The sequence below is a fragment of the Musa acuminata genome, chromosome BXJ2-4, assembly GCF_036884655.1.
Source record: "Musa acuminata AAA Group cultivar baxijiao chromosome BXJ2-4, Cavendish_Baxijiao_AAA, whole genome shotgun sequence".
NCBI lineage: Eukaryota > Viridiplantae > Streptophyta > Magnoliopsida > Zingiberales > Musaceae > Musa > Musa acuminata.
The window spans coordinates 41,375,133-41,514,131 of record NC_088341.1 but is presented as its reverse complement, the minus strand read 5'-3'; the positions used below and the strand labels follow the sequence as shown (position 1 = coordinate 41,514,131).

The following is a 138,999-nucleotide window of genomic DNA, read 5'->3' as shown; positions in this document are numbered from 1 at the left end:
ACCGCGTGGTTCTTACGACGGACGATCCTCCCTCCCTCACTGCGCGTACCCTTGGGCGGCGGCGGCGACTATGGCCAAGGGGCGCAGGCGCGGGGCGGAGCGGCTCCTCGGCCCCACCGCCCGTTGCGATGGCGGAGGCGCCGCCGATCTTCCCGACCTCTCCGAGGACGACGTCTGGCCCGCCGTCCTCACCGCCGCCGACGATCACCCGGCCTTCTCCGCCGCCGTGGACGACGGCGACCACCACGATATGGGCCGGCCCGGGACGGGCCTCACCGGCGCCCGCCGCTGGGCCGATCGGCACGTCGGCGGGCTCTCCCTGGCATTGGAGGACGCGTACCCAGGGGCGCCGGCCCCCCATCCGCCATACGAGCGGCACAGCGTGGTGGCGGCGGCGGCTTCGGCTCCCGTGGACGTGCCAGTGTGGCCGTGGGCGCTCCGGACCCGCTCTGGAGGGCCGTCACCGGAGCGGGAGGAGGAAGACGCGGATGGGGAGTGGCTGCCGCCGCACGAGTACTTGGCCAGGGCGCACGGGAGGTGCCTGGCGACGTCGGTGCTGGAAGGCGCGGGGAGGACCCTCAAAGGCCGCGACATGAGCCGGGTTCGCGACGCAGTTTGGAGCCAGACCGGCTTCTCCGGTTGAACCTGTAATCCGTCCACCCGAGCCGTCCCGACTTTTGAAGCACTCCTTTCCTCTCTCTTTACAACACCCCCCCTTCTTTTTTCCTTTTCCCAAAAACAAGCAAACATAAAAAAAGTGAGATTATTGATGTGTGTTGGAACTGTGACTTGGCCATGCGCCTGTTGTCGAATAATGATAATAAAATAGTTCACAGCAATTAGATCGATAGCGAGAGAGAGAGAGAGAGAGAGAGAGAGAGAGAGAGAGAGAGAGAGAGAGAGAAGCTGGTCGAAAATGGGGGAAGAGCCGTGGCAAAGTGGCACACTAGGTGGTGGGTAGTACTGTGAGTGTGTGGACTTCACAGAGGGAGGGGGGAATAAAGTGCGTGCAATAATTGAGGGGGGCTGGCGCTTGAAGCTGTGATGCAGCTGAGAACACCTGGCACCGCCACTCGACGACACACATGTCGCGTTTTGGGTGCACGACAAACAACTTGGATGGAAAAGGACCAGCGTCGTCACTCGTCGGTTCCTTTTCGCAGAGAGAGACGTCTGGTGTTGGCACTACGGTGAATGCGAGTGCGCGAGTGAGCGAGCACAAAGGAGGGACGTTCTCGGAAGCTACCCCACCTTGTCGTCCCTTAGCTAATCGTTCATGCACTTGGCGTGGCAGTCTACTATTTCATCCTTTGCCTTGTGCATAGCCACGATCGAGTCAACTTTGTCGTGCAATATACAGGCACCATCTTACGTATACAGGTTTATTTTAACATGATTACCATGCTTAGCATAATAATGTTGACTTATCTTAATATGAAATCGATGGATAGAACGGGCTTTGGGTGTTGGGCTCGTATGAGTTGGCCCATTAGAAATCCAAATTTATAGTTCTGGTCTGAGCCCATTGGAGGACTTCTGTACCTAAATCCGTAAAGATCTGTCCGTTCATCTTTAAGATCCATCACACATGCTTGATTAAGTATTAGTCGTTCAAATAAACCCTCCAATAATTTTGTCCCAATTCTTCTTGGAAAATTCGAATTCTGAATATATATATATATATAAACAAATAATAATATTCAAGAAAGCACAAAAGAGAAATATTCATAAAGCGACAGCGGAGGTCTCTTCGCTCTTCAAATTTCCCCAAGAAACCCAAGAGCGAGCGCGAGGAAGAGGCTACCGCGGCCAATCAGCCACCCAATCTCGCTTTCTTTTTATCGCTCTCCCGCTCGCCCCGCTTCTTGATCGTTGTTTTGTTGCCGAATTAGAGATTTGGGTTGATCCTCAATTAGATGGACTGAGATGATCTTTCGTTTTGTGGTGGATGATTTGAGGTAGGATTTAGGGTGATCTTTGGTTTTCTGTTGGATGATCTGGCGACGTACGCTTTGCGTGCGTTCATGGCAGGCAAAAGATTTGTGGTTCACGATTTCTGTGTTTTTTTATGGGACCTTTTCAGTCTGGTTTTCGGTACAGCTCCGCAGAAATCTTGATTCTTGAATAAGGGAAACCGTAGGTTTTATACCTGTTGCTTAGAAAGAATGTGCAAGAACAGATAGAAATAAGGGAAAGAAAGAGGACAGCAGCAATGTGATGAAGGAAGGAAGGAATCGAAGAGGATGGAGAAAAGGCATCATGCGCATCACACAAAAAGATGAACTCCGCTTTCAAGAACTCATTTCGTCATGCAACTTGGATTCGAAGAATTGATTCCTTATGACTTGATAACTTTCCTTATCCATTCTAAACTCGAAATAGAGTTCATCAGATGAAATGGGATTCTTGATCCAATTCTGAACCAGACAATGACATTTCTTGAAAGTGTTTGTTGGTCGCCTAATTTTTATATTTTTTGCATTACTTTGTTTTCTTTTAGAAGACCTATGCATTTTATTGCTTAGTTTTGCTTTTCCATTTAAACGACAGGATATGAGGGGGAACAAAGCCTAGCAGCATTAGAGAATGCCAACATATGCATAAGTTGCTGATGGATCTAAAGTTGAAATTTATGATATTAGGAATTCCTTTTCTTGTATGTATGTTCTCTTTTATGTTGCTTTCTCTTCAATTTTTTTTGGATGAACTTATGCATTTAAATTACAGTTGATGAAGAGGACCTTCGAAAATTATGGGCAAAATGTATGTGCTCATTTCTGCAAGAGTTAAATGATGCTGCTGGAGTCAAGTTCATTTATGAGTCTCCAGAAAACTTAATCGAGAAATTTTTTACTGAATTTGCTTCAGTAATAACAAACAGGTACGCTATTAAGATTCAATTCATTATGAATACATGAATAGTTGAATCAGTCCCTCACGACACATTTTTATTTGTTAGATTTTGACTTTCTTTAAGTGATCAGATCATTGGAAGATGTTCCCAGTGTTATCAGATATCAGAATTTAGTATTTTATTTATGCTAATCATGGCAATGCATGTTCTTTTTAGCAAGCATTGATATTCAAGTTGAACATTTTTGTCCTTGTGTTCAGCCTTTTCTTTTCTAGCTGAACTTGCAGTTGCATCTTCTTCTCTTCTTTTCTCCTCTTCCTTTCCCTTATATATATATATATATATATATTTTTTTTTTTTTTTTTCTGATTTGTAATCTTGTGCCCATGGCTATGGTTTTTAGTTTGGCATGTCCCTTAATATGTATAAATTAGCGAAGGTTCTTTATGCTAGAAATTTGGTGCATTGACATGCTCTTGACAGGGTCTCGATAGGAATGCTGTATCAAGTCCATACACTTCGATGACATTAGTTAGCATGGATGTCCTAGTGCAATCCTTGTGTTGTGCGGGGTGCCTCTTAGGTTATCTTTCTATGCTTCATGGAAATTTGAAGTTTGAAGATTGCGTTGAATGGGGAGTAGACATTATGCCCTAATTGAATGTGAGGAAAGTATGTTCATCTAACACATGATAGCTAGTTCAAGTGGTGAATCAAAAATATTAAATTTATAATAAACATCAATAACTGACAAAAACATCTAAAATTTGGAGCCGTCTTCACTAATGGGGGATGTGAAACTAAAAGATGGACGAAGTATTGATGTTTAAAAAGGTTTTGAGTGAAGGGCACCTTGTTGGCCCATAATTGGTGGTTCAATTGTTAGTTTACTAGTTTAAATTAAACACGTGGACTAAGAACCTGGCACCCTTGTAAATGTTTACTTGTAAGTAGATGTTTATTGTTTGTATAAGGTGGTTCTTCTTAGTATTGAGTGCTTGCAACTATGAATTAGGTGAAGATATGCCACATAATTTTAAGCTGTAAATGTACATAAAACTGCATACAACAGCCACAAAAATAGTCTGTGAGGGCCCAGTTGTTTGGGCTTGGTTGCATGGATTCTTTTCATGCCATTAAGATCCTTTTGGAGCAACATCACAAATCAAACCAATGTTATTGAGCTGATTGGATCTGATTTGTATCCCTGCCCAAGTCAAGTCAAGGGCCAATCATTTATAGAAGATGAAAACTAGGAGTACTTACAGAAATTCGAGATGCATGCTTCCAGCTTTTATATTGGGACATCAGTTTGTCTCTGAAATGCCTAGAGATGGAAACTGATTTCAAGGAGTCCTAATCAGGAAAGGAGTCAGGATCCAGCGGTCCAGTTACAAGTAGAAAAGAGGTCATTTGTCTGCCAAATACCTGAGCAACATGGTTATGTCCATTTCTATTCGGGAGCAATCTATTCATTTCATCCTTTATACCTTTTCTTTTTTGTTACTTCTGATTTACATCAATGTAACTGCAAGTGGCATTATTTTAATTCCTCTGAGTTAATATAGGTTTATGCATCCTGGTCATCTTATAAGCTACTCTCAATAGTTTAAACTAGACTCAAAATTGTGCTTGGTTAGTTGGTTCCATGTTGCCTTCTCTGTACAATCTTTTAATCATGATGGCCTTATTTGGTCAGTCTTAGCTGAAGCTATCTTCAAATTTTCTTGCAAGACAATCATGGAAACTCCATTAGTAAAGCATAATAGATCTGTAGGCTAGCAAATGTTATGTTGGTTGTTGCACACTCATATGGTCTCACAGGAATGGTCAGAATTAGTACAAAGGTAAAGCATAATGGCCTTATTTGTGCTTGGTTAGTTGGTTCCATGTTGCCTTTTCTGTACAATCTTTTAATCATGATGGCCTTATTTGGTCAGTCTTAGCTGATGCTATCTTCAAATTTTCTTGCAAGACAACCATGGAAACTCCATTAGTAAAGCATAATAGATCTGTAGGCTAACAAATGTTATGTTGGTTGTTGCACACTCATATGGTCTCACAGGAATGGTCAGAATTAGTACAAAGGTAACCTGAAAATTCTGTGATGGCTACAAACAAAGTCTGCTTTACTAAGAATCTGACATCTTAATCCTTCCTCATGTATTCTTTTTCATTGTAGAACTAAGCAATTTCTTCTTTCTAAATTTGATAGGAACACATCATAACTGAGTCAAAGCCTGATTTTTTTCCAGATGACGACCATGTTCACGGTACCTGGCCTGAGCTCGTAAATAGTTTTATGCCTTGACTAAAAGTTCAGTGGAATTATTAACATGGACGACTTATTCTAGTTAAAGTTGTCTCTTTTTGCTAATTTATGATGATTATAAAACCTTTTTCTGATTTCTGATCAGGCAATAAACATGAATGTCTTCTGACCTCCCATGATAATTAAAATTTTCTACAGGATCACAAGAATAATCAACTTTAATGTGACTGGCCCAGTTATGTACAAGCATACACCATATATAGTTCTTGTAACTATTGGCATCTGCTAGACGGAAGGAAGACTTTAAGGTTGTGATTTCTCTGGTCTTATGTTTCTTTAATTGTAATTTGAAGTAGTTATATACTTTTTGATTTATCATTTCTTTTCTGGTAGCATTTAACAAAAGCTCATATGCTCAGTGTGGATGAAGAAAACTGTTTTTAAGTCCTTCAAGCCTTATTCATGGTCTCAATTCCTTGAGGAACTAGAAAGTTCCTCTATGAAATATTACATCACGTTTATCAAACGAAATATGTAAGATCTTTAGCTTATTGTTCAGTTCTCATCATTTTGGTAGGGTAGAATCAAATGTCTTTGAATTTCCCTTCAGTCTTGAGATTAGTAAATCAGCTTAGCTAGTGACCGAGGCATAGACTTAAGTTTCATAGATAAAATTAGCATCGATATACAATTAGATAGATCATGGGATCTAGTACGTATTTAATGTGTTTACATGATATATTGAATGTTGTGTTGCATCTGATGCTGCAATTAATTAAAGAGAGATAATTTCTAGATAATGATGGCCTGACTCGATTGGCATATATCATCGCCATAGGTTTTCTTTTCATGTTAAGCCATGATAGATATACTGCTAGAATTGAACCTAATGCTTGTTCCCTGTCCTGCTACTAGGTTGATTGATTGATTGCATGCGTCTTTCCTGGTGATGTCTGTTTTGTCAATTTTTTTTTTTTTTTGTCCAGCTCAGAATTAGCTTCTGCATCAAAAGGATCTTTCAGAATAAATTACATCATCAGTTGCAAATTTCACGAGAATGCCCAACAAAACCAAACCCCTGCATAAGTTAACAAAAGCTCAAATGAATTAAGTACATACCTGAAAAGGCCTATCTTTTTTTTATGAGCCCCAGGCTGAGCGATGGTTGTCGTGATGATTGGATACATTCAAGTGGTGTCACATATAGACAAGCTTGGATGATGTCCCATGTTGATTGATTGACTCATCATTTGTTATTTATGATTTGATTGGATATGTTAAGTTTTGATCATATCACCACAAAGCTCAAGAGGTTTTCATAGGCAGATCACGGTTTATCAAGGTCATAACCATTGAACAAGACAAAGATACAATGCAACAATGAACTCGACCAATTTAGCCTCTCACCTCGTAACTTAGAGATTAAGAATGTCCAACCAGACTGCCGAGATCTCCGGTGCAGAAGAAATGTTTAAGTACCTGGGCAGATAAGTCTAGTCCAAAACGTTGGCATCTTGAACAACCCTTTTTGCAGGGCTATAAACACTGTACTCGCCAAAATCTCGACGTCCACTGCCAGAAGAAAAAAAAGGAAAAGGAAAAAGAATGTATCAATAAAACCAAAGATGCATCTCACCCGCTTGCAACATTACACTTGTCTACACTGCAGATAATGACCCTGTCTGTGAAAACTAAAATACCAGGAGAATTGGTTCTTGAAACAGCACCAACTCAAGTCTAGGGTGAAACTCTGATGACTATAATCCAACTCTTTACAACAGTCACACAGAAAAACATGACAACCGAATCAAGGTTGCACAGCTTGTATTCCATGGTTATACTATTAACAGTGAAATGCATTTCACAATTTTTTTGGCACTGAAAACCAAAAGGAGAACATGATCCCTTTATCTCTCAATAGTGGAAAAGGGGCACTGTGTTGAGTAAGAGCAGTTCAAAGTTTTTCATACATGTGCTAGAGAAAGCATGTAGAGCATCCAAGAAGACCAAACTAATTCAGTACAAAACATTACAAGAAGAAAACCAAAAAAGACAAAGTGAATAAAAAATACTATGAAATAACCCTCAACATATACTAACTACTAAATTTAATGGTAAGCTCAAGAAAATAAAATATCACTACATTTGTTTTGTACTGAATAGCAATATCAAAAGATTAATCCTTTTCTCCTTTAAACAAGATAAGATTAATCCTTTTCTCCTTTAGAAAGACATTCCATTTTGTTTTATATCATCCAAAACCAAAATGATGCAGGATAAAGAACAACTGCTTACATACTCAATGAGGTATCTTTCTGATCTAATCAATTGTCAATAGCTACATGAATTTTACCCTCAAATCAGTGTGCTGCTGAAAGTAGAGATTGAGAAGATACAGAGGAAAAAGACCTTTTTTTTCTTCTTTCTTTGAAGCAGAATCGTGAGTATATTCTTGTTACACCTAATCCCTGCTTTGACTAGAAATTTAACCTAGTGATCTGATTATTCCTTTTTCAAAGATATCAAAATTAATGATTGAATTCCTACAAAAAAATATTCTAGACACTAAAGGATTGAAATGAAAATATATGGAACTCAGCCTAGAACCTGGATTACACTCAAAACACCTAAGCTAAGCATAAGCCAATCTGGAACTCCATCATGCAGCTAATCACAAAAGCTGAGACTAAAGACAGTGTTGTAGTTGTTTATTTTAAAAGGCAGTTTATTGAGAATGGGTTTTCCTGGAAGAGCTTTGTATTACAATGTTGAGGATATGGATATAACGGAAAGGTAGGAGCTCTATTTTGAAGTGTAAAAAAGATCCTACCCATGGAAGATGATCAGGTCGAGTAACCTTCTGTAACAACAGTTCATAAGTCTGCCAAAATGGTATTTCCCACCATAAACCACAATTAATTATAATGTATGCTTTATTGGTAATACAAACAAATAAGCAATGGAAGTCACCAATGTAGATTGCAAATCTATAGTAGTAAAACAAAAAACTGTAAAATAAGTTGTCTATGTTGAATCAAAACTCAGATACCCAGTGGGAAGTTGATCGTGAAACACAACCAAGAAATATCATCTTCAGGCTTCTCCACAAATGTCCAGACTTTGCTGGGTTAGCGGTCAACATAGAAATCTTGGATTAAGTTGGGGATTTCAAATTATTATCACCAGTCTTTGATTTGTTCTATAGTTTTAAATGGGTTTTCAAATTTTCAACTGTGGCTCAGTAAATGCAGTTGATGTAAAAGCAGATACCTGATATACATTCTGAATTTGTAAGATTTAGTGATTCACCAAATGCACAAACTGTATAGAAGTGACTAGATGATCTGGACATTAAGATCACTAGCATAATATCTTCAATATTATATATGAGAGCAATGATGTGTTTAAACAAATAAAGTGATGGTTTTCCTGCTTATCCAATTGTAGATGAATCCAGATTTTCTTCAAAAAATAAATGCTGATATAAGAAGAATAAGAACCTTCTTTCTGTAGTGCACATGGAAAAAAAAAAGAAGAAAAACTAATCTATTGATTACCTGTGCATTATGTCCCAACCGTATGGCAAAAAACGGGGATGAATGGCATCAACGAACACTTTTCTCCACCTTTGACAAAATTGTTGAATTCCATCCTCTCCATACTTGCATAGTAAATGCTCTACAACATGTTTCCCATGTGGTCCGTGCCCTAAAAGTGACACCTTTTTTGTAGTTCCTGAAGAAGCAACTTCAGACATGGAAGGTATCAGATTCCTTCTAGCCCCATCTGATGGATTCTCATTTTTATTGCCCTCATTCATACTGGAAACATTTTCTTGTTCAAGTTCCTGAACTCTATCCAGAATTTGTATGCTATTAGCAACAGTAGTATTGTTATTGAGTAACAAGGCACTGCTTGTATCAATCATGGATGAATTAGACAAACTTCTCCGTCTGCTATCAGTATCCTTAAACTTATATTCCGATGATCCCTCGGCAACATACATGCTACCATTATTTTTGTCATTATCTTCAGCTGTTTGTGCAACACTTGATGTATCATTTTTATATATAATATTCTGCTCATTATGTCTAAAAGATAACCCTCTTTTTTTCTCAAACCGTCTTCTCTCATGAGGACTCATGCCAACAAGTAATGCAGCTTCCAGATCTTCTGCAGAAATTTCCTGTCGACCGAAGTATGTCTTCACAATCTGCATCGGGAACATCATGTCACACTCACCCCTTGCTCAAGTGCACCCGTTGGCAGAACCAATAAACAATGGCTTGCTAGCATAAGTAAATACATATGAATATGCAAAAGGAAATAATACAGAGTTGTATATAGGACAACTTGCTCAAGTGCATCCATTGGCAGTATAAATAATAAATGACTTATTCTAGCATAAGCAAATATATCAGAATATTCAAAGGAAATAATACAGAGTTGTATGTGGGACCCTGAGTATCTACAAATTCAGGAAGATGACAAGAGAAGATGACACGAAATTTCGACCGTTACCACCCGGTACAGCCCCGTATCGTCCGATACAGGGCAAAAAATCTGGTAGCGGGCGGTTTGCGTGCTGATAGGTTAGCGGACCGGTATGTACCGCCCGTACCAGGAGGTATGGTACAAAATTTAAAACCTTGGGTAAAACTCGACATTTTTTTAGCACGGAAGCATGCCAATGCTCTGTAACACTGGATTTCTGGACAAGGAAATTCTGCAGAGAGAAGTGCAACTATTTTCTCCTATTTGTCCTAAATCCATAAGGCAAAACAGTTATTTAATTTTGTGTTTGCAACGTGACATCCATCATTCTGATTTCTATTATAAGCTGGAATGGATCTATTCATATGAGCAAGGAATTCTCAGAATTTGCACGTGAACGTGACTTTCAATTTAGATGTCTCACTCATTAAGTAGATGTAAACACTACAACTGATGCTAATGTTGGTATCAAATATTAAAAATGTTCTAACCTGCGTCAATTCCTCAAGCCTTCCTGATGGCATGTTGGATCCATGGCGTAGGAGAGCCATAGCAGCAGTTCGTAACTGCAAAGGAGCGACACCTGTTTCTTCTGTTGGGTTCACTGATGTTGAGGCTACAGTAGCAACTGTGCTTTCTCCCAAATTAACAATTTTTTGCACAAAAAGAGGAATTCCAAATTCCTGTGCTACTTTCTTCTTATACTTCTCAGCAGCAGAATGAGCTACTTCGTGACAGTCCACACAGAGCAAAACAATATCATGAGAACGGTGGCTCTTCAAATGCTCAGGAAAGTGCATTCTATAGCAGGATGGTATTATTCTGTAGCGTATGTAGTGGCTTTTCTCCCCACATCCAACACACATGTTTTTCTTACTCTGAATATAGAACTCGTTATCTTCATCCTCTGGACGGCCTTTTGGTTCAAAAAGAAGCATAATTGCTGGAGGATCATCTTCTACTATTCTTGCCAAATCTCGCTGCACATACCTACAATGAATAACAAAGAAAAGCATCAAAAAATTAAATGCAAGATGTACCAGGTATGCCAAGTTCAAGGTTCACTAACCACTCCAGTTTCCTTCGATCACAATAACAAAGCAATCTTCCATCACTAGCATAGATCCTGCAATTATGGTATACTGGCGATTTGCAAGAGAATTTCTGAATAAAAAGCTCTCGGGAGGCTCTTTTGCCAACCATTGGAGTGAACTTTTCAACACTTGGCTTTGAAAATGACATACCAGCATGTTTCAGACTGATTTCAGATAGAAGACCATAGTTGTATGCTGAAAGTGGAGAACACTGAGCATGATCTAGGTGCTTGTCCCAAAATCTTCTGAAAACATCATCTATATTGGCGTTCATTTCCTGTAGGAGAATGCAAAGATCTTCCACATGATTCTTGGCAATAGGTGATGGTGAAGGTAAGGCAGGATGAGCATTTAAACCATTACTTATATCAACATGTAATATGACATCATATATTTCTGTTGGACTTTTTGGAGCTTTTACAGCAAGAGCAGCTATGGCTTGATCTGATATAACATATCGTAAGCTCTCATCATGAATTCGGGCCTGCAGAATGCAGCAAAGCATTAGGACAAAAACATTGCTCCAAAAATTCAGTAAAAGATGCAACATTGTGAAACACTACCATAATAAAAAACTATAGGAATGTTACATGAGATAAGGAACACTAGTCAACTTCACACACAAAGAAAAAGAATTCAGTGCAAACGACTGGATTTTCTAGTATGTGGACATGGCAAGAGAAGGTCAAAGGGAAAACTTGCATGACGTGAAGTTGTTTAGTTATTGTAAAACCTAATAAATTAAGCATGTAAATTGAATGTATCATGCACCAGAGAATATCAGAAACTCACACGGTTTTGTCATGTCTCAATTATGTATAATGTGAAGGTTTTAATTTTCATTTTCAGTCGCACTCTCTGTGCCTGCTGGTTGCCAGGGACAGTTGCCATCGTGTCATGAAATGTTGTGTGTGTAAATGATCAGTCTGAGATAATGTAAGAAAAAGCAAATCCAAGTTCACCGTTGATTCTCAGAAAGGGAAAAAAAAAACTCCTCTGGCATCAATTTTGATGAGAAGAGGCAGCAGCAAGTTGGTAACTACTTAGCTTTATGGTGTCCCAAGTGAGTCCTAATGTAGTGAAGCCCAATGAGCCATATCTGTGCCAGTGTAAACCAACCAAGGTGGTCCAAACTGGTCCAGTTCTACATATGGTTCATTATCCTAAACATAAATAAATGTAAACCTCTAGAGAGTGCAAAAAGAAGTCAAAAACAGAAAGATCCCTGTTTTTAAATAATATAATCATACTAATGATGGCTATCGGTATCACCATGTGCATATTATAAATGATTTACTGTAGTGCTAGTTATTCATGATAAGTAGGTGTGACAGTTTGCAAATCAGCCAAGAACAAAAATGTTTCAAGAAATTGTCCAAATAATGTAATGTCATACATCATGAAATGGATCACGTGAACTTTGTTTGCAATTAGTAGAATGTGTCTCAATGTACAATATGAACTTGTACATAAAAATCTTACTGCCCCTAAGATGTACAAAGCAAGGAATGTCACACCGACCAGCACGAGTCAGTATGTTTTATATCAATAGCCCTGTGCTAAACCATGCCAACACTAGATAAGTACATAGTTGAATTTCATCTCATTAAGAAAATAAAAACAAATATTAACAGTAGACGAAGTTTGAGATTATAAACTTCCAAAAAAAGATGAAGACAAATTAATGTTAGAAACAAAAGCTGATGCTCTACTTGCAATAACATCTATTCTCCAAGAGGAAAGCCTATGTTCTGTCAAAAGTTTCTTCTGGATTTAACAAACACAAAATTCTATCATCTCTCTCTTTCGGATACTCTAGCAAAAGGGAACAAGACCAGGTCGAACCCATCCATCAAAGCTTGTTGTTCTAGAGAGGTATCAATACGCATTGACTAAGCTATGCTGGCAATATTAACACATGGATAGCCCAATCTATGGCTTGGGCTGACCTGTATACGGGCATCACCATGTTGTGTTATATAGGTATCAACATGCCCCCATACTTCTATATGGCAACTTTGCCAAACATATTTCCATTCATTTTTCCATCCCCACTGAACAGAAGAAACCCTCATAGGATGACAAACCATCCCACCTAACAGAAGAAATCCCCATAGGGTAAATCAATATACAGCATGCAAAGGAATATTTTAGATCCTTTTCTCAAATAGGAAAGTTGGCAGAAATATAATATACAACAATAAAACAATAACAACAAAATCATAAGTTCTAACTCTTTAGGATACAAATTTACATTGACAGCAGGACATGAGCCCAGAAATAGAATATGATCTTTTTTTCTTTTTTTTTTTGACAAAGGATAAGTGATGAAGGTGGGATACGAGTTCAGGACCTTGCAATAAGCTAGAGGACACATTCAAATAGAATATGATCATATTTTATTTCGAACCAAATGTTGAGGGTTCAAAATAGAATATGATCATATAATAATTTTCACATGAATGGTTGTGTTCAAAAAATGAATTGTTCCCCCCAACAATTATTCAGCAGAATTATCAGTGTTTACCCTTTTAATTGGATCAATATAAAAATTTTAGCTTTTCTTGAAACATCTTCAGAAGATTTTTAATAGATACAAGATGCCTCTTGAAACTGTATAATCTGCAACCCGATCCATTGATCAAGCCGGTAAAAATAATAATGTACTGCCAGACATTAATCACTGATCTACTTCAATAAGAGATTGCCATATAGAACTTGTGAACAATCATAGCTCAGCACATACTACGAAAGTTGGATAGCCTAATTACTGAATATTTACCATTGTACGGATGCCAACATACCATACTTAGTCCCACACTTGATGCATAGTTTGTTTTGTTAGTGTTAACAGACAAAATAGTTTCATTTTTTCATGAAACTTATGAAAGTAAAAGAATAGTATGATATCTGCTTTACTGAAAAGAAATTTATTTGAAAAAAACAGCGACAGGAAAACAATTTAAAAGAAAACTATAAATCATACTCTTTTGAGTATAATAGAACTGACCATTAAATCTCTCCATGCACAGAATATCCAAATAAGATCCTGAAATTGGGAAAACAGAAGAAAGAAGCTTTTGAGTTGAACACCAACTTAGTGCATAAATGAGTTCAATATGAAATAACGTGAAAAGAAGAATACCTTCATTTCCAACCTTCTCCAGGATGTGATCCCTACAATGTTCAAATTTCGTGACAATATAGAAGCTGCAGCAGAAGCCCCAGGGGTAGATTCAACTTCTTTGGCATACAGTTGCATGCAGACCATGTTTGACCGATGACTGGCCTCGAAGAAAAAATTCAACTTGTCATCCAGAGAAGCTGAAAGATCTGATTACCGATTAAATAGTTTCTAAATGATGTCGATGTTACAATTTTCATAACAATGATGGCCTTTTGAGAGAGACACAATAATAATATTGAACTTACTCGATCTCATCATCACAACTCAGGAGATGAAAATTTATTCTTTGGAAAAATTAATTTTCAGTTAAAAAGGTAAATATATCCCATTAGCTTACTGCACAAATAATTTGCGCTCTTTGGCGAAAGCATGTTCAGAGATCCTAAAATTCAATCCTAAGTCTCTCATTCATCATTACACAGTAGAAAATAGACAGATCTTTTTCTTTGATCAGATGGGAAACACACCAATGATAACTCTACTTGATAAAAGTGGAAAAACACAGACAAATAACAAATGTGCATGCATTAATGACTAGATGAGGTTGAGATACACATCGACAAATAGACTGCATCCAACTAAATCAACTGATTAGAGGATTCAAAAATAGAGATTTTAGAAACAATTGAAGTATCTCATTTAGCACCCAATGCACCACAATAAGTTCCAGAAAAGCATAAAATGTGTTGTCAACCTTTGATTTAAGTGCAGAACCACAATAAGGACTCCTTCAGTAAATGGTTATCAAAGATTCAAACAATCCTGATAGTTGAACAAACTTATATGTGAAATATGAAATTTGTATACCTAGGCTAGAGATAGAAAATTGAAAATAACGATATGCATAGACCATAAATGCATACAGTGTTCGCCATGCCGTGGTGTACCGGGCAATATATACCGGTTCGACGAGGGACTGGCACACAGACCACCCTTTACCAGGCGTTCCATGACATATGATCCTATATCGCTCGATATGGGGACTATACCAAGTGGAATGAACGAAATCTGACCGTTACCGACTTGTACTGATCGATAACGATCGGATTTTGACCTTCACCGATGAAGGGTTGGGATTTATTGAATTCAAACGATCCATTTGATAATTTGAACAAGATTTATGGGTTTTTAAACCCTTTCTACCCCTTTATTCAGCAATCGAGTCGAGCAATGAGACACATTCTCAATCGCATTCAGCAACCCACTTTGTCAGTAGATATGACAACGACATGGATAGTAGTGTCTCGACTGATGATGGCGATGACACTACGGAGTCGATGGTCTCGTCTACATAGTTTGAGGGTTGTGCATGGATCGAGAAGTAGTATTTTATGCATGCCACCCAAGATTCAAATTATGGAACTCGATAAGGTACTAGTCAAATTTATATAGGGAAGGGGAAGGGGAGGGGAAAAGGGAAGAGAGTGGATGATTTTGAGTAGATACACTAGAGCCTACACGACGCAGACACAAAGTTGAGCTTATCATATTATGGAGAATCTTACAGCCAATAACAATACGATGATAGTTGGTCAATCTTCTCCGAGGAGCAATACGATGATCGATCATATGATACAGAGCAGCATATTACTGGAGAAAGTAGAAGTTTAAGCAATCTCCAATCTCCACACTAATACATGTCATAATTGTACTTGCTTCAAGAGCTGCCTCGGACACGTGTGGCTCACGATGATCAGACTATGACCATCACCACATTGATACACCGATGGTATACAGTGTATCAGACTATTAGTATACTATGCTGTGGGATTAATTTCAGGAGTGGGTCCATCAAACATATCATATTGATATACAGATATATAGGATCGAGGACCTCGATCCATCGCCCGTGGAGTCCCATCATTCTTTTTGGTGGTAAAACCAGATTTATCCATTGATCAGCCTATTTATTACTTCATTCATTTGAATTTTAAAGTTCAACTCGAAATTTAACAACTCAAAATATTTTTTTTAGATAATTCAATATCAAAGGAAGGATGGTTTGGAACATGTCGCCAAACTGCTCATTAAAACCCTAAAAAGATATAAGCCACTATTCTTTCATAATTTAGAATATTGTTGCTTAAATTATACTAAATTTATAATTATTTCCAACTTAAAAACCCTAATTTAAGTTTTTTTTTTCCTAATGTTCAGATATTTTCGAAGGGGTTTTTGGGGTTTTCTCTGTGCCATCGACATGCACCACTACGCCAACTCTTGACACACCGACCGGTATGAGGTGACACGTACCTTGCCACCGACCAATTGGCATGCCAGTTCGAACCAGTAAGGCAAACCTTGGATGCATACATATTTTAAATATGGTTTTGGAGGCACCAATGCTTGATAACAAAACATGTTAAAACAAGCTGACAGGACAGCATTGTCAAGCTATACAAAAACCACGATAGATTAATAACATCTTAAGTCATCCTAGTAAGGTTCCTTGCCATTTGCTCGGAATTCATTGATTCAAAAAATTATAACTCAAAACCATTAAATTTCTAAACAATAATCTTCCAAGCATCAATCCAGACTGAAAAAAATAAATGCATACCAGGGGTTTTTCTCTTGAGTTCAGAGACCAAACAGTCAGCAATATATAACAAATAGTGAACATCGTTACGAGCATACTCAATCATTTCAGCTGAAAGAGGACGCAGTCTCCAATCTTCACGCTGTATCACAGACATATATAACCCATCAGGATATAGCAGCCAATACACTTAGGAATGATTTAATATGCACAATTCTACATCCCAAAGAACATTTTAGCTTGTAATAAACATCAAAAGAGTGAGATCATATAAATAAAGCATCCACTTTGGTGTTTGATAAATGTGATCGAGTGATGAGCTCATCCCCTGTCAACACCAACAATCTGGTAATTATATACTTCCAATAATAATAATATAATCCCAAAGAATAATGAATACATCATCATTTAAAAAAACTGATCACTGCTGGTTCAAATGCAAGACAAATCCACATTAAAGGCTACAATAATGCCACTTGCAAGTTCTATATAAAAAAAAAAAGTTTTCATACGCCGAATGACTCCAATACTGTTTTCAGATTTAGTAATCCTGATTTTCATGGTCAAGACAAAACTCCCGGCCAACTCCCAGGCCCCCTCTTCTTCCGGTGATTAATCAGCCACCAAGTGATAGTGAAGAAGATGAGCAACTAGTAGGTGAAAAGGAGGATCAGCAGAGAAGCACAAGAACAGTCATTTCTTTATTTTTAACACTTCATAACTTTTGAAAAAAAAATTTGAATTATAATTCACTTTTAACTAAAATTTCATTCCTATATCCAGCTAATTTGTTGATCTCAATTCCAATCCCTATTTACCCTAAGGACTGATTCTGATTTCTGATCCCAAATTTCATAATTGCCTTTTGACAGTGAAAAGGAAGCCTTCTAGGTACCATGACTGTCAAAAAGTAACTTCATTAGTCCAATGACATGCAAAGACAATTTTTGGCTAGAATCTCATGATTATTAAATGTTATGCATCGATATGTTTATTGAAGTATATATTGCACATGAAATCATGTTATCAGAATAAGTTAGACTTATAAATAAGTATTTAAACCTGCAAAGTTTTGTCAGTTGACACTCCACAATATGTCTCAAGCAAGTATGCTAATGATTTTTGTGGCTTTGACAAAATCTCACATGCCTGCAATGCAAAAATCAAGTAAAACAGAATATTAATGATATCTTCAAAAACATATGAAGCCACAGTGGTGCAAATCATTTCCCACAATATACGTGCACATAACATCACTACGGATATAAGGACATTCTGAAGAGAAGTATCACATTTAATTCAAAGACATAGATTATGTCACTATCCATGTAAACCAAGTTGATGGCACTACTTACAGCCATATATATGATTTTATTGTGTATGGAAGGTATATAAGTTGAGGTCGACCAAAGCATTCAGGTTTCCATGAGACACTTCAGAGAGTGATATTACCAAACTTTAGACAGCAATCAACATATCTTTGGATAATAATGACAACATTCTGTCCTCAAACTCAAAGGCAGATTCATTGGCTGATAACAACATCAACCAGACATTGCCTGTCAATATAAGGGGGTTATGAATCCAGATGTGCACAAACTATGCTGGTCTGTGCCTGTACATGCTATGACACAGATGTGCAAAAAATGTTAAATTCTGATTTTCAATAGCCTACCTCGAGGAAGGATGACAGAGACAGACAGACTGACTGACTGACAAACAGAGACAGAAAGAGCTGCCTACTTGATGTGGACAACACGGTCTGATTATCATGAACAAAAAGAACTTAGTTGCTAGATCTCTAAACCTCCCAGCCATTGTGCAGCTCTCAATTCTACATTTCCAGAATGCCTAACAACTTCCCAACCAATTATCCCATATAACAATCACCTAACTAGGCTTCTAGAGTTTGACTCTTTTCGTTCCATTTAAGAGGTACTTACTCCTGTTTTAATATGCTGAATCAAAATTTCCAATAATATCTCAATCAAATTGAGTCAATCCTATGCACTATGAAAATGGCCAAGTCAGGAACCTAGCTGTTGACATCCTTTTGTAAGCTCATAGAGTCAAAATTTGTAATAACATCAACAGACCTGAAGGATGAATTTTAACTTGGCCTAACTCCAAAGTTTAAGACGGCACCAATCATTCAATGAACTGCAATAATGAATTTTCTTTGAAGAACCAAAACAGAAGTCTTGCTTCGTTTTGAATATCAAACCGTGTTAATTGTCCCTTTTTTTTTTCTTCTCCAAGTGTTAAGTGTCCTTAAGGCTGACAGACAAACTTTAATAAACTCGTAGAAAGTAGTCTTCTTAAATTTTGCATTCACAAATAACAAGTTATTTAATAAAAATTACTACAAAAACTGTAGTGGATGAAAGATTTTTTTTTTTACAACTGCTGCATAAATTTCAAATCATTTCTAGAACCAAGACATTTTAAACTTCATAAACTGATCTGACTAAAGCACAGAATATATAAAAAGTCAAGTGCTAAGATTTAAAATATTTTAAAAGTGGTAAAAAAACTAGCTAGCAAATATTACGTAAACATCTTAAAACTCTATGCCTGTCACATGAGTGATCACTAGCTAAATGATAATTTAAAAAGCAAAACATGTGCAAGAAAATCGTTAAATAATTTTGGAAAAGTAGTAACACCTTTGCAGTATCAAACATGTTCACAACATATATATGAAAGTCTCTTTGAAGCCAAAGAACATCATTGTCAGCTCCATGAAACACCTGCAACATGAAAAACATAACAGTCATTCTAAGGCATCTAGATCAGATTTATCTTTCCACCATTCAAGAAGGCAAGAACGATTTAATAGTAGAAGCATGGTATGCAATTTCGAATAGTACCGCCCGGTATGGACGGTACGTGCCGGTCCGACGGCATACCGGTATGCGGACCGTCCGCTACCGGACGGAACGTACTACAGTGCTACAATATTACATGGTAGCACTGCTACAGTACTATAGTAAGAGGAAAATATATTTAAAACCACTCGGTATGCCCCGGTGTACCGAGCGGTACATGGTACCTCGAAACACCGGTACGGTACGATATTGCATATCTTGAGTAGAAGAACAAATGAAAAAAAAATACACATGATCTTCTAAGGTTGACATATTACCTTTTGTTGGGGGGAGCAAAGGATGGGCAGGTACTCATTAGTCTCTCTCATTACAAGATGAAGTTTTTAATCTGTTTTTATAACCTCATCTATATTTAAAATAATATAAAAAATCAGATTAGAAAAAGCAACTTCCATATTGTTCAAAAGATATAATATAAACGCAATTAGAAGTATTATATAATATATACTATATACAACCAAGGTTCGTAATTTCGTACCGTATCGTTGTTTCGAACTTAGCTCGGTACGGTACGATATAACTATACCGAGCGATACGTTTCGATATACCGCGCGGTATATATATAATTTTATTAATTGAAATATTCTTAACATTTTATCCTACAAAACTCACAAGATTTATCCTTCATTATAATTATTTTTTTAAGCCTTAATGGTATGAAAAAGAAGAGAAATATTTATTTAGTAATAAATTTTATTATAATGAGAATCCTTCTTAAACCTAATGACCTCTAGATACAATGCACTTGACTACCATTTTGGACCTAGAAGTCCAGCTAGCTTATGCTAATAAAATAAACTCAAATCTCATGCAAACAGCCTTCCTAATATAAGATAATATATGGAATTATGGATAATTATTCAGAAAAAAATTAAGACCTGTTTAAATTTGACTTAAGAATATGAAAATATTTGAAAATGAACTCGACTTGGCCGCTTAACTAAACCTAACCAAAGTAGAATTGTTCTTGAAGCCATACTTTTCATCACGCAAAAAGTAATTTTTGTATCTACCCAACATGTCGAGTCATGAACTCTTGAGAAATTCATCTTGGTACCTACTTTCTAAATAATTTCCTAAAAGTAACATTAAAAAGTGCTACATCCAAGCACCCAAACTGACATTGTATCTAGATTCAGAGAGGATTAAGACGGTACCTCCAACTCAATTCCTTTTCTATATTCACATAAGTATATACAACATTTTTAAAGAAAAGCTTCTTAATTTAGTACAAATTAGGGATGGCCAGTGATACATGCCAGAGTTTACCTTAGTCTCCAATAAGACCAATGTAAGAAAAAAGATCTGGGAGGGAACACAATTGCTCATGAATTTCATCTGTTTGTTATTAACAACATAAACAAGATGTTGTCCTAGCTTTCTCAAGTCAACATGGATCCAATCCTTTCACACCATCAAATTCTGTCAATGGATGTAACAGATGATCCACAGTCCATGGTTTTCATGTTTGAGTGAAATGGAACAGTCCACCCAAAACATCTTGTTATGTGATTGAAACAAGATGCAGAACAGGATATCTAAAGCATATTACTTATAGGCTCATTATTTTCATCTGGCTAGTCATAGTTAAAAAGCCCATGCTTTGCCTTATCAATCCGTACCGGTGTACCAACTGGCCATCGGTATAATATGTACCGAACCATATTGACATATTGACATATAGTACAGTGGGATATACCGACAAATCGGTATGTATCATCCGCATCAATCCCCCATTGGACTGGTACGTACCACCCGTACCGGGCGATACGTCATGGTACAACGAACCTTGAAAAAACCATACCAAACGGTTTGGATAAGTTCAACTATAAAACATAAGTTGTGATGTGACAATTGTCTTCAACTACTTTAACTTTATTATAACAAATCTTGACCATGAATCATATATATCTAGGTTTTAAATTAAGATTTATTATGTTGCAAAATTCTAGCAACATGAAACCACTACATCAATGTAAAAAGTTCCACAAAAGCCAAGACTTGATAGTCTAACAGTGTCACACTCCAAGCTCAAGACCATGTGGGAAATGCCCCAAAAAGTACTCACAAAATTGGAATGGGTTATAACTCATGTGCCGATCAAGGAATAGCCCACGGCATACACAAACTAATCAGATCATGGTATTACACTTTTTTGCCACATCCTGAGCCTGAACACTTGTAATCCTTTCTGGAAGCATAGATCACGTGGTTTTAGGCTCAATTTATGGCAAAAATGATACTAAAGCAACACCAACTTGTGGTGTGCAAGCCATATTACGACACCACCAACTGTGCATCCTAGTAAATCTCTAATCCAATAGAAACATGAAAAAGGGATAGTAACAGGCTAACAGCAATGTAAACAGCAACCTGGTCAGCCATGTTGCCTCTGGACTTCACATAACTTGTGGGGATCCTGGTGATCCTATTTGATGTTGTGTGTGTGAACCTGATGAGGATGTTTGGGGTTCAAGTCGGAAAAATGGCAAATTGTAATATCCAAATCTGATTAGTCCCACATCATTTGTGGGCTAGGCTTCCAATAATATACAAGTTACAACCTAAGCCCATCTGGTGAATACTCCATTTTAAGTATATAAATAACTTCATAGTTTTAGGCTTAGGTTGTGACGAAATGGGCCAAACTTAAATCTTTATTGGCTCTGCAGCACTTGGGCGAGCCCGATGGTGGATCTCAACATCCAACCTTAGTCAAAATACATCGATCTAGACCAAAGTTCTCTGTACTGCAGCATACCGCTCGATATGGGTGACATGTACCAGTCCAACAGGGGACCGATATGAGTGGTACATCGGCACACCCCTATGTACCATGTGTCGGTATGCTTGGTACAGCTCAGTATAGCTTGATATGTACCATACTGATAGCTGGTCGGTACACCGATACGGACTGGAAAGGCAAACCATGATCTAAACAATAATCCAAGTCAAGACTCGAGTCAAGACCCAATCGAATCACAACTGCACCACCAACTTAATTTGTATCATAGTCATATTCAAATTATAAATGTTGATGTATTTCACCCTTATGTTAAAGGACAATTACGAAAGGCTTCTAGAATCCTAGTCAAAGTCAAACTGGTGTCCAAAAGCATGTTAAATTAGTGTACTGTAATATTGTCTAGAGTCTAGACCAAGGTTCGAAATACCGTATCGTACCGACGTTTCGACGTTCGCTTGGTACGGTACGAAACGGTATACCGCTCGGTATATATATATATATTTATTTATATATATATATTATTTAAAAGGCGACGTCGCCCTTTTCCTTCCCCATGCGGGGCGACGTCGTCGAGGCGACGTGACATCACCTCGTTTATTTAAATATAAATAATATATATATATATATACCGGTAGCGGGCGGTCCGCGTACCGGTACGCTGTCGGACCGGTACGTACCGCCCGTACTGGGTGGTATCATTCGATATTGCCTACCTTGGTCTAGACTACTTACTTTCCTAACTTGTGATCTCACAACTTGTATGATGATAACACTTGTTAAGTTCTATACTGTTTTGAAATAGGCGAGGAAAGAATGAGAGAGCCTATAAATATAGGATATTATAAGACCTACTGGTAGTAAATCATATCAGATTTTTATGAATAATGTATCTTGAATTCCTTGTTATCTCTCTTTTCTCTTCCTTCCTTCACTCTCTTCTTTTATCTTTTTTCTTATAATTTCTCTCTTGGAGGATACCTTCTCTGAAAGAGACAAAAAAAGGCCTCTTCATAGGAGAGGTAATATCCTATAAAGATCATATCCCTTATTAAGATGTAATTAAATCTATATCAGATTCCTTTCAAATTCTATTCCAATAAACCTACCACTTACCCATCTTTTGGATTCTCTATGGCTTCAAATCAGAATAAAGAATGCAGAGTGCAACAGTTTAACCGAGAAGCACAATCAAGTATCAGATATATATGAAAATAAAGCCATCAAAGCTGAATCCATCCTCGTCTCCTTAGTCCTTACTATTCATTCTTGTATTCCATATCTCCATCCAGTTCAATGAATAGGACTTCATTGTGCAAATAAGTAACTGCATAATATTATAACATTAAAAACATCACATTCCTGTAATTAGGATCACATCACAAATCAAATTAGACCCATAATTCTACAAGATGAAGATTTGCTGCAAATTTGATGCTTCAGACAATGACTAGCTTAATTCATACATAAATGCATTAAAGTTAGCTCAAGGGGCTACACATGATACATGAAACAAAAAAATATACTTGTGAAATTTTTTAGTGCTATGATATTAACATAATTTTGTACCTTGCAAATTGAAGAATCAGCAAAAACAGACCGTAGAATGCCCATCGCATCATGCAGAGCAATTGTATCTATTAGGTAATCTTCCTTTTGAGTAGAAATCTGCTACGACCAATCATATAATATTATAGAAAAATAAATCACGACAATAAGTCCATATTCAATAACAAAAGTCACCAAATTTACCTGCATAAGAGCAGTAAATCCAAGGAATGACCTAAGACTATGTTGTTCTGTATCAACAGCAAAGACTCTCTCTTTACTCAGTAGTCTTGCAAGTAAGTCTAACTGATGCTCTGTATCTATCCAAACATAAGAATTGCTCATGTCTGAATATTCATGGTTTGTCATGAATGTTGTAAGAGGAGGATGCTCTAACAAAGAAGCAATTTCATCTGCAAAGGGATGCATCCTTAAAGATATTTCTGCATGGATATTAGGAGGTTAGAAGCAGGATCACAATAAGTGACATCAAAACTAAGGTAATGAGATATTATTAATATCAAAATAATGGCACATTATCTCTTGTCATCTATTTGGACATCCCTTAGAAGATTGACTTAGAAGCAAGCCCCAACACATTGACTTGCATTTAGATCCAATCCAAGCAACAAAGATAATCATTTCTTTACTTGATACTCTCTATGACTGCATATATTTGCAGTCACTAATCATGTTTAACAATGTCTCATGGTGCTATAGGGGTATCCAAATCTTACCTTTGACAATGTGCCACTTACCCTAGTATGAAACTATGAATAGCTTAAACAATATATCATTGGTTCAACATATTTGGAATGCATGTGAAGGACAAGTGAAATATGGCAAAAAAGTAAAACTACATATGTATGTAAAAACAAAGAAAGTCAGCATAAGGCTAGAACTGTCAATTTTATTTGCTGGGCCCATTCAATTGGTTCGGAATTCAGGTAATATAAATGTTAATCAGCAGATCAAGAGTTTCTCAAGCTGCCAAAAGAAAAAAACTGTTCGGATGAATTTCTAGCAATAATGGCAAAAAATGTTTCTGTCACAGTAATTTTACCAATAGGGTTGCCCTTCTCCAAATTCTCATTTCATGCTTACAATCACTTCGACCAACTTATCTTATGCCATGTTTGTTTTCTTGTAACCAAACACAGTGCAAGTCCACTCACAGCAAGTGAGCATTGTTCAGTGTATGTGGTCCATGTACTTTCAACTTCCAAAGAGCACAAACTAAAATACTGCAAGACTGATTCAACTCAGTTATAGTAGCTCAAGTTTGAGACGACCTTATAAATGTTGGAAAGAAAGTTATAGTAGCTCATTTATTGTTCAGTTCCTCATGCACTTTTGGCCTCATCCAATAGTGAGATATGTTGGGCTCCTAGAATCAAGTCAATTTGATGTTAAATGTCCCTCAGAGGAGGTAGACCATCAGGGAGTTTTATAAGAAGGTGAACATGAAAAGGACAAATTCATGTGTCTAAATCATGTAAATCAAGAGAAACTTGAGATATCTAACATAAAACTTGGCTTTCTTAAGCTAGTCAGGTTGTGCAAAGTTACATCTCGCTTTTCTCAAGATCTAAATTGAATAACCAAGTTATGAATAAACTAAAATACCCATGTTTTCCAACTATGTTTTGATTTATGAGGCATTGTAACAGGCAATTTTGGTATATTCACCCTATAAAATAGACTATTAGCCATCAAAATAAATGTTGTCGATATTTATAGGGATAGATAATCTCATCAGGCAAAAACATGCTGTAGTCAAGAATTTTTTTTTTAACATTATACAACATGCTACATATGTGTTGTGGCTCATCTGTATATATATGTATATATATACATATACATACATACATACATATATATGCATATATATAATGTACACACACACACACACACACACACACACACACACATACACATACACATACACACACATACACATATACATATACATATACATATATATAGATAGCCAATTTTAAAGCAGCAGCAATGTGATGTCACAATATAGGTTTCTTAATGTTCTTATAAGTATAGGACTTGAATATGACCATCTTGGGTAGCCATATTCAAATCAAAGATGTTCTGAAATGAAGCACAGAAGTTTGGTCTTTTCTATTATCTTTATTATGGATTAAAAGGTTTGAGTATAGATTCGACAGAGCAACAAAAGAATACCATGATTTATATTTTTGGATGGACCATTAGAAAAAGGATACAAAACAGAAACAACTCTTAGTATTCCTAGAGCTTTCAACTTACAGTAATAAAAACCTAAAGATTCCCAGATGAGTAGGCATTTATCATCATTTTTCATAACCTTTTAAGTCTATTGTGTTGCCATTTGGTGATAGGTAGCATAATCTTGGTAGTTACATTTTGGTACAATCTCATCTGCATTCCAAACAGCTGCAAGTGTAATTAATGACTTACAAGAACCATTTGACTATGTCCATTGCTTAATTGATTCTTAGGCACAGGTAGATTTCAGTCAAACTCTGTCCAAACATTAAGGAGATGATTAGAGTATCTCCTTATGGAAGCTAGGCATTTGCTTCGTGCAATGAAACAAGTGCAATGAAACAAGGGACTAGACAATATAAACAAGAAACCAGCAAAACTATATACAATAAATAAATAAAAAATCTAACCATCTTGTTCCGGTGTTTCAAGAAGTACGTGTTGGAACACGCACAAGAATGCAAAATCCAGAGCAATAATTAGCATTGTGCTTCACACACATAGATGGACGGTATGGAATGATAGAGCATATTCCGACACCACCCACGTGGCGACAGACAGTGGTCACCTCGAAACCGACGTGGTGCATGCGCGTCGACATGGCACCTCGAACTCGGGCACAACGACAAGCCGCACCCGCGCCACTCGAAGTTGTACGAGACGGAGCCACCCTGCACAAAACCATTCATGACGATACGAGGCGGCACCGCACGACACAAAGCCATGTGCTACTTTCAACTCTGGAATTATAACTATTACTTCCACACAAGTTCATGTCAGCTTCATGGCATATGACATTTTTTTGTTGTTGGCTATGTTGCAAGTCGATTCATGCTGCGTAGAGCATATGGGCTGGCCGCTCGGGAGCTCGACGACCATTAACGAACCTCGTACAACCGACCCCCTTGCCAACGCGAGAGGGCGATCCCCGGAGCACTCAAACACACCAAAACTCACCTCAACACCACCATACTAACTTAAGCTTTGGAAGGGTCGAAGTCGGGATTCCCCCTCCTGAATTTGGCATGTGTGCAAAAACCTAGTAAGGAAGGAAAAGCAACTCCCAGCTCGACCTCGGATCAGCTGAACAGGCAGCGTCCCGACCCGACCTGACGCAGCCCCTCTCCAACCAGGAAGCCACGCGGACGACCTTGCGCATTTGGATCGGACCGAGCCGTGCTGACAACTCGGCCACGACGTGAAGTTGGACAACAAGTCATTTTATGGTATTTGTAATGATCATGGCATGTAGGAAAAGAATAAAAAGAAGAAACAACTTAACATTGCCAATCATTCACAAAAGAACAAGAATCTTGAATGCAAAACTTTTGAAAAAAGATTGGATATCCCTGTTGAAACCTTCTCCGACACAATTTATTCATACGGAATTTGGCACTTAAAAGTAGAAAAAGAACTCTTGATTAACAAGAAAATGGGCAATGCAGATTGATAGAACACATTTCGGTATCGCCCACGTGGATCCAGGCAAGCAGACATGACGATGTAGACGTGGAACTTCAAGTCCGATGTGGCGCGCGGCACACACGTGGCGGGCAACCGCTCATCCACCCCTCCGTATGAACGACATCATCACGGTACAGCCATCCCAGAAAGCTCGGGGCGACGTCACGTAACGCCGATCCATGCAGGTCGATCGACACTCGCATAAAAGCTTAAGCCGGCCGTCCGAGGAGCCGACCACAGTTAATTGACCCCGATGGCTAACTCATCCTCAAAAAACTAACCCTCCTTAATCAGGAGGGGGGAGGACTTTCGTACATTCAACTCACTCTTATTCCACTCAATGCTAATTTAAGCTTCCGAGGGATCGAGTCAAAAAATACTCCTCCTGACCTCGACCTGTGTGTAGGGACTGACGAGGAAGAAGCAGGCAACAAGATTCATAGCTCAACCCGACCCGACGTGCACTTCCGCTGCACGAGTCTCCGCGTGGGCGACCTTGCACATCCGGGATCGGACCGAGCCGTGCTACTCCTCGGCCACGGCGTAGAGGTTCACCAACACAGACGAACCCAAGAAACCCTAAAAGTTAAGAGTCAGGTGGTCCGTTCGCAAGAAGGGTTACCTTTCTCTTTGCCCTCCCGCTTGAAATGCTTGAAGGGGGAATAGGAATTGTCCGCAAGAACGCGCTTGAACCGGTTCTGGGGCTTGTCCTCGAGCTCGGAGCAACAATTCCCGCCGAACGTCCTCTGCCGACGCCGCCGACGCCACCGGCGGACCGAGGAAGCGGCGACAAAGAACGCCGCAACGCACACAATGGCGACCAAGGCGTTGATCGTCTCGATGCCGATCGCCGCCTCCATTCGCGAGAGCTTCTTGTTCTCGACTTCGTTTAGGCAAAGGGGTCTTGGTGGCCGCCTTCTTGAGACAAATTTCGAGAACCAGGTGTTCTGTTCACCGCCACTGGTGTGCTCACCGCCATATATCCCTCTAAATTTTGTAACTTTCGAATTTATCCATACTTAACATATTATATATATATATATATATATATATGTAAAAATTAAAAATCTTACACTTATTATAGTTAATATTCATTAGTCAATTGTCAGAAGAGATAGAATCTAATGAAGATTGATTGAAGCTGTTATAAGATATTGAGATGCTTTCTATAACTCAAATTTAGCTACTAATAATCATAACATTAGCATTTATTCATAGTATATTTGCTGGCAGGAGAAATTTATGTTATTTTAAAATTGAGAGGGATAAATATGCTATATATGTATATATACATCCAAGTAAAAAATAAGAATTAAATATACAAAAGAGTATGTGTTGGATCCAAATATTTATATATGGTATTAATAGAATAACCTACTTGAAAAAAATTATAATTAGTTGTAAAGGTTGTATTTGAATAATATTATTTCGATTTAGACAAAAAAAAGTTTCCACCAATTTATTACATTTTTTAAGATTAATTATAAATTACGTTATGTAATTAACTATATTTAGTATCTCGATCCTTACATATTCAAAAATTATATTAGGTAAAATATTAAAATCTTTCTTTAGGATTAAAAAATAATTTTATAAAATAAAAAATAGAGAGAATGATTTTATTAAAGTAAGATGTTTTACTTTTCATAAGTATATGATTCTTAATATAACTTTTTAAAAAGACAGGGATAGAAAAATTAAAAAAAAATAATTATATGAGATAATATATGATTAATTCATATTTTTATTATTATTTGATTTCTAAGAATCATTGATTTACCACAAGCCATCGATAGGGTTAGGGGTGGTATTGTTTACAATATATTAATGAGACATCCAACATTTAGCTATCACAAGCCCAACTACATCTATAGGTGATTTCTTGATCATGACATGTGAATGATTTTGGATAAAGCTATAATTGAACCACTCACCATTATCATTATTTATGGGCTAAAATAACTAATTCTTTAATTGATTTTTAATTAGTAATTAAGAAATCAACAAAAAAGCTGTTAGGGACATATAATAATATATCTTTAATTGATTCGTAATTAGCAGTTATTTTGGAGTCCAAAGGTCTTTGCTTGTTCGAGCAGGCAAACTGTCCCTTTCTCGTTTTCCGTGCAGCTTAATCCAATCCTTCTCCACGTCTTTTAACTTCTTTCTACTATAAAAACCCTAGCAATTATTTGACCTTTCCCCAATTCCTTAGGTTCCCGAAACGCCTGCCCGTCTCCGAGTTCCCCTCTTTCCCAATCCGGTGCCGAGGAATTCTGTTGCCGCAATTGATTCCTCGATCGTTTAGAGTCCGAACTCGATCCTTCCACCCACGATCCATCGATCGATCGGTATAATTTTCGATTGTGATATTTGATTGTTTTGGATTGGAACCACCGGTGGTTGTGACGGTATTTGCGTGGTCTTGGGAATTTCAGCAGGAATCCTGAACTCTCGATGGCCAACAGCTCGTTCAAGCTCGACCACCCCCTCGGTTTGTGCTTCCAAGCCCCGCAATTTCTCGAAGAAAATGTTGTCTTTTTATGTCAGGGATGGGATTTTGGAATAAAGTTCGATTTTTTTTTTATATCTATGCTGCTAGGTTTTCTTTAGCATGTAATCTTTTATGACTCTATGGAGATTACGGTTGTGGTTTGAGATCGTTTGGTTGATTTTATGCTTTTAATTAAAGGAGATTGTCTGAGAAGAGGGAATTGAGTTTCAAAAGGAACATGAAATTCTTAAAATGTTTCTTTCATATGGATTCGAATCTAGGATGCTCACCAACATTTCAGGTTAACAAAAGTTCATAACCCTTTATATTAACATTGAAGTGCCATGAACCTGAAGCATGTCTGGAGCGGCAAATTTAGTGATTATTTGTTCATGTGGCATTCAATTATGGGAGGATACTTATAGAAATGTGGCAGGTTATGATGTGAAACTTTATGGATACACATAACAAAGTTGCACTCATGTGTGCTGATGGATCAATGAGTTTGACTTTGCATATGAGAATGACTGAAATTTTTAATTGACAAGTATTTACAGATGAAATATGTGACTTTGCCTCTCGGAAGTTCCTGTTATCCACAATATTTGTGAGTTCTTACTTTTATGGTCTACTCCTGTGGTTATACTTGAACTTACCTTGTAATTGTTACCGCTTTGATTTTTATCTTAATATTGCCTATGACTTGCTTGATATTTGTGTGATTGGCTTCTCAAGTTTCTTGATTTCTATGTTGAAATGGATTCTGCATTCTAATTTCAGAAAAAAGGCAGGCTGAGGCTGCACGAATCAGAGAGAAGTACTCGGATAGAATTCCCGTAAAAATTTCATTTTTGTGGTAATTTTAGAATGATACTTTATTAATTCCTCTCATAGATATTGTCATTTAATGTAGGTGATTGTTGAGAAGGCTGAAAGGAGTGATATACCAGACATTGACAAGAAGAAGTTAGTACTTATCTTTTCATTTTTAAGATCTGTCTGTTTTATGTGACTATATTTTTAGTCATCTAAACTTTAAAGAAACAAATATTGTTCAATTTATGGTCCTTAACTAGATCCGTATGACTCATTTGTAGTTGTGGTATTTCTTTTCTTCCCTTTTTTTGAGGGTCAAACATGTTTTTCATGCTTTATCTTCATTATCAATGTTTAATTAGGTGGACTTTTGGGGGAAAAAATATGTTTAACTTTGTGGACTTAAATTCTGGGAATTCCTGTAATACAATTAGGTATGTGCTGTGATCTACTACACCTGTGTACAACTTTTTTTGAGGAAGAACCATTGTTTGTTAAGTTATATAAAAAGGAATTCCAGATATCCTCACTTTACTGGTTTCCTATTCTTAGAATTTGTTGATGAATGGGAAACATTGTAGAGGTTATATAATTACTTTAAAGTTGAATTTTCCTTTCCCGAGGTGAAGAAACAAACTGTTCCTGTCTGACCTAGTATTAGGAAGATTTTAACCTGTAAAATTTTGTACAGTTTCTATGCACATGACCACTTGATTTAGTGGAGCAGGCCTTAGCATGTGGTTTAACCATGAATATGCAGTTAGGAAATTTGTTGTGAGTGGCATACACCATGTTTTACATTTTTAGTTAAAATTATATAACCCATAATGTTGACATATTTTCTTATTTTATTTTTAGTCTTTACAATTTCTGAACATGTCTTATGGCTTTATATAGGTACCTAGTTCCTGCAGATTTAACAGTTGGACAATTTGTTTATGTTGTTCGGAAGAGGATTAAGCTCAGTGCAGAGAAGGCCATCTTTATTTTTGTCAAGAACACATTACCACCTACAGGCATATGAGCTACTTCATATTCAGTTTGTTTGTTTTTGCTTTTTTTCATTGTATTCATCCATAATTTTCCATTGCAGCTGCAATGATGTCTGCCATCTATGAAGAACACAAAGATGAAGACGGTTTTCTTTACATGACATATAGTGGCGAGAACACATTTGGTCGCTTTTAAGATGATCTGGCATGTGCTATCCTTGTAGATAAAATAATGAACGCAAATGTGCATATTTCTGACATTGGTTAAATTTCTGCTCTTTAGATGTAGCCTCATAAAGCTGGGCTGTCAATCTCGCTACTTTCAACTCTGGAATTATAACTATTACTTCCACACAAGTTCATGTCAACTTCATGGCATATGACATTTTTTTGTTGTTGGCTATGTTGGTGTTGAACCGTGCTTTGTTTGATGTTAAATTTGATGTGCAAAGTCACTCATTTCACTATGGAACTTGAGCTGACATGCATCACATTAATCCTAGGGTGTCTGGATTATCTGGTTGATCTTGCAGCAAATCAACTCTGGTATCACTGACCACCTCTATTTTGTTGTTTTCTTTTGAGTAGATTGTTTTGTTACATTTATGAATCTAGTATCTACTTGATTAAGCTAGTTTCTCATCCTTTTATCTGTTTAATTCCCAGCTTTTAGTGTTAGAATTATCAAGAGTCCATTTTCTGAGAATTCAATGAGCTTTAACCCAAAAAATTTAATTTTGTTCGGACCAGTTTATACTGAATGATATTTATTGGTCGATACATCGTGGACCGCTGTCTTAGATGCCTTCAATTCTTTTTAGTGCTTGTGACTCGCAAGCCCTGTCTACCCTTTGTGTCTTCTATCGTCTAGTACTTTTCCTCCTCCTTCCTCCATGGTCTCCTCCTTTTTTTTCTTCCCACATCTCCTAGTGTTATCGAAAATTTCATTTTTTGGTTCAATTATCAATGTCAAAATGGATTCTCAAGCCTACTTTCTACTAATCAGGAGATGCTAGTCCTAAAAGGACGTGACTGTCAAAAATTGAACTTTATCCTAATGGATGTACTTCTCCAAGTTGAACTAAATATCATAGATCACAGACCATAAGAAGAAAACACTTCCTTACAGGTAAACCACAAGGAACACTTATCACTCTGCACAACAGGAGAGAGAAGGAAAAGTCATCTATAGGATGACCAGCACTTATTACACCTGAACCCATTAACATGAGTTGTAAGATACAAAAAAATTGGTCATCAAGAACCTCTAAAGAATGTCGGGGGAGAATTGCCACTCCCTCTCCTCTCTTTCACTTTCTGTATTCCTCACTTTCTCACTGTTCTGGGGATCATTCTCTTTAAACTCTGATACTTGCGCGATGAGAACATGTTTGTATAGATGCAACGTAACGCGCCACCATGTCAACAAGCAAAAGGGATGCTTCTCTCAAAAGACTGCATTCAAGAGAGCGTTTTTGCCTTCCCCGCACCGCCGGTGAACCTCCTTGATCCTTTCAGCTGAGTTGCAGATGCCACTGCAGCTCCAATCGAACGAGGCAACACAGATGTTGCCTGCCTGGGCTTTCCACTCACAGTCTGCATACAAGTAGCACCGGTGCATTAGTCTATCATATATTATAGCTCGAAAGAATTGCTCAGAGCAAGAGCTTAAGAACTACAACTGATACATTGACACATAGGTTATGAATCTATGCCTGCATGAAGTACCGTTCACATAAAACTCGATTAAACATCATGATGTGTACAAGTAACCAATGGTTCCTGTCAACCACAGTTTGACTTGATGTTTTGTTGTAATTCTTTTACTTCTCTACATCCCACATTTTCTCAGAAAAGGTACGATTGTGTTCCTATTATGCTTCTTTGAGTGAAACTCTTAATTCTTCTTCAACATGTTTAGAGCATATTTTTTATGAGCAACACAATGTGTTCAATAAATGTAAAACTGGCTATTATAAGAAGAACCCATCTCATCCATGAATAAGTCAGGAATCTAAATTCCGATCAAAACCAAAGCTTAGTTTTCCTGTTTTTTGTATCAAGTTCTTTTCAAAAGGAAATGAGTTGAGGCCTGCAACCAACACCGCACCCAAGATTTTCAGAGTATTTTACAAAACGATATATTTTTATGTGCCGAAATTCTAAGACATACTTTATCTAACTGCCTCGACATAGAACTAAACACGGTGTAGATTTTATTTATACATGCGATACTTGTGAAGAAGCTTTTGGTGACTACAAGCAATGCAGGAGAATCCAAGATGGAAATTTAATTGATCATGCATCACTGTTGATAAAGAAAAACTAGTGTCTTGATGAATTTGTATCTTACCTGGAGGGGTGCCACAACATAGTCTGCGGTCGTCGATATGTTCAACATCTAGTCCAATAAACCATGATCCCAGTGAAACATCCTCATTTGCATACTTGTGAAGCACATGCCTAATGTTAAGAGAACCAGAGTAGTTGCATCATAGGTCGGTTACGGTAAAATTAGTTTTCAGAATATAGCTCCAACAATGATTGTAGCATTCACAGCATTAGAAGAAATGGAGTTCAATGCAGTAAACATGTAGCAAAAATTGGATGCTAGTTGTAGCTTACTGATTCATGGATATGTAAGTAGCCAAGTCCTTTGAAATGGCATATAGCTGCCCAGTAGCATGCCGGAAATACTTATTTCCTTCTTCTCCGAACTTCCAATACTCAGGTTCGTGGTATCTCACTCCCCTGTCCATTAACAACATTTGACACTGAGACATACTAAATGGCACCTGTCGATCACAAATACCGTCATGTAAAAAAACATGCTTACTTTTGAGCAAGGACTGGACCAGATTTCATACATCCAATGTATACCCGAGGCTTCGAACGGTGCTTGGCCAGAGTTTCACCAAGAGTTGCTACAATTTTGGAAGTCAGATAATTCAACATATTAACATTAGACAATTAAGAAAACAAACATATAGTCAAAGCGAGACTGTAGTTCCAGTAAAGAGGAACAAGTGAAAGCTAGGGCTGAGTGGACTGTCATATGTTTGTTTCTTTTTTCTAGGGAGTATCAGATTTCCTAAGGTAAATAGCAGAAGCTATAATTTTTTACAATTAAGATTGATTTTGGGTGCAAGAAACTTAAGCTATGTAAATTACTAACTGAACATGATATACACCGAAATAATATATCTTAAGAGAAAGAAGAAGATGCTTGTAGAGCTAAAATTTCATCTTGCTAGACAAAGACATATGTAAGCAATGAGAATAGCTACTTCACCCACCAATATTTACATGTACATCATCATCTACTTTGATGTAGAAATCGGCATCCCACATAGAAACAGCAGTTGCAAAATATATTTTAGTTTTGGCCGATAACTCAAGATAGCCTTCAACATGATCCTGTAAATAAATGTATCATTGAATCAATAATACAAGTTTGACCATGTGGAAACCAAACAAAAGTATGTTAATGGAAAACTTGGACTGGCCAAATAACATCTAATTATGATAGCAATAAATCGCTCTATGATAAAAAGAATTCAAGAATCCAACCAGTCTCATTAAGTCCCCATTCTTTGCATGTTCAGCTTCAATTGCCTTGTCTAAAATTCCACCAGATGTAGCACTGTGAGAATATCTCAAGGCTGTTAGATTGAAAATCTATTGAGCAGCAGAGGCAACAAAGTCAGAATAAGCTGAAAAAAAGCTAGAAAGGTTCTCAATGCTCTTTTGGTTCTCTCTGTGCATTCAATTGTAGGAGGGGAATCGAGTAGTAAAAAAATAGAAGATATATTTCTCCTCCCAAGCTGATAAATTTGGAGAATTTACTTTTTTGGAAATTTACTTTCTTATATTGTTCTATTTACTGACCATCTTTCAGGACAAAAAAAACAATAACAAAGGAAATAATCAAGGTGAGTAGGGATTTTGAGTAAAACACCACAAACAAGATAACTTGATCCGAAGTCTAGGCTAAGAATGATGATTTTTACACTAAAATCATAAGAACAAGAAAAGAGAAAACTAAACTAGTCACATCCATTTTCGAAACTTCTTTCAATCATACTCCCATCTTGATGATATTATAAAACACATCATGCCTAGTTTGAAATTACATTTCAAATTAAAGCATCAACTGCAATTCACCACAACACCTTAGTAGAGCATGTCTTGAGAGCCAAATGGAGTTGTAACTTGCAGTCAATCTTTGGCATAAATATAATTTTTCCAGGGTAAGATGTTTACATACTAGCACACAAATGCAAGGTGCAAATTGTGGTTTACTCATGCTCACTAAGCATACTGACAGACAGAGACACATAAAGAGACAACACATGGATGGACATGGAAAGGAAAAGGAAGAATCTACAAGAACATGTTTTCTGATGAAACTAGTGTTGCAGGTACACACCTGTGACCGATGACAAACCGAACAATAATACCTTTCTCTTCCTCCAGCTTCTTTCTCTTTTCGCCTATTAATTATTACACATAAGAATTTGATAATTAGATCCAAGCAATTGATCATGAAACAATATGCAAATGCAGGTGGACAATGAAACCTTGAGGCATCCAAGTTGCACGAACTGAATCTCTTCTCCGACGACTGCTAAATGCAGTATTAATTCCTATAACCATCAGATACTTCCTTCGTGCCCTAGATTCGGTAGCCTTTAGAGTCTCCGACAATGGAGCACCATTGACTAGTGACTCCTGTGTGGCTCTGGCAGCTGCTAATTCCATTTCTAAGTTCGCTATTGTTTTATCAAGTGTCCTGTACAAAAGGTTCTGTTACTGAGCAGATTGTAACTAAAAAATTCTCACAGGTATCATCAGATGTGCTATTACTATTATGATTTAGATTCATATCCAAAGAGTTCTGATGACACAAACCGATACCCTGACTTACTGTATAACTTGCTGTGTGTTTGAAACTTTGCCGAGGATATCTTTGGCCTCTTGTTTTTTGTCAATCTGAAATACATGAAAACAGAAAAAGAAAAAGGATGATGTAACGAGTAATATACCAGCTAAAGTGAAAAATAAATGAACTAACAATTAGTCTCTAATGAGACACCGACAAAATCTTAATTTTTTGGCAAAGCTGATGAATTCATAGTTTAAGGTAGAAACAGAATGTAACAACATTTTCGTATATCAAAAGAATGCAATAACATTTATGTCTAACCACATTGCCATTTTAGAGAATAAATTGAAATAACTATTCAAAAATGGTATAAGGTTAACACACTCACTGTTCTTGGATTGCAGTTATTGGCAACTAGATTCAGCTTATTATCTTCTGTTCCCGTTGTCCTGATGATGTCCTTTGCTTCAGGCATTGTCCAACTGTCACCATTGATCAGGATTATGACCACATCACATGGTTATTATAGTGGAAACTGAAATGAGTAGGTAGCATGCCATGATTTTGCTCAAGAGTAGATGCTACTCTAAAGTAAAGAAACTTTCAAAGAAAAGTATATCATGCTATCGAACCACCGAAGTCTCTAAAGCCCAACTTCTTGATGCACAGCACGGTGCTGAGAACTTATAAAAGGGAATTACTACAACTAGCCACAGTAATGACACCCCTAAGCTGGTCTAAGTATATCGCTAAAACACATACTGTAAAGGCCTATCTGTTCATCACCAACACTAAATTAATGAAGAAAAACACAGTAATTTATCCACTTTGCAGAAGCCACAGAAACTGAGAACAAGCTATTCCAGTTTGATATGTCTGATGATATCAGAAAATTCAGTTTAGCTACTTTCTGTAGCACCATATTGTCCTATAAATCACTATCCAATTTGCATCAGACCAACTGTTTCTTTAAGTGGATCTGCAGCTAAAACAGATTAGTGAGTCTAGTCAATCAATTCGGATGCAAGAAGTGGTACTCAATAAAGCATATTGATCGGAAAACTATAGCACAATAATCATGCATTCCAGCTATCACAACGAATCGATCAGATTATACTGATCTGATCATAAACCACTAACAAGGCTCTGTTGGTCGAAATCCAGACCAAAGCTCTCTCTTTATAAGGAAACAGAATCTAAGAAGCCAAGGGCCCAAAGTGAAGGAACCAAACAGAAAAATTGGTACCTGTTGATGAAGAGTAGACCAGCACAAAAGCTTCCAAGGCAAAGCAAGAAGGTCCACGTCATGGACACCATTCCCCTTGCCGACAACTCTCCTCCTCCCCCACCGCCGCCGCGACCTCCTCCTCCTCTCTTGAAGCTCATAGCTGCTCTCCTCTTCTTCTCCCCTCTTACAGCGCACCGAGAGCCGCCACAGAATCCTTCCAATCACCGCTGTCCATCTCAAATTATGAGTAAAGATCCCACCTTTCTCAGCGGAGGCAACGTATCGACGAAACAGAAGGAACCGGGGAGATCACAACAACCAATAGGCAATTTCAGCAAGGGAGGGAATTGAATTCGGCCCAGTGGAACCGAGAAGCTGGAAACGAGGGATAAAAACTGGATCTTCAGCGGGGAAGTCGTCGGTTTTTGGACTCTTCCTCTCGACTCGTAGTCTATTCCTCTCTTTGGGGTGGATTGTGGAGGAAGCCAGAGAGACCCACCAAACGAAGGAAGCGAGGGAAAAAGGATTCATAGTAACAAAGATTTTACTTGGTTTCGTGGACTCTCTCATCTGCGGTTGCGTTCTGAACGACTGATGCAGATTGGCACAAATGCCCCGGAGATCATCGGAGTGCTGCGAAGGAAGACGGTCATTCGCTATAAAGAAAGGTAGAAGATCATGTGGACAAGAAGGATGACAGGTTGGAGTCGGTTCAAATCTAAGATGTTTACAGGGGTGTGTGTTGGCCTTTTGGAGTCATCATTCTGCACATGATCGCTTCACTGCACATTTCCTATATTTACGGTAATCTACATCTGTAGACTGAGATGAAAGATATATATATATATATATATATATAGATGATGATTATTTTTGTCAATAAATCATAAATAAATATTCTAAACTCATTCTATTATATTAGGCGATGTGATCTCTCTGAGCTATAAAAAAATTATCCATTTTAGAATTATTTGTGTAAATCATAAGAAATAAAAGTATTATGTTAGGCAATGTGGGCTCTATGAGCTATAAGAAATTATCCATTTTAGGAGTGTTTGTATAATTTTAACATAAGTTTTTTCTGAAGCCTTAATTTTCTAATTCTTCTACAAATATGAGATTAAATATGATATTATCATTTTTTTGATATTTTAAATTTGTTTATGTAACAATTTTTGGGTCAGTTCTTATCTCACTCCATGGTAGTGAAGTAGAAGAAGAATTAGAAGATGATGCCCAAGTAGCATGAACACAAATGATGACTAGGCACCACAATAAGTGCTTGTTATGCCCAAGAACCATGCACATAACTTTACTACTATGACTGAGACACACTACTGCTTCATCTTTCCAAGGAACACAGCAGTCAATAATTGCAATGATATGATATTTCATTGCTTCCTTTTGTGGGTAGGGCCAATCAAGCAACAAACTTAGCTTCCTGTTTCATGCATTGAGTTAGCAGGATGATGCAAGAACAGATGGCCTCAAGCATGTGTGGTCCTTTAAGAGGCCCTTCAGTCACATGGATTCTTAGAGTGATGGGAGGGCAAATAATATTTCCAACAAGAAGAGAAGACCATGCTTTCAATAATGACCTCCCAACTGCCTCTTCCTTCCACTTCACATGGAATGAAAGAAGAAGGATTGATGAGCTCTCTTATCTGAAAGTAGATTCAAGGAGGCAAGACTGTCAAGCTTGCAGAGCTTCTTCTCTTCTTTTGATGAGGACTTCTTTGTGGCAAGTCAGATATATACTTACCTTGAAAACCACTCAGCCATCTGACAAAGAAGGGGCACCACATGGGATGTGTTCATCTTTTTGTGCAGAGAGGAAGGTTGAGCTTCAAGTTTGCCACCTCCTGAGCTGACTACACCTAAGAATTTCACAGTTGATTGGATCTGGCCTTGAATTTATCTGATATATTATTTGATCCAAGTTCTTTGCATCAATCTGTTTTTATTTTAGCTGTAAAATCAAATATATTCTGAAGGTTGAAGTGTTCATGATTCAACTGACAGAAAAGCTTCCTTGTCTGTGTATACATCAAATCAAATTTAGAACCATGAGCTGAAACTTTTTGTATTTAGATTTATATATGCAATTGGCTTATTCCTACTTATTTTTGTGAACTGGGATTGATTTTGACATGTACCTTCTCCAATTCTTTTATGGATTCAGGAGATATGAATCTTTTTCTTTTTTTCTCACTGGGGCACTTTGAATAATAAATTAGAATGCATGAAGACAATCCAGTTGGTGAATTCTGGTGTACCAAAAACCTACTTTTATCAAGAACAGTGAAACTTGTTACATCAGTTTGATCAATCCATGTGGACTGGGAATTTCATGTTCATGAATTGTTCCATGAACACACTGAAACCTAATTGTTCCACGAGACAAAGTTAGATGTCGATGTGACAGCAGCTGGTTGCAGCTAATGTCAAACATATGCATGTTAGAAGAGAAGGTGTGACATGCAACTAATTCTCAGCTACTCAATGCCCTCTCCAAGTGTTGTTAGGTAAGCTTCTTTCATTGGATGTCACAGCCAAAACATTTTTCTTGCTAATAATGATGTTTAGGTTTGATGATCCATCTAATCGATACTACTTTTCGAATAAAAATTTTAATGGATGACATAATTATCACATAAAACACTAAATGTAAAATTGGAAGAAAACAACTTCTATTATTTTGTAAAATTAAAGTTATGAGACTTGAAACAATATAAATAGAAGCGTGAAACGTAGATTGTTTTTGAACTAACACATAGGTGCTCTCGAAAAGTTATGATTATTCTTCGATCTCTTCCTTTTCTCTCTTTGATGTTGGAAACTCTATAAATAATAAACTCATCTTATTTGAGTACCTCAACTAATAAAAATGAGAGAGACTAAGAAGAGCAAAAAAAAAAAAAGAAGTGTTTTGTTGGATCACTTTAACTAATTAAAATGATAGAGATAGGGAGAAGAAAACAAACATAGAATAGTATCTCTTTCTATCCAAACATTTTGTAGGGAAAAAAAATCTCTTTTTTAGGTTTTTCTCGAGAAATATTCTTCATTTTTAGAATTTTTAACAGTGCCCTTTTTTTATACATAATACATAAAATACTTTTGATTTAATAGATTTTCCTTTTTTTGCCTTTCTTTTTCCATGGATCGATCTATGGGATGAATCGATGTAATTATAATATTTTAGTAATACTAAGAAAATACTGTAATGCAGTAAAAAAAAAATATAACATAATATCCTTATATAAATTTTATAAAAAAATATTTTTACTATATTATAGTTTTTTTCGGTATTGTTAAAACAAAGTAACATAGTATAAAAATAATGTAATCGATTGGATTCACTCTACTAATCAATCCTCTCTCTCTCTCTCTCTCTCTCTCTCTCTTCCTACCTATCTATTAATGCATCTACTGGTCTCAACCAAAACATTGTTCTTTTCCCTGGCTAGCTCAAGGACGAAGCTTCTTTCTGGCGTCTTCCTTTGTCACAGTGGGAGATTGGTCGGTGACGAAACTTTTGACCCTTCTCTTTGCACGATAGACCTGAATGTTCAGTACGATTCGGAGGGTTGCGTCGAGTAAATCTTCTGTTCATCCACATACGGAAGATCTACACCCAAATCTGATAACAATCAACGATTTGGACTTGTCTCCCACAGACATGTAAAGAATATGTGGATTGGCAGAGACCAACTTTTATCAGATCATGATCAGTGAAATAAGTGATTGCATTCGGCTTAATTGCAATGATCAGATTGGGTTGAGCACAAATATTACATTACTGAACAAAATCTTTAAAGCAGTAGAGTGCACAAACATTCCACCATTACTTTTCTTCTTTTTTTTTGTCGCTTGAAAGTTCAAAAATAAAAATAAACATAAACATAAGCATGATGAAAAGACAACATATCAAAATTCAGGGATAAGAACAGTATAAATCAGTCTTAAAGAATTGTAATAGTTTCAGTCTGGATCTGATGTTCACAAACATATATTTTATACTTATTAATGAAAAACTACAAGATATAAACCTTGAGGTTTTCTAACAATCGCTATATGGCTATTGCCGAAAGTACAATGATGTGCATGTTCAATTATCAGCTGCTCTCATGCATGGATGATGTGCTTTTCTGAATCTTTCGGGCAGCAAAGAACTAAAAAGAACTTCAAACAAGTAAAATTTATCACCTAATGGAAATAGGATTCCAAATACTTCGGCTCCTGGAGAACGCAAATGTTATAACCACACTTTCTTTTCATGGCTTTAGGTACATTCTCGATTTCATGCTGCTAGGAAGAATCAAGCTGCAAGATGTCGACACAGTTACAGAGTTGTGTCCATTGGATAAGATCCAAGCACACGAAGGAAGGTCGCGAATTCCTGCACAGGCACATATTACAAAATAAGTACCGCTTGTGTCTTGTATTACATGGTTTAAGTCCAGAGTATCATATGAACCACGATAACTAATACTATTAAGCAATCATGATGTGGCATTAAGCACCTTTTGCTTAGGCATGTCCAATCTAATTACCTTTTTATGAGTACATTGGGATATTAAATATCCAATATTTATGGATAAAAACACAAAATTTAAATTGGTCATGGAATACACTTACGCTAAAAAAGAATCTAGAGGATGTGAAAACTTTAACAATTCTTAGGATGAAGAGAGGATCAGATTGATAAGTCCAAGCGCATGACTCATGCAAGTAGTTGCAGTTATGAACCATCACAAAGGGCGAATACCACATAATGTGCAAGAACTTGTACAACTTGAAATTTCAAAAGTAACATTAACCAACATTTTAGCTCCATGGACACTAAGCAGAAAAAGGACTGTGAAGTAGCAGGTTACTTTTTTCTTAGGTCCTATCTATAAAAGTCACAAATATGCTTAAGCTACCACATGTCACTCGCTAAAAGCTAAAACAACAGTTAATTATTACTCATAAGAAGGATTCCAGATTTTGAACCAAGATGCCTTATCATCTAAGCTTACCAGAGCAAGGTTGAGTTTCAAAACAAAGAGCAAAGAAAAAAAAACTGTCGAAAGGTCAATGGAATAGAAAGAAGCAGTGAGGTCAATTCTCCTTGCAGCCATTTAGGATCATCATATACAGAAATGGAAAACAATGTTGAACAACTTAATAAGAATGACAGATTGACAGTTATAGCATTAGTAAAATTTTGCTTCATAGATATTGAGTATCAACCTAGGTTCCTTAATGTTAGGGCAGTTAAAAAAAGGAGTCAAAGGTACTCCAAAGATTTTGCAGCTGAGATTAACAGGTAGAAACTGTTTCTAGGTCAATATGAGCATCAAAAAGGCAGTTACTTTTTGATACTTGACAGTACAAAAAGTTTGTACCTTGCTGTACATTACATAAAGGTTTTTGTTGCTAATTATCATTTCTCTAAAAATCTTGTTGAACCCTTAACTGAGTTTTGCAGGAACCTTTTGCAGTTTGAAGGATGAATATCTCTGTATAAATTAATTGGCAATTAGTGGTACTATTCTCATGATTATATATATATGTGTGTGTGTGTGTGTGTGTGTGTGTGTGTGTGTGTGTGTGTGTGTATGTGTGTATTTGTATATATATGTATATATGTATGTACATATATACATGTATACATATACATATTTATATATATATATGTATGTATACATATGTATAAATATATACATATATATATATATGTATACATATATATAGATATATATATAGATATATATATGTATATATGTATACATATATATATCTATATATATGTATACATATATACATATATATATACATATATACATATACATATATATATTCCTGATATGAACATTCCTGACAAGTAGTCAAGATCCTGCAGCACGAATAGAAGTTAATAAGCAAGATACTGTTGAGTCTTTCTGAAAGTTTCAATATCAAAAGAACATTACATTTCAATATCTAATAAACATTACAATAAAGAGCAATAAACTAACCTGGAGGTTGGACAAAGCACTCTGTGCACGAGGCTCAGCCATGGATGCTTCAAAATCAATATAGAATAGATAATCGAAGTACCTGAAAACAAAAACCATCATTTAAGTAGCATATAGGAGTTAAACTCAAAAGAACCAAGCATAAATATCTCTGCAGTGCAAAATTATACTTTGATATTAAGAAATCAAGGTTGCTAATGTGCATCCCATGTTATAATGTGTCGCAATGTGTATGCTAGTTTGCATGGTTCCCATGGGCTATGCAAACCCAATGTTGTTTAGATAGGCCCTTGAGACAGTACTAGACCAAGTGTTGGCATAAGTCAGAAAAATTGGCACATGCAACCTTTGAAAAAATCACAATAAGAATACAAGCAGTATAAAAATGGGCAAGCACTTGGATGAAAAGAAATTAAAAAAACTGACATTCTTACTTGGCTGTACCATGGTTCAGGTCATCAACAACCCTAAGAGGGTTATTCCTTTGGGGCCTGCTCTCAATCTAAAGTTGATCAACAAATTATCAATTTGATGAAAAAAATAGTTGTTACTGTAAAGGCTGAAAGTTAGATTACTTTATTTAGATACCTTTGTCAAATTTATCTTCCTCAGAGCAAAAACCCCCAGTGCTTTGAATAATACTCCAGGACCTTCTTCAAGAGTGAACACTATGCTAGTCTGAAACAATTAGTGAAAAACTTCCCTTCACATTCTTTTATATGAAATTGCATTAAAACATGGCAGCATGTCAGTATAATACCTTAAAGGGCCTATCAGTCCTGGGAAGTATAGGTTCACGAGCAAGAACAAGACACCTTAAAACATTTTTTGGGACATCCTGTCATTACTACAGATGATCAGAATCTGAGTACCGAAAGCAGACAAAAAAGATTCAAATGCTGCAGTCCTACTATGGTAAAAGGTTTGAGAATCCTTGACTGTCAGAACTACATTCAACGAATAGTTGTCTGTCAATACAACATTTGTCAGAGAACATCATGCACTGATAGCTTCAGTAAACAAATTTGTATCAGTCAAGATTCCTTATGGCCTTATCATGGATAGAACCTCATCAGATGGACTAAATTAAGCTATATGGTATTCTACAGATAAGTCAGTTGCTACATCAGCTTATTTATGTATTTCAACGTATTAAAGTAACTTTTTCATGAAAAATTAGAATTGGTGCATGACCAATGTAAAGATGTTCCAGTGTTTCAACAATTTGATAGTGATTTGTATTATAAACATTCAACATTATTTTAGTCAATGCCAGTGTCCTGTGCCAAGACAGTTGTTTAAACATGTAAAGCTCCAGGACCGGAACCATGTTTTACCATTTTCTTTGTTCAATGTAAAACAGTCACCATGGTTTTTGGTAGAATATGAAACTCTATGACACTGATTGAAATGACAATAAGCCACCACGTTTTTTTATCAATATCAAACCTGCTTCACCAGAAATGGCCAAACATGTAAAGCTCCAAGACTGAAACCATGTCAAAAATACAAAAACAGTATGATGGTATATAATTAGTAACTGGAGCACTTATTTAACAGAAAAGAAATTAAATAGATAAAGTTGGGTGAGCAACACACTAAATATTTCTAATGTTAGTTATAAATAATATCATGGTGATTTACTTGGAGCATGTAGCTACGGTGACAACCAAACTTAAAATGAAAAAAAAAAAAGTTTAGTTCTATTCCAAATCCCACAAAGCCCATAGAACATGAGAAGCAGCAAATGATCATGATATACTTGAGATATTTTCAAATCTATGCTAACCACAACTGCATTTCAATTTAGACAAAAGGCGTCATGCAAGGAAAAGATCTACCACACTAATATTAATCAGATAAAAACTATTGCCTGCACATTTTCCTCAAGTATATGAAGCCCATAGATGTCTGCAGCTCGGGCACTTGCAATTGCTCCTGCATCCCTTAAACCTTTTAAAGCTATCAGCTGTAAAGAGGTTTAGAATGATCAAACTTTAGTTCTTGAGGCATAGAAATACAAATTCTATTAGCTACCTGAGCAGCACCAGCAGTATCATCGACACTTTCTCGAATAACACCCAATTTGCTCAATGCAATTCCACATTGGCCAAGTGCCTGCAGATGATGAAGTTATTGATAAAAACAAAAAATAATTAGTAGTGATAAGTAGATAGATACATAGCTATACATAAACCTGTGGGTGGCTTAATACGCGTTTCAACTCATCCTTCTTCACACCCGGTAAAGCTAAAAGACAGTGGTTGACAGACAACTGCACCTCACCCACAATGTGCAAATTATGGCATAGAAGCAAATCATAATTCCGATGAATGCTTCCATCCATTGAATTCTCAATTGGAAGAACTGCTTTATCGACTAACCAGAGTTCTACAGCCTGTAAATGAAAAAGAATGCTTAAAGATCACATGCTTTGATGTTCGACTGATTAGTCCACCTCAGATGATATCTTACTGAACCTTGAATGCAACCTCAAACTGTTCACATGGAACAGCTTCACACTGTGGGTATGCTTTCAGGGCAGCGGCCTCGCTGAATGCACCAGGTAAACCCTATTCAGAAGAACCAAGAAGAATAAACTTTGTTCATGATTACTACAGGTGATCACCTTTAACATAAAATCATAATATGGTTGTACAACCAAACAGCCTATACCTGATATGCTACACGTACTTTAGATCCTTTCTCAGTAACAGAGAGATCAGTCAATGACAATGGCTCTGCAAATTGAAAGCATTTCATTCACCAGCAGGAAAATACTGCCACAAGTGTAGACCATCTTAAAACTTAAAGTAAGATAAATCTTGTCTTGATTATACCACAAGTTGCAATAAAGACTAAAAAGATCAGACGATAATAACAATCAAAAGAGGGTTGTATAAAAAGGGTGACCGTTCGCACCACGATAAGGTTGCTCCAATCCACGTGTGAAGGATATGTGTCGTGTGAACAACCTTTGTATGTAGGATTAAGTCTACATATATTGACCCTCCCTAGACCTTAATATTGACTAAAGGCTCATGCATTGACACTCCCAAGCATCATGCAAAGTTAAGTCTGCAAGAACCAGCATGGCTAGGGTGCATAGTTGCTCTTTCCCCATCAGTAGCTCAAGCAAAAGCTAGGTTAAAAATTATTAATATGTTTTACTGCATATAATGTTTTGTCTCCATGCTTTATTTTATTCATTGTATGTCTAACTAGAACATCATGGAATGGGGAATGTGTGTGTGTACTTTATTTTAGCATGGTGCGGCTCCATTTTGTTCTGTTAGCACATTACTGTGTGGATAGGGAAACCAAAAGTTCATCAAGCTATGGCATGGAGCACGTCAGCTTTCTAGCTTGGCACATCTGCTGTACCCATGCTGACACATGTTATTTGGCATGCTAATCCTTGATTCGTGGTATTTCCATCAAAAAGAACAGAAAAAAAAAAATTATGTTGTCCTCTAGTCTTTATGTAGAGGTAAGACTGGGATGCTTAAGAGTTGAGACATCCTGATAACTGGGATGCTCCTTTTCTCTTCTCTCACTTTTTTAATGGAAGTTGAAGATTTTATCCAAAATTTCAAATCATTAGCAGCTCCACATCAAACACTAACTAGTACCTTCTCTATATCATTAATCATCTTATAGGTGTACTAATGCCCTAAATTTATTTATTGTTTGTTTAGAAAAAACAACTCTCATCTTTGATGCCAGTTTACTGAGTGATCATTAATGAATCTTTAACCTCTACAGAAACCACCTGCCAGTTGGCCTTGTTTCACATGGAGCAAGTCCTAAAACTCTACATTCTTTCTCCAGTGATTTGCTCCTAAACAGTTTTAAATTTCAAGGGTAATTAGGAAAATAAAAATGCAGAAGTTTGTACTGCTTTTCTATGAATATGCCAAGAATATAGACCATAAAGGATCATGGTAACTATAACTACAATAAATCATGTTAGAATCAAGGAAGTCAATGGTCCAGAACAAGAACCTTCCATGCTAGCACTTCCAGCAACAGTTGCAATCTGGGGCCATTATGGATCAACTTGAAAAGCACTCATCTACATGAAATGTAAATGAGGTTAAAAAGTTTGAGAATGGTCATCAATCACGACCCCTTCACCCAAGGTATATGAAACTCGGATATGACAGGCAAGAGAATAAGTTATACGTAACAAAAATGATACAGATACGACAAAAGGAAGTTCTGGCTTGACCACCATTTATGGAAACATGAGCTTCTATACATTTCAGATATAGGGGACATACATTGTGTGTATATATATGTGTGTGTGTGTCATTTTAATCTCCATTCAATACCACCGAAAGAGCTTTTTTCTGTGTCGTTATTATTTGAATGCACAGGTTGCCCAAATATTTAATCCAGGTTGTCTATCAAACCTTTAGTTTTTTCTTTAAGAGACCAAGAGATTACCACGCACGGTGCCATAGGCTTCCAGTTTATGTGCATAGTTGCTGGTAATGGTGTGTGAATTTCACTATCACTCACCACATGTGTTGAGTGTGCCAATAGTTAGTTAAAATAAGACCAAAAACATTATTGGTTGCTATCGTCCAATGCAGCCCCATGCCTAAGTCACCATGGAATTAGATCATGGATGGCCATATCACAAACTCTACCCAAATGTGAAACTGCCAAGAAGACTACAAATTATGAGACTCCTTTTTTCTATTTAGGTTAGGAAAGAATGAGAGACATTTATCTTTCTATTACTTCTTGATAGTCCTACTTATAAATCTAGCCGATTAAACCCTAAAAAGGAAACCTATATAGCATTTGCACTATCCTATTAACCAGTGTTTGTAACACCATTATCTACTTATAAATGTAGTTATTAATTTGCCCATCAAAGCTGAATCTGTCTCTCCAAGAGCTCTTGTACAAAAATAGAGATCATATGTTGAAAAACATTTAAAACAAAAATCAAAACCCATTAAGAACAATAAAATCAGTAGAAACTCTCTTCTTTGTCTAAAACCAAAAACAAAATCTCTTGCCAGAAGGTGTCTTCTTACTACATGAAAACCGTTTCCTAGACACATCCAAAGCAATAAAAACAAAACCAATGTCCTTACCAATAGTCACGCAAATTCACGAGAAAAATCAGAATTTTGTGCCATTATGTTAGAAAAAATGCAATATGACTAATCTGAAGAAACGGAGACAAGTGAGCGGTGGATCGTAAAATCAAAATTTTGTTACGGCACAAGAGATCCATCTAATTTTATCCAAACATCTGATCAGGAAAGTTCTATTTCACTTACTAATGTTCACAGCGATAAAGAAGCCATGACGAAAACAGTAATAATAAATGCTACATCAGGTTTCCAAGTATGTAAACACATTAAAACCATAACCAGACCAAATCGGCAAGATTTAACACCAAGAAAGAACTTATACTTGGAAGCAAACCCGAATCGCGACCCCATTTTCTCGATTCCTCGACCGCCTGGTCCGCCGACAACCGAGAAGGCGGCGCCGGCACCGGTGCCGCTGACGGAGACAAGTTGTCATCTTCCACGGGCTTCAGACAGACACCGACACAACGCAATATCCCGCCCCGCGCCCCCTCCCGTCTCCAATCCGGAGCCGCGAAGTTCGGCAGAGCCCTCCACCCCACATGATGGCGACCGCAACGGGCACCGCCATGCCCAGCGGTTGCCGCTGCCAGGGACTGGGAAGCCATCCTCTGTTCCCCAATTCAGAGCCCACGAAGGCCGAATCAGCGCATTTCGGATCAAGAAGTGGGGAAGACAGGGCTTTTTCCACGGCGGAGAAGAGAGTTAGGTGGGATCGTTGGCAGCGGGTAGGTATCAAGAGAAGGGAGCAGGGGAACCAAAAATGGCGTCCTTCGGTGGGACGGAAGACCAGCGACGATATGCGTCGCTCTACGTGTAATTTAGCGGTGAAGTCATTGCTGAGAGTCCATAAAGCCGAGCGGCGACTTTGATCTCTTTACATCAAATCCATTGGGGAAGGATAGGTCACTCCTTAGTAGCAGTCTTTTTGACTCTTTCGCTTTCAGTGTCGTACTCGTCTTAGGGACTTGATCAATGGATATAGATGTGCATGTACGTAGAATGGACGGTAGCAGGCAAATCCGGCAGGGCAGAGTCACCCGCGACGTGTTCCCAGGGTGACGTAGCAGGCCCGGCAAATTTTCCAGGGTGATCCATTTAGCGTCGCATTGGTGGGCTCTAATCGTGGGCCACGACAGCTTCAAATTGTGAGCCAAGTATTTACTCCTGCATCTATCCTTCTCAGTATAAGCTAAGCATATATTATTCCTTCAAATAAATATATATTATAATTGTAAATTAAAAGTTTAATTTACATTAATATGCTTCTTCAACTCAAACAAACTTCTCGTGAAGCACATAATTAATTATATATTTTTTGCTGTAATTAAATAAATATTTTTTTTCCTAATGCTTATTTCGAAGGCAGTGCTAATAATAACTGTTACCGTTAAGTTTAATCATTTATAACCCAATAATGATGATCCATTGTAACTTCAACAAAACAAACTGAGAGACCAAGCTAAACTAATTACTGTTGTAGTGGATTACTAAGACAATTTTAAGACAGACGGATATGATGATGATGATGATGATGATGAGAGAGAGAGAAGAGGGAGTGGGTGGTGATGGGGGGAAGCTAAGGGAGGAGGCGAAGGCAGGCGTGTTAAGCTAACAGCACCGAGGGGTGGCGGAGGCGGAGGCGGAGCACCACGTGTGAGGCCACCCGGGGGGTACGCGGACCGATCTCCATGCTTCACCTCTCCCCGCAATTATTCTCTTAATTACTTACTAATTATATATTTAATTAATCCATAACGACATGAAATATAAATATCCCACCCTCCCAATCTGCACATTCATCGACCCACTGCGCCACCGCGTCCGTCTCGGCCACTCACAGTTTCTTACGCCTCTCTGTATCGACTTCTCTTGGGAAGCGGCCCCACCTCCTGCCTGGACCCCACTCACATACTCGGCTCCGAAACCCACCGCCACCACTCGCTCCCTTCGAATCGCAACGCCACCATCTCCCTTCTTCCACCTCGAGCAATAAAAACATCTCCATCCCCCCTCGTTTCCCTGTCCTGGAGAAGAACCGAGGGAGAGATTTCGTTGTGTTCTTCTCTCCTTTTATCTACAAATTAGAAAAAGGAGAAGAAGCTGTGTTTATGCCTCTCGATTAGCTTTGTTTTGTCTTTTTCGTCGCTTAGTTTATTGTAATTATATTGCGTATATATAAACGACAAGTAGGAGGAGGGGGAGGTTGGTAGTGTATGTGAAAAGGAGAGGGAGAGGGGGAGGAGAAGCGAAGAGAAGGCGAAGCGTAGGAAGAAGAAGGCATGAAGGCCGAGGAAGGAGAAAGAGGAGGGAAGAAGGCGGAAAGGGGGCTGAAGAAGGGGCCGTGGACGCCGGCGGAGGACGCGATCCTGGTGGAGCATGTGAGGCGGCACGGGGAGGGGAACTGGAATGCGGTGCAGCGGCACAGCGGGCTGGCGCGCTGCGGCAAGAGCTGCCGCCTCCGTTGGGCCAACCACCTCCGCCCCAACCTCAAGAAGGGATCCTTCACACCCGACGAGGAGCTCCTCATCCTTCGCCTCCACGCCCAGCTCGGCAATAAATGGGCGCGCATGGCCGCTCAGGTACTTGTCTTCCACCACCACCACCACCACCACATCCTTCTCCTCTCCTTCCTGTTACGGTGGCTGTTCTTCTCGTGCAAAATTTGATCTCTTTCTCCTACTCGTTCTTTTTCTCTCATCCTGCCAGCTCCCGGGAAGGACGGACAATGAGATTAAGAACTACTGGAACACCCGCCTCAAGCGCCGGCAGCGCGCCGGCCTTCCCATCTACCCGCCGGAGCTGCAAGAGGCCGTCGGATTCGATCACCAGCTGAAGCAACAGGCTTCGACGTTGCTCCGGACGCCGCCGCCGCTGCCACCTCCGCCTTCCGCCGCGGAGTTCAGCGCCCGGCTCCCCTCCTTGCGGCCCGCCCCGTTGCTGGATCCCGCCATTTTTCGGCCTTCGTCGGGGATGACTCTGCCTCCCCTCCCGCAAAATCTGTTCTCCTGTCACCTCGGTTTTGGATTCCCGCTCTCGCCCGCCTCGCCGCCGCCGACGCCAACCTCTCTTTTTCAGCCGCAGCAGCAGCTTGGGCCGGGAAATTATGAAGTAAGCCGGCCGCAGCGGCTGCCGCCGGTGCCGTGGCCAACGATGGCGAAAATGGAGCTCCCTTCATGCCAATTGTTCCCGGAACCCGTCGGAGGCCGCGACGGTCTTACCAGCAGCGGCCTGCTCGAGGCTCTGCTGCAGGACGCCCATGTCCCCGAGGATATGAAGCTCGGGGAGCTCTTGGCACTGCCAACCGTCGGCGAGCAGGAAGCGGTGTGGGAGCACGTCTTCTTCGGCGGCGATAGCAGCGAAGCCATCAAGGAGACTTCTCAAGGCTGCTCCTTGGGATCCGCCACGAAGTTGGAAGGCTTGGATTGCGACATGGGTGAGTTCTATCGAACTAATCCTCTTGTTTCCGTTCCATGTGTTGGTAGTCTCTGCATTAGAACTACTAATATGAGATAACATGATTGAGACAGAAGCACTGCAACAGAATAGAACTCAGAATCTGTCCACTTAGTTTGATCAAATTTATCTTCCTCCATTAGCAGTAGAATTATATGAGCTAAGTATGAAATTTAGGACTTCTTAGAGTAATTCTTAACACTCTTAAATCTTTATATCCGTGAGAAGCAGAGATGTATTGTTGTTGTGATTCTTTTCCTCTCCTTTTTCTTATATGAAAACTTGTCTGCAATTTAATCTTTTATTCTTTCGAATTCTGTCGTTTTGGATGCATCTGTGTAGTTTGTTAAAGGGTATGAATAAATGCCAAAATAAAAGAAAAAAAGCGACCCGGCACGCACGAGGTTCTTGCCAATGTAGGATCACAGACAAATCTCTAAAGACCATTTCCACTCCAACCCTCATCATATGTAGTGTAAAATTTGATCCTCTTCATGGGGGCTCCTCAAGCTTTTCTCTGTCAAATCTCTTTTAGAAAGATTCTCTTTTGGGCAGACACGGATGGCATTGTAGTGGGCTGACTGTTTTTTGTTCTCTTCATCAAGCTTTTCCTTCTCAATTTTCTCTCTCCGCATCCCTTGTTTCTAATTCTTCAGTTCTTTCTATGTATCTGACTGAAGCTTTCCTTATGCTTTTGTGTTGATTTCACTAAGTCATGAACATCCATTTTGACCACTGCTATTAGAATCTCAAAAGGAATTCAAATTTTACATGGCTAGACTACATTCTCCTCTATATAAATGAGATGTCTGTTCTCATGAGTCTTTCCTTTTTCTTCTATAATTTCTATTCTTCATCTGAAAAAGCTTTGATTGTAAAGTTCTGATTGCATTTTGTGTTCTAACTCATACTATTTGTGCTGCATTACCAATGGCTAGCCCTTCTAGCAGGATCCAAGAATAAGAGTGAACCACGGTGCGATGCCAACACCGAGCAAGACGATATATCTGCACTCCTTGACATCCCGGCACCGCCAGTATCGATGATCCCTGAATGGTGCAATACCGACAGCACAGAGTCACCGGCCATGGTGGGCAACGAAACAGGGCTCGACATACATCAGTTGGCTTCTCCCGTCTCCATCGCATCCTCAGACCACGACTGGAATATCAGTTCATGGCCATGGAACAACATGCCAGGAATCTGTTGAAGACCTACATATTGATGACCATCAGCTTCTAAAGGTCACTCACTTTAGTCTGCTGTATGAGTCCATAGAGAACTTATCTTGAAGGCTTGTAATTAAATGCATTAGACTGCATGCTATGTATGAACGTCGACCCAGTTGTCATGTTGGAGGGTAAGTAGTATCTCTATGTTCTTTTTCTTTTTCTTCTCCCATTGTGCACTATAACCAGTAGGAACTCCCACCCACTGAATAAGTAATGCATGGGTGATTTGTTCTTAAATCCAATGCACTGTAATTACCATCTTGTGTTGACATCTCTCTTGTTACCTATCACAGTTTTGGCAACCATTTATCATAAGTAGCAAGCATCTTCATTCATGAGTATGACTGAGGAATAGTTCCAATTCTGTGACATCACAGGCTGGGCTTGTTTTAGTTGTGGCTGCAAAGAGGAACCTTGTCAGAATAGTAGGAAGGAATTACTCTACTCACACTAATGGATGGTAAGAGTTTAGTTGATCTGAGTACAGGTGCTGTGGCCCAGATTAATAATAAGCACACAAAATGGTGAGCTGAACATTGAGGGAACACAAGTATTTGGGTGGAATGTTCTATATAAGATCAAAGCTTCTGAGTTACAAAGCAAGACAAACCAGCAGCTTAACCTAATCATGGTTCTTCCTATTGTGTGTTCCTAAGTCCCCATCCTGGATGATTGTTGTTGACGGCAATGCATGTCTTTAATCTGGAAATCTTTTGCCACCAGCTTCCACTCGGGTTAGGTCACAATTCCAATTATTTTGCCACCTCTTTAACGGAGACCTTTTTTTCCTAGTCAATGAATGACACCTCTTGTACGTCGACAGATATGTCATCTCTCATTGATCATGATCAATGTATGAGTTCATATTTGGTTCATCAGATGTGGATCCCTCAATAGATTTGTGGTGATAAGATTGAGATGCTCATTTGCATAAGATTAATAGTGGGTGACCATAAAGGGTTCTTGTTGGCGAAGCCGAGTTTTAGTTTGCACGAACATAACACTTCTTCATGCAAAATAAGTGCACTGCACCAATTCTCATTGTTTCATTTAAGTTTTTATTTATTAAGATAATATCATCAGCAAATAACATATATCAGGAAAGTCCATCATATAAATAACTAATAAGATTATCCATTATCAATATGAAAAGATAGAAACTTAATACGGATACTTGATGTAACCTCATGCTAATAGAAAATTCATTAAACACATTCTCTATACACTAATAGTTATGTCATCGTACATATCTTTAATAATATCAATATAATTAGTCAATATATCTTTCTTTTTAAAACCCACTATAATAAATCTCTAGGAATGCTAGAGATTTATTATAGTCAATAATAATCATATGCAAATCCCTTTTTTTTCCCTATACATTTTTATTAATTATCTTAATACATAAATAACTTCTATGGTTAATTTTTAGGTATAAAACCAAATTAAATTTTAGAAATATTTATTTGAAGTCTTATATGACTCTTTCTGGAAGTTTAATAGTATGACTTATGATTTTAATTTCTTTATAATTTGAATGATATTGTATGTTACCCTTATTTTTATAAATTAGTACTAAAAAACTCTTTCTCTATTCATCTATACTTTTGAATCTAATAATTTTATTAAATAATTTAGTTAACCAAGTAACTCTCTAATCCCATAAATATTTTCAAACCTTGATAAGAGATCCATCAAGCCCCACACTCTTATTTATTTTTATATTATTTAATATATCTTTTACTTTATTAGCTCTAATTTTATGAATATTATTAAATATATCACTATTATTTATTATTAAATCTAAGTCATGTGTGGAATATTTATTAAATTATTTATAAAAATAAATTTTTTATCTTTGCTTAGTCTCGTTATCAGTAATAAGTATTTTTAGATCTTTGTCCTTAATACATCTAATATTATTTAAATCCTTACACTTCATTTCTTTGGTTTTAGGGATTATATATATATATATCTTTTTCACTATCTTTACTATATAATTTTATTATAAAAATTATTATAAGTTTTATAACTTACTATACTAATTATTTTTTAGCAATTTTTTTAAAATTTTATATATTTTATAATTTTATCAATATTTAAAACATGATATTTTAGTAAAAAATATTTTTTGAACTCCCTAGCACCACCGACCCCTATTAAGGTTGCACCTTTATCTTTAATTTCATCAAGAATCTTCTTTTTTTTAAGCTCTTAATCTTATTGACTATCATAGTTTAGATAATATTAATATTATCCTCATCCAAGTTTCAAGTTACCTCAATTTTCATCTTCTTTTTAAAAGTATTTACATTATCATCTATAGAATTTCACAATAAATTTTTGTACTATTTTTTTCTTCTTCCATTTTCTATAGTAAATATCTAATATCATCAATCTATATTGATATGCCAAACTTTCATCATGTATAATTTTATAATTCTTACAAATAATTTTATCTATTTTCTGATGAGAAAAAAAAATCTTTTACTATAGTTGTGATCACTTTTATAAGTAATCAAATATTTAACTCTTATAATTATAAGTTCATACAAAGTTATAAAATTTAAAATCATATCATTATCTTTATTTTCTCTCCCCATAAAAATAGAGTAAGTATGCTACTGCGAGGAAGTCTTTATCATTTGCTACTCATGCATGCTTCTCCGATCTGAGGCAAAGGAGTGTACAGGGAGCTATTAATTAGAAAACCAATCTACTAACTAATACCAATTCATCATGTAAATAGACGTAAAAGAGGCCAAGTACGAACCTTAGAGTTTACATCTAGTTATGTGTATGGGGCTACAAATGCCTAAATCTCCTAATCCATATGGGATGCGAAAACGATTCTAGAATAGTGATGGAAAAATGCAGGAATAATTGAAAAACAAATTTCAGTGTGCCAATACTCAAGGAAAAAATCCTCTTATTATTATTATTATCACTACTACTAAGAGTACTATAACACCATTATCACCATCATTCCCACAATTATTATTATTACTATTATCATCACAAGTTCATCTCCAGAGTTCTTGCAGCCAAATATAACAAGTATAACACACACAATTGCAGCAATGCAACACCAATTAACAAGTAACCAAATGCAACTTGTTTGTGCAAATAATTGAATTTGATGATGCAATCCAACCTCGTTTATAGTAACAGTAAGCACAGCCAACAAAGCATGTCTAAATTAAAACTGCGAAACTATCAAAAACAAAAGACATTTGAATCAAACGAGGGTGGTACCATTTGACTTCCATCGGTGTACCGTGAAGAAATATGCCTTTGGTTGTCACTTGCAGCAACCTAAGCAGGAAATGATAGAGCTGGGAAGCTTTTGGAATTCTGAAACAGGGTCATGATCATTTTAAATCTGCCAAAAGCATGACACGTTTCCCTTGGTTTACGGTGAAATAAACTCAGGCTCTCAGAACAGCTTTGTGAACCATGGTTTCCTTGTGTATCTGGTGGCAGCTCTTCTCGACAAGGTCGAGAAGCTTCTCTAGATTCATTGCCCACGAGTTGAGCATGTCATTGCTACCCTTGGCTGTCTGAAAACTGACAATTCCAATAGGCCTGTCGATCTTTGCTACCAGGGCTTTTGAGACTATCATATCTGAAAGATGCTTTTCTGCCTCCTGAAAGAGAGAGAGGGAGCCAGTTTGCTTCAGAACTCTCACCAATTCTACCAAGAAATAGTCATGCAAACTATACCACTAGCAAATTTAGTGCAAGATAAACCGTTTACTAAAACACGATGGGCAGCATTAAGGGCAATAATTGACTGACTTAATCCTTCCCCTTGTCATCAAAGGGCACGCCAAAACTTGTGTCCAACAACTTAGATTATACACAAAACAGTGGCACCAAATTGCTTTTCCAAGTGTCCCTTTTTACACTAGAAATAATAAAGTTATAAACAAAGGCAAAAAAAGAATTATTGGTAAGGGAGATGAAAATTTAACTAGTTGAGCAGTGGACAAAAGAACTTATAGTGCTTACGCACTTTATTTTCTTTTTTTCTACCTTCCTAATACAAGAAGGGTATGTGAAAATTTTAGAATAACATGAGGAATCATAGTTTAAGGCACAAAGGTGCAAATTTCATCAAACAAAAGCCTGAAATAGGCAAGATTCACCATAGGCAAAGGGTAAATTTATAATTTAACGCATTGTATCCTTTCGGCTCTAAATACGTATGTGTATATATATCAACAAAGCTGGAAACCATGCCTTTGGCAGAGAAAAAAATTCTACAACAAACAAAAGCAAAATTTATTACATCTAGATGAATATTAAGAGGAAGTTGCAGCCCAACAATACAAGGAATAGTATCTAGAAAAAGTCATGACAACAATTAGAGTGAGTCAGTCATTGTTTCTACGAAGATGAAAAGTTGAATTTTGTCAACATAGACAGACGTGCTACATTTATGTGTTTGACATAAAAGGCATCAGATTGAAAATTCTGTAACTCTCATCCCCAATAAGATTTGCAGGTTAGAAACCAATCTTTTAGTAAATCTGTTTGTATAAAGAATAAGTAGAATATTCTGAATCACATAGAAGTGACTATCTTGCTTATTGTTCATTGATGGGAACCATTCACTGTGACATGATTAAGCTAATGCCACAATGGGACAGTGTGGAAAGGGTGAGGAAATTTGAGTATGGAGTCCCAAGTTAAGGTGCAAAAGTAAAAAAGGAAAAAAAAAAAAAAGGCAGAATAACCTCTATGCTAATCATGCTTATGCAATGATATCACCAATGATAAACTTAAAGGAACAAGAAAAGAAACCTGGGGAATACATTCCTACAAATAATAACATTCAAGAAAGAGAATAGAAACAAAACCTGTAAACTGAGGCATAGAAGATCGGCAAGCCTCTTTAAGGTTATCCTTGAATAATACTTTGATACTACCAATATATTCTGTAAATATGACAAAAGTAACAAATGTTAGTAACAGAAACTATATTGGAAACAAAACATATGGAAATGAATAGTAAGCACAATGTACATGTTCAATGATTCTAAGTTTCAGATCTTCCTCAGCCTCGGTACCCAAAGACCCTCCAAGAAGATTTTTCTCATTTTCAAACTCGACCTTATACATCTCCCAAAGACTTGCCCAATGAATCACCTCCATGGTTACAAGCTGCTTCAACAATAAACTAGGATGCGAGTCAACAACAAAAAATAGCATATGAGACCATAGTAATCAGATAATCCAATAAAAAAAGCTAATAATACATATAGTGGACAAGCATTCAAAACATAATTCATACTGAAAACTAGGAAGCTCAGAAAGATTTTTATCTTCTAAAGTAGAGTTAAGAAGACTTGATTGCATAGGGTCGTGTGGAGACAACACCAAGTACCAGCAAATTTTTCTTAGCACCTGTAAACAGAATACTTCTCAGAATAGCTCCAGTGCAATTCCCATGGGAAAAGAAATGAGTAAGCAAACATTTACAGGAATCCACTGTGCTGAGTCCTCTTTTACAGAAGGAATGCCGTATATTGCCTTGTAACTACGACATATTTCCAGGTAATCATTGTTATGAGAATGATAGCTGCACCAGGCAAAATAAAAAAGCTAGTTACTAGCCATTCATTCCTCAAACCAACAAAGAGAGATACTGCAACTAGAACTAAACAGAAATACTCCTGAAAAGTACACCTCATTTCTAATAAAACTTAAGCAATATGCATGCTCAGAACACAATAACCAAATCAGATTGGAGTAAGATGCAAGATTGAAGTTGCTTCCCAAGGGAACACTTTACAGCAGAACTAATCCCCCCACCCCCTTCTCTTTTCCTTCTGTCCCTCTTCAAAGAAGACATTGCAAGAGAAAAGAGGGATTTCCACTTTTGTTGGATGCCAAAGATGCCCTACCCCAACTACATAGGCCAAGGGAGTGGGAGCTTTAATGGATTCTACACAAGCAAGACTTGATACATACAACTAATCATTTCTTCACCACTTCATGACTTAATAAGAACTATGATCCCACTTAGTGCCTCGTTTTGGCAGGTGCTACATGTAAATTATTGTACTTTGTGATGGAATGAGAGAGAATAAACTCTAATGATACTAACACTTTATTCAAACAATCAACATTTCCAAGATAATGCAAGAGCCAGAGGAACACAACCCATGTCATGGGCCTCGGAGAACAAGAAATGACCCTCCTCTTTTTATCCCTTGTGTTTATTACCAAAGGAATTTAGTTGAGCTGTAATAAAATGTAAATTAAGTCACACGCAAAGAACTGGTGATAGTAAAGCCAGTAAATAGAACAAGATAATGACAAAAGGGTGAATATTACAGATGACGGGAAGAACCTTGATAGCCGAAGGCAACATATATTTTCACTGAGTGAACTATTACAGATACATTGCATTAATAAGGGCAACAACTAAGTTGACTAAATTAAAAACTCTGATACACCAGTCTGTACCACTTGGACAAAAGAAACTCTAAATGACCCTCAATTAAGTCCCAGACCTCGAATGATTATTGTCCATTGCAGTTATAATTAGTCGATCCAAAACTACAGAAAGAAAATGTGGGCATTAAAAATAATCAAAATAGATTATTCACATAGACTGATTAGGTATACCCACTGCACTTAGATCACAAGACTGACATATTGAATAAAAATATTCCACTGGGTCCAGAAAAGGCAGTTGAGTGATGAAAGGCTCCTGCTTAACTATACGTGAGGAGAGACAATGTCCATGATTTGAAACCATGACACCAAAGACAATAGGGAAACATTGCTGTTGGGCAAAGGTGTGCCATCTTACAAGTGCTCAAGGTTATAGACATGAAGGAAAATTGAATTTGCAAAGTATGCATTTTTATTGCAGTCACATTATTGCTTTGAAGCACAACTTGGTTTTACTCTTAAAAACTGCAATCTTCAGATGAAGATAAATTGTTTATACCAGATGGCTTTGGTATAACAACGAATTTAGCAAGTAAACGAATATACCGAATCATTAGTTCATAATAAATGCGCTTCAACTCCAAGAGTGAAGGTATATCTGCAGGAGCCTCTTCAACAACATTATCACCTTCCTTTGGCTTCTTTTTACCTTTTGAAGCATCTGCATCGAATACCCGAGGACTAATTTTTCTTGACAAAATTTGTGCCCGTACATAATCCTGACGGTCTAAGCACAAGCGCACCTGGATTTGTTTGTTTTGAGTGCATGTCAGCATTGATACATAATATTTATGTCAATAATTGGTAACGAGTAACTGGAGGAAAGGTTATCGCAGCCTCATACTTGATCAAGAATGAAAGCGATTTTTTCAGTCTTTGCCATGGCTCCAAAAGTCTCCACCTGTAAATTATGCAACAAAGAATGACATTAACAAAAGGGTAAAACAAAACAGATAAATTGAAAAACAGCAGTTTTAAGACTCATAACTACTCAGAAGCAACATATTCCTAGTATAACCTAAGGCTTCATATCATTCTTGCAACCTAGGGATACAAAATCTAAGTCACAACTTACAGCAATTTCTTGCATCAAATCAGCAGCCTCAGATATAAGGCCTTGTTCTTCTTTAATCTCTGCAAGTTTTTTAATTAAACGTGCCCGCTCTATCTCGACATAAATCTGCAAAAGGTTCCATTAGATAGTTTTTAATATAAGTAAAGAACGGTCGCCTCTAGCTCCAACATGATGTGTCATTCACCTTCCCAGCAGAAACATTGTTCAGGGTCTTGATTAACTCAATGCGAGTTTCAATATCAGGTGTATCATCAATGTACTGCATTGCTTTTTGCACCACAGCAGTCACAGCCTGCACAAGAGAATGGTAAGAGAAGATATGAAAAACCAACAAAAGGTAGTGAAAGTTATGAATAAGTATACCAAATAAGTTGAAATCTAAATCATTAAAATCAAGGATCCAACATTCCTCTATGACAAATGCCTTTGTGTTTACATGGCATGCAGCTATTGAACAAGAAGATTAGCCAGAGCAAACATAAAAGGAACGAAAAAAAGAAAGAAGAAATTTACCTGCTTAAGCTGTCCTCTTCTCTTCGAGAGAAGAACAATCTGATCATTCAGAGTCTTCCATGCACGTGCTTTGTAGCAAAGCTCCACAATGTCAATAACAGCTTTCTTTGTTCCAGCCACATCACCAGCAAGCCTCATTTGCTTCTCCACATTCAATAGAGAATCTACAGAAGCATCTAGATTCTCTTCCTGCATCAAACAAATTTTACATCAGAAATCATGATGAGGGAGGCTGAGAACAAGCCATACTAATGACTTTGCATCAATCGCATAGACTAGGGGAAAAGTCACAGTTCTGTTGGATAAGAGTATTTCGATCGACATCTATGAATAATTTCACTGTCGGGCTAAATTCTTCGACATATTATAAGCATTAAAATAAACAATATCAGTTCTGAAAGCAAGATATTACTGGATTTCTTCTCATGCAAGAAACTACTAATCCAAATTTCCTTCTTTTCTTAAAAGAAACATAGCTAAGCCCTCCTCCAGACAAGTTCAAATTAAACACCAGTCATTGGATCATGAGGAACAAGAAACACAATTTCCACCGTACAAGATCCAAAGAGACCACCATAAGAGGGTAAAACCATTCCTAACTTCACCGATAAAAAGATACGAACACTATCCCGAGATCAGCCAAACGATTAAGAAGAAGAAGTCGAACAGAAACACGAAGAGCAATTGAGTCATAAAAAATCAAGATCGACGGCTCTGAGAAACAAAAGCAAAGAAGAGAAAAATAAATGGAGCTCAGATCTTTAGCCAAAACATGGATCGACGGGAACGACGGATGGAAATGGAATCGGGATCTCGAGATCAAAGAGAAGCACACCATCTTGGAAGCGACTCGGAGCCCCAGCGGACAGTGCAAGGGAAAGGCGTGACCATTCGCTAAAAGAGTTGCGGGTGGTTTCGGTCGGATCCAGTACGGATCTACAGAAACAGATCCGAATCCGAAATTTTCAAAAAGCTATATCATTGTGCTTCCAAAAGAGCCCTTAACAAAATATTTTTCGTACATGCCTTTCCTACTCGTATGAGATATCTGTCTTCTTATTGGACAAGGAGAAGGCCCCACGGTTTCTTTCAGTCAAAAAGTTTCACTAACTGGTTTTGGGCCCCACTGATCCTCATCTACCCACGAAACAAAAGGAAAGTTCCAGTTGGGGATGTCATCGGTGGACTACGTTGGGTCCCATGGGTTTCATCCAATAATAAGCCAGGTGGTCTGTGGGCTGCTTCGCGAAAGGTCCTCCCTCAAAACACAGCCGGAGGGGTCGACGGTGCGGCCTTGCCCCTAAAGCAGTTATAGCTGCCGCCCTGAGTCTGAAGTGACACGACCTCAACAAGTCCAAACCAAATCCCCAGCTTTAATTAATAGAATTTTTGTCTCTACGATAAATCCTAATTCTTTTCTCAAATAATGGGTTAGTTTAACCTCAATTAATCATTCTTCTGATGATGATATACGTTTCATTCTCATTGAAATAGATATCGAATTATAAGATATATATACATATATATATATATATATATATTTATTTATTTATTTAGAAGACCACATCAAATGAGGGAATAGCCGTTGAGGGGGTGGGGCTGCGGATGTTAACCATGCTACATCATCATGACTAATTGACGATGTTAAACAGCGCGACTTATTGAGGTCCCATGCTCGATCGTCATGACTAACCAACGTTGTTAAATGGCATTACTGGTGCGGCCATCAACGCTTTGGTCACGCAAAGGTACCGAAGAGGAGGGCAGATCTATTTCCGCCACCTCAAGAAAGCCTCTCATCCCTCTTTCGCCTCTCTCCTCTTTCCCTTTGATTGCGTTGTTCTACCGTCCGTTGTGTCCATTTCTAGGGTTCCTCTAGGACTCGGATTTCACCCTTCGCTTCGAATTGAAGCGAAAAGGGGCAGGTGGGCTTCGGGTGCCGTAAAAAATTGGGTTTTTTGACAGCGAGCAGCGAAGTTTATTTGCGGGGGTCGTTCGATCCCAAGATGTCTGATCCCGCAGCCATGTTGGCCGCCATTGAAGCCCGATTCAGCTCCCTGGAGCTCATCGGGAGGGGATCCTTCGGCGATGTCTTCAGAGGGTAAGTGCCGGATCCATTTCGTGGCTTTGGAATCCTTAACTTTTTGGTTCCTTGATGTTGATTATTGTGCCGGCGTTGTTAATTTGGTGAAAAGGGACTTCTTTTTAGTGAGATTTTTTGGATGGTCGCTAGGTGTTGTGTGTTTTAACTGGTTAAGGCTAATGAGTTATTTACGGAAGAAGATGCGTTATGGTGAATACGTGAAAACGCAAAATGTGGCCTTTGGTTGTATCCGTTCAGACTTTGGTATACATGACAGCTTGAACTATACAGTGTTTCAGCGACTAATGGAGTCGTTGAATGCCTCTTTATAATTATTATTTGCAATGTCTGCCTGTTCATCAGTTTTTCCAGAGGCATCAATGTTCGTGAGTGATGTATGGTGAGTATGGTGGTCTCACTTGATTCTTTCCCCCACCCTTTTATATGTTTTTGGTTGCTGGACCTAGGGTTGATAATAACTAGTAAAAGACTCTAGAGACTTTCTATTGTTATATTGCTCATGTGAAGGACTTCAATGACTTTTTATTGGCTTCGTCAACAACAACAACAAGCTGTGATGTCGCATCTATTTAGGATCATCTAGATGGATCTTTACTTGCCTTTGAGATTTGTGCAAGACAACATATCTAATAAAATCAAGACCAATCGTATCTCTTTTTATGTTTTTTTAAAAAAATCTTCTTAGGTTTCCTATACCTTATTTGTACCCTTGATACCAATCTTGTCACTATATCCTTTGAATATGTTTATACCATCTTAGACAATTTATCCTCATTTTATTCTCCATTGGGGCTACATCTAATTGTTCGCAAATGTATTGTTTTTACCTTTCCTAGTAATTCTGCACATTTACCTCAACACTCTCATCTCAGTTATACAAAACTTTTTGTATTTGTTATTTCTTAACCGTTCTATGCTTTGATCCATAAAATATGACTGATACAACAAGTATCTTCTAAAATTTTTCTTTAATCAGAGAAATACTGAGTGATCATATAAAAACTTGATGCCCCTCTTCACTTATTCTATCCAACCTTTCTCCTTCTAGTGGCTTATTTCTCTTACAATTTTTTTTATTACAACAAATACTAGTAAACTATTGTTTTGTTGTATCAAGTTATTTATATGCTTCTGTACTGTTATGTTTTATTATTCTACTTTTACAACTCTGATTATGTCCCAAACCTTTACTTCCTGTTGGTTTTCCTGACATCTGCATCATGATCATGCATTAGTAATATCAAGCCTAAACAACTCTGACAATTTGCTAGTTTTGCAGGTTTGACAAGGAGCTAAACAAAGAGGTTGCAATCAAAGTCATTGACTTGGAGGAAGCGTGAGTTCCTTATTTAGAGTTTTTCATGAATCTCTTAATTTATGTGTTCATTGTAACATTGTATTTGTCCGCATCTTGTATGCAACTAATGCAAAATTGCAAAGCATTGAACTTTAGGCTGGATTCTTCATGCTGACTATACAATGTTGTTTTCATGATATAGGCTGTTAACACATTCCTATTAGCTTTTCTCTCTTTCTAATGGTCCACAACCATGCAGCCCAAAATTTTGATTCAGGACTGAAAGCCCAGTTTTTGTTTAATATGTAGCATTAGCACAAAGCTCTGTCCAGAAAAAGTCAAGGGCTACTACTAATGCCCTATATAGTATTTAAACTTCTGTAACGTGAACGAGCAGTAGCAGTATGCTAGAAGTCTTATAGCATTATCACCATATATATGGCAGGCAATGGATACATGACTCTAGCCGAATTCATGTATTGTTTGGAATTGTCAACATTGTTAATGTGTTACGACAGCTTTATATTACTGAAAAGTTGACTAATTGAACCCGATGGTGTATATTTATCTAACGATAAAGAAATTAGTAGAAGGTAATTTTAGTGAGAAAAAGAATAAAACGAGTGAATTCTTTTGGGGTCTTAAAATTTTAAGACAATTCTTCTCTCGAGAATAATATTGTGGGTGGCTAGATCTGTGTGTTATAGGCTGAACTAGTGGCAGAGATGTGGAATCCATTACGTACAGGGATGACACAACTTAAAAGCTAATATGATACTCGTAAAAATACTACCGAATAAAGCAGTGGCAACAAGGTGACATACAATCTGAAAGGATTGATGCTTAAAACACAAAACAACCTATCTATTATTGGTGATAGTACAGTATTTGAATTACATAGTATATGCTGCATCTAGTTATTTGCATTTTCTGCATCTGGCCAAAGACATGCCAAACAGATGTAGAAGTTGGTGATGGTCTACTCTAGGTTCCAGTTCATGCTTTCCTGTTACCCTGGTTCTTGTCAGGTTTGACCTGGTCATCTCCATGAAATTTTTGAATATTATGGTCAAGTGAGGATTGATCTTGATTCTTGCTAAACATCGTCAGAGACTGATCAGCTGCCATGTACGTTAGGATTTTAGTTAGAGATCACTTCCTTTAAGAGTCTAGCTTTTGTTTTCTTTTTTAAAAGATGATGTGAACTATTGATACAGTAAAACTCAATTAACCACTTAATATCTCTTGTGGTTTTCTACATATGCCATTTGCTTCCTTGTGTAGAACTTGCCTCTAATTTAAAAAACTGAAACTCTCTTTAATTAAGCACCATGAGACTGAATTATATTAATTGCATCCTGAGTAATGATATGAATTATGAATCTTTATTGAGCATAACCGCAAAAAACAAAGGCCCACCTAACATCATGATCAATTTCATCCCTGTTCAAAGTTTATTTTGTCACACTCTTTGTCTTTGATGTAAATTTAATATGTTGATTTAACTTGTTGAATCGTTGGGCTAAGTCATGGCACATCATATTTTAAAACTTAAGAGTACTCCAGCTGACCTTGCCAATTGCTCACATGACTATGTCATGACATGGTTCTTTTGGAGCTTTACCATTATTTGAAACAGAATTAGGATGGATCGAGGTATGGTCTCTATTTGGTTGTTAAATTGATGTGTTTCTCAAGTTACTCATCTGGAATTAGCAAACACATCATTGTTACACCATGTTATACATACATACATATCTTTATATAAATAAATAAATCTTTTTGATGCTTATTCTGATGCTTTGTATATGTATTCTTCTTTTTTTGTAGTGAAGATGACATCGAAGATATTCAGAAGGTTTGTTATGATCTTGACAGCTTTTCTATTAATCAAATGTTAATCACCATTATTTTCTAATAGAAAACCTTTTTTCCTTCCAGGAAATTTCAGTTTTGTCCCAGTGTAGATCTCCATATATTACTGACTATTATGGATCCTATCTCCATCAAACCAAATTGTGGATAGTTATGGAATACATGGCTGGTGGTTCTGTTGCTGATCTGGTAAGTTCAGTTCAATCACTTCAACTTAGCTTAGCTTATAATATTTGTCATAGTTTCTAGATCTGCAACCAGTTAGGATGTGTTTGCTTATAAAATGAAAAAAGAACTTAATGATAATTAAAACTGTATCATGTGACTTATAAAAATTAACATCAAATCATTTCATATGATCCTGCATATGCCATTACAGAAAAATTCATCACATCTTGTGCATTTTGTCTTATGTTGATCAATGAATTTACGATGACCAGGTTCAGACCCATTGTATTGCTACGTTACTGTTCTACACCTTTTTTTTTTCTTCTCCTGATACTCTTCAGATTTGCTGATATTGATCACACTTCATGAGTTACCTGGTCTTTCCTCAGATCTTGCTAACATTTTCCATGCTTCTCTTAAACCTTTTGATATCCGACCTTCGTGCAATTTCAGACCATCACCTGTTGTTAGCTGTAACTTTGGCCTTGCACACCATCCTAAGCCTCCCGATGTTTGCCAAGTCCGAAGCCCCATCTTTACAATGCTAATACATGGCTTTTTCTTGTGAGATGCCTAAGGAGGAGTTGCTATTAATGGCTAATTGATGACTATTTTTTGTAGATTGTGATGAATTGGCACAAGCCTTCCTTTTCCCTGTCACTATAGGTCTCAAAGTGGACTATGGTCCTGAATGTGCTATTTTAAGTTGTCTGACCCTTATCTTCACTATGTTTTGTCTCTTTGTATATTTGGTTTATTTTATTTGTATATTTTGCAAGAGAATATTTACTAAACTTTTATGTTGCTTTTCATAAAAGATTTTGAGCTTCTCTGTTCCTTTATTGCTCCCATGTTTAGTGGAGTCCACCATCTTAGTTGGTCAATTCCCCTTCATTAGGTTTCAATTCTTTTTCTACTTTATGAAAATTGCTGCATGGATTGTTGAAGGATTTGATAGTGCCAAGAAGAGAAAAACATTTTGTATACGTATTTATGGAGAAATCAGATACAGATTATATATGACATACCAAATCCAACTGATTAGCCTCTTTGATTAGGTCTTTCGTGGTGTGGCACTTTACGGATGCTATCAACTCCATACAAAAGATCCTTAATGGTTGGAAACTTGGAATAAATTGTAATTGAACTATTTAATATTTGGATGATCATACTGATATTTTCTTCCCAATTGCATGTTCAATCATGGAATAATCTAGAGCCTGGTCCCAATTTTTTTCAGGCTGTTTTTTTTATTGAGGTCCTTAATATCAAAATTTATCTTTCGCTTGCCTTAGGTTGTGTGAAGCAACTACAATGTTATGCGAAACCCATCTGAGAAAAATTCCATCTCAACCAATCTTTCTTGCATGGGTAGATTAAATTGATTCCTTAGAGATGCTTGATTGGTTGATCTTTAACTAATTGACATATCTTGAAGTCTATACAGCGTAGGTGAAGCTTATTCATTTTCTCATCTTTGAGAAAGTGCTAATCCTTTTGCCTTGTAGCATAGTGTAGGTGAAGCTTGTTCATTTTCTCGTCTGCCCTTATAATGAATTTTTAGCTCACAACAAATAGCACTGTATTTGATATATGCAAATTTGAGAAACATTCAAGAACCAAGTCATATCAGCTTTTGATGATGCTTCTCCTCCTTTCAGTCTTTGAGGAAGCTCCACATTACAATCGGGTCTTGTGCAAACATTATTTCAGTTGAATAATTCCATGGGATTGGTTGATAAAAATTCAAGCTAATGAATGCTTCCTTATGCATGGAAAGATTAACCTCAAAGTCTCCCTTCATGACCTGACCCTTGGAGAGGGTAAATATAAAATGTGGTTACAAGACAATGATTGCAGCATCAATTCTTTCATGTCATTACTGACGGGGGGATAATTTCACTGTTAGGCTTCTCACGGGTAGCTTTACCTTTCTCGATCAATCTATATATTTGGAATTTCATTCATAACTACAATTTGTCTGCCTATCACCCTCCAAGCACTAAATGGCCTTTCTTTCTTATGTCTATATTTTCATTACTAACTTGAAGCAGGCTTGACTTTAATAGACATTGAAAGTGGACCATGTATAATTAATACTTTGTAAGCAGCAAATTTTATCATTTGATTTTCCATAGGCAGTTCAGAGATTACTTTTACTTAAAATTTCTGGTTGGTAGTTCTATAAACAAATAATTGAATACATTTTCTCCATTACTTTCATGGTAACCACTTGCATGTTACAACATTCTTCCAGACCAATGCACCAATTGCAGTTCTTGCATATCACCAAGTTGGTAACAGAAAAGTGGCCTTTCTATTGACTGCACTTGGGAGCTGGCTGGCTGTTATATTGGTCCAGTTGCTCTGATTCGACTCATTTGCAGCATCTGGGCCCATCTGGAATCTATATTTCTTAGTCCCATTTCAAATGTTGTATAGGTGGACTAGATAACTCCACTTGCTGCAACTGACACAAACAACTTGATTGTGCTTAGGCCAATAGGGAATACATTTCACTATTCTTGTGCAAATTAAATGGTGTTACTGTCACAGAGACAGGGGAACACAAGAATTAATAACACTAGGAGGAGCCTGGTGAAACAGAGGTGGCAAAGAGCTGCAATAGCTCTGCTCTATGGAGATTGACAGTATTGGTGGCTCATTTGATGCAGTGATTTAAAAAGGTGCCCGAGTGAGGTGAGGCGAGGTGAGGCTCAAGCGCTTTGCACAGAAGCTGGGTGACGTGCTTTAGTAAAGCGTTCCCTGGGTGCTCGCTTGAACTTAGGCATCGGGTGCCTTGTGCGAGCGCCCAGTTGAAGGTGTGCATTCAAATCAGATGGTCAACTCTAGTATGATTGAACAATACCTAGTTGGTTCGATTGAACCAACTAAACATTATAGTAAAACCACCTCGCCCTCGCGCGAGACCCCCGTACCCTACTTCGCTGCCCCAACTCACCTCTGGTCCCACCAAAGGTAGCCGCTGTCGATGCCTGCGCTCCCTTCACCACTGCTTTTTTCATGCGCAACTCCCTCTATCGCCTAATTTTCGTGTGTAGTTCCCTTTGCCATCAAGGGATAGGTCTGCAACTTTCTCCGTTTCTACTGTCGCCGTCTGCAGGTTCCTCCGCCATCGTTGCCATCGTTCGAAGGTTCCTCCATCGCGATCGCCCTTTCCTTTCCCACCTTTCACCATTTGTGACTCCTCTTCCCCTCCCCCCCACTCTCTCTCTCTCTCTTACTGTGCACTATTATAACTATTGTTAATAGGGGATTGTTAATCCTTTGAATTGATGATTAAAACTATTTTACCATATTTTATATTATATATTTTTATATTTTATATTATATTTATTTTATATTTTAAAATTATATTATATATTTTAATATTTTAATATTCTAGAGAGCCTCGCTTTGCCCGAGCGGGTGCCTAGGTGAGCACCTAGCGACTAAGGTGTTTTGGGCCTTTGGTGCCTTTTGCCACCTATCGCCTTTAAAAACACTGATTTGATATTAGTATTTGTTATATTCTACTTCCAAATATTCTAGGCTCACTTCTATAGAGGCACTGGATGCAGGTTAAAGGAGCTAAGTGGTGATGGATGGCTGAGTAGTTTCTTTGAGATTCGACAGATTTTAGCAAAGGAGGTTGAAACATTGACATAGCATTCTAATTATCTGCCTTTGATGTTTTCAAAATTATGAATTTTCATTCTTTAAACATACCATATGTTTTGTATATCTAACCTCAACAGAACAGTTCCCAACTGGTTCTTCACAGTTATATATGTCCAACTTTCCATTTACCTTACTGGTTCTCCCTATGCAGCTTTAATGACAAGGTGAAAATTGTGCTAACAAGAACTACTTTCCCATAGTTGTTTCCGCCATATCTGAAGTTGCTTAGAACCTTTACTTTGCTTGTAATTCTGTTAACTATATGCCTTAGTTCATTTAAAATTCTTATCCACTGTGTTTCTTGTACCATGCTATTGTGTTGAGTTAGACAATTAGTTTTTATGAATTTCCACAAAACCAAATCTGTTTTCTGCATCTGAGAGTGATCGTCTATCTCTAAATTTTATGCATGGGTGAAAATTAGGGAAAATCCTGACAAAGTTTAGATTTTTTCATAACATTTCTTAGATACTTAGTCCTGATTACTTTTGTTTTTGTAGCTTCAAACTGGTCCTCCTTTGGATGAAATGTCTATTTCATGCATTCTTCGTGACTTGCTGCATGCAATTGAGTACCTTCACAATGAAGGAAAGATTCACCGGGATATAAAAGGTCATTCTTTTTTCCTGATTATGACCTGCTTCCATTGCTTATGTATATGTACTGATGTCTTGTTTGTGCGACTTTGAAATATTGCTTAGGTTTCATACTATGGTTATTTTTTGCCCCTTCAGCATGTTTTATCTGCTTCTAAGATACATTGAACATACAACTTAATCTAATTTAATATTTTTCAGCTGCCAACATTTTGCTAACTGAAAAAGGAGATGTTAAGGTTAGCAGATACTCTATTGTTGGACACATAAAGATTGGAGGAATATAATTGACAGTTGATGCCATTGTATGTAATATGTGTTTATATTGTAGGTTGCAGATTTTGGTGTTTCTGCACAATTGACAAAAACAATGTCAAGAAGGAAGGTATTTCCTTAACAATTATTGAAGCCTTTATAGCTAGGGTTTTACTTATACTTCATGAAATTATCTTGCACTAGGTGCTTTAAAAATTAGTAAATACCAAGGTTTGCCGTACCATGGCATACCGCTCGGTACGGGCGGTATGTACCAGTCCGACAGGGGATCGATATGGGAGTTACATTAGTATACCCTCATGTACCATGTGTCAGTACACTCATTACAGCTTGGTATAGCTTAGCATGTATTATACCGATACTTGATCGGTACACCGGTATGGACCGGTAAAGCAAACCGTGGTAAATACTGTTTGTATCCCAGATCCAAGAGTGTATTCATGTTTCATAGTTTAGCATGTTAAGTGGTCTGATGCTAACTAGTAACCACTTTATATATTCTTTTGGCTTGCTTCAGTAATTGAAAAATTCAGTTATGTTAATCTGATGTTTCCCTTTGGCCAAAAAAAAAAAATATGTAGTGAGGTTTCGTCATGAAAGTTTAAGATGGGAGTGCCATATGTTAAGTAATTTTCAACATGGAGTGTTTCAGTGCTTAGGATGTATGATGCATAAAATTGCTGATAGGGAGAGTTGGACATCTTGCATATTTAACAAGTGCAAACAACAATCATTTGCTAAATTCAAGTCAAGATCAATTTCTGCTGATCTTTCTGGTTTGGCATGGTAGATCTCTTCTTGTCAAGCACTTAAGCAGTATTGCACTATTCATAATTGATTAGTGGTTGTAGTCTTATAAAAAAAATCATTTTTCTTAAATCAAGGATTGTCATTTTTTGCACACCATTGTACCTGCATCGTGTTGCCATGGTAGATGCCATCCAGCCCACCCAGGCACAGTAGTCATGCCAGTTGGCATGGTCTATAACTACCTAGAAGTAATTAGGTAGGCACATGCACATACTGGTACCATGCTCATGCAGGTACCCTGTGAGGGTAGTATGTGATGACCTGCATGGGGTGGTAGTATTGAGCAGTAGTAGTCACATATTTTGCAAGGGCTTGCCTGACAATTGCACATAAGGTTTGTATAGTTGTTTTGAAAGACTACACACTTTGTAAGTGAGTATAACATTGAATTTATGAACTTTAAGAACATGCAATTTACACAATGTGTCCTAAATATATGTCATAAACTGTAAAGGCCACAAATTATTTCTAAAGTCAAGTGCACAAGGCTCCTGCCTGTGAAGTTTGGAGGATCAGATGCGCAACAGCCTTAGTTCCAATAACCAGAAAGGTTGTATCACTATGTGAACCGTGCTACATTGGAAATGTTACCATTCCGCAAGGCTCACCTTGTAATTGGTAGGTACATAATGTAGAATTTAATTCTGTTCACTTGCTACTTGATTTTTTTCCTTTTTGAAGCATTTGCATTGTTTCTGATGCTTTATTGCACTTGGTCTTATTAATCTTCAAGCCTGTTTAGCTTACTTCAGAAATTAGATGAGATTTTATTTACTGACAAGTTTGGACTGTTTCAGACATTTGTTGGAACTCCATTTTGGATGGCCCCTGAGGTCATTCAGAATTCTGAAGGATATAATGAAAAGGTATTATGCAGAAATTTTACTACAAACTGTTGTACTAATGTTTACATTCTAATGACTCTACTTGGATAAATCTTATTGCTGATGCAGGCAGATATTTGGTCTTTAGGTATTACTGCTATAGAAATGGCAAAAGGTGAACCACCTTTGGCCGATATCCATCCAATGAGGGTTCTTTTTATGATTCCGCGAGAAAATCCTCCTCAGGTTTGGTTTTGTCTTTTCTTTTGAAAAAGTCTGTATTCAAACCCAACTTATTTTTTTTAGTATGGAATGTAGGGATATTTTTTCTAAATGGTAAATGAAGCTTATTTGTGATTAAAAAATAGTAACTATTATTATATTTGATGCAGCTCGATGAGCATTTCTCTCGACCTATGAAAGAATTTGTATCTTTGTGTTTAAGAAAAAGTCCTGCTGAGGTAAACACTCTTCAAAATAGTTTTTCTTTTCCCTTTTTGGTTTTTACTTAAAATAAATACACAATAAGTAATTCCTTGGTAAAAGAAAAATAAGTAGAATGGCAATATAGATACTTATTTTTCTTTTCTTTTCAATTGTTTCTTTATTCTCCGTAGAGTTGCAATTAAGGGATCCAGACAGAGTTATGCTGACTGTATGAAGAAGCACTACTTTTTTTAGCTTTTACTTGTGCTATTCAGATATTCCAAGTGCATTTCTGACAATCTCCACCTGTTTGATTACTATACTTCCTATATGTATCTCATACCATCTGATTAAAACTGCATTTTGCGGATGCTTACGCACCATTTTGGATGGAGTTTCAAAAACCTTGAATAAGGTAAGCTACTAAACAGGGACTTTCCTATAACCTAAGCAAACTTCAGAGATAAAGAGCTATACTGTAGTTAGGTTGTGTAGAAGTCTTTATTGGGAGCAAAAGACTGAATGTAACAAGAAGTTGATTGATGATATGAGAGTTTTACTAGCCCCTTGTCACGTAAATAGCACGAAATTTCAATGTGAAGTAGCATGCAGCCCTTAACGATGACAAGAAGATAATAGCCACTATTCCATGTACTAGTCCGGTACCTAGTAAGAAGGTCCTTAACTATGTTCCTTGCATGTCAATTTGATATGTCAGTCCTGGTCTGGTACAGACTTGAAATGGTGTTAGCATCTGATCAGTTTCAAGCAGCATGACTCCACATTTTGTTCCTATAGCTTCTTTTTCCTTGATGTGATATCTTCTTCTCAATTCTAATTAGATAAGGTAGTAAAAATGATTGTTGTGTTTGACTTTCTAATGTTTGCCTGGTGCATATGTAGTGTTCATATATTATTGTTTTAATGTCAATGCTAATGTTGTTTAAAAAATATGAATCAAATCCTGTTTTGATCCTGTTATTTCCATGTATTTTAACTCTAATTGGTTCACAAGTTTAATGATATAGATTGCTAGGTAGTGTTATTTATCTTGTTGCTACTCCAACTTATCTTTTATCTTCTGTCTTGTGGAGTAAATTGTCTTGTCAATGGTCCAACATAATGGTGTTTTTACTGTTTTTTCTCTCGTCACCTGTCTGGGAATTGTGATTTCCCTTCTTGCTGTAACCCTTAATAATTGGATAAATTTGACTCAGCAAGTAACTCATTCTTCTCTATGAAGCTAGATATTATACACATGTTAAGTCAGCATATAAATTTAATGTTTTTAACATCTGGACTTCAGAGATCTAGTGCGAAGGAGCTCCTTAGACATCGTTTTATCAGAAATGCCAGGAGAAGTCCAAGGCTTTTGGAGAGAATAAGGTCTTTTCATTAATGCAATTTGTATTTTGCTAAAATTGCAATTACTTTCTTCTTTTAAAATTCTAACAAACTATGTTGGCTTGTTTGAATATACTTGGACTTTAAATGTTTTATGTATTTATCACAGTTCATAGTTTGCATTCACATGGCAGAGAGAAGCCAAAGTTTATTGCTAAAGAAGGCATGGAAACCCAGCAGCATCTCCAAAATACCTATGACGATGCAACAAGAACCACCAAGGTGATGAAGGATGGAAACCAAGTTTCTTATTCCAGGTATGTTTTTGTCAACTATATGTAACTTGCATATCCTCTGGACTTCATCTTTGACTTACTTCGATTTCACCACAGTCAAAGCAAGGTCCAGAGTAATCCTAGCTGGGAGAGTGGCATGGGTGGATTACAGGGTACTGGGACTGTCCGTAGTGCTGTGAAACCAAGTAACCAAGTATCCCAGAGCACTGGCACTGTGCGTGCACCAGGACCAAACATGGATGGGTCACAAAGTACAGGGACTATTCGTAGTGCTATAAGATTGCCTCAAGGTGATTTGGCAAGAGAGAGAAATTCTGATGTTCTATATAGTTCTAACCCAACAAACAAGGTGGCAGACAGAGAAAGTCAGTGGACATCTGCATTGGAAAGTACATTTGATGGATCAACATCGAAAATTTCAGTTAAGAAGGAAGCAGAAAGTGGAGAAGATGATAAAGCACTGCAAAGTCCTCTGGAAGATGTAGGTTTTCATACTTTAATTTTTGATTCATAAGGTATAATAACAAGGCTATAAAGTCCCAACTATTTGGATTTGCTACATGGATCTTTTGTCACCATTGGGATCTGAAAAGTCATATCTTTATGTTAAGAATATTTAAATCTTTATTTAGAATTTTTCTTAACGTCTTTTTAGATCTTCCTCTACCTCATACTACTAATTGTAATCATGTCATCTCTTGTAAATTCTAACTATTGCATTTGTAGAAGTCTCTTGATCACATGTCGATAGCATCTTAAATGATTATCCTCATCTTAACATTTCTTTCCTATCTTTTCTACACACTCCACACACCTAATTCTGATTCATAAAGCCCATAAGATATTTTGAATCCAAAGATATAGATTAATTTTGGTCGTCTTCTGTCAATATCAGTATGGCTCTAAGAGTCTAAAAGTACAACTTAATTTTCAGGATTATCTTTCGTCAAGTGGATCAGGTACTGTTGTCTTACACTCTCCAAGAGAAATTTTGAAGCATGCAGCATTCAATCAAAATGTTAAGGTAAAATGAGTATTAGTTTTTGGGATGAGTACAGGATATTTTTCTGGTGTCAGTAACTCAGATCTTATGTTATTGCAATCTCCTACATTTCAGCCTCTCAGCAAGAACTCTTCATCTGAAGATGTGTCTATCAGTGGTACAGTAGTCCTCCATGGCAAAAATGACGAATCTGATACTCCCCGTGCTTCAAAATCTAGGTTGGGAATGCTAGAGAAGGCATCCAGCTTATCCACTGAAGATAGTGCTACAAACCTTGAACAGGTTCCTTATATCGAAAGAACACATGTGTATCGACATCTGATGAATTATTTTGTTGCTAATCCTTTACTTCATGCAAACGATTGGACACTGCAGGCAAAAGCTGCATTACAAGGGGGACTGAGAAAAGGAAATGCTCGTGAAAGACCACCAGTGAGCAAACAAAGTAAAGATTATCTTGAAAACAAAATGACTGAACGGACAACTACCTCAGTCTCCTCTAGGTTGGTATACTTTCTGGCTTTCGATGCTTGGGGATGTTCTCTTCATCTGGTTTTCTCTTCTAAGAATGATGTTGATTTTTCTTTTTCCTTGGAAATCCTAGTGAGAATGTTGGCTTTCAGAAAATGCTGAACAAGTCAAATCAGTTAAGTGATGAGCTAACTCAATCCAGAGCTGCTGCAGCAGCAGCTTCTCCTGTATTGTCATCATTGATAATTCCTTCACTAAAGGAGGTAGTGCTTATTGGCTAGAAGTATTCATCTAGATTTATGTCTTCTAATTATTTCACAACACCTATTGCTTTTGTGGCTATTTATCTGTTGTTCATTGTGATACTTTGATCATGATTGTATAAAACCTTGATAATCATAATGAAGATAAGTGCTGCAACTAGTCATATTGGCAAAAAGAACTCACAATCTTTTCAGAACCACAATGATTCTCTGTATTAGATTTGTGGTAATCTTGTGTTGGTGAATTGGATAACTCAACTTTTAGAATATTTTAGCTATCTTTTATTCCGGAGATCTTACTAGTTGTCTTCCTTTCCAGTTCATGACAAGTATACATCCTTGTGAATTTTGAGTTATATGCCTTGATATGTTTTGAAAAGCTGGACAATATATGCTATCTTATTTTGTCAAAGGACAGATCTCTCTAACTGATTACCTTTTGCATACTACATTTAAGATGGCACTATTTTGGCTTGTGATACTTATGATAGCTGATGGATTGTCAATGATTTTACGCTTTAAATTCATTTTTCTACGTTGATGGAGAAATTTAAATTCTCTATGTTGATAAATTAACTACGAATATTACTTTCTGAAATGGGAACAACTGCTCGTGCATGTTGGTGACTGTAGCAACTCTGAGAAACTGTGGGTGCCCTAGAAGTGCCTGTCATAAAAAAATCCTTAGTGATCACAGAGTTGCTTGTGTCATGCCCAGTAGAATATTGCAGCAGTGGCAGGCACATCACATGACATATCTGATAACCAACACAGAACAGTTCATGCTGGAATTGAATTTCATAATGCTACACATATTTGTTCCTAATTGGTTTTGTGCTTAAGATTTGTAAAGTATCTTCAAATCCTTGTGTGAATCCTTAATCCTGAATTAAAATGGACTCTTTTTCTGTTTCTATTAGCACTCAACTGAATCATGTAGTAGATTTTTTTTCATGTTAGTTCATTTTTATAATACAATATACAGATGAAAATAAACTAAAACTATCGAGCATTATATGTAGGCTGCATCATCAAAACAAAGCACAGTCAAATCTCTTTTTATTGTTTTTATTTATTTATTTTAGATCTTCTACCTCTGCTCACAGTACTAATCCTGATACTCATCATTTGATCAAGGCATCTAAGATCTCCTTTAAATATTTTATCTTTATGAGGTCTACGCTTTGTTGTTCGCTATTGAAAACATTTGTTATTCTTTCTATTCCAGTAACTCCACACATTCATCCCAATATTCTTATCTTGGCTACACCAATTTTCTGTACATGTTTTTTTTATTATTATGTAATGCTATGATCCATGGTGTAGTTGACCTTATAACTGTCAATTAAATATTTCATTTTAATTTAAATGAAAACATGATATCACAAAGAACTAATACATCTCTTCATTTTAACTACATTGATAATAGATCCAAGATTCTTAGAACTTTTTTTTGGGGAACTTGTCCATCCATTTTAACTGCACTCCTATACCTTTCCTAATATTAGTTGGTAAAGATGGCATTCATATATTCAGATTTTGGTCTTAACATCTTTGATTTCAAATGTTTGTTTCCACAATGTTTGTTAAGCTTTCATCAATCAAAATTATGATAATTTGCTCTTTTTGATTGTCATAAATGAGGCATAGTTGTATATGCAGTCAATTGAATCAAGGCCAGAATTAATGCAATATTTGTTAGGGTAGTAACTTCTTCCATGCCCTTAATGAAGTAAAATTTAGAGAAAATTTGATGCAGTTGGGTGCATGGACATTCGTATCCAATCTATAATAGCGTGTCTAAACATGACAGGATATATGATCCATGTGTGTAAGAGCTCATGTACTGTCGGTAACACTGATGAGTTGAATTCTCTCTCATGTTTTGAGCCACTTTGTACAATCTACTTGTCAAATTGACACACCAACTTAAAATCACTCAACAGTTCTGTTGGTACTACCAAGGATGTTTTCCAGTGAAAGTTGTCTCTTTGCCTAGCAATTTCTTTTATTTGTATCGAGATTCTTTCCAAATCTACTACTACTACTACTGCTACTACTATTATTATTATTTTGCAAGTTCCAAATCTATTATTTGGTGATAGAGCTGATGGTGCATATTTTGTTCTTCACTCCAAACATGACCAACCCCTGTAGATTCTCATTCTTTTATTTCTGGTAGGCCACTGGCGACATGTCTGAAGGAGCAGCAGTTACAGCAGTGATGGAATCATTGATGGATTTGGAGCACCAGGTGCCTGGCACTTGTGAAGCTCTTATTGTTAAGCTTCTTCGGCAACTGCAGAGGTCCCTTCCTTTGATCTTCTGCCTGCATTATGCAATTTTCCCAGTTGTACATTCTATGCCGAAAAATGAACGTTCAACTTTGTTGTACAGTTCAAAGGAGCTTCCGTTGAAAAGAGTTCATGACTTGGCTGTCAGCATTTTCTCAGAGAAAACTGAGGCATCCCAGGAATCAGCTGACGGGAAAAAGCAACCACATGCACCAACGCCTGAGACCCCCGGATTAAGCCCACTTGCGAGATTTCTTCTTTCGAGGTTTGTGATTCTTCAGGTCTTGTGTTGTCAATTTAAATATAATCAGATCCAAATCCTGGATTATTTGGTGCAGATGGCAGAGCCATGTTTCACAGGAACTCAACTCATGAAGGGTGCTGCAGAAATGCTGATAACAGGGTTTGCATTTTTCCCTTCTCATCATTAAAATGTATAATTAATTTTGACTGTAAATATTGATTTGTCTACCAATTCGTCTTTTTTTTTCGGGTTCTGGCAGCAGCTCTTTTTTTTTTTAAATGTTGTTAATTGTGTTTCACACTATTTCTTGTGTTCTTTGATTGTGTCGAAAACACACCCAAGACAAGATTAATTCCTGCTTGTAACTCTTTTATCAGTCATCATTTGCTCTTCTCTAATTCAACCTTAAGCTTTTGCTTCTTTATATCTCCAAAACATAACCACTTTAGATTTATTTATTTTTTTGAGTGTTTCTGTTACTAATTCCCTTTTCGATGACATACTGTTGAAGGCATCGATTTAATATTCCAGTTTCTTATATGATTCATAGGAAAATATATTCCAGGAAATAGTATGGAAACCAATCAAAATAAAGAGTCATAAGAAATGTGTGTTAATGATTTCATATATTTTCTATTACTCAAATTATGCAGTTCATCATGAACACCAATTATTCATCAGTCATTTCTGAATTAGATTCTCATCTGTGAAAACCCTTCCATTTTTACCACAGCATCTATTGATTGATTTGGGTGTGATGTTGTTTCCCCACCCTGTTCATTTACATCTCCATTCAAGCACAAAACATAAAATAACTGGGATTTATGTATCTGGTTTTCAGGTATTCTACAGTTCAATGCATAGTCACCATAAATAATTTTAAGCTAAGCATCATAATACACTGACAAGATGTTAAGCACAAGTAGATGCACTTCTCCAAGATTAAGATGAACTCTTCAAGGATTAAAATACAAATGAGAAGTGAAAATAAACACACTTCAACAGAGTTATTCCATAATGATATCACAACAAGCAGATGATAGCTGCAGAGTTGGTAGATTTCCATGCCACATAGAAAGTGAGCGATAGGCCACGTCTGACCCATATAGCATGACAGAAGAGAGAGAGCATGCTTTCATGGGAAGCACGACATCTCATTTGATCTGGAAATGCTTGTGCGTGGAATTACCCGAGTCACTCATCTGCATCCTCCCATCTTCGTCTGGCTGCCTGCAGCGGCTCAAGCCGTCTCCCTGGCTGTCGGAAGAACTCTTTCTCCGGCGCTCGTTGTGGCCAGCCAAACGCCTGCGACAGCTCCTCTTGGAGTCGTCGAACTCCGATACCTCATGGAATCTGCATTCTTAGAGTCAGGGAGGTGTAACCATACTTGGAACGCAAAGCAGAGGAGGAACGAACAGGGGAGGACCTGCTACATTGCTGACAGAACCTCTGCCGCAGACCGGCGACGATGACGACGGCGGCCTTGGAGTGCGCCTCGCAGACTCTATGCCGCCGGTAGTACCGCTTCGCCTCCGCCAGGTCCGCGGCGCACTTCTCTGCCTGGCAGCACGGCGGCGACACGCCTCCGCCGCTGCCGCTACTCGATCCCCTCTTCGTCGCCACGGACGAGGAGGGCCTCCGCTTCTTGTCCTTCTCCGCCGCTTCTCCCCCGGGAGCCACCTCCTCGTCTTCCTCGCCCCCGTCGTCGTGCACGGCAGCCCCCGCCATCTCGTTCCGCACCTTCTTTCTGCTCTTGCTCTGCGGCTTACTCGACAGGCGTCGGGGTTCCATAATTGGTCTGGAGTGTGAGCGTGCAAGGAGGAACGAGAATAGACGCAGAGGGAAGAGACGAAAGGGAGAAAAGGGAAGGAAATGAGAGAGAGAGAGTCAAGGATTCTGTTGTCTTTGTGTTGCAGCTGTGTCTTCTGCAGCAGAAGACATGGCAGCTGTGCTCATGCACACAGAACACTGTCGCATCGCTGTGCTAATGCTGAGACCATCGATACTCGACTCTTGTTCTACCAGAAGAACCAAAGTAGATCCACCAACTCACAACTTCTCTTGAATCAAACTAAAAGCAGAGTCTGCAACCAACCCCGTCGTCCACGCTACATAACTCGGTGATAAACAAGGCTACGGTGGGTGGGTGAGACATGACAGGGACGACTCGACGGCACGGCACTGTACCATTCGACTCCACCCGTCGCAATTCCACGCTTAACACACGGCCCGCCTCGTCTCTTTCGTCCCTCTTCGCGTCGTACACATATAATTGCTCTGTTGTTACTCGTGAAATTTTCTACGCAACAGTCTCCACATAGCTCGATCTTTAAAGGTTTTCTTCACAGGTTAACCACGATTTACCCTTTGTCTCTTTCTGCGGAATCTCTGCAGTTAAGCCACCATAGGAGGGGGAAGATGGAGAGTAAAGACCGCCAACACTGGACGATCCCGGTGGAGCAGAGCAGAGTCCACCGTCGCGTCCTCTGTTTCTGTGACTTGTTCTTTTCTCTTCTGTACCGACCCGCTTTATAATAACGCTAGCGACAGCCGGCTGACAGCTGCATGACACGTGATCCGAGGGAACACCGGAGAGGACGATGATGAGAGAGAGAGAGAGAGAGAGAGAGAGGGTGGACTCAACCCAAATGAACGGGAAAAGGACGAGATTTACTCGGCTTGCGCGGCAGAGGGGACCCGTGACGACGTGCTCGTCACCGGAAGCATCTCCTGCAGTGGAGGCGAGAGAGATTCCTACCACCTTCGCCGTTGAATAAATTAGGCTTTTTCTGGTGCACGTACTTTAATTCTTTATAGCTTGGGTTTTTATTTTCTATAGTTGCACAAATATCACTCCTCCTCGTCCAACGCTCGTCGCCTCCGCGCCGCTTTCGTCATGCGAGGCTTCCCCTCCCTCCTTCCTCCCTTGCATGGCCCAATGTATCACATCCTACTCAAACTGCTCTACACCTTGATCGAGCAGCTAAGAGGGGTAGGAAGTGGCGGGCGAACATGAGCGAGCAAAAATAGTGGAGATTTAAAGGGCGAGGGACAAAAGTGATGGAGAGAGAAAGGCGAGTGGCGGGAGTGACGGGGCAAAAGCGGGGTGACGATGAGGGATATTTATGGGATTTACGAAAATAAGAGTATCATTAAAAAAAATAAAAACAATGGTACCTTACGAGATAAGTCCAAAATAGAAAAGCTCTCAAATTGATGAATTGATGTATATATAATACATAAGTTTTCATCTATATAATATATATATATATATAATAGATAAAAAAAATATTTTTTAATATGATAGAATTTACGTGATCGATACATTGACTCCACGATGTGTTAGCCTCATTAGATCGACATATCTGGGAGACATGATAGAAGTGATGTGTCCATTATTTGAGGGTGTTCAAGTTGATTTTGTTGCTCGTTCGCTTGTTTCACTCTAGAGACATAACAAAGGTAATAGGGTACGTAGTGTCATCACAAATACTTTAGGATGCATGACACGATCCACCTAGTATGGATACAATTTGTCAACAAGCGATAAATGTATTACTAGGATCATCGCGAAGATTATGTGGAATCTACCACAATCTTTATTAGGGGTGCAAAGTGAATGCACCATGTCGATTTGTCAACAAGTGGGTTGACACATACCTACTTGTCAAATCATATTTTCGTTGGTTTGCTTACACTTTCTTGCCGAGATGTCTACGACATACATTCATACTTGATCATGTTGGTTAGTGTGTTCTCCGTTGATCTCTGCCACGTCCAGTTGTGTTGATCGGTGCGTACTCCATTGTTCTCCGTCGGTCTCAACCATGCTCGATCATGTTAGCTTAAGTGTTCTCCATCGTTCACTATCGGTCTCTGCCATGCTCGGCCATATCAATCAGTGTATTCTCTATCATTTCTCCATGAGTCTTCACCCTGCCTGAGCGTGTTAGTCGATGCGTTCTCCATTGGTCTCTGCGATGCCTGATTGTGTCACCAGGTGCATTCTCAATCATTCTCCGTCGATCCTTACCATGTCTTGTCATGTTGATTGGTACGTTCTCCATTGGTCTTTGTCATACTTAAGCATGTTAGTCAATGCATTCTCAGTCGTTATCTACCAATTGATGTTGCATACTTTGTCATACACCCTCTACCTCTTGATGTTGCACCTGATCACCCCAACTCTACTTCTCGAGAAGAAGGGGGGGGGGGGGGGGGGGGTGGTGTGGGCTGGGGTGCGCATATGATGTAGCAGAATTGACATGGCTAACATATTAAAAAGATGTGATCGACCAGCCAATCACTACGATCAACGCTTAATGCGAAGGACACATCAGATCTAGATAGCTAGTGAGATAGTAACCTCATGCCACTTGGACTTGAAATTATTGATTGATGAGGCCATTTCCATCCCCGATAAGTGCTACTTAGAAACAATTATCCAATCTTGAGTTTGATACTGAATAACGATGATTTTAGTTGAATCCCATACCCTCTATTATTACACCAATTGTGTAATAAACATGCGTAACGACCCTAGGTGACTATTATAAAAATGGAGGTCTCGGGTATATTTTAGAGATTTTAGCTTTTCAATGTGATTTGTCTAACTATCGACTTAACCTTCGAAGGAATGTTTGTCAAGAGTGCCTTTGATATAGTTTTGCAGGATTTGACACTTTTCTAATGAGACAAAGTTTCACGAGATCGACTCATAAAATAACAAGTTGGATCTGACTCGACTCCCAAGCCAGACAACCATAATTTTGATCTAACATTTCTATAGGAAATATATAATAAGAAGTTTATAACAAAAATATAGTCTAGAAATATTGTTTTGTTACATAGTGAATTTATGAAAATTGATGACCAAAGTATAATTCTAAACTCTAATGAGTTGACCGATAGCGAAAATAGGTCAACACATGACTTACTGTGATAAAAGAAGAAAAAATAATTATAAAAGCAAGTATAAACTGAGAGGTTCTCTATATCCTCACAGGCACCTTCACCTTCTGCGTCTATCCCTAAAGAACAAACTAGTCTTAATCATGGTATTACCAAATCGTAGTTTCAGTTCAAACCACTTATTTCGATTGATTTTTAAAAAATAAATTACTCTTTCGAGATTCAAATCCAAATTAATATACTTTAAGTTTGAAGTGCTAACCACTGTACCAGAAAACATATTTATATTTTAATTACTTTAAAAATAACTTAGGGCGTTCAACATCGACTCCAATTCGATTTTGGCTTCGGATTGGTGCAGTTCATTCAAATTGAACCGAGGTTAAGATTGCATAAAACCACGTAGACTCATCCAAAATAGAGAATTCCTCTCGTGCCCTTGTGTTTGGACCATGACGAAGATAAATAATAACTTATCATATGCTATTTAAGATAGAGCTCACCCAAAATAAATAATTTATCTCGAACCCTCGCTAAGATAAAAAAAAAATTATGACTTGTTAGATAATACATAAGGTAGAGTTCGAGTAGGCCGATTCCTTTGTTATCGATGAAGAAAAACAATGTTTTATCAATATAAAAAATATATTATATTTAAATCCTCCATTAAACTAATATGCTAATAAGTTAATTAAGAAAACTCTGTTGACAATTGATATAGAAACAGTTAATATCACAAGATTTATAAAAAGAAAATCATCAAATATTTGAATTGGGCCGTGAATAACATGAAAATGTCGATAGTACGAGGGGGAGGAGGAGGGATCAAAGGTCTCGAGAATGAGACAATAAGGATGACGATAAAAACCTCATAATGATTACCTGGTGGTTGTGAGTGATGGATGATAGTGATGAATATTTACGATATTATAAAAAAAATGGAGGATCATATAAAAAAATAAAAAAGATATTTTTCGAAAGGAATTCAGAAAAATTCACCTTAATTATATTTATAAAAACACAGTTCTCCCACCAGTTTCCGTCACCCTCACCCATCTTGTCTTGGCTTCGGAGTTTCAGTAAGATCTCTATGGGCCCCCACTGACATGTACTCGAAACGGGTGCGACCGGCAGGTGTCGAAAAGGTTCTGCTCTTTCAAGAAACAAAATCAAAACCGTTATCAGATACGATATCTCTCTCTCTCTCTCTTCTCTCTCTCTCTCTCTCTCTCTCTAAAGCAGCAGCCATAGCTCGTCGTTTTCTCCTCCTCCTGCTCGTCCCCGTCTTCGTCTTCCAGAGAGAGGAAGGACCAAATGCCCGCTCAAAATCACCCGCTTCCTCCATCGGATCACCAACTCCGCCTTACGCCCCGCCTCCACCTCTGCGGCGGTTGTTGGCCGCTAAGCAGAAGCAGAGAAGCAGGAGCATGGTGGTGGCGGAGAAGCGGACGAGGGGAAGGAGCCGGCGGAAGTTCCTCACTAACAGGATGGTCCGTGATAACAGATAAAGATTTCCTCAACTGCATGAGGAAATCTCGTACGATAGTTGAGGAAATCTTTATCTGTTATCAAGTCCGGACGGAGGCAGCAATCGCGTTTCATGTCTCTCTTCGTTTCGTTCCTCGTAGCGATTCTCTCTATTCATCATCCGCTGTTGGTCGCGTTCTCCCTTTTCCATGTTTCATCTGCAGATCCTGATGGCCGAGAAACAAGAGTATGTCGCTCTTCCCTTCTCTTGCCCAATGCAGAAGCAATAGCATTCATTATCATCTATGGATTTAGCGCAGCTGTGACATGACTTATTAGTCCTTTATCTACTATTTAGATGCTTTACTTCTTCCATTTGTCCGTAAATTGGAACATAAATCTCATCTCCAGCGCGCAAATGTCGAACGAGCATAGGTGCTGGAAACAGTGAGACGGCTACAATTGCTGTCTCTGTGACATCGAAGCTCGATGCCTTTCTTGCAGTACCAAGTGTTCTGCTGCTGGCTTTTGGCCATGAATTATAGGCAACCTTCTTTAGCAAAAGTACCATATCTATATGGAGTCTTGGAATCAGCTCAAGAAGTTTTATCAGGTAGATTTGACTAAAAATTCTACATGTTGTTGATGTAATAGATGAAATTTGTACTTTTAATCCGTGGTTTTGTGAACTTATAGGATACCAATTTGTTGGGGTCTCAACAGGTTGTGGTTACACCACTTGGCAGCATGAGCTATTTTAGGGTGAGCTGAAGAACTCATTTACACTCTTAATATGTATTTTTAATAGATTACGAAATTGACATGCCATTTTCACTTCCTTTCAGATTCAAGTTGGCTTTCTATGCGAAGGTGAGAATCTCCTGCAATACACATGGTAAATAAATATGGGATAGTGGTATTTACTCCACCTTATGCTGTCAAATGCTCACTTATATCTTTTGATGTCAAAATTATGTCTCATGATCCGTGAAATCTTATAGAAAACTCAAATTATCTTATAAGGATTGCATAAATATATTAGAATTAAGTTAGATTTGAATATCTTGAGTCACATGGTCCAAAACCTATCAAGTTAATGAGTTATTTCATCAAAACAGATCATGACAAATGATGTTAGAGTTAGATTACTCCTAGCATTATCAAGACTTAGAACAGATGAACGGGGAGCACAATTTTGAGCACCATTTACATTTGCATTGGCCTGTTGGACAAGGTAAATTAGGAAAAGCTGTCATTCCATATCCTCTCTTCTTCCATATGAAGTATATAGCCTCTAAAAACCATCAATTAATGTGATATCTGAATCCGATTAGAGATCGTCTTGGAATGGTTTATGATTCATTATTTACTGCAAAAACTAAGAACTTGCCTTCTTTTTTTTTTCAGTCCATTAGCTTTCATATGGTTTCAAGACTAATTATAAATAATTATATGTAATTAGCTACTTTTAGCATTATAATTTCTCTATTCTAAAAAATTATATTAATTTTATTTCTCTTCACATCATCGACTTTACTGATGAAAAAATCGCATGTATTCAATAGTAAATCAAAGTGAGGTAGAGTCAATACATACTCAATGGTAAATTCTATAATATTTCTGTTAGCAAAGTCAATGATGTGAGAAAAAACGAGATTAAATGTTTCACTTTCATAAATATAAATATCTCAATGTAATTTTTAAAATTATAGGAATTGAAATGCTAAATATAACTAATAACATATGATAATATGTAATTAATCCTATAATTTTATATTATAATCATGACATGAATATTAACCTCAACTCCTATGAACTCATCATCTATCTAATCTATTGATTGACTCTTTGATATAGGAGTCGGGCCAACGTATCTTGTTGGCTTGGGTTGAAGCTGAAGTGGCGAGCTGAGTCCACCTTAAAAAAGTTTCTTTGTTACCAACGTGGTCGCACTAATTCCTTTTCTTTTTTGTTCTTTGAAATGCTTGCCATACCTATAAATTGTTCTTTATCACACAATTCTCCCTTTAGTGTATCTGTTCATTTAGTGGTATATTTTGGTTGCCTCTTTCCAGATGTACACTGCTTTCTTTTTCCCCTTGTCTTCCGACATTGCCACGGGAGTCAACCCACCCCGCTCGGCGTGAATGCAGGTAATCAATGCACCCGCATTCCCAAGTCAACGCTGCTCCAATATGTTATGCCCCCACCATTTCTCATCCCCTTTGCATCTTTTGACCCCCGTGATTGCCGACGACTGACCGCCCACTACCTGCAATACCGCTCCTCTCCGGCCATCACATCGTTCTTTTATGCCCTGCTTCCCATCTCCACTTCTTCTTCAGAGAATCTACACTGCGATCGTCTGACGCCCCTCTAATTACTGCACATGAATGCTTGATGTCTGGCCGAGCAGCTCTTGCCTTTACTTTGGTAAAGGTAGGACCTGTTTCAGCTGTAATTGAGAGAGGGGGCGAGTTCTTGAAGGACTGGGAGAAAGGGGAGGTACCAGTATGCTGCTGAGATCTTTCATTCACCACAAGTTTCTTGTCTGCACCATTCTGTCAGTCATTTCTCTCCGGAATGCAGCTGCTCAGCATGAGGGTAGGCTTCTTGAATAATCATCATCGTCCTCTGCTTTTCCATCTTTTCCCGATTATAGAGATGAGGAAATTTGGACAGAGCAGCTCCCCTGCTCCATTAACTTCCAAATCAAGAGGATGTCTTTCCCACTCTGGCCTTCACAAGATCCATCTTGTCTTGTGCTCCTTTTTTTTTGTTTTCTTTCCCTCGTTATGAGGTTTCCTTTTTCGGCCTTCTCTTGGTTTCGATTGTTTGTCTCCCTCTTCCTAGGATGGTTTGTTTCTTTTTCTCGGCAAGGTTGCTATGAGTCCTTATTTTGGTTCTCTGTGATTGTTTTGTAGGTCTCGTTATTCACCTGCGTCAATGTCACTTGAATGTGCCACAATTAATCTTTAGATTGTGCCATTAGGATTTTCTTTGGTCAATCAAACTTTGTGTTTGAATACGATGGATTACACCATTTGTCAAGTGATTATGAATTCCAAAATTATGTTTCATTGGGTTGTCATCTTTTTGCTAACATCATGATTGATTGCAAGAGAATAGTATTACCATTAGAAATTCTTAAAAAATATATAGTTGACTTTTATTTTATTTCATATTAGGTCTCTTTATGATAACACCATCACTGTCGACCTTAAGCTCAGATAAAAAATATGAAGGGGTGCATTATGTAACTGACAACCAGCATTAAATTATGTTAAATCTCATGAACATAAATTTTAATCGATTTTAATATAGAAAACATCAATTAATTGAGTTTTATGATTTTATTATTGTTGTTGTTGTTGTTATATCTGTAATGTTTGAGCTTACATGTTTCTAGGAGAACCATATGCAATGCGCATAAGCTGCGGGGCTCCAAAGGATGTTACTACTAAGCCTACCAATACCCTATGGAAAAAAGACTTTGGATATACGGGTGGAAAACAGGCAAATGCAACAATCCCCAGTTTCATTGAGCCTCAACTGAAAACACTTCGATATTTCCCTCTGTCTGATGGCCCGGAGAATTGCTACGACATTACTGACATTCCTCGAGGACACTATGAAGTGAGGCTATTTTTTGCACTCATTGCTGATCCTAATTTTGATAATGAACCAATGTTTGATATCTCTATAGAGGGAACTCAAATTCACTCTTTGAAGTCTGGTTGGAGCAACAATGACGAGCAGTCTTTTGTGGAAGCCTTGGTATTTGTTACCAACGCATCTTTCACTGCTTGTTTCCATAGCACTGGTCATGGTGATCCATCCATTCTTTCAATTGAAATCCTTCAAGTCGATGACACTGCATATTATTCTGGACCACTGTGGGGTAAGGGGACAGTGCTTAGAACAGCCAAAAGATTGACATGTGGTACTGGGAAGTCTGCATTTGATGAAGACTATGGTGGCAGTCACTGGGGTGGAGACAGATTCTGGTTAGCTATTTCATACTTTCAAGACTCTGGTCATTCCATATCAACAGAACATAGTATCAGTATGACATCAATTTCGCCAAACTTCTATCCGGAGAAGCTTTATCAGTCTGCAATTGTGGGCAGTGCTCTACAGCCCGATTTATCATTCGAAATGGAGGTGGAGCCGAACAGAAATTATTCTGTGTGGCTTCATTTCTCTGAGATTGACCCAAGAATAGCTGGTGAAGGGGAAAGAACCTTTGACATATCACTAAATGGCGATATTGCATTTGAAAACATCAACATTATTGGCATGACAGGAGGAAGCTATGCAGCTCTTGTGCTGAACACGACTGTCGAAGTAAGTGGGAAGGCCTTAACAATCGTTTTGCGTGGCACAAATGGAAGTCATGCGATCATAAATGCAATTGAGGTGTTTGAGGTTATTTCAGTAGAGTCCAAAACTTCAGCAGATGACGGTAAGTATACTCCAACTTATTTCACAACTAAATTTCCTTGATAATTTTTATGTTTCGAGTGCTGTTTCTGTTTTCACTTAAGCCATCAATTGTTGTTTCTCAACCAAGAGTGTTATGGATATGTTGAATCATGACTAGGGAGCTAAGACTAGAAAAAGAACAGTTGATTGGCCATGGATACCCTTTCTTCTTCTCTCTAGGTTAATTCCTCCTTACTCTCTTAGAATGCAGTCTTTTGTTTCCTCATACTTTATATTCTCTTTGATTGCTGAAAAGGACTGGCCAACTTCATTATGCTTACACCTACTAGCAAATGGCTGTTTTCATGAGACCAACCATGCTCATCCAGGATACATAGGATTTCCATGTTGCAATGCAAAGGGTCAACTTTTTAACCATTGTCAGTGGAAGACTACTACTGTTCACAAATGTTAGAGAAATATGGCATTGTTGTCCCACCACAGCTAGCAAAGAGTTTATACATCATTTTCTTGTAGCAACTATGCTAATTTGGTTTAGGTATTTGTGTGATATAAGTTTCTCACATGCAATTTGTTACTGTTAAGAACAGCAACCTATTTGGCTAAAAGTTTGCTTCTGCATGTTTAATTTATTTGATTCTTTGCTGCTCGAAGCTGGTTCGATAATTATATTTTATTTCCAAGTGAATAGCTGATGATATTTCACTTTGCCAGAAAGTGTACATGTTTTTCATAATATTATATCTCCAAATGCCCTTTTGCAGTCAGTACTCTGCAAATTCTAAAGAGCTCTCTGGGACTTCCACGTCGTTTGGGCTGGAATGGTGATCCATGTGTTCCTCAGCAACATCCTTGGAGTGGAGTTGACTGCCAATTTGACAGCAAGAGTGGCAATTGGGTCATAGATGGATTGTACTTTCTCAAACTTGCATTTATTTATATGTAGCTTTACATTATGTTTTCTCTTTTGCTCAAGTTAGAAGTTACCGTACTGACTCCTAAGGAGGGTTAAAAAATTAGATCTCTTTAATATTTTAATTCGTAGACTTAAAAAATTTATATTAAAATATTTATAGTTATAAAAATAAAATATTTAACTATCTTTATCCTAACGCCATTGATAATATGCAATTAGCCCCTCTTAAAGATTCCCTACTCATTGACTTACTTGAGAACAAAAAGACAAGGACTAACATTTCTTGTCAAGGGCAAAACCTGTTAGCTATCATCCCTTGTGATCACTTGTGTATTGCAAAAAATGTCACTCTAATTCACTGCCACTTGTGACTTAAATATTCTAATGTATTTGGGCTTGGCTACATGAAATTCTCAGACCATTAAATTCTGATTAGGGAAATTTCACTAGGCAAACAAATGTGTGAGGGGTGTACTAGATACGTAAACTTACAACCTCATGCTATTTGAGAATGTCTATATCTTGTATGAAATGTCAAATAGAGGTTCTTGCTTGTCACACAATTATTAGAGTTGATGTGAAATGCCTAATTCAAAATGTGATCAAAACTTGTCCAACCATATCTTATATATGTGCTAGTATGTGTATGTAAGTCTTGACAGTTGAAATACTTCTTATGTGCAGAGGTCTCGACAATCAAGGTTTAAAAGGTTTTCTGCCAAATGACATTGCTAAACTGCAATATTTGCAAAGCATGTAGGTCACCATACTCTTGTTTATGGTCTATAGTACTGCTTAAATTATTTCTCTTATCCTGTTTGGAGAAACTTGTGTCATGGTCTGCCTAACAATTGATATGATATTTGTCATATTAAATAACTTGAGTAAAGGCTTATCTGGTGTAACACTTTTACTGTTATCTTTATTCAATCTTACTTGGATGTACTCATCTATGGATTCTTTCTTTTACTCTTGTGAAGGCTGCTATTTCACCAGTCATATGACATGTTTTCTTGTTCTTTAATTTCTGAAGTAACTTTAGTGAAAACAACCTGTACGGGTCCATTCCATCCTCTCTTGGCACCATTGCCGGATTGCAAACACTGTGAGTTACCTCCTCTTTGTCTTTATTGTATGATGCAACTTTGTCTTCTTTTCTTTATTCTTAATATATCAAGTTGAAGTTTTGTTCTATTTACTTTTTAACCATTTATAATTAGTTTAATACGTGAGGCTTTCAAGCATAATTCATCTTATCGATTTCTACTGATATGTCGATTAACTATCGATATGGTACGTACCGAATTGTATTAAGCTAAACCGAATATACTGATATATAATACATGATGTCATATTGATGTACTACCCATATCTTTTATCGGACTAATATTCGTACCGAATGAAACACTGTGATACGACAAGATTTACTTTCAAGATCAACCCTGAGTTCCTAATATTTTAAAAAATTCTCGTCTTTTACATGCATGTTTAACACCTACATTTAACATAATCTCTGCCACTTGATCTCGATTTTAATCATTTGATTGCTACCTTGTCTACAATGCATTTAACATGGTCAATCTGAAGCATGTTTTATGTCACAATACAAAATTGTTGATCAACAAAAGTTATTATGTGGATAGTCTGTGTGATTTCTCCTTGCGGATATGTAACACTTATCTCAATTATAATCCTGTTTTGTGCAAATATTTCCTAGTCGCAAAACCTCAGTTGTAAGATATTTGGTGCTGATATTTTACCTTGATAAATTAATTACCTCTAGAATCAGAGTGAATGTTCTAATGAAGTGACTCATGGATGGTTTAAGCGTCAACCATGCAGTTGTCGACTAATTTGTCAGTACCAGTCTCCCATCATTAATCTACTTAAGTTGGGTCAACTATGCTTATATTTATTTAATCCAGCTAGACAGGGAAATATTCTATTTGGATACAGGATTATGTTATCCTGATCTACAAAATTGCTGATTGAGGTCCTTCGAAGCAATTCCAAACTAAAAGTGGCCAGCTATGAAAATTTAAAAAATGCAGGAAATGTATTATCCTTGTCATAAAAAATAGTCTTAATCTAGGACTTTGATTTAATCTGTCTATGTGACTACAATTCAGAAGGAAAAAATGTAAGATTCGTTATACCGTAATGTATCACTCGATACGAGCGATGCATATTAATTTGATAAGGGATCCATACGAATAATACATCGGTGTACCCCCATATATTATGTGCCGGTATGATCGGTATAACTCGGTATAACTCGATATATATCGTATCGACAGTCGGTATACCAGTACAAACTGATAAGATAAATCATGAGAAAAGTATATGTTCTTTTTTCCTTTTTGCATTTGGTCCATGGAGTATGATTATAGCATTTGGTCCATGGAGTATGATTATATAAAGCAGGTCCTCGTATGATTAGTTTGTACATAAATTAGGAAAATATAGATGCATTGGATTTTGTTAAGAAAAATCTAGTTGAACATCAGTCAAAGGCGTTACCCTCTGCTTTTTCTATCTTTTGATAAGTTGTTCTTTGCAAAGTAACTTCAGTGAACTCTGCTATTTTTTTGATGTTATCAGGAATCTATCTACCTTTTCTGGATTGAACCTCTGACCCTTTGTCAAAACCGATCAGTCCTTTGTGCCAACCAAAGGCATCAATTTTGACTTTTCTAAAGATGAAAAAATGGCTTCTTCCTCGGAATTCATCTTTCCTTGATGCAAATATAAAGAAGCTTACGAAACTTAATATCATTTATATAACAGAGTATGGTGGGATGTTTATTGGATTTTGTCTTGTATAAAAATCTTCTAGTGCAACTTTCTGTTCCCAATTTCTTTCCAAGAACTCATCTAATTCACTGTTGCACTTGTCATGGAAATAATGGGACACGTGTCCTTCTTTGACCAAAGGTACTTAGGAAATCATTATCATACATGCTGAAAAAAAAGGCTTGTCCTTTTCCATTCTATTACTGAGGAAAGTATTGTCAATTCTTTCATTCTTTGAAAGGGTTTTTGTCCTTTTCCATTCTATTGCATTAATTTATAGATCAAGGGCGCACTTTAATTTTATAACTTCATTTTTTCATTCTTTTAATATAATATTTTGCAAGAAAATAAAGGAATGCATTAGTTGCTAACTCTATGAATTGTTTGTAGATATCTCTCCTATAACCAACTAAATGGATCAATTCCTGAGAGCCTTGGGCAGCTGACATCGTTACAGATACTGTAAGGATTGCTACAGTCAAATCTTTTTGAATTTGTAGCAGCTGATGTTGAAACTTTTATATAACTTTCTTGTAGGAATCTCAATGGGAATCTTTTATCTGGAAGAGTTCCTGCAAGCCTTGGAGGACTTCCACTTCACAGGGCTAGCTTCAAGTAAGAAATGTTTGTTAAGGCAATAGTCAAGATATTTGCTCGACTAATTAATGCCTAAGTTTCTATAGTTGTAATGCAGAAAGTTGCTGTTCTGCAAATATTTGATTACTCGTTTCAATTTTAGCACTTTACGAAGCTGAAAACTAATTTTTGCATCATGCAGAATCTAAGTTGGTTATTAGACACAAATTGACTAAAATATAGAGGGTTTACATATTAGTAGTGTCCCTTTTGAAACTATATGTTCAATGATAGTGATACTCAACATCACCTGAGTTTGAAATTGGAAACTTTTAGTCCACAGATATCTATTATTTGATCCCAACTTTTAACGAGTGGAGGCAATTGTCAGGTTGACTGTATTTCTTGTGGCTTCTCAATTGCCTTTTGAAATGAAAATGCAACTTTGATTTGCATAAATTATCAATCATCAGTGTTCTTAGTATATTTTACAAATCAGCACTAATTATGACTGTTAGATGACTACTCTAAGGGGTTGAAGATTATGAATAGTACTTATTGGAATAGCCCATAACAGATAAATGCCGTTTAACTATAGTTAGGGACAATGATCAAAAGGAGTTTTCTTCCAAATTTTGCATCAATTATCTCCTCTAGATTCCAGCTACATTTCTCATCATCAGGCTCATGCAGCAGGTGAGACTTGGTGATTAATTAGGTGTCATGCAGATGAGAGTACGGTTTGATTAAGATTATCTTGAGCTCATTATCTGCTTTGAAGAAATATAAATTTTCCTGCATTACTATTTGATCAATGTCTACTCTGCAGTTTTAGGATGCTTACTACGGAATGCACAGTTTTACTGGTAATGCAGGTCTATGTGGAATACCAGGATTACCTTCATGTGGTCCTCATCTATCTGTTGCTGCTAAAATTGGCATTGCTTTTGGGGCTTCGTTTGTGTTTCTGCTCGCCGTCGTCGCTGCACTGATCTGGTGGAAAAGAAGGGAGAACATCCTCCGTGCGCAAAGGATTGCCGCCGGTAAGTATCCTGTGTTCAAAAGAAAAGAAATCTCATCATAGCCTTGTTTATGAACTTATTAACTTAAAATAGCTAGCTTGCTCTATTGTAGCAAGAGAAGCTCCATATGCCAAAGCTCGGACGCATTTTGCACGAGATGTTCAAATGACAAAACATCATCGACCACATGACCAAGTTCGGAGTCACACACTGATAATGGATCCAACTTAATCTCTTGATTGAAAGGATTACATGATTGTTCATTTTAACCTCTTTGTTCCTCTGCGATTGTGTTATCATACAGGAAGAGTTTTGATCAAATAGATTTTTGATATAAAAGGTTCATGTATATACATCTCTATTACTTTATTCTGCTCTTCACAGGGGTAAAGGCTTAACCTTACTCCTAAAACTTTAGCTTCAATGCTGGTTATGTTTTAACTACTGGTCATGAGTTTGGATCAAAACCAATATGTTTTTGTCTTGGCTTTTCTTCATTGCAAGCTACATTATGTTATATTTCTTTTAATGTTTTATCTCATCAATGCAATTAGGGGAGAGCGGTACTAAGCAACGTGCATTATGACACCCCTATCGTTCAGTGCAAAAATGTATTGTATTGACTCTCCCTCGTCTACAAGAGATGTGCTCCAACTAAATTAATCGGCGGACGCATTCACACCCGCGGCGTCTGCGGCTCGAGACAAACCGCTGTCTCCGTTACTCCACCGATTCATCTCGGCCGCCCATTCTGTGAGGCGGAGGACAGACATCTGTGGTGTGTTGGACACGTCTCGCGGACGTACCGCCGCCCCTTGGTACTTCGCCGAGGGCAAACAAAACGGGGGCACACGCACCCGCTGGTCTTCGGACAGTGGGTCCCGCGTAAGGGCGGTGGGGGCCCAGCTCCGTGATCCGAGTTGCACGGCGCGGAAGTGGTCGATGCGAACAGATGGTGGGCATCGCTCGACGGCGCCGAATTGTCCTCGATTGCCCCGCTCCACCGTCCAAATCTTGCAATCAACCCATATATAAACCCCTTCCCCCTCTCTTTTAACTCAGCCTCAGCCTCTGCCTCTGCCTCGCTTCTTGGATCAGAGTCATCGTACAATCGGGCAGAGCAAATAGAAGCCACTGCAATTAACAAAAGAGTAAAGAGAAACAGCACTTTACCCATGGCAACGAGGGAGAAGCCGGCAGCCGGCGATGAAGGAGGAGGAAAGGAGACGCATTTCCGGGGGGTGAGGAAGCGGCCGTGGGGAAGGTACGCGGCGGAGATACGGGACCCGGGGAAGAAGAGCCGGGTCTGGCTTGGAACCTATGACACGGCCGAGGAGGCAGCGCGGGCATACGACGCCGCTGCTCGCCAGTTCCGCGGATCCAAGGCCAGGACTAACTTCCCCCGCCCGGACGCCTGCCCGTGCCCCGGGCCCGCCAGCGTCATCGTCGCCCCCTCCGCAGAAGCTGGCGGCGGCGGCGGCGGCGGCAGCCCCAGTAGCCAGAGCAGCACGGTGGAGTCCTCCAGCCGCGAGGCAGCTGTACCGCCCCTCGCGATCCCGCTCCCGCCCTCGCTCGACCTCGATATCCTCCGCCGCAGCGGCATCAGCGGCTGCGCTCGGTTCCCCTTCCAGCCGTACCCGGCTGTCGCCACCCCCGCCATGCAGCCGGGACACCGGTACTTTCTCTTCGACACGATCGTCAGATCTGAGAAAGCAGCGGCAGCTGCGGCGATAAGCCGCCACCACCTCCTCACGCTGTACCCGCCCACGATCGTCGCCGATCTGAACTCTGCGATAGCCAGCGGCGTCCAGAGCGACTCCGACTCCTCGATGGTCAATCTCCACCGCAACCACCGCTCTTCGCCGCCGCACAGGATGCTACCCCTGGATCTCGACCTCAACCTTCCCCCTCCGCCCGAGATCACGTGATCCGCCCACCACCGCTTCCCCCACCTTCCTCCGAACAACAATATCCCGTTACCCGTCTCATTCCCCGCCTTGAAATACTTCTCTCGAATCAAGCCCAAAAAGGACCAACTTAGTATTCCGTTTTTCTTATTTCTTTACTTTTCACTTAGAGAGAGAAAGAGACCGAAAAATATTGTAAATATTTAGTTCTTTTTTCCTTTTTTTTCCCACAGAAAAGGAAACCCGTAGTACCATTTCCACTGACAATAAACGCTTTTTTTATATTCTACGGAGGGAAAACGAGGGATGGCTAGGCAGACTTTTGTCCATTTCTTGCTTGTTTCCATTGCGACAATTTGACAACCACCTTTCGTTGTCAACGATCACTTAGACGCGTCAGTAAGCTACTTCACGGGGCAGCGATTCTGATACTGAAGTAACTACTCCACCGTCGCTCACCAGCTTTGTTTGTGGGTCACCTACGAAACCAAATTAGGATAGTGATCCACCGTCATTCATAAATTAGGACCACGTCCTCCAACCTCTTATCTCGTATCATTACGAGGAAATTTTCGACGGTGCTCAACTCGATGATGTCGCAGAGCGCATTCTTACCGCGAACAAGTCGGCCCAACTATCTGACCACGAGTCAGCTCGCAGATTCAGGCACGAGTTCCGGGTGCGCCGCGCATCCATTGTGTCGTGGTGAGCCGTAAAGGTGGTATTAGGACAAAGCACAGGCTGTCTGACGACGTGGCATTTGATGACGGTACCAGCTCAGCCATCTCACACGAAGCGGGAACTCAACTGCATCTGTCCCTTCCTTGTCTAAGACAATCGACAGTTAAAATAAGTACATTTTAAATCTCAGGCCTGTAATACTATCCACCTACACACTAACGGTCGTGAATCCACTCCATCATTTTCATCATCCGTCGCAACAGTTAGTCTTGACCGCAATTTGGTTCGAAACCAAACTGATCAAAAACTGAAATCGATCAACGATTTCAGGTTTAAGTTAAACTGACATCAGCTTCTAGCGATTTCGTTCCGATTCCTAATACTTGGAGTGATATTGATTCGGTTCCAAATCGGAAGAAAAAAAAAATCAATATTAAAAATAAAAATTAAGTATTAATAAAATTTAAATAAATTAAAAATAATTTCGGTTCAATTAATCAAAACCTAAACTAAAATCGTCAATTTCAAAATCAAAACCACTAGTTCTTGAACTGAAATCGATCTGATTCTGTTAGAATCGACGATCCAAAACTTAGGTTTTGCTCTCTCCTCGCTTTGATGGTCTTAAAAAAGAGAACCGTTCCATCCATCTCTCTCGGCCTTAAACTATAGTACCGCCATCTCCATTCTCTCGCTATCCACCTAACTAGCACTACTAATTCGAAACAAAGATGGCAAACTCACAGAAGAAGAAAGATCTACTTCAAAGCTTGATTTCGACCTCGAGTCGAGCTCATCTCGAGCTTGAGCATTTCTTACTGAAAGTGGATCAAATTTCATCATTCACCGGAGATAACACTGTTCGTGCTTCAGCAACCAAATAGTTTGTTCCAACTGAATGAAACTAACCTAACGTTCTCGTATAGACGATCCACACCAAGAACCTACGAAAGAAAAAAATTGCTAGTACCATAGGTTCTAATTAAGCCTTCAAATGTAAATTAAAATTAGATCCTGTCGGACCAGGTAAAGCCTCAACAAATCTCGTTGGTTTGTCTTTACAAGCCAAGTGTCTGCTCACAGACGTCTGCAGAAGGCTTATACAAGGCTTTAGACTTAATTCCTGACTGAGTTAATTATAGTATAAGTTGGGACAGCCTATAGCACTTTCCCATACGACGTCTGCAGTCTCACAAGTTTCTGTTGACTCGTTACATAAGTTGCTCTTTGAACAAGTGTTAAAGTGCCGACATTAGTATGTAGATGCTGCAGCAAAGAAAATATTAGCAGAGCTGGTGTTACCTCTTCACTGCGCATGCTATTCCTAAAATGAGTGGGAAATACTGTGCCGGCCTAAACAACCACAACAGAGAGAGCAAACAAGACTTTTAATCCTTGGTTTGGACAATGCTAAAGATACACTAAATTTTAAGTAGTATTTTTAGTTTTTTATGGCTCAAACTTGAAAGGGAAATCAATCTGTCAACTGATATTTTCCTAATTGGAAACTCTAGTCTGCTTTGAAGCTTGAGTTAACTAAGTCAACTAGGAGTGACGTTTTAGTTCCACTAATTACACGATGCTTAATCCATTTCCAGGTGAAGCATATCCGAGTCCTCTGGTTTTATTCATGTTCTCACTTAGACTTCTACTAATTTGCTTCAAATTGTAAACTAAATTTTCTTCTATCTCCTCGTTTTCTAGATCTACGTGCAGAATCATAAATCATGTATAGTAAGCTTTGTTAATTTTCAGTAAAAACTACCTAAAACTGATCTTGGTTGGATCTCTGACATTCAATTGTAAACTTCACTTCACAAAGGCCACAGCAGAAGGAGCGAGAAAGTGTTGCATTATCCATTATAAATCTACGTGCTGATAAACTAATACCACTGATGAGGAACATAGATCAACATTCTCCTTCACTGCAGTTACAGGATACTAAAAATCTTTTGACTACAAGGCCAAAACTTCAGTACTAAGCTGAGCACTTTAACCACCGTTTCATTTGGCAGGACTTTCAGAGTTGTATGGTGGGATTGTTCATCACAAACATATATATACAAAATGCTTGGATCAAAAATAGCATCATTAACTATAATTTGATTTTTCTATGAAAATATATCAGCAAAAAACAAAATAAAGAGAGAAGTTAGAAGAAGCATTTAACATCATCCCCAAGACTACTCAGCTACATCTCAATAGCTGAACAATATAATTTGAGGAGAATTATTGCTAGTAATCAAGGACTAAAATGCTTGATTCACAGAATTATGTACTCATATCATGAGAGAGAAATACACATATATAATGCATGCCAATGCGTCCAACATAGGCACACTGCCACGCATCAAATTTGACAGTTCGCATTGGTATGGTGCATTGCAACATCAGCTTGGTACAGTAAAATACACCATGCCAATACATAGCCACCGTGGATTAGCATGCGAGACATTAATTCTCACTGGTAGGACTACGTTGCGAGACATTAATCTTCACTAGTAGAAGAGACTAAGTAGAGGAGAACAGTATGTCGTCTCATAATAATTTCTACATTAGTACAACTGGAATCACTTTGGAGAGATTGTGCTCCTATATATTGCTTTTACTTGTATGAGTTCCCAAATGAAAATAGTTTTGACAAACAAATACTTCATGTTCCCCTTTGTGCTTAACACTCTTTTGACTGTGGTATGACTCGAGGATTCTCTTGTGAACAAGCTTAAACAGACGTTGATAAGAAAGACATCCCTATTACTAGATAGTCTTATAGGTTAAATTTACTCCTATCTTGCATGTGTTTGACTTTGCAAGAAAATTGACTTTGAGACTGATGTCAATAGTTGCCCATAAAACTTAATACATATCTTCTCTAAGCATCAACCAATAATTGCATGAATATGATGGGGACGACACTAATTAGAAACAACTGCTTCCTTTAACTCTTTTGTCATTTTTTACGTCTAAAAATTAATGGCTGATTTGGCTCCTGAAGCTTGAAATGAGAAGGATCCTCTTCATATGCTGGACTTGTAAAACAAAGGTACATCCAAGATCAAGCTACATACATATTTATAATCCCGTAATATAGAATTGAGTAAGGCTGCATCATGTTTATCTTGATAAAATTATAGCTCAACCCATGTAGAATAAAATTAACAATGCGTGCCGTATATTTTTTGTTGAGCAATGATTTACCAGTAATTCTAGTCATTCTCCTTTTTCAATGCATATCTCCGACACTAAATTAATCAATAAAATGCATAAAGCGGCACAGGACAACTCAAGAGGGAACAAAAAGACACCACGACATACTATGCAGAGGAAGGACAAAATTCGAGTACCTTATCGGCATCGACCCTCAACGTCGAGACGAGCAGCAGTGGCGGATGCCTCCTCAACCTTGAAAAGAAACGAGAAAACAGAGGAAAAAGAGAGGTCAGTCACACGATAACCAAGTGCGCCTCCTCGATGATCGTCATCGAGAGGAAGAAAGCTAAACCACCTCGAATCCTCCGCCGCCATCTGGGGCTTCGTCGGATCCGAGTGCCTCCACGACGGCCGCAGAGAAGGAAGACACGGGAGGGGAGATGGGAGGGAAGGGAGCAATTGGAGCGAGGAGGAGATGGGTTTGGGGTTTGGGGGGCGGCAAATTTGGGGATACGAGGATGGCGTATATATATATATATGCGGTCATGAACCACATCGAACGTCAGATATCGGATCCGGTTGAGACTTGGTAGCGCTCAATCCGACCCAGTTAGCATCGATTAGATGACTTAAACGGAAGCCAATTTCTTTATAATACGATGATAACATGTAATACACCAATATATATACGCAGATATGATCATGAAATCACATCGAACGTCAGATATCGGATCCGGTTGAAACTTGGCAGTGCTCGATCCGATCAAGATGAGTCAGATCGAACACGGATTGGATCGGGAACGATTTGATTCAAAGCCAACTCCCTCAAATCGGTTGTCCCTTTTTTACTATTTATAATTAATGGATATAAATATTTTTAACTTATTAGTTAATTCTAACAAACTTTTTGTACCATTTTTGTTTCTTTCTTTTCTTCCCCTTTTTCTATTTCTTATTTTTGTTTTTCTTTATGAGAATCTTTCAACGTTGGTGATATAAAATTAAAAAAAATAGATAATCAACTTAGATAATTAAAAATCAAAGAGAATACTTGTTAGATTGATTTAACCTTTTAAGATTTAAGATGTCAAATTATAAGCCCAAAAGATGATATCCATTTTTGACTACCTGCAAATTACAAAAGAATATTTTGACTACAACATCGACCAATTATTAGCGACCACAACAAACATACTCTCTTCTTCTTTCCTCTACAAATATCAGAAGAAGAGATAGGAAAACAAAAATAGGAGTGTGATCATCTATTCTCAAAACCAATAAACTCTAACAGATGGAAGGCATACACTAAAAGAGAACATTGGACTTTTAGTCATCTTCTAAGTAAATTGCAATGGACTTTGTAGATTGTGTTAAGTGTTTTTATACAATAAACATTACTCCATGATGCATCTAAAGAAAAGCAACCATCAGTGTATTTATTGACCATTCAAATCAGAGACCAAAGAGCCTCAAGAAAAAGGCAGCAATTCGAGACATCGATAGAACATGGAATCCATGTCAAAACAGTCTCAGTGAGGAAATTCATGTGGTATTGGTAAGACTATAATCTTATTGATATGATGCATACTTGCTAGATGATAATGTAACTCACCATTAGTCCACTAGCTTCGGCACAAGCTGCTCTGTGGGTTCACTTAGAGGTACTCTTTCTATTTTTGAAACTTGCTCGTTTCCATCGACAGATGGTTTTATGAACACATTGAACAAGATGTTGTTCAGAACCGTAAGTAGGACAAGTGCAACGGCAGTATATGCAAGATAAGACCCTGACACTTCTGGCATATCATCAGTCCTCTTGCCGGTTATCAGATCTCTGTCTAGAATAGGCTCTGCAATTTCATTTACGTAAATTGTTGTTAAAGGTGAATAAGAAATTGAAATATGTTATAATACCACTAACATGTAGTGCATGAAATTGTAATCCAGGAAACTAAATGTAACCGAACACCAAATTGGCTATCTTGAAATTTCATTATTAGTTCCACATCGTATCCTGTCATAGAAGTGGATCGTACAAAAGGGAAACACTTACTATTTGCATCACCTTATTTTAGATGGTTCTATTTCTTCTAACAAAACAATCATTCCATTAAATATGACATGGTAGAATCATGACTTGTAGCATATGGTACTTCGAAATAATTTCTTTGCAAGTATAGACTTCCACCCAAATCCTTATTTTTTGTGTCCTCACGAATATAGAGTCTATAAACAATAACAACAATTAGAAAAAGTTGTTATCAACAATTTAATGACAACTACATGAACCCTATTCACCATTGAACACTAATAACAGCAGCGTCATGCAACAATTCCCCTCATACCTCTCTTATCATTTGTAATTGGATTCTCTTCGGTCTTCTTCTTCCCCTCTCAGCACCTTTGTTTTCAATTTATGCACCTCATGCCATTGGTGCATTTATAATTTTCAAATGATCTTAGACTATATCCCCTTGTTTCGGCAGTGACCAGTCTAACTAATTTCTGATGACCAATGATAACGAAACAATTAGGGATAGGAAATTAAGCGATCAAGAAAATATATCAAGATCTTCCATAATCATTTAGATTCAATCGAACTACAATTCACATTTCTAAGTGAAGCATTTACAATCAGAAATTTATGATGAACGCATTTCAGATAGTTGAGCGATCCCTTAGCTTCTATATCCTATCTTTATCATTTTGGCATTTATAATATGCAATCAACTCTATATGCAATTCAGGCCTTGACTTCCTTAAATAGTTTTGCCATTCCATGTCTCCTAAAGAAATCCTCTGGTTATTATCTCAAGATGCAGAAGTAGCAACTGAAATCAGAACCCACTAGTTTGTACTACTATGAGAAATTCAGCCTCCTGAAGAGATCAGATCCTGTCATGTATTGCCAGCTTGCACTTATTTTCAGCCATTCAATTGATATCCATATTGATTTAAGATTTTCCTTAAAAAATACATTCATCTCATCTGTGTTGCTTTCCAGGACAAACAAAATGAATACATTCATTCATCTCTCTCCCTTCCTCCCTCCTTCCTTTCTTATCCTTCAATCTCTTTCATTATTCTCCTTTTAAATTTCTTTCTTTCTTTCTTTCCTTATCACTGCTGTTATAGAATTTGCTGCACAATTCAACCATGCAAAATCAATTTCAAGATTAACAGTCAACAAGCTTATCATTAATTCCTTATACACATATTGATATGTCCCATTCACAGAGATTTTCATCTCCTTTTGAGGTATGCAGTCTACTTCTGCAGCTTTTGGAGACATACCCAATGCCCCCTTTCTCTGGTCTTACTACGACACAAGAACAAAGGCAAACATCGCAATTGACCAAAAAACATGATATAATTCATCCAAAACCACAGATTACTCCATGCAATTTGAAGCGTTAAAGCAATGAAACAGCGAATGGAAAGTACAAATATGACCTAGAGAAATTAGGAGGCGTACCTAAAGGAGGAGGAGAGGGCCGCTTCTTCTTCGGGAGGGCTTCCTGCTGCGCGAGGGACTCGAGCTGCTGGTCGAGCCGCTGCAATGCTTCCCGGGCCTTGCTGGGGTCGACCTCGAACCGGGTTTCTTCCCCACCCATGGCGCTAATTGCAGTGAACAGCCGCCTGTGAGCCCTCCTCCGAGCAGGGCCAGGAGCTCCTACGATGTTGAAGCTAAAGGCGGCATTCAGAGGCGAGGCGAGGAGAGCGGCTCTGTGGTGGACGAGCTGAGGCGGCGACGGAGACATGAGAGCCGATCGCCCACGCCTGGCAGCGAATGCACTGCGTTCGTCGAACACTTGGTGGGGGAGTAACGGACATTAATTCACATAATATGCACGAAATTACGAAAAGGAAAAAAGAAATATATGCTCTAATTTCAACAAAAAATAAATAAATTCACATAATTAATATTTTCTCTAAAATTAAATTAATAATTACATATTCGTCATCTTAGAAAAATTCTCAAATGAAATTAATAATCATAATATAAGATAATTTGGATTAAATCATATCAAGTCTAAAATCGTGTTGGACCTTTGAAATTTATATTCAGCCTATTTATATTTCTTGAAGAAAAATGTCCTAAAAGCTCTCAACATATTTTTTTTTCCTTATCACACTATTTAAGACCCTAAAATGCAAAGCACTCATTTCTTAATTTTCAAAAGTAAATTTCTTCAAACCAAAGATTTTGCAAATTTACAAAATATTGTTCATCAAATTTTGTTTATAAATCTATGTCGAGCTCAATATAATTTTACCATCGTAAAATAAATAGATTATTTTCATAACTCAAACTATGATCATCTAACTCAAAAAAGATCTCAATATAAAAATGATGAATTCTTGAATAGAGTATCCATCTTGATTAGCTTTGTGATAAAAAAAATAATCTTTTTAATCTTCAAAAATAATTTCTTCAAACAAAAAAAATTTATAAATATAAAATCCTTCTAAGACCTAAATATTATTTTTTAAAAATTATCAATTAAATATTTTTTAAATAAATGTATGTCTTTCTCAGCGTAATTTTGCCATTTTAAAATAGATAGATTATTTTCATGACTCAAATTATGATATATTTGACCTCCAAAAGCACAAAAGAGAAGAGTCTTTAATTGAAGTGCCTATTTTGATTGGTTTTGTGGAAAACACATGTAGTCTTGTGTGTTTATTTTCAATTTTGTTTATGATTTGTTTATGTAAATGTAATGAGTGGGGTTTATAGATAGTCTCCTTTCTACCCATAAAAGTAAATATCCACTTGTAAAAAGAGTTTTTACTTGATACTTTGCAATGTTCTTATAATGAACTATGCATCTTATGTACCACCACAAGAATCATGTGGTTTGTGATAAGGAAAGCCTATCTATCTATTCACCATTCACACAAAATGCATTAAAAATAAAAGTAAAATAAAAGAGAAAGAAAGTTTTTGTTCCTCAATTTTTCTTACTTAGTAGTTATTGGCTCATCCTCCAATTTATCGTAGTTTAATTTTATTGGAGAGAGTTCATCTTTTTTTTTCATTCTTGAATTAATCTTCGTTAGAAATGTCTCTCATGTCTTATATATATATATATATATATATATATATATATATATATACTTGAAATATAAAATAATTAGGTATTTAATTCGATATGCATATGATATTATCAAATTACGTGTCGAGTCGAGTCGAGGTGAACCCCATCCACTACCATATCGAACGCGAAGAGGAACCCGACCTATGGGTCCCGCAGATCGAGGACCCAGACGAGAGGGTGAAAAGTCGTAGGGGAGGATCGTGGGTACGCGTACAAGGAGTCGTATTCATTCCAATGACACCTACATCAAGATGGATGCTGATTGGGGCTGCGCTGGGACCCGTCTCGGTCCCAGCATCGGATCCAATAGGGAAAAGCCGTGTCGTGGTTCCTGGCGGGGCGCGGTTGGTTCACACTGGTCTGGCTCTCATCCACGACTGAATGATTGGGCTGCGTAGGTGTTCGACGATATGACGCAGCACATGGCGGGAGACACGGCGAGAGGACGACACCGCGGCCGCAGGTCGCAGATGGAGACGTCCGCTCAACTTGTGCTGCTGACATTGCGGCCGAGATTGACGACTCACCCATTCACTCTCTCTCACTCACCGTGTGATTTCATGCAACACACGTCTCCCTCACCAAGTAATTCTATCCTTCATCCGAACTATTTGCTACGAATAGTTCGACAAATTCTGAGATTTTTCTTAAATAACTTTTTTTTTTTTCGACAACGTCGTAACCATAGTTATCGAAATCGGATAGAACATCAGTCTCGTAAAATCTGAAGTCACTAATTAATTTATTGAATCACCATACCATGTCCAATGATCAAACAATAAGTTTAATATTTTTTTAAAAAAATATTATATTAAAAATATATAATAGTGTAAAAGAAGAAAGTTAATAAGGAATCATTTAATCAACCTACGAGGAATTGGAGTATACGAGCTCCAAAAAATTCGAGCATAGATTTTATCCTTTTCGAACATATAAACTTCAAAAAGCATATAAGAGACATCTGACGGATTTATGAAATATTGGTTTCTATACTCCTCAATGAACCATATAGAATATAGTATATTTTTTTTATTTTTTTTTATTTTTATAATAAAAAATAAAATATCTTAGGTTGAAATTAAACTCTAAAACTTCTTGTAATTATTCCGTAAGGTAGTATAGTTAAAGACAAGAATCATGGACATACCTTATCTGGGAACGCCAGAGTATTTGGACATGGTTCGAGAGAGAGAGAGAGAGAGAGAGGGGGGGGGGGGGGGGGGGAGTAAGAACTCAAGGAGAAGGAGGCGGAGGAGGAGAAAGATGCAGCGCAATAAGTGTTACAGAGCTGAGAAGAAATGTCTGTCCGCACTTAATGTGGTATTGTATTTTTCGCACTCCGATGTTTCTTCTCAGACTGTCTCCGGGCATTCGTAGAGGCCAACGCCTAACAAAATCCACAGTGGATCCCATTGCAGATTCCCGTGTCCAGTGATTGCTGCAACAGTCATCGCCAGAGAGTGGCAGTGGTCGTGCCAGTTTCCAGCCATGATTGGGCCATCTCAGGACAAAGCCATGTTGCTATTCCTTTCAACCCTTCTTTTGTGTACCTCTCTGTGAGTCTTGTCGTGGCACTCCAGAATAATGCATGTCCTGTTCCCATTCCTATCTCCGCAGCTGCCACCGCCGCAGGAGGATGAAGAAGGAAGGAAGCACATCTCCTTAGACTCACTTCTCCAGTGAACGAACTTGCAGGCTGCTGCAGCATCCACATTCCACTGTACATATTCCACGGCCAGAACGATGAAATGGCAGATCCCAGAGGCGATCTGCCATTATTGCCAACTCCACCCTCACTCATCATCAAGAAGCTTCACCCTTCCCACATCCTAATATAAAGAGGAACAACATGGTGACTGTTAGACGAGAGAAGCTCACGGTTCTATGAAATGTGAGGGATCCTGTCGGCTTCCACGTCGTGGTCGTCGGCGGCAGGTTGCCAAGCGGATGCGGTGAGCAAGGACAAGTCCTTCCAGCCCAGCTTCAAGCATCCGTGCTCCTCCACGAGAGTGTATCCCTTCCATGGGAACATGCCCAGCAGCAGGTTGGCCTGCGCCGCCGGGCTGCCTGCCAGCGACACCCGACGGAACCCCGCTTTGCTGAGCTCCTCCCCCCACCTCTCCACCTTCACCTCCCCCGTCCGCTTCGGGCCGCCCACGGCCACGATGTTTTTTATCTCGGCGGCTAGTAGCTGCCGCTCGACGGCGTGGCGCTCCTCGCTGTCGGCGCCGGCGCCGTCGCCGAGAGCGTCGAAGAGCGCGGAGTAGTAGTGCAGCGCCTCGACGAAGCGGCCCAGGAAGCCGCCCGCGTGGCTGAGGTCCTGCTCGACGATGGTGATCAGCTTGGGGCGGAGCGCCTGGAGCAGGCGCACCGTGCCGGCGTCGGAGCCGGTGACGTCGTAGAGGCAGTGGTGCATCCAGTGGACGACGGTGGCCTCGCGAGGGTGGCGCGGGGCGAGAAGGGGGGCCGGGTCGGCGAGGTGCCCGATCTTGCCCTCCAAGGGGTGGAACTCGAAGGGGAGGCCGAGCGCCTCCGCGAAGTCGGAGAGGCGGCGGCCGGTGGCCTCGAGTAGCTCGATGGAGGAACCGACGCCGGTGAGGCGGAGGGAGCGGAGCTTGGCGGGGCGGGAGGCGAGTATGTGGAAGAGGCCCGGCCATTGGAGGCCCTGCATGATGTCGAGGTCCACGACATGGACGCAGTCCTCGCCGTCGAGGGCCTCGAAGATGGCCTGGTTGGCGGTGAAGTGGGAGAACTTGACGAGGGGGGAGATGGCGTTGTAGGAGTTGAAGGCGTGCGAGATGCGTCGCTGGGTGGCGGCCACGGCAGCAAGCGGAGAGTAAGCGCCCAGGAAGGAGCTCACGATGCGGGCGCGCAGTGCGTCAGCGAAGTAGGCCGCGACGCGCTCGGGGGAGGAGCCGAAGGGGGACGCCAGCTCCGAGATCTCCGGGAGCAGGTCCCGGGCCTCCGCGAGCTGGTCCGCGGCCACCGCCTCAGCGCAGCGGAGAAGGAGGCCGAGTAGCCGGAGGCCCCGCGACTCAGCTCCCCGGCCCTCCGCCTCCACGTGCTCCTCCTCGGCCACGACGATCTCCATCTCAGGCTGGTGTTGGTTGCGCTTCTTGCGAGCGCGGTCCTCGTCCTCGACGTCGCCGCACCCAGGGGTCGCGTGGCCGGGAGCTGCGGTGGAGCCGCCAGCAGAGGAGGAGGAAGGGTCGCGTTCGGGGCGCTTGGGTCTCATGGCGTTGGCCTTGATGGAGGGCCGACGCTGCACGCTCCGAAGCATCACGAGAGCCAAATCTTATATGGAACGGAAAGCAATTGGACGAAGAAGCAAAAGAGATGGCAGGAGGAGGATCTCTTCGATGTAGAGGAGGAGGGGGAGGAGGAAGAAGAGGAAGGAGATGGTGTTGTTATGGCGTCAAATCGGTGTAAGCGTCAGCTAGCGGCCGCCCGGGCTGTCGCCGTCCTTTTTGTTGGGTTTATCTGCGTCCCGTAGTTGTTTCTTTCCCCCATTATTATATCTGTTTTCGCTTTCATTTCATCAAACGGCTTAAGGCCAGTTGGAGTCGCATCTTTGGATCTCGACTGGATGCTCCATCCCATGTCTCGACCGAGTGGCCAACCAGCGAAAACACAAGTCCGAAGTTAACTCGCCACGGTGGGTCCAGTGGGGCCCACCTGCGATCGACCAATGAGCATCCGACGTTATGCGTTTGGTCACTGCCGAGTCGTTGCAAGGGGGGGGGGGTGGGGGGGAGAGAGAGAGAGAGAGTAGCAGCGGCTGCTTGCACTTGTGAGGCTGCAATTGCTGGCTTGAGTACAGCCTCACACAGACAAGAGATGGATTGTGAGATGAAAGGATGAGAAGGGGGGAGGAGGGGATGGTGAGTGAGTGAGAGCTTATGATGTATCTTGACAAGGTTAAGCACAAAATGGCACCGAAGTGGGCCCACCGAAGAAGAGCCAGGTTGGCCATTGTAACCATTGGCTGAGCCTCCCACCTCACCTCATGATTACGTGAAATATCTAATTATTTATGCATGTCTCTATTTATTTATTTCGAGTCAACGTTTGATTTCATCCACATACATATTTCATTGCTGTTGTGTTGTCCTGACATCACATCACTGATTTCATACACAATTTCCAAAGATATGTACAGTTATTTCGAAGCAAACAGCATATGAGAGTTATCAAAGCGATTCTTCTTGCTTCTAGTTAAAAATGGTATTCAAGCAAAATCTCCACACAACATCACTTGATGGGGATAGCAACAGCTTACGGTCTCAAATTAGGAACCATTTTGCAGCAAGGTTACGAGAGTCGGGGCAGGAATATTAAGGAGTAAATAGCTTTGATAACATGACAGAAGTTGCATCTTCCCCCAACATTTCCACTGACACTCGAAAATTGATCTGCCAGAAGGAAAGTGACCAAACATTTGTCAGGCTCTCTTCTGTTGGGAGGAGAAAGCAAATTACTGGTCCTCGGCGGATGCTTCTGCAGCAGCAATCTCTGAATCCAGTAACGACATCAGCTGCTCCCCGACATGCTTTGCTACCGATATCATGTCAAGAATAACACTGGGGTCTAAGCCTGCACCCCCTCGTTTCGTCAACCCACAGATGTGGCCATGCCGATTCACGGAAATAGACACCGCAGAGCTCATTTGAGACTCCTCTTCCGAGGTTGCATCTACAATGTAGTGCCTGCTGACCTGACAAAACATTGACCGTTATATATATGACCAATGCAAAATGAAACACTAGTTTCGACATAGTAGCTTGCAAGCAATTTGTTGCATGTTTGACGGTTGGTAGCCAGGTTATTTAAGTCCATACATGTGGATCCAGGCAACAAGGATGTTGTTTTCTTAATTGTAAAAATGAAAGACGAAATCAGTGCACTAGAGTGGTAACCATAGCAACAATTTCTCTTACCTTAGTTAAAGTCACTACGACGGGTACTCCACTAGTGTCAAACTGCAAGAACTCTTCATCACTGACGTCGACGTCTGGTTGGTCATTAGGTGAAGCTCCAAGATTGACGGTGACCTTTGGAATGCCTGTATTGCTCAAAGCTACCTGGCAAGAAAGTATACACTGAGAATTGCTGCTCCATGAAACTTTCGAGAAGACATCAATAACTTTGCACCATTTTATAGTTTAGATCAAAGGATCTTATTTAGTTCATCGTTAATTAGACAGCAAGCTTTGGCATAATCAAAAGATTGTTTCTTTGCAACTTGGGTCACTAAAATTCGAACCACAGAAACAGTCCCTCTGCTTATAAAGGTAAGGCCATTCAAGTTGATTCTCCCTAGACCTTGTATTAGCAGAAGCCTTGTGAAGTGGGGTTCGTAATTTTACGTATTGGATCATCACCACCAAAATTAAATATCATCTTTCATACTCATTTAGTGGGTAACAATGATCCGTAGCTTAAGATAACAATAAACAGAGTTCACAACGAGGTGAAGCACATAAAGTCAGCCGGAAATCATTTAATGAATATACAGTTTAAAGCCACTTTGTGATTGTGAGATCATTCCATTCTAAACTCATTACTACTCTCTTTTATGCAAAATTTTGTATGTTGTTGAGACTAGTAGATTCCTGATTTCTGAGCTCAAACTAAATTAGAATGGTTAGCAACATGAACTTGTAAGAATTGAATTAATTAACTACTGAGATTCTTGTCATTTAAAACCAACAAAACATGTAATGACAAAATAGTTAGGTTTTTTTAACAAAACAGTTAGTTACTGTATTCTTTAAAAAGTTGAGAGATAACTAATACGAAATGCACAAAATCAACTTCCTTAACACTTCAAAACGAACTTTGGTCTTAAAAAGATATTGGCGATAAAGCATTTCATGTATAATAAATTGAAGTGTATACATAAAATGAATGCTTTGCTTGAGATCAGCAGGAGTTTATCTTCAGCCTCCTGAAAAAATCCTTTTCTTCAGTAAGAGTACAAGTCTATTAAAGAGTTCTGTCAGACTCTTTTAATGCACTATTGAGAAAATAGGAAAGGATAGAATAATGCTCAGAGAGTAGTAAGCTAATAGACTGAGTCTTCAGAGAAAGCAATGACTACAAGTAGGCATAAACAAAATCCTAGAAGCCACAGAAATATATTTATGCTTCCCAATTAGTCACATAAGAAAATCAGCACAATGTATGACTTTGTCATGCAATCAGAAAACTCCTATCTCTTGAGATTAGATAACAAATTAATTTGTTAGCACAAACAAAATGTTAGTAGTCACAGAAAGATACATGGTGCTGACTTTTCTTCTTCCAAGAACAATTACCTTGATAGCAGCAGCCAATGCATCAAGTAGGTTTCCATCTGAACTCACAACAAGTCCATCAATGTACAAATCCCAGCATACCTTGCCCTCAACAATGACTAGTGATGAGAGGTCAATTCCAGCCCCTGACATACACTTCTGAAACATCAGCAGCAAAAAGAAAGCCATCGACATGATCTTCTCATTTTCATAAAAGTTTTCTAGTGTATCTTGAATGCACTTGATTGTGGGGATTTTAATAGCTAATGAGAGAGGTTCTGAAAAGTTGGGAATCAAGTTATGATAATCAATATTCAACATTTTTAGAGTATGAATACCTGCTCCACTCCTTCCACCTAGTAGGCATCTCTGGAGAGCAAATGAGAGCTCTGTAGACAGTTCTTCACCTCCCCTTCCCTGAATATTTTCAATAAACAGGTTGACATCAGAGTTTCTAACACAAATAAATTTATGACAATAATAAATTTTCAACTCAGGAGTTGAAATCTTACATTTGTTCCAAATGGCTACATTTACTTCTCGTATAAGGAAAACTTAATGTTTTAAAATTTAGATGAATTCAATGTCTTCCATTTAGTGCAGCTTAATGCAAGTATAGACAGACACTTGATCATCTGTTAGTTTCAAATATAAACTTTAAAAGTTGCTCTATTTTTTGTTATGAGTTTAGGGCACACAAGTGTTCAAATATAAACATTATCCGTCTGTCCAAACATATTCAATTTATTTATCAAGTTTCCATTAAGTCATCTAATCATTCGCTGCTTTTCTCTGACAAAATTCTCTCCTTCGAACCTACACTCAGTATATAGCTTCTCTCTTCTTTTTTTCCCCAAATGACTGCACTTACTTCATTAAGAGCTTCCATCTATCTCATTTGGTATGCATCCATTATCATTTTGGTGTCTTGCGAAACATGTCATGTAATTGTACTAAAAAGCCTAATGCAAAACTGCATTCTATTTTGCCAGTTATTTTGTAAGTAGTTTTCTTGTCACAGACATACATTTTCTAGGAGGTAATTTGCACAAAAGAACATATTTGAAATTATATAAAAAAAACCCACAAACCTCAAACATGGGTGCTGCTGTTGGGCTGCAGTCAATGAAAATGGCAACTTTCCCTTTGTCGGGTTGAAGAGGGTGTGGCTTCCCTAATTCTGCCTGCATCAACCAAGAGAGAAAAATAGATGCACAAGTAGTGCACAAATTCACAAAAGATAACCTACTATAAGAATAGGATGCCATGATTGATGATCTCAAGAAATATTAACCTATTAGTTCTGAGATTTTGATCTAGGAAAGGGAGAAAACAAACTTCAGGCTCCTACTCTTAACACAGTACTTTAAAGTTAACTATGGGATAAGCAGATAATGCACCTTGATGCTTACAATCACATCGGTTGCGCCCAATCTAACTCGAGCAGAACCATTTGCCTGCAGAATTTGACATTAAATATGAGATTAAAATATTCCTTACTAAACGGAAGGAACAAAAGGAATAAAAAATGATACTTATTCAAACAAAACAGCAACTTTTCACCTGAGGAATGACCCCTGTTACAACAGATATGGGCCGGTAGTGGAGTCTTTGGCGGCCATCGGTGCGGAGATCCTGTGCAATCCCGCCCCGTATGAAGCGCTTCTCTCCCTCCGACAGCCCCACCATTCTCTTCCCCTACAAAGAATAATTAGAAGAAAAAGTGTGAAAGCATTAATCATATAAAAAGAATAACGAGAAACTACAATGTATAGAATTCTCTATCACTACTCTCGCAAATAAAGTAAATTCCAGAGTTAAACTAATCTAAAAGATCAAATCAACTTTGTATAGATCAGATAAAGAACTGTGGCAGGAATCGAAAATAACTAAGATATAAACAATTTACACAAGATTTTATGCTTTCTTTCCATGTCGCATTTAAATGAAATTAGTCGATTGGAGAAATATTAAGAATGTAGGTTACTGTCTGTACTTGCTGTTTACTCTTGTATAACGAGCTTACTCGACTACTATTACACAGGTGATTGCAAACTGGTTACCTATAACAGTGGCAGAGCCGACCAATGCTCGGCGGTGGCTGAGGGAGATCCGAAGTCGGGAAGGTGGCGACGAGCAGTATGCGGCAGGTCTCCACCCCAACCGTCGCAAAGAGGAAACCAAACCACAGTGGCCGCTTCGAGGCAGCGGTGGAGCAACACGTTGTCGCGAATACGTCGGAGCGGCCGATGGCTGAGCAGCGAGGAACCAAAGGGTGAGAGAGCGGAGGGTATGCCTCGTCGGTGCGAGGAAAGTGAACACTTCGTCGGGGCAGGGCAGCAGAGACGAGTGAAGGGGCGGCCAGGAAGAGGAGAAAGGAAAGAACGACGAGGGCTTGCGGGCGGGTTTCTGAGAGACTTTGTCCTTCCCTAAGCTTGATTTAAATGACTTATTTACCCTCAACATTTTGCCCATTAAAATTATATTTATATATATATTTTTTTAAAAAATATTTTATTATTTTTAAATCTTTCCTTCATTAAAATTTTTATTTTATTATTTTTTAAATATTTCAAATATTTTATTATTTTTCATAAAAATAATAATAGCCTATGTAATGTTGTGAACATTTGCCTTGACCATGGTTTCGATATATATATATATATATATATATATATATATAATCATATATATATATATAATCTTAAATATTTTCGTAATTACGTTTTAAATTTAAGTTTAGTAAATCAGGAATTAAATGCTTCCTTCTTCTCGCCATCCATCGACTAAAGAACGCCGGGTGATCTTACACCGTCCATTACCTGATGACTTCAGCCGCTCCACCGTCGGATCGCCCCGGTGCCATTCCAGGAAGTCTAACGCCGCTCGCTGCTCGACCGGGCCGGACGCCTCTCGGGCCGACCACCGTCGCCACCATGGTATTCTGCGCCCCATTCGGATTCTCGTACGCTGCCGGAAGGAGTCAGGAAGAAGTTCCCTTGAGAGATTCCACATCCTATCCCTCTCCTCTCCTCCACTGACCCGGACGACGAACCCTCTCCACACCCGTCATTAGGGTTTTGTGCGGTTCCTCCTCTCCGGCTCCGAGCCGCGATGGGGCGCTCCCGCGCCGTGCCCAATTCCGGCGATGACGAAACCAATCAGAGGTAACACGAGATCCGCCACTCGTCGGAGGGAATTCTTTGATGTCTTCTTTAACAGAATTCCCTTTTTTCCTTTTTTTGTTTTTCTTTTTTCGAAGAATTTGATGGGATCTAATTGTTTCCCTGTTTTTGCTAATCAATCTTTAAAGAAAAGAAAGAAAGAAGATAGGGATTTAGAAAAGAAGCGGTGGCGTACTCATGCTGATAGACATGTTGGGAGAATCTGAATTTGTGGAAATCGTGTAAACTTAAAGAATGTAAACAACATATGCTTGCACTGGAGTACAAAAAACTGGGGATTAGATCATAGTTCATGTTCATTACAACATTCATCAGAGAGATAAAAGAGGAGGAGAATAAATGGCATAATAGTTGTGTCAAGTAAGTCCCTAAGTTGTTTACTGTTAAGAACGCATAGAGCATAGAGGAATAACAGGACATTTAGGACAATTGAGCTCTTGGTCTTTCAATTTTTTGTTGCTCTGAAACAGGAAAAGGATGGACATGAACTTGTTATGCTTAGCACGTATGCTTTGTGCCACATGAGAGAACATTTTCAAGGGCTGTTTCAGTGTTCTTGAATATCTATGTCGCATGTAGATGAATATGTATTACCATATGTGATGTTATCTTTTCTCTTTTATTGTTGAATGTATTAACACTTTTCATTTTGCAGATCAAAGAGAAGGAGGGTTGCTTCAAGTGGGGAAGCTCTGGAAACAATAACTGCAGGTTCTTTTCCTATATGCATGTTTTAGATTAAGTTACAAAAGTTTTTTGTGACAATTTTTTTTAGTCAGGACACTGTATTTCTTTTGAGATGCATTTCAACCTTCAAATGCAAAAAAAAAAGAAAAGATTTTAATAGTCTTTAAAACCTGTTTTTCATTGATGCAAGGTGTTCTTAATCTTTTACCCTTTTATTTACATGAGGTGTTTCTCATTTGGGAACTTAAAGTTCATCTAAGCTACATGAAGAAGAAACTAGCTCGTGGAATTTTCTTTAGTCAAGTGTTATAGACTTAGCTGGAATTGCCTAAGTTGTGAGGTGCTCTTACGATATCCATTCGCAAAGAGTCAGCCTAAGAGCAATCTCGTATAGGACCTGAAGAACCTGCAAAAAGAAAGTTAATTAGATTTCATAAAACGAGCGGCGAACAAGTCTCAATATATCGTTGAAAGGGGAAGCATATAAGCAATTCAACAAATACATGGTGTACAAAGAGAAAAAAGAGAGGAATGAAAAACAAGAACTTTAGAAGGCAAAAGAAGAACCGTAAGTCCAAAAACGATTGCTCAACTAGGTGTTGGTGTGTAAGGTAAGCCCACTCACACTTTGCATGTAAACTTGTTTATCCAAACAAAGCCCAACAATGCCCCAAAGCCCCATCTTGCCCTGTGCCACCCGGGTGGTTCCAAGAGTCTGAGATAGCTGATGTTTTGCATTGCACCACTGACTGCAAAAAATAGGTCGCAATACATGAAAATTGGGTTATTTTGGGGCAATTTTGTCTAGTATAGCAAGTGATTGTTGCACAGCTTCATAAACTACTTCTGCTTACAAAAACCCAGCAAAAACACACAAAAACAAGGCATAACACAGTGCCAAACAACTGTGCAAATAAAACAGAAACGACGAACAATCCGTTGACGAAAGTGTTATGAGCATGCAACAACCGTCCGTGACACAGTACATAAAGCTCCCATAAATGTGGGGTTTAGGGAGGGTCAATTTACACAATCGTACCTCTAAGTATACAGACTCTTGTGGAATTTTCTTTAAGACACAATAATTGCTTGCAGTTACTCGAAGGTTTATTTTCTTGGTAAAAGGAAGTTGACTAATAGATACAAAGCCAATTATTGCTAGCTGAAAGTTGAAGCTGAAATATGGACAGTTGGACCTATTTTTAAAGAAAAATGAAATTATCAAATAATTGTGACAGTGAATGATTTAAGAAAGGAATTTGGTTGCAGCATATTATCAAATGTTAAACTGTCATGGGAAATCAGAAAGCATAGTTGATGCTAAAATTGACTAGGAAAAATGACTGGTGAAAATTTGAGTTGCTGATGTTAAATGACAGGAAAAATGTTGGTCCTCTAAATCTGGTTATTATGGTCCGTGCTGATATTTTTGATGAAAAGTATATTATTTTCATGGTAAAAGGGCTCCAAGCTACAACATGGTAAAAGTTACTTATCAAGTCTGAAACATACAATGTGGACCTTCTTTAATCCATGTGATAATTTCAGGTATCCTTCTAAACTAGCCATTATTCCATTTTTATGCTAACCATGTTTCATCTTGCCCATAAGCAAGATCAAATGATGGATTTTCAAACTCATTGGAGGCAATGTGGACTGTGGAGAAGGATTCACAAAGCAAACCATGAGCTTTGGCAATGGTTTCATGCTTATGGTGGTAATGACTGTGTAAAAACTTTTAAGGAGTGCTCAATGGAAGGGAGGTTAGTATATCTGAAAACATGTTCGGTCATGTTTTAGAAACTAATGCAACAAAAAGGTAAGACATATGTTCCAAGATTGAGAGCGAGGTCCAACTAGAGAAAGATGTTTCTAAAGAAGCCGAGAATCAATAGCAAAAAAAGATATACCATCAGACTATGCTTTAATTACTTTTATTTTGTGCAATCTCAAACAAACAACCAATACTGGATATTTGTTATGGATTTTTCTTTTATTTTTTAAGATTCTAATGCCATGTGTACAGCTTCTTTATGGTTTAACAGAACTGTATGATTCCTTTCAATAAGGTAAATACCCATTATATTTGGAGTTACACCATCATTGTTCCAACTTCCAAAATCAGATGTTGTTTGCTAATCTGACTAGGGTAGTGTTCTGGTGTTATTTTTCCTGTGTGAGCCAACTTTTGGTGTTATGGAGTCTTTGAGATGATATTACCGCAGAATTTGGAGTTACTATATATGAGCATGAAACTGCGGATAACGTAAGATGAAAAATTACTGCTTGATAGAAGAATGAACATCAACACATCAGCATAGATTTTTTTTGAGGAAAACTGTGTTTGTCTCTAATTATATTATAGGAGTCATAATAGCACTTTGTCTTTAGAAATTAAATGTTATTAAACTAGATTCAGTGAGAACTATTATTATTTGGATTATTCATATTAGATATCCAGGTACAAATTTGAAATTTGGGAATCAGTACCATGAATTTTAGTGAACACTGGTAGGTCAGATGCTGGACTAGTGGAAACGATAACTTTTTTCTTCCTACATTCTGAGAATCTACTAGTACCGTTCAAACAAAAGAGGACCAATTAAACAATGCCACACACACTCCATGAAAATAAATCTCAAGTGTCACCCCTTTCTTTTATGCATCCTATCTCATGGCAGCCTTTATGAGTAATTTTATTGAGGCAGGTCCAGGAGCCAATGAAGGGAAAAAGGCTTTGTATCACTGCAACTATTGCAACAAAGACATTTCAGGGAAGATTCGTATCAAGTGCACAAAATGTCCTGACTTTGATCTATGTGTGGAGTGCTTCTCTGTTGGTGCTGAAGTCACTCCACACAAAAGCAACCATCCATATAGAGTTATGGTTGGTACAAACACTACTATTTCATCCTTAACTTGTTCATGATCTTTAATATGATATAACAATTTTTGCTCCTTAAATGTGGAAAGTTTCAAGTTCCTTAGGCTTCAGGTTGGATGTATCTTCTCTTTTTTTATAAAAAAATTAGTATGAAATTTTTACTAAGTGGTCTTCCTGGAAGCTGAGTTAATTATGTGAGTGGGGCTTTATTTTGCCATCAAGTTATATTTGAACTGACAGATATTCAATTTGGTATGTACCAACATCGACTGTGAGAGGGCAGACAGTAATAATTAAAAATACACCTTAGGTTTCGAGACTGTTGAGTGGGTCTGTTTCTTTTTACGAGGAAGAGTGAAATGGTACTTAAAAGTCCTACAGAAAAGTCTGACCTTTGTTCTTCTGAGAAAGCTGATACGAAATTAATTTTGGAGTTCTGTTAATGCTAAATAGATGGTTCAAACTTGCCAAAAATGTGCTGTTGTCAAAAGTGATGAAATTATTATTTTGCTAAATACATGTCAATTTTTATATGCAGGAGGTAATAATAAGTTGAAGCATTGTCTGAGTAAAAGCATAATTAGAACATAAGGCCTTGTTAAACTACAATAGTGATATCTTTAAGTTGGAAGAAAGTCATCAGATAGCCCTTCTTATTATTGAGGGTTCTGGATTTGAGCTAATTTCACATTACATTAGCTGTTTCTTCTTTTAGAAAACATTATTATATACACTTTGTTTTTCCTAAACTTGTTATTTATCATGATCACCGAGCCTTGTTATTTTCTATAATTTTTTAATGTTGTTTATACTTATAGTCAGATGGTCTTATGTTTTCTCATCCTTACCTCTTTTGATATAAGAATCTTTTTCCTCAGGTCTAATTCCCATTTCTGACCACTATAGGATATGATGTAACCTCCTTAATGAGTTATTGATGACCTCTGTAGGTCTAATTTCCCTGTTACTTTTGTTTAGTGTGGATTAAGGTATTGTTCATGGTTCTATTTATTATTATAAAATATTAATCCCAACAAGTTCTACATCTTTTCAAAAGGATGTTCAGTTAATAACTTCCTCATATTTTGCCAATTTTTCAAATACACAATTATTGTTTTTAGCAAACACATTGGTTTTAAATCTATTCTTTTGTGTAACTCTCTTCTGTTTGCAAAACTGTCATATTGGTTGAACAACTGAAAACAACTAGTTAAATTCTTTTATCGCTCAAAACTAACAATATCAACTCACCCAAGTATGATTCTATCAATGTTGCATTTCTTATTTGTGTGACAGTCAAATGTTATCCTTTTTTATATGTATATATGCAATATTATAGACTTTGAGTGAGACTACACAGTCTCTCACTTTTTAGATAGAAGAGAGAGAGAGAGAAAAGAGAGGGGTGAGATGGAATTTTAAGTTGTTTGATATTTATATATTTTGTATATTTTTTGTCTCAAAAGAAAAATAAAAATGGCAATGAGAAGTCTATATGACATTTCTATCTGAAAAAATAAAAAAATCCAGATATCAAACAAGACTTAAGAAGATTTCATCACCCTGATTTCTTTTTTTTAATGCTAATATATAATTAACTGTTTAAATAAATTCTTCCACTAATTTTGTCAGACCTGTTTTATTTTGATGTCTCTGCAGAGATGGATTTATCTACTCTGATAGATGCTAATCAAATGTCAATTTTTTTCATCAGGACAACTTGTCTTTCCCTCTTATTTGTCCAGATTGGAATGCGGACGAGGAAATATTACTTTTGGAGGTACCATCTATCTTTTGTCTACCTAAATGCTTTGGACTCTTAGCCTTACTCAATTTGATCTATAATTTTTTGGGTTACCTTTAGGGGATTGAGATGTACAGCCTGGGGAACTGGGCAGAAGTTGCAGAGCATGTTGGTACCAAGAGCAAGGCTCTGTGCATTGATCATTATACCTCATCGTACTTGAACTCACCTTGCTATCCTCTTCCAGTACTGCGGTGTCCCCAATATCTTTTTTCATTTCATTTTCATGTTTGTTGATACTCATTTTACAATGTCAAAACTCTCATGTTCTGTTGGTTGCTGAATCACACTCAGGACATGTCTCGTGTCAATGGTAAGAATAGAAAGGAACTTCTTGCGATGGCTAAGGTACAAGTTGAGGGCAAGAAAGGTCGGTTTTTATTTCTCTGAACAAATTAGTTATCTTAAACATGCTTTTTCCCATTCTTTAACTGAGGTGCACAATCAAGTGTAGATGTTAGTTGTTTTTGCACCATAAGTTCACTAGAAATTCAGATCTTGTTGTTCAGTTAGGAACATTTTCAGCTCAATAAAGTTATCTAAACATAAGCAACGGAAGCCAACAAATCTTATAATGTGGCATGCAATTAAATTACAACATTAATGATGTTATCATCATTATGCATGATAAGAGCACTGACTGAAATAAGAGATCAACATGAAGTTGATTCAAAAATAATTATGCATGATAAGAAACATTGCATTATTATCATGCAAAGTGACACCTATCAGTGGTTGGCCTGGCTAGGGATGAGACCCTGAATTTTATTCGGGTGAAACGACCCTCATATAGACAGGAGAGATTACTTGATATCACACCTTCAAACAAAATTAGAACGGAGTATTACTTTACTTGTCAATGTCAAAACATGTCTTCTTTACAGACATGTAGAACCGTTTGTGGTCATGTCTGATGTTCCATTGGCCTATTTTGGGAGTCACTTAATATAATAATCGAGAGAAACATATCCATTCATATGCGTACATGTCACGTCTTGCAGATGTCATTCTACATCACTTCACATTCTAATACATCAAACTTGTTTATCAAAAGATTCCTATAACAATATCCAAAGAAACTACAATATGCATTAAAAGATAATATGCAATTAATATATACATATATCATATATGTATATATTTATTATGCGAGGGATAGCTATCATAAGAAATACGAATTAGATAGGCACGTCATGTTAGAATTTTATCATGTCACAACTTGGAAGGTTCGATATTTCAAAAAGAATCCAAGATCATCTAAATTGGATTTAAAGTCATAAGATATAATCAATTTACAATTAATCCCTGGAAATTACAATTAGGTGATCAGAAATTTGTAGATCAGTTCATGGAAACCATAATATATGTTATGGAAACCAAAACATATGAAAGGAGCACTTATGTTATAAAAAGTGAAGGGTTCAAAATTTCAAATATATATTCTCAAAAAGATGGTCAGATTCAGAGGATCATGATGAGAAAAGGCATGGAATGATTCAAAGGCTAAACAAAATTTTAAAAAATGTAAATTTTGTAAGCAGAAAGATTAAATATTTCTTACTTGGACTTGAAGGTCAACAAGAGAAAAGACAGGTGATTGTTATAAACTCTACTACAGTAATGAATTAATTTAGTGCTATCATCTAGCATCAATTAATTACTTAAAAACCATGAAAAAAGACAATATTTGATAATCAGAAAAATATAATAAGGGTATCAGAAAATTTGGACGGCCCCTGCCTACCTCCCCTTTTGGTTTTGACATTACCTCTTCATCTGCAATACACTCCATGATGGATGCTCCCCTACCTATCTCCCCTTTTGGTGATGACACTACCTCTTCATCTGCAATACACCCCATGATGGATGCTACTAAGAAGCATTGATCGGCCAGAGTGGAGGGAATCATTGGAGAATTTACACATGTGAATGGGCATTACGAAATTCAAAAACATAATCCTGTTCTTACTTGAAGTCATCTAGTTGTCAAAACAAATTATAATCTTAGTCAAATTGCAAAACCAATCAAAGCTCCATATTTAAACTCCTAAGTTACCCTTATTTGATCTAGCTAACATTCGGGTTTATGGAATGGAAAGAGTATTATGTTGCTATGCTTCCACATTAGTCAACTGCCAGACTTTCAAATGTCAAAAAAAAAAAGACACATCCTGTTTCTTATGCAATAATTTAGTAAATGTAAACATGTATCAATGTAATAAATGTTTCTGCATCTTAAAGTTTGTGCAGCAGTATCAGTTTTCATTTTCTCTTGAGGGTAAACATGTTATTAATCAATTAAGATTTATGTAAACCTGAGAAATCATTAACTTGAACCATTCGGATTACTTCAGGAAGCTCAAGTGGTCTTAAGCCCCTGAAATTTTCTTTGCTATATTCCCCTCCTTTTATTATAATAATTCATCTCTTACATTTATCGTTTATTGTTTACTTGAAATTTGCTTCATGAGATTTGTTTTAAATTTATTGCTTTTAGTTTTTAACTCTGTATAATTTAACATTTTAATTATGATTAGCACCTAAAATGATCCCTTCCCCGATTAGTGTCCTGGCTCCGTTTATAGCACTTGTCTTTGTTCAATAACAAAGAAACATGATATTAGGTCAAAAGATAAGGGAAACTACAAGAAGCGGAAAAGGTTGACTCTACATTAATATTATTAAAACAACATTGTATTCAAGCCCAAAGCAATCCTAAATCTAACCTGGACTAAAACTTAGCTACATTATGTCTTAATTAGCTTTTGTAGAAGGCAGCACAATTAGTGGTTGTGTATTTTGCTGGAGTTGGTTTAGTTATTCCTCATCAATTACCTATGGAATCGCAAATTTGGCAGTAAGCCTTGACAGATACGGGCACCAGTTTCTTTTAGCATCTTCATGGCAAGCATTAACGTGATAATCCATGCTGCCTGGTTTTGGTTCCTTGATAATGGTTTTTGCCTCTTTAGGATGTTATACCTGTTTGGTTGTTGAAACCATTTCTCTTAATGAAGTGCTCTACCACAAAGCTTTTTAATGTCATCTAAAAGTTTGAGGTTGTCGTTTTAACTTTTAACTACTCTTCATTGTCATAAAGGTCACAGTTCTGGAATTTTTTTAGACCATTTTTCATCAAGCCATCAATCTTGAGTTCATGTGCTTGCCACTATCTGTTGGATGCCAATGTGTGCTAAGTCTAATCTTGTGCCTTTACTGTTTAATATTACAGGTACTTCACTGCTTGGTGATGTCACACTAAAGGAAGAGTCTCCATTCTCACCTGCAAGGGTCAAGTATGTGTTCCGATATAAGCCTTTTCTTTTGTCCTCTCTCAAGATCTTTCTGAAACCTCTCTCTCTCTCTCTCTCTGCGCTTGTGTGTGTGTGTGTGTACATCATAGGGTTGAAGATTTAGATGAAGGTTCAACAAATCGAACACCCTCAAACCTAGCTGCAGGTAATTTTAAGTTACTTTTCTCTAGATGTTGTTATGCTCTTGGTTCTTAGTTGCTGAAGGAGCTAAACGTGGACAAAATACTAAAATGTTTTGCATCCAAATTTATTTCTATTAGTTGTAAGTTGTAACATTTACATGGAATTGTTTGAATTTTCTTGCAGGTGCAAGTAAGACGGCTTCAAATGTGGGACAACTCAAGGATAATTCTGATGGACCTAAAGTAGAAGGTTGTACATTAGCAGAGCATACATGTTTCTTTTTGAATTCTCATTTTGACTTCCATCTAAAACTGAAGTTTATTTTGCATATATACATTAAATGCCCTCAGCTTAAATTGATCTTTGTTAAAAATTGGTGCATATCTCTGGACTTTAGCCCCTGGAATTTTTTGCTGATTATCTGCTTGAAATTGTTTGGATAAAAATGTAAAACATGATTTTTAAGGTTCTGAAACTTGAAGCTAAGTATTGTCACAAGATGCTTGTTGCTTGATCAAGTAGTAGTACACATGCTTTTAGGTACAAAGTTTGTGGATCATTATTTCTTAAAGCATCTAATGTTCAGGTGCTTATGTTTCTTGAACGCTAAAAAGCATATCCTAATTCAAAATTAATTGGCAGATTCTTATGCGGATAGGACCATTGGTGTAAAAAAGCCTAAATGTTCAGGAGATGAAGGACCTTCTATAACTGAGAGTGGCTATAATCCCAAGAGACAAGAATTTGATCCTGAATATGACAATGATGCAGAGCAGTCATTGGCTGATATGGAGTTTAAGGAAAATGACTCAGAAACCGAGCGTGAACTGAAGCTGCGGGTGCTTCGTATATATTTGTCAAGGTTTGTGTCTAATGATGAATTTACTGCTGTATATGATTCATTATAGATTATACAGATTCTCTTTAGATCAAGGATACATGACAGTGCTTGGAATTTATTTAACAAAATTCAAAAATAGGAGAATCTGATTATTGGTGGAATAAAATTTTGGTAATTTTATAAAACAAAAAAGATTGCATGCGACTGCACTGACTGTTTATGAGTCATCTAATAAAAGCTAGGGAGAGAAATGAATAAAAAATAATGCCAAGTATATGGTCCTACATTGGTCCTTGCTTAGGCTAGTAAACAGTAAACAGTAAACAGTAATCAGTATATACCAGTTCGGCTGGTATTTGAAACCATAATGAGGACTACCAATATAGTTTTATGCTTACTGAAAACTTGACTTCTCTGATTCTTTATTTTAATATGAAAAGTTTGTGATGGTGTTCTTCGAATTATTTTATGATGGTTTTTGGAAAAGAATGGATATATGATAGATACAATGGTGCGTTCAATATGCAGTGATCACAAATGTAAGGGCAATAGGAAGCAAGATGAATGAATTACTTTAGTATTTCACAGACAACAATTTTGAGTCCTTGTTTATTTAATAAAGTGAACATTTGCAATGGGTATCCAAATATCCTGACTAATATTGCAACATTATGCATATTTGATAACAGAAGACATTTGGTAGTATTTTATCATTGTGTCGGATGTCTACAGAACATAAAGCTGTTGCTTTTCAAATGACTTTTGTATGACATTCTTCTATGCTTAAGAGAAAAATATCATTCTATTTGTTGACCACTTTCAAAGAGTGATCATTGTGCTATAATCATTCTGATAGACTTGATGAAAGGAAGCGAAGAAAGGATTTTATACTAGAAAGAAATTTACTTTATCCAAATCCATTAGAAAAGGAGCTCTCAAACGAAGACAGGGAAATATATAACCATTTCAAGGTCTTTCTGCGCTTTCTATCTCAAGAAGAGCATGAGGACTTAGTTAAGAGTGTCATTGAGGAGCGGAAAATTCGAAGAAGAATTCAAGAGCTACAGGTGCATTATTTTTCTGTGTTTATGTAACTGTCAATTGCTTTTTGTTAAGCATTCTTGTCTTGCTAGCTTTTGTAAATTGGCAAATGATCCTTCCTGATTGAAAGAAGTCAAATGGTCCTCACGACAAAAAAAAAGAAAAAGAAAATAAAGGAAGATTTCTTTCCTGCCCCATGGTTTTACTTCTACCTTTTTCTTTTTTATCTTTTCACTGCAAAATGTGTAACTTCTATCCTGAAATTTTTCACACAATTAAGTGAAATCCATACAGCTCCTAGTTTCTCATCTACAGTTAAGTGTAACTTCTTTTCTAATGCCACCTTGGTTTTATGGAAAATAAGAGCACCAACCCACCCTAAACCGATCATTACTTAAGATAGCAAGTAGAACTTCTTTGCACTACTGATGTTTGTTATGAATACGTTACGTCAATTATATGATTTTAGTTTTTAGCTGGCCTAGATTTAACTGCCAGGAATGTCAAGCTGCTGGGTGCCGCACACTGGCAGAGGCAAAAGCATACACAGAACAGAAGCAGAAAAGGGAACTAGAGGCAAGCACACAAAATTCCAAAGAGAACACTCAGGTTCTTAGTGGTAGCAAACTAGTGCAAAAAGCAAATCGGCCTTTGAACAAAGAAAAAGGGGAAAATGATGGAAGCCTGAGGAACACTATCGATAACTACAAAATAAAAGGCGCCACTGGGCTAGATTCTGGTGGTAAGGACTCACTTTCAACAGCTACAGGACAGATTTCTGCAAGATCATTTGATGAATGGGATATCACTGGACTCCCTGGTACAGAATTACTCAGTGAAACTGTAAGACCAACTTTCCTGTTCCTGTTAACACTTTCTTTGTTCAGTTTGTTGGTCATGTATACACAATCTTGTAGTTTGATATAGATCAGGTGAAATAACATCTTTCTTGAAACCTAAGCTGCTTGTAAATATCATGCTTGGAATTATAAAGTAGCGAGCCCTTCCAATTACTCAATGCAGATAGCTTCTAAGGATATTTTTGTTCTGAGATCTTGTAATAGGACAATTAACATCTTGTCTAACACCTAGACCAGTGAGTCCTTCAGAGATTTCTTTATGCAAGCCATATGTTAGAATTAAGTATAAATTGTTGGTTTGGGACTTCTGAAAAACATGTTTACAACTTGTCTTTATATGGTGTTTAGATAACAGCTTCATTTTCATGTTATCAGGAGCAAGAATTTTGCTGTCAAAATACATTGCTGCCCAGTCATTATCTCAAAATGCAGGAGACGCTGGTGCAAGAAATATACAAGGGCAACATTGCTAACAAATCGGATGCCCATGGTTTATTCAAGGTTGACCCGGTAAAGGTGGATGGGGTGTATGATATGGTAAAGAAAAAGTTGGGCCAGCAAGAAGAGCCTACTGTTGTTTAATTCAGCTCTAGCATAAATTATTTCAATTAATGGCTTCTGTAAGTTATCGAGTCTCGGATAGTTCAAAAGCTTATATGCTTGTAAGCCTTCACAGCACTGTGTTGTATCTGTTACACTTAATTTGCTTGATCTTGAATAAGGTGGGTCAGAGTACATGAATATTATGTATATCTTGAGTCTATCGCAGTAATCGTTTCTTGGTTACTTATACATACGCCGAAAGGAAAAGTCATCAGTGTAATCAGTGAATAACCATCATCAGCAAAATTTCATTTGGTTTATAGCTCCTACAATTCAACTGTACTGTTTCTCACAGGACTGTTCTCATATAATTTCAGTAAAACATTTCTAACCTATAGCCCATCCAAAAAGAGAGGACTCTTTTTTGATCTACTCTACAAGAATCTAAGAGCAGTTTGCTGCTTTGAGGCATCTTTTATTACATTGTTCTTATGTTGTGTATGCCCTCCTGTATTTCTAATTGTTGATTCTATTGTCATGTCATGCTGAGTTGTTCGACTATGTATTTGATACTTGAGGTGTGAAGAAGAGTTTAGTTTCTAAACATGTCATGTTTCTTTCACTACAGTCAGAGCAACTGAAGCTTGCAGCATGTTGGGATATATCTATCACAAGCCACATCAAATTTTACCATATTGTCATTTGCAGGAAGTTCAAATCAGGGAGGATTTTCTAACACTGTTTTTTTTCTAATGGAGTTTTTTTTACATATTTACCTTTCAAAGTTTCAAAATCACATATATATCCCTCCAACATTTTATTAATTATATATATATATAGTTATTTACAAACTCATATTAAGAACCTTGAATATGACAATAGTGTACACAGGCTCTAAACAGTAATGAAAATAAAAAATTAGAGGAAAAATAAAAAATAAAAAAGAGGGAGTTATGAATAATAAAAAATAAAAAAGATGACAAAAATAAAAATAAAAAATAGGACAAAAATAAAATTAGAGGGAGTTATGAATAATAAAGTATTATTTTTATTAATTTTTAAGGGATTGTGAATAGTAAGAATAGGCTCTAAACATTAAACTCCTATTTGCTACTCGTATCCAAAATTTCAATTTGGGTTGAATGAATTGGTTGCGTCGAGTCGATTCAGTTGCGCTGGGGGGGGGGGGGGTTCTAATTTACAAAAATGCCCTTTTACTTGCTTTTGTTAAACCTGAATCGTATGCCAAAACCTACAGTTCAACCTCCAACTTCTCATCTCGTTACGAAGTCGATCTCATCGTTTTCGCCTTCTAAGCTTCTTCGGATTCAAGTCCTCTAATCCAAGAAAAAGATACTGATTTGAAGAATCCAATTCGATTTTTCAGTGATGGATGATTTCTCCGACTCTTTCAGGTATTCTGCTTTCTTATAATCTTGCAAGAATCCATGTGTCATTGGGAATGAGGGCGCAGGAAGCTTCCCTTCTATCCGTGAAATAAAAAGTTTCAGAATCACGAGTATCCTCGTGTTCTTCCGGTTCACCATCCTTTGTAGTAGAAAGATTATAAACGTACAACAATGTTTAAATGTTTTCTGATATTGTCTCTGCAGTGGAAAAGCTGTAGGTTAAAATTTTGGATGAACAAAATAGGTTTAAATACAGAAATTATATCTAGTATTAGTTGATGTGGCTCAAGCCAGTCAAAGATGATCCTCTTGCTGATTGATTGGCATGAGTGGAAGAAAATTTAAAGAACTCTTTTAGGAGAGGCTCATATGCTGTTTCAACAAGTGTACTTTAGGTGTCTTTCTTTTCCTAGAGGTCGAACAGCAGGATGCTTCAGCAATGCACTCTTAGGTGATTCATGGTTGTTAGTCATACAAGTTTGGTGTTTTAGGTATAGTGCCACAAAAAGCTCTCTCTCTCTCTCTCTCTCTCTCTCTCTCTAAGATGAACAACCATGAAGGCCCCTCCCAGGCCAGTCTACCTACTTGTCATCTCGAACACCCTCACTAATAAATACATCAATGATTCTTTGTTGAGTGCATGATCACACACTTGCTAATTAGTAATTACATAGTCTCGCACTAGCAGGTCAGCTAATTTAATTTTGTCCATTGACCCACTTGCAAGACACAAAAGTGCCTTCTTAGCAGCCTCACATTGATCATATTGTTAAAGGAGAAATATTTGGCTCATTTCTGCAACCTTGGTTGGCCATTCAGCAGTCTTATCATCTCAATGATCATTGGAATCAGTGGCCTCCTTCTTCCTTTCTTTATCCATGGTGCATCATGATCCTTACAGCTTAAGCTTAGTCCATGATCTCCTAAATCCATGGTGCCTGATGACCTTTATATCTCAAATGCTCGAGCATGGGTATGGTTCTTTCAAGATCAAGAAACAAGCACTGCTTCTTTTATTTACTGTGGAGGAAGTATCAGTTATTTGTTCTGTAAAATACTTACATTACTCTGTATGACCAATGTGTTTGGCTTACACAAAATAAACGTTGGCAATGATTAAAAGGTTTGAGGAAGGTGTGGAGAGGATCGAAGCATCATCCGGAATGTCATGTTTATCTTTGAGGACCACCATCCTTTCCTTGTCCACACTAAAGAAACAAAATGGTGATGGTTTTAGGTGACAGTTCATTTTACCCTCTTAATTATCTCCATGTACTAAAGTATCTTTTCTTGCATGTGAAGATTGCTTTGTGGTACCCTCTTTAATTGGGAAGTTTGGTTGAGGCCACCAATCATCAGATACGAGCAGTGGAAGTGCAAGCAAGAAAAGCGCTTCTTGTCCAGACTTGGGTACGATTTCTTCTCTATGTCGAGTTAAACTCCTTCTTCTGCAACCCGAAAAAGCAGAGAATTTGAGTCACCAAAATAATATCCATCTCTCAAAGGACGATGGATTGGGTCATTTTCCGGACTCGATAAACAGTGCCGTAGATAATGCACATTGAGAACGCTCAGCTGCACCACACATGCCTTCTTCGTGTGACTTGTGACGTTCCAACCACCGGAAGCAGCACTCGCGAAGTTAAGGGTGCTTTAAACATGGCTATGAATCGTGCGAGGGTAGATATAAGAAAAGCTTTGTTCTTGATCATAGTCATTGTGTTGGTGGCCCGTCAACTGCATCTATATAGGGAGCCGCTTGGTATCCGCTTCTCCCCCAGCTTGGGATCTCAAAACTTTCGAGAGATGGCAGAGGTGTTCATCTCTCTCTCTCTCTCTCTGTGTGTGTTTGGTGAACTAATTGTCTGGACATATATGGATTTATTGTCAGGCATGGATCTTTATGAATTGGTCAACTTCATGCTGTGTTTCATGAGTTAATCAGCTCCTCTTTTTTTTTTTTCCTTTGATGTGTTCTTTATTAATTGGATAACTCACATCATGCAATCCGGATGACCAAAAACAAATAGGATATCGATCGGTCTTGTGGATTTGACCATTCTAAATTTCTCTGCTTGGTTTAGATTTTCTTGGACTTTGGAATCAACATGATGTTCTTCAGCATTCATTGACTTTTCTACCGAGTCAAAAGCTCCACAACACAAGAAAATGAAGGCTGAAACTATTGTTCATGGAAGCCAAAACTGATTCATGTCTGTTTGCTTGTGCTTTTCTTGCACGCCTTGACACAACAGATCGCCACGGTAATTATCAAGGTTGACTTGCACTGCCGCACCTGCTCCAAGAAGATCAAGAAAGCACTGTGCAAGCTCCAAAGTAAGCTACCTTCTCCGTCTCTCTCTCTCTCTCTCTCTCATGGTGCTGACAAATTTGTGTGGAAATTGGTCGGTGTGTTGGAGACCGGTTCAACATCCAATCAATCGTCTACGACGAGAAGAACAACACCGTCACAGTATCCGGCCCCTTCAACCCTGAGTGCTTCATCAAGAAGCTTCGCTGCCTCGCCTGCAAGGTGATCAAAGACGTCCAGATCAAGCCGAAACCCCCACCTCCTCCTCCTCCCAAGGCCCAACCACCAAAGCCCGAACCGCCGCCGCCGCCAAAGCCCGAAAAACCGCCGCCGCCGCCGCCTGAGGTGGTGGTGAAGCTACCCGTGTGTGTTTTCCCGCCCCCGGGGTGGCCCGTCTGCTGCTACCAACCGTGCCCCTGCTTCGAGCCAAGAAACGGATGCCGCCGCTGCTGCACCTGCGGCTGGATCTGCGACGTCCCGTCGCTGCCACAACCGAGGCCCAAGCCAGTCCCGTTGCCGGAGGCCGGGGTGAGGCCGCCCGTGTGTTTTTTCCCGCCCCTGGGGTGGCCCAACTGCTGCCGCCAACCGTGCCCCTGCTTCGAGCCACTCAACGGGTGCCGCCGCTGCTGCTCCTGCGGCTGGGTCTGCAACGGCGCCCCGCCGTCCGCCGCCTGCCGTCCCGGTTGCGAGGTTGACGGCTGCAAGATCATCGTCGAGCAGGAGCCTTGTCAGTCCTGCTCTATTATGTAATTTACTATACGTACCGTTATTCTCGTTGCATGATGTTATTGCGTAACAGTGATAGTTAACGGATAAGAACGTGGACTGAGGTAAACGTCACGTGACTTCCTCTGTCAGTAATGTACGTAATATAATATGTGATGATATATTTTATGCTGTTATATCTCAGTCGTCGCAATATGATGTTCGGTGATTTTATATATATATATATATATATATATATATATATATATATATATATATATATATATATATATATATATAGTGATTTTTGTTTATACTTGAAATCTAAACTTAATATACACACAAAAAATATATATATATAAATTTCATACAGATAAATAGGTAATTTTGAAACCATAAAACAGAATAGATTTATAAACCCCTCAACTAACAAAAAGATTGTTATCCTATCGAGTGACTCCGAGATCATATAACATATGATTGCTTTTGTAATTTGATTAGGATACGACAATGGGATACTCATTCGTCTCATGTTTCTTAACAAGAGTATAAGTTACATCTACTTTAATGCTACAAATCAAGATGACAAACTTCAGGAGTTGATGATATTTTTTTTATTGGTGAAAAAGGTGTCTGAAATAGATATTTGATAGAAGAGACATCCTCCAATATTCACCTAAGAAGTGCCATCTGGCACATTAATGCACTTTTAGGATCTAGTTTAGATCCATACGAAACGTTGAATGGGGACAAAGTTAATGAATCAAATTTAACTTGAGCGGACAAACATAAATTATGGTTGTAGAATACAGTAATTTATCTGGTTATAGTTATTAAAGTCAGTTATTATTTTACTAAAAAAAATTTTGTTCATTATTAACTTAAGTGTCGGAGAGATCGCATCGAAAAATCCATCCAGTCTCGTTTATCATACGAGTCGATCATAGAAGAAGGGTACGAGCTTCCTTAACTATCAAGCAAATATTCGAACCTACTCTCCAATCACAGTAGATTTCTTCTACAACTTGAATCAAGTCGGGTTGATCTAAACATCACCAACATCCATCCATCCATCCATCATGTATTCTAACTCATGATTTGCTCTGATATCCAAATATCACATGTTCTAAAAGCTGAAGTTGTTAGGAAATAAACCTAATATATGCTTTAATCATAGAAAGCAAAAGTGTTTTGTAAGGATTTACCTGCACAACAAGTCAGAATTATATTAGAATAGTCATAAATGAGAACTATAAGTTGTGCTTGGAACATTCTACTGAACTATAAGGCGACACGTTTGCCCCTCTTATGGAGAGGTGGACCCAAGCGCCCTGCATGCCTGCCGCCAATTAGGAGGCACGTTTCTTCCGCATAGGGCCAGAAACGGGTAACGACACATTGGGACAAGTGAATCTCCGTGTCATGCCATGTGGAAGTACTCTGGGATGGCGGCACCGTTGGGTTCTTCCGAGGACACCCAAGGATCCCCTCCAATGCCAATGCGGTTCCAGCATACACAGGGGACCCCACATATGGAAAGGTTGGGCTAGTCTCAGTGGATAGCCACATGGTAAGGGGACTTGAACGGTTTCCATTTAAAGGTGCATCATGGAGAGGATCCGCATCATTTCAAGGCGGAGGTAATCGGCCAATGACCGCGGCCGCGAAACCACATTGAACTCGGGTTTGGGGTCCGGTAAGGACACTGCCTGTATACTCCAAATCAGGAAACACTGTTCTAGGGTGCTGCCTCCGTCTCGAAGTGGTGGTACCCATGCCTTTGCATGGAGAGTACACTGTATTCTGCATTGGATGGAACAGGTGATCCGAACTATTAAGCCGGGCGGGGAAGAGGGCAGAAAAGGTGACCTTTCCGATTACGCGAAGGGCTTGTCCTCCTCTTCTCTCTATTTGCCACGTTTCGATCGCTCGAAGCGCTGTGATCTCCATCAGGTACGTTTCTTCTTCGACACCAATCTCGTCGTGGCTTAAATTTCGTACCATACTTGGGATGCCTCTTCCGAACGAGATAAAATTGGCTCGATCCAGCTAGGGTTCCGTGAATTGCCCATGGATGTTCGCCTTCTTGCTATTTCGTGATTCTTAATGGTTCTGGAAACTTGTTTCGAAAGTTTTGGATCGATTTAGAAGGTAATTCCGACTGTTGGTGATCGTAGAACCTGGTATCAGATGCTCGATGCCGTAAAGTTGCCTGCTTTATGGGGTGTGTGTTTCTGGGGTTATGAAGAACATACTCCTGTGCTCTTTAGCGTGGTTACATTTACTTTTTTGTTGGGTTCAGGATCTATCCCACCGACTAATGGGTATGTATTTGGTGCTACACATTGGTGCGACGTTTGACAGACGCTTTCTTGCTAGAGATGGAAGTAGGGTTTTTACGGCTCGTGTTACTCCTGTTTTTGCTCCTGTTGATTTTGGCCTTTGATGTTGAATTCTCATACCATTCGTTGTTTTGATTTTGTTTCCTTTTACAATTTGTGCAGAATAATATATTTTGCCATTGTTTTTTTTTTTTTGTGGTAATTTGCATTTTATCTATTGTTAGTAGCTTCAGTGATCTATAGCTATAAATGCGCCGATTGGTCGCTGGCAATGTCCTTTTTGCATTATTTCCGGCGTCCACTCACTATCTGGTAGCTAATATATAACATAGCTTTCAATGCAGTTGAAATGACTGAAGAAGGCACAGCTACATGCGGCCAGTGCAAGGGAAGAAGCAAACCAAAGAAACGGACACCGACCGATGGACAGGAGAAAAGCAAAGGCAAGAAGCATGTGAAGGAAGATGACCATGTTTTAGAAGAGGGTGGTGAAGAAAAGAAGGAAGGTGAAGCAGAAGAGGATGGCGAGGAAGAGAAGGAAGACGAAATCAAAGAGGAGGGGGAGGAAAAAAAGGAAGGTGAAATAGAAGTTGATGGAGATAAAAAGAAGGAAGGGGAAGCAGATGGGGATGAAATAAAGGGAAGGTGGAGATGGGGAGAAGGAAGGTGAAGAAGTAGAAGATGGAGACGAAACGAAGAAAGGTGAAGAAGTAGAAGATGGAGACGAAACGAAGAAAGGTGAAGTAAAAGAAAATGGAGACAAAAAGAAGAACGATAAAGAAGTGATCGATGGTGAAGGAAATGAGGATGGATGGCCAACAAACTCACATGACAAATTTGGAATGTGTGGGCGGAGAAAAAGAGGCCACCGAGAAAGTAAATACAGTAGAAAATGGTGGATGCAGTTGTGTCACGTGATTTCTTTCGTCATCGACTTGAGATGTGATAACGCCATAATACCGGTTGGAGACCCGTCGTTCTCCTTTTCCTTATCGAGAATATAAATTTCTTTTCTTGAAAATATCATAAAATAATATAATTATTTTAAGAATTGAATTGAGTAATTATTTATCAATTCCAACAGCTTAATCTATTATAAAAAAAATTAATATATGTTGTAACCCTTTTAAAAATAAAAATAAAAATAAAAATCTATATAATGATTGAGTGCTACCGGCCTTAGTATACAATTAATGATCAGTCACTGTATTGGTGACTCGTCGACTGCCTATATAGAGGGAGCCTTTGGTTATCCGCTTCTCAACCAGCTTGGGGTCTTAACCTTCGAGAGATGGCAGAGGTGTTCATCTCTCTCTCTCTCTCTCTCTCTCTCTCTCTCTCTCTCTCTCTCTCTCTCTTAAAAATCTGTCTTCACTGTGGTGAGCTAATTGTCTGGATAAAGATGAATTTATTGTCAGCCATGGATCTTTATGTGTTGGTCAACTTCATGCTGTGTTTTTCTTTGACGTGTTCTTTATTAATTGGATAACTCACATCATGCAATCCGGATGACCAAAAACAGATCGGTCTTGTGGATTTGACCCTTCTTCTTTTAGATAAAATTTCTCTGCTTGGTTTAGATTTTCTTGGACTTTGGATTCAACATGATGTTCTTCGACATTCATTGACTTTTCTACCGAGTCAAAAGCTCCACCGTGCAAGAAAAAGAAGGCTGAAACTTTTGTTCATGGAAGCCAAAACTGATTCATGTCTGTTTGCTTGTGCTTTTCTTGCTCGCCTTGACACAACAGATCGCCACGGTACTTATCACGGTGGACCTGCACTGCTGCACCTGCTCCAAGAAGATCAAGAAAGCTCTGTGCAAGCTCCAAAGTAAGCTACCTTCTCCCTCTCTCTCCCTCTCTCTCTCGCTCTCTCTCTCTTTTTGCTGACTAATTTGTGTGGAAATTGGTCGTTGTGTTGGAGACCGGTTCAACATCGAATCAATCGTCTACGACGAGAAGAAGAACACCATCACAGTATCCGGCCCCTTCAACCCTGACTGCTTCATCAAGAAGCTTCGCTGCCTCGCCTGCAAGGTGATCATATGTGTCCAGATCAAGCCGAAACCCCCACCTCCTAATCCTCCCACGGACGGAAAACAAAAGCCCAATAAACCGCCGCCGCCGCCTGAGGTGGTGGTGAAGCTACCCGTGTGTGTTTTCCCGCCCCCGGCGTGGCCCGTCTGCTGCTACCAACCGTGCCCCTGCTTCGAGCCAAGCAACGGATGCCGCCGCTGCTGCACCTGCGGCTGGATCTGCGACGTCCCGTCGCCGCCACCATGTAGGCCCAAACCAGTCCCGTTGCCGGGGTGCGGGGTGAAGCCGCCTGTATGTGCTTTCCCACCCCCGGGGTGGCCCAACTGCTGCTACCAACCGTGCCCCTGCTTCGAGCCACGCAACGGGTGCCGCCGCTGCTGCTCCTGCGGCTGGGTCTGCGACGGCCCCCCGCCGTCCGCCGCCTGCCGTCCCTGTCGCGAGGTTGACGGCTACAAGATCATCGTCGAGCAGGAGCCTTGTCAGTCCTGCTCTATTATGTAGTTTCCTATACGTATACTTATTCTCGTTGCAAGAAGTTATTGGGTAACAGTAATAGATAACGGATAAGAAGGCGGACTGAGGTAAACGTCATGTGCCTTCCTCTGTCAGCAACGTACGTAATATAATATGTGATGATATATATGTTTATGCTGTTATATCTCAGTCGTCGCAATATGATGTTTATATAGAGATTTTGGTTTATACTCGTAATCTAAATTTAATATACATACAAAATAAAAAATAAAAAAATATATTAAAATTTATAGAGATAAAATAGATAGATAATTTCGAAGCCACAAAAAAGACCCCAACAACATGAAAGATTATAACAAATAGGATTGCTTTTGTTTGAGATATGATTCAACACACTGGTTGGAGACCCGTCCGTCTCTCCTTATTCCTAGTCAAGAATATAGTTTTCTTTTCTTGAAGATATCATAAAATAATTATATTATTTTAAGAATTGAATCGAGTAATTATTTATCAATTCCAACAGCTTAATCTATCAAAAAGAAATTAATATATGTTGTTACCCTTTTAAAAATAAAAAAAAGGACAAGAAGGAACATCTCAATTATAGTAAACCTTTCATAAAATAAACTTTCCCGTCCATCTCGACATTGACAAGAGAGATGATCTCACTGCAGGTTGGGATTGAGCTGCATTACCTACCGTGAAGACGATGGCAGCGACAACGCTCGGTGACTGCCGGTCAATGGTGGCAGCCAATGGTGAACCACACGTCTGGTCGTCTTTTCTTGTCTCTATCCTCGGCTCGGTGGCCTCCCACACTACCAACCTTGGTACGGATATGGTCGGTCAGGCCATGGCACATTCTGCATCCCCAGATTTACTTCCAAGTATGTTACTCTAAAAGCTTCCTGGAGATTGAGAATGGCAGGATCACTAAGAAATATGACCATTGCTTCCCTCTAAATTCCTCTCCTTTATTCTCTATTAGCAAAAGGCAGACTAAACACAAAACAAGCATCCAGGAGAAAGCTAGTTTAGATCTGCCATAATGATAAGGTTGCATTTACTTCGATGCTGCCAATCAAACTTACATTGTTTTTATTGATGAAAATGATGTCGTATTTGATAAAAGAGACATCTTCCACTATTCACCTAAGAAGTGTCACATGTCACAATAATGCACCTCAATGATATAGTTTAGATGTGCCATCCAGCACATTGAATGCACTTAAATAATATAGTTTAGATCCGAAACATTGGATGTGGACAAAGGCAATGAATCAAATAAAACTTTAGAGGATAAACATAAAATGTGATCTTATCACGCAGAATACAAGTCGAAAAATCATAAATACATGTGTTTTTCCCCATCTCATATGAATTAAAAGGGCAATGACAACAATTATTTAGTCATACTGTTAATCACTGTTTCACAAAAAATCTCTTTTTCAGCCAACCTCGTTTTTCATACGAACATCCAAGTCTTCCTCAACTATGGAACAAATATTTAAATATTCTTTTCAATCATACCGGACTTTCTAGACATCACAAATAATTATTATGTATTCTAACTGGTGA

The 138,999-nt window shown here is 38.2% G+C and overlaps 18 protein-coding genes and 2 long non-coding RNA genes across 31 annotated transcripts in view; 11 read left to right on the top strand and 9 right to left on the bottom strand.

Annotated features, from left to right (window-relative positions):
• Positions 1–770, top strand: part of LOC135610942 (uncharacterized) — a 3,405-nt gene extending 2,635 nt beyond the window's left edge. The window contains exon 3 of the mRNA XM_065106053.1: positions 1–770. This exon is cut by the window's left edge and continues 614 nt beyond it. The gene's annotated coding sequence lies outside the window, so the exon portion shown is untranslated.
• LOC135610943 (protein S40-6-like) overlaps positions 1–770 on the top strand; it is a 1,375-nt gene extending 605 nt beyond the window's left edge. Inside the window, exon 1 of the mRNA XM_065106054.1 lies at positions 1–770. This exon is cut by the window's left edge and continues 605 nt beyond it. Coding sequence (XP_064962126.1) covers positions 71–643 — 573 coding nt within the window. The 5' untranslated portion in view covers positions 1–70 and the 3' untranslated portion in view covers positions 644–770.
• A 726-nt stretch (positions 771–1,496) lies between these two features.
• On the top strand, positions 1,497–5,504 carry LOC108952549 (uncharacterized). The gene is made up of 4 exons (XR_010486388.1): positions 1,497–2,656; positions 2,728–2,881; positions 5,070–5,127; positions 5,325–5,504. It is a non-coding gene; the product is annotated as an uncharacterized LOC108952549 (long non-coding RNA).
• A 913-nt stretch (positions 5,505–6,417) lies between these two features.
• LOC135585256 (protein RRP6-like 3) lies at positions 6,418–28,291 on the bottom strand. 5 transcript variants are annotated; one of them, XM_065106048.1, is made up of 12 exons: positions 27,965–28,291; positions 23,824–24,062; positions 23,641–23,739; positions 19,107–19,190; positions 17,503–17,589; positions 16,462–16,582; positions 13,860–14,047; positions 13,701–13,763; positions 10,690–11,198; positions 10,112–10,610; positions 8,684–9,339; positions 6,418–6,698 (listed from the first exon to the last, which is right to left on the bottom strand). In XM_065106048.1, exons 1-12 carry the CDS (start codon positions 28,200–28,202, stop codon positions 6,620–6,622), a joined length of 2,862 nt encoding a protein of 953 aa, XP_064962120.1. In that variant the 5' UTR covers positions 28,203–28,291; the 3' UTR covers positions 6,418–6,619. The 5 variants fall into 5 exon arrangements, with proteins under 5 accessions (XP_064962120.1, XP_064962122.1, XP_064962121.1 ...); XM_065106050.1 differs by having other exon boundaries at positions 13,725–13,763; positions 27,965–28,290; XM_065106049.1 differs by having other exon boundaries at positions 13,860–14,038; positions 27,965–28,290.
• Positions 28,292–29,532: 1,241 nt separating this feature from the next.
• On the top strand, positions 29,533–32,047 carry LOC103982885 (autophagy-related protein 8C-like). 2 transcript variants are annotated; one of them, XM_009399950.3, is made up of 6 exons: positions 29,533–29,693; positions 29,781–29,836; positions 30,617–30,672; positions 30,750–30,802; positions 31,550–31,668; positions 31,746–32,047. In XM_009399950.3, the coding sequence occupies exons 2-6, from the start codon at positions 29,800–29,802 to the stop codon at positions 31,838–31,840; spliced, it is 360 nt and encodes a 119-aa protein (XP_009398225.1). In that variant the 5' UTR covers positions 29,533–29,693; positions 29,781–29,799; the 3' UTR covers positions 31,841–32,047. The 2 variants fall into 2 exon arrangements, with proteins under 2 accessions (XP_009398225.1, XP_009398226.1); XM_009399951.3 differs by having other exon boundaries at positions 29,534–29,693; positions 29,784–29,836.
• A 769-nt stretch (positions 32,048–32,816) lies between these two features.
• LOC135610940 (probable beta-1,3-galactosyltransferase 2) lies at positions 32,817–38,331 on the bottom strand. Its single transcript, XM_065106047.1, has 11 exons — positions 37,776–38,331; positions 36,918–37,011; positions 36,572–36,636; positions 36,225–36,436; positions 36,074–36,137; positions 35,215–35,287; positions 34,941–35,061; positions 34,481–34,568; positions 34,270–34,395; positions 33,998–34,107; positions 32,817–33,240 (listed from the first exon to the last, which is right to left on the bottom strand). The coding sequence occupies exons 1-11, from the start codon at positions 37,913–37,915 to the stop codon at positions 33,092–33,094; spliced, it is 1,242 nt and encodes a 413-aa protein (XP_064962119.1). The 5' UTR covers positions 37,916–38,331; the 3' UTR covers positions 32,817–33,091.
• Positions 38,332–41,693: 3,362 nt separating this feature from the next.
• On the bottom strand, positions 41,694–49,800 carry LOC135610939 (arogenate dehydratase/prephenate dehydratase 2, chloroplastic-like). Its single transcript, XM_065106046.1, has 11 exons — positions 49,199–49,800; positions 46,439–46,503; positions 46,243–46,335; positions 45,960–46,160; positions 45,800–45,880; positions 45,636–45,731; positions 44,523–44,600; positions 44,351–44,440; positions 44,197–44,264; positions 43,763–43,844; positions 41,694–42,159 (listed from the first exon to the last, which is right to left on the bottom strand). Exons 1-11 carry the CDS (start codon positions 49,482–49,484, stop codon positions 42,103–42,105), a joined length of 1,197 nt encoding a protein of 398 aa, XP_064962118.1. The 5' UTR covers positions 49,485–49,800; the 3' UTR covers positions 41,694–42,102.
• Positions 49,801–50,748: 948 nt separating this feature from the next.
• LOC135609213 (transcription factor MYB97-like) lies at positions 50,749–53,806 on the top strand. 2 transcript variants are annotated; one of them, XM_065102317.1, is made up of 3 exons: positions 50,749–51,458; positions 51,586–52,312; positions 53,283–53,806. In XM_065102317.1, the coding sequence occupies exons 1-3, from the start codon at positions 51,159–51,161 to the stop codon at positions 53,540–53,542; spliced, it is 1,287 nt and encodes a 428-aa protein (XP_064958389.1). In that variant the 5' UTR covers positions 50,749–51,158; the 3' UTR covers positions 53,543–53,806. The 2 variants fall into 2 exon arrangements, with proteins under 2 accessions (XP_064958389.1, XP_064958388.1); XM_065102316.1 differs by having other exon boundaries at positions 50,753–51,458; positions 53,271–53,806.
• A 2,858-nt stretch (positions 53,807–56,664) lies between these two features.
• Positions 56,665–62,495, bottom strand: LOC103982890 (26S proteasome non-ATPase regulatory subunit 12 homolog A). 2 transcript variants are annotated; one of them, XM_009399955.3, is made up of 11 exons: positions 62,453–62,495; positions 61,618–61,806; positions 61,289–61,396; positions 61,105–61,209; positions 60,874–60,930; positions 60,576–60,772; positions 59,049–59,148; positions 58,861–58,973; positions 58,593–58,746; positions 58,427–58,504; positions 56,665–57,211 (listed from the first exon to the last, which is right to left on the bottom strand). In XM_009399955.3, the coding sequence occupies exons 1-11, from the start codon at positions 62,453–62,455 to the stop codon at positions 56,993–56,995; spliced, it is 1,323 nt and encodes a 440-aa protein (XP_009398230.2). In that variant the 5' UTR covers positions 62,456–62,495; the 3' UTR covers positions 56,665–56,992. The 2 variants fall into 2 exon arrangements, with proteins under 2 accessions (XP_009398230.2, XP_009398229.2); XM_009399954.3 differs by lacking the exon at positions 62,453–62,495 and having other exon boundaries at positions 61,618–61,812.
• An 845-nt stretch (positions 62,496–63,340) lies between these two features.
• Positions 63,341–80,011, top strand: LOC135610938 (uncharacterized). The gene is made up of 20 exons (XM_065106045.1): positions 63,341–63,718; positions 65,001–65,057; positions 66,849–66,876; positions 66,960–67,082; positions 71,243–71,354; positions 71,540–71,577; positions 71,670–71,723; positions 73,222–73,290; positions 73,378–73,494; positions 73,641–73,709; positions 74,981–75,060; positions 75,213–75,335; positions 75,411–75,795; positions 76,249–76,338; positions 76,432–76,599; positions 76,693–76,820; positions 76,922–77,051; positions 79,234–79,358; positions 79,449–79,610; positions 79,684–80,011. The coding sequence occupies exons 1-20, from the start codon at positions 63,624–63,626 to the stop codon at positions 79,718–79,720; spliced, it is 2,190 nt and encodes a 729-aa protein (XP_064962117.1). The 5' UTR covers positions 63,341–63,623; the 3' UTR covers positions 79,721–80,011.
• A 518-nt stretch (positions 80,012–80,529) lies between these two features.
• Positions 80,530–81,519, bottom strand: LOC103983469 (squamosa promoter-binding protein 1-like). Its single transcript, XM_009400682.3, has 2 exons — positions 81,016–81,519; positions 80,530–80,942 (listed from the first exon to the last, which is right to left on the bottom strand). Exons 1-2 carry the CDS (start codon positions 81,378–81,380, stop codon positions 80,744–80,746), a joined length of 564 nt encoding a protein of 187 aa, XP_009398957.3. The 5' UTR covers positions 81,381–81,519; the 3' UTR covers positions 80,530–80,743.
• Positions 81,520–88,183: 6,664 nt separating this feature from the next.
• LOC103982892 (receptor-like protein 4) lies at positions 88,184–96,203 on the top strand. Of its 3 annotated transcripts, none has more exons than XM_065106043.1 (9): positions 88,184–88,472; positions 89,377–90,432; positions 91,178–91,325; positions 92,014–92,085; positions 92,363–92,434; positions 94,513–94,584; positions 94,660–94,737; positions 95,557–95,741; positions 95,833–96,203. In XM_065106043.1, the coding sequence occupies exons 2-9, from the start codon at positions 89,391–89,393 to the stop codon at positions 95,949–95,951; spliced, it is 1,788 nt and encodes a 595-aa protein (XP_064962115.1). In that variant the 5' UTR covers positions 88,184–88,472; positions 89,377–89,390; the 3' UTR covers positions 95,952–96,203. The 3 variants fall into 3 exon arrangements, with proteins under 3 accessions (XP_064962115.1, XP_018679771.2, XP_009398234.2); XM_009399959.3 differs by having other exon boundaries at positions 88,185–88,571; XM_018824226.2 differs by lacking the exon at positions 92,014–92,085 and having other exon boundaries at positions 88,184–88,571.
• Positions 96,204–96,633: 430 nt separating this feature from the next.
• LOC135610937 (ethylene-responsive transcription factor 4-like) lies at positions 96,634–98,301 on the top strand. The gene has a single exon (XM_065106044.1). The coding sequence runs from the start codon at positions 96,896–96,898 to the stop codon at positions 97,646–97,648; it is 753 nt and encodes a 250-aa protein (XP_064962116.1). The 5' UTR covers positions 96,634–96,895; the 3' UTR covers positions 97,649–98,301.
• Positions 98,302–101,379: 3,078 nt separating this feature from the next.
• On the bottom strand, positions 101,380–101,956 carry LOC108952499 (uncharacterized). Its single transcript, XR_001977474.2, has 2 exons — positions 101,814–101,956; positions 101,380–101,710 (listed from the first exon to the last, which is right to left on the bottom strand). It is a non-coding gene; the product is annotated as an uncharacterized LOC108952499 (long non-coding RNA).
• A 913-nt stretch (positions 101,957–102,869) lies between these two features.
• On the bottom strand, positions 102,870–105,296 carry LOC103982893 (uncharacterized). Its single transcript, XM_009399960.3, has 2 exons — positions 104,934–105,296; positions 102,870–103,308 (listed from the first exon to the last, which is right to left on the bottom strand). The coding sequence occupies exons 1-2, from the start codon at positions 105,217–105,219 to the stop codon at positions 103,073–103,075; spliced, it is 522 nt and encodes a 173-aa protein (XP_009398235.2). The 5' UTR covers positions 105,220–105,296; the 3' UTR covers positions 102,870–103,072.
• Positions 105,297–107,818: 2,522 nt separating this feature from the next.
• On the bottom strand, positions 107,819–110,019 carry LOC135610936 (scarecrow-like protein 23). Its single transcript, XM_065106041.1, has one exon. The coding sequence runs from the start codon at positions 109,841–109,843 to the stop codon at positions 108,446–108,448; it is 1,398 nt and encodes a 465-aa protein (XP_064962113.1). The 5' UTR covers positions 109,844–110,019; the 3' UTR covers positions 107,819–108,445.
• A 725-nt stretch (positions 110,020–110,744) lies between these two features.
• LOC135610935 (uncharacterized) lies at positions 110,745–115,253 on the bottom strand. The gene is made up of 8 exons (XM_065106040.1): positions 114,923–115,253; positions 114,423–114,557; positions 114,260–114,316; positions 113,951–114,043; positions 113,198–113,276; positions 112,881–113,005; positions 111,501–111,644; positions 110,745–111,277 (listed from the first exon to the last, which is right to left on the bottom strand). Exons 2-8 carry the CDS (start codon positions 114,546–114,548, stop codon positions 111,038–111,040), a joined length of 864 nt encoding a protein of 287 aa, XP_064962112.1. The 5' UTR covers positions 114,549–114,557; positions 114,923–115,253; the 3' UTR covers positions 110,745–111,037.
• Positions 115,254–115,675: 422 nt separating this feature from the next.
• Positions 115,676–128,392, top strand: LOC135610930 (transcriptional adapter ADA2-like). Of its 3 annotated transcripts, XM_065106034.1 has the most exons (13): positions 115,676–116,026; positions 116,700–116,755; positions 119,440–119,618; positions 121,330–121,395; positions 121,480–121,605; positions 121,714–121,789; positions 124,652–124,715; positions 124,823–124,878; positions 125,040–125,105; positions 125,499–125,718; positions 126,554–126,764; positions 127,237–127,581; positions 127,974–128,392. In XM_065106034.1, exons 1-13 carry the CDS (start codon positions 115,974–115,976, stop codon positions 128,178–128,180), a joined length of 1,725 nt encoding a protein of 574 aa, XP_064962106.1. In that variant the 5' UTR covers positions 115,676–115,973; the 3' UTR covers positions 128,181–128,392. The 3 variants fall into 3 exon arrangements, with proteins under 3 accessions (XP_064962106.1, XP_064962107.1, XP_064962108.1); XM_065106035.1 differs by lacking the exons at positions 115,676–116,026; positions 119,440–119,618 and adding an exon at positions 120,494–120,561 and having other exon boundaries at positions 116,739–116,755; XM_065106036.1 differs by lacking the exons at positions 115,676–116,026; positions 116,700–116,755 and adding an exon at positions 118,160–118,494.
• Positions 128,393–129,522: 1,130 nt separating this feature from the next.
• LOC135610931 (protein PYRICULARIA ORYZAE RESISTANCE 21-like) lies at positions 129,523–132,763 on the top strand. Its single transcript, XM_065106037.1, has 5 exons — positions 129,523–129,556; positions 130,674–130,774; positions 130,853–131,365; positions 131,806–131,887; positions 131,971–132,763. The coding sequence occupies exons 3-5, from the start codon at positions 131,105–131,107 to the stop codon at positions 132,609–132,611; spliced, it is 984 nt and encodes a 327-aa protein (XP_064962109.1). The 5' UTR covers positions 129,523–129,556; positions 130,674–130,774; positions 130,853–131,104; the 3' UTR covers positions 132,612–132,763.
• A 3,378-nt stretch (positions 132,764–136,141) lies between these two features.
• Positions 136,142–137,610, top strand: LOC135610932 (protein PYRICULARIA ORYZAE RESISTANCE 21-like). The gene is made up of 3 exons (XM_065106038.1): positions 136,142–136,208; positions 136,660–136,741; positions 136,835–137,610. The coding sequence occupies exons 1-3, from the start codon at positions 136,200–136,202 to the stop codon at positions 137,446–137,448; spliced, it is 705 nt and encodes a 234-aa protein (XP_064962110.1). The 5' UTR covers positions 136,142–136,199; the 3' UTR covers positions 137,449–137,610.
• The last annotated feature ends 1,389 nt before the right edge of the window (positions 137,611–138,999 follow it).

Coding starts and splice junctions, on each gene's coding strand:
- LOC103982890 (XM_009399954.3), bottom strand. CDS start 61,812: ATGCAGGAAGAGAATCTAGATGCTTCTGTAGATTCTCTATTGAATGTG. Junction 61,210..61,288: donor ACAATGTTTCTGCTGGGAAG/GTGAATGACACA, acceptor AACCTTTTGCAG/ATTTATGTCGAGATAGAGCG. Junction 58,747..58,860: donor TCTGAGCTTCCTAGTTTTCA/GTATGAATTATG, acceptor CTCGCATCCTAG/TTTATTGTTGAAGCAGCTTG.
- LOC135610940 (XM_065106047.1), bottom strand. CDS start 37,915: ATGAGCTTCAAGAGAGGAGGAGGAGGTCGCGGCGGCGGTGGGGGAGGA. Junction 36,637..36,917: donor ATAACTGCAATCCAAGAACA/GTGAGTGTGTTA, acceptor CATGTATTTCAG/ATTGACAAAAAACAAGAGGC. Junction 36,437..36,571: donor AACACACAGCAAGTTATACA/GTAAGTCAGGGT, acceptor CCTTTTGTACAG/GACACTTGATAAAACAATAG.
- LOC135610935 (XM_065106040.1), bottom strand. CDS start 114,548: ATGGTGGGGCTGTCGGAGGGAGAGAAGCGCTTCATACGGGGCGGGATT. Junction 114,317..114,422: donor TAACAGGGGTCATTCCTCAG/GTGAAAAGTTGC, acceptor CAAATTCTGCAG/GCAAATGGTTCTGCTCGAGT. Junction 111,278..111,500: donor TCGTAGTGACTTTAACTAAG/GTAAGAGAAATT, acceptor ATGTTTTGTCAG/GTCAGCAGGCACTACATTGT.
- LOC103982893 (XM_009399960.3), bottom strand. CDS start 105,219: ATGTCTCCGTCGCCGCCTCAGCTCGTCCACCACAGAGCCGCTCTCCTC. Junction 103,309..104,933: donor GCCCTCTCCTCCTCCTTTAG/GTACGCCTCCTA, acceptor ATGAAATTGCAG/AGCCTATTCTAGACAGAGAT.
- LOC135610932 (XM_065106038.1), top strand. Junction 136,742..136,834: donor AGCTCTGTGCAAGCTCCAAA/GTAAGCTACCTT, acceptor GTTGTGTTGGAG/ACCGGTTCAACATCGAATCA.
- LOC103983469 (XM_009400682.3), bottom strand. CDS start 81,380: ATGGAACCCCGACGCCTGTCGAGTAAGCCGCAGAGCAAGAGCAGAAAG. Junction 80,943..81,015: donor TTCTGTCAGCAATGTAGCAG/GTCCTCCCCTGT, acceptor CTAAGAATGCAG/ATTCCATGAGGTATCGGAGT.
- LOC103982892 (XM_009399959.3), top strand. CDS start 88,481: ATGCTGCTGAGATCTTTCATTCACCACAAGTTTCTTGTCTGCACCATT. Junction 92,086..92,362: donor CTGCAATATTTGCAAAGCAT/GTAGGTCACCAT, acceptor TAATTTCTGAAG/TAACTTTAGTGAAAACAACC. Junction 94,738..95,556: donor CTTCACAGGGCTAGCTTCAA/GTAAGAAATGTT, acceptor CGGAATGCACAG/TTTTACTGGTAATGCAGGTC.
- LOC103982885 (XM_009399950.3), top strand. CDS start 29,800: ATGGCCAACAGCTCGTTCAAGCTCGACCACCCCCTCG. Junction 29,837..30,616: donor CAAGCTCGACCACCCCCTCG/GTTTGTGCTTCC, acceptor TTCTAATTTCAG/AAAAAAGGCAGGCTGAGGCT. Junction 30,803..31,549: donor CCAGACATTGACAAGAAGAA/GTTAGTACTTAT, acceptor GGCTTTATATAG/GTACCTAGTTCCTGCAGATT.
- LOC135610936 (XM_065106041.1), bottom strand. CDS start 109,843: ATGCTTCGGAGCGTGCAGCGTCGGCCCTCCATCAAGGCCAACGCCATG.
- LOC135585256 (XM_065106048.1), bottom strand. CDS start 28,202: ATGGAGGCGGCGATCGGCATCGAGACGATCAACGCCTTGGTCGCCATT. Junction 17,590..19,106: donor ACATGTTTGATACTGCAAAG/GTGTTACTACTT, acceptor TTTGCATTGCAG/GCATGTGAGATTTTGTCAAA. Junction 13,764..13,859: donor GGAGAAGGTTGGAAATGAAG/GTATTCTTCTTT, acceptor TCCCAATTTCAG/GATCTTATTTGGATATTCTG.
- LOC135610937 (XM_065106044.1), top strand. CDS start 96,896: ATGGCAACGAGGGAGAAGCCGGCAGCCGGCGATGAAGGAGGAGGAAAG.
- LOC135610931 (XM_065106037.1), top strand. CDS start 131,105: ATGCACATTGAGAACGCTCAGCTGCACCACACATGCCTTCTTCGTGTG. Junction 131,366..131,805: donor ACTTTCGAGAGATGGCAGAG/GTGTTCATCTCT, acceptor TTGACACAACAG/ATCGCCACGGTAATTATCAA. Junction 131,888..131,970: donor AGCACTGTGCAAGCTCCAAA/GTAAGCTACCTT, acceptor GGTGTGTTGGAG/ACCGGTTCAACATCCAATCA.
- LOC135609213 (XM_065102316.1), top strand. CDS start 51,159: ATGAAGGCCGAGGAAGGAGAAAGAGGAGGGAAGAAGGCGGAAAGGGGG. Junction 51,459..51,585: donor GGGCGCGCATGGCCGCTCAG/GTACTTGTCTTC, acceptor TCATCCTGCCAG/CTCCCGGGAAGGACGGACAA. Junction 52,313..53,270: donor AGGCTTGGATTGCGACATGG/GTGAGTTCTATC, acceptor ACCAATGGCTAG/CCCTTCTAGCAGGATCCAAG.
- LOC135610938 (XM_065106045.1), top strand. CDS start 63,624: ATGTCTGATCCCGCAGCCATGTTGGCCGCCATTGAAGCCCGATTCAGC. Junction 67,083..71,242: donor GTGGTTCTGTTGCTGATCTG/GTAAGTTCAGTT, acceptor TTGTTTTTGTAG/CTTCAAACTGGTCCTCCTTT. Junction 76,339..76,431: donor CATTCAATCAAAATGTTAAG/GTAAAATGAGTA, acceptor CCTACATTTCAG/CCTCTCAGCAAGAACTCTTC.
- LOC135610930 (XM_065106034.1), top strand. CDS start 115,974: ATGGGGCGCTCCCGCGCCGTGCCCAATTCCGGCGATGACGAAACCAAT. Junction 121,606..121,713: donor CACCTTGCTATCCTCTTCCA/GTACTGCGGTGT, acceptor AATCACACTCAG/GACATGTCTCGTGTCAATGG. Junction 126,765..127,236: donor GAAGAATTCAAGAGCTACAG/GTGCATTATTTT, acceptor TTTAACTGCCAG/GAATGTCAAGCTGCTGGGTG.
- LOC135610939 (XM_065106046.1), bottom strand. CDS start 49,484: ATGGCTTCCCAGTCCCTGGCAGCGGCAACCGCTGGGCATGGCGGTGCC. Junction 46,504..49,198: donor CGATTCGGGTTTGCTTCCAA/GTATAAGTTCTT, acceptor TTCAATTTGCAG/AGCCATTGTCATTGACTGAT. Junction 46,336..46,438: donor AAGTACGTGTAGCATATCAG/GTATAGGCTGTT, acceptor TCTTCTGAATAG/GGTTTACCTGGTGCATTCAG.